The 116107-nt window shown below is 43.8% G+C and overlaps 6 protein-coding genes across 11 annotated transcripts in view; 2 read left to right on the top strand and 4 right to left on the bottom strand.

Moving 5' to 3' along the window:
- pkn1b (protein kinase N1b) overlaps positions 1-13128 on the bottom strand; it is a 29516-nt gene extending 16388 nt beyond the window's left edge. The window contains exons 1-2 of one of the 3 annotated variants that reach the window (XM_048245940.1): positions 12317-13128; positions 322-622 (exon numbers count right to left, since the gene is read on the bottom strand). In XM_048245940.1, coding sequence (XP_048101897.1) covers positions 322-622; positions 12317-12340 — 325 coding nt within the window. In that variant the 5' untranslated portion in view covers positions 12341-13128. Of the gene's footprint in view, positions 1-321; positions 623-2894; positions 3216-4184; positions 4271-12316 lie in introns of those variants that run through there. The other 2 variants (XM_048245941.1, XM_048245939.1) reach the window with 2 other exon arrangements.
- Positions 13129-18842: 5714 nt separating this feature from the next.
- Positions 18843-40881, bottom strand: wu:fb95e10 (serine/arginine repetitive matrix protein 2). Its single transcript, XM_048245920.1, has 5 exons — positions 40586-40881; positions 29952-30682; positions 29683-29773; positions 23171-23376; positions 18843-23027 (listed from the first exon to the last, which is right to left on the bottom strand). Exons 2-5 carry the CDS (start codon positions 30550-30552, stop codon positions 19996-19998), a joined length of 3930 nt encoding a protein of 1309 aa, XP_048101877.1. The 5' UTR covers positions 30553-30682; positions 40586-40881; the 3' UTR covers positions 18843-19995.
- Positions 40882-46915: 6034 nt separating this feature from the next.
- mcoln1b (mucolipin TRP cation channel 1b) lies at positions 46916-55868 on the bottom strand. Its single transcript, XM_048245959.1, has 13 exons — positions 55668-55868; positions 54278-54528; positions 53827-53994; positions 52979-53135; positions 52442-52523; positions 52028-52124; positions 51643-51742; positions 51298-51404; positions 50224-50373; positions 49895-49996; positions 49316-49438; positions 48143-48349; positions 46916-47443 (listed from the first exon to the last, which is right to left on the bottom strand). Exons 1-13 carry the CDS (start codon positions 55720-55722, stop codon positions 47306-47308), a joined length of 1737 nt encoding a protein of 578 aa, XP_048101916.1. The 5' UTR covers positions 55723-55868; the 3' UTR covers positions 46916-47305.
- Positions 55869-56100: 232 nt separating this feature from the next.
- trappc5 (trafficking protein particle complex subunit 5) lies at positions 56101-58010 on the bottom strand. Of its 3 annotated transcripts, none has more exons than XM_048246007.1 (3): positions 57957-58010; positions 57178-57450; positions 56101-57080 (listed from the first exon to the last, which is right to left on the bottom strand). In XM_048246007.1, the coding sequence occupies exons 2-3, from the start codon at positions 57448-57450 to the stop codon at positions 56784-56786; spliced, it is 570 nt and encodes a 189-aa protein (XP_048101964.1). In that variant the 5' UTR covers positions 57957-58010; the 3' UTR covers positions 56101-56783. The 3 variants fall into 3 exon arrangements, with proteins under 3 accessions (XP_048101964.1, XP_048101962.1, XP_048101963.1); XM_048246005.1 differs by lacking the exon at positions 57957-58010 and adding an exon at positions 57839-57944; XM_048246006.1 differs by lacking the exon at positions 57957-58010 and adding an exon at positions 57820-57942.
- A 960-nt stretch (positions 58011-58970) lies between these two features.
- LOC125296206 (N-acetylmuramoyl-L-alanine amidase-like) lies at positions 58971-63405 on the top strand. 2 transcript variants are annotated; one of them, XM_048245972.1, is made up of 5 exons: positions 58971-59066; positions 60231-61070; positions 61551-61761; positions 61879-62173; positions 62726-63405. In XM_048245972.1, exons 1-5 carry the CDS (start codon positions 59006-59008, stop codon positions 62738-62740), a joined length of 1422 nt encoding a protein of 473 aa, XP_048101929.1. In that variant the 5' UTR covers positions 58971-59005; the 3' UTR covers positions 62741-63405. The 2 variants fall into 2 exon arrangements, with proteins under 2 accessions (XP_048101929.1, XP_048101930.1); XM_048245973.1 differs by having other exon boundaries at positions 58972-59066; positions 60234-61070.
- Positions 63406-65137: 1732 nt separating this feature from the next.
- On the top strand, positions 65138-115697 carry wizb (WIZ zinc finger b). Its single transcript, XM_048245006.1, has 18 exons — positions 65138-65348; positions 65845-66066; positions 66213-66414; positions 68308-68392; positions 69433-69572; positions 69740-71320; positions 71859-72047; positions 72506-72949; positions 73408-73770; positions 75424-75558; positions 76456-77013; positions 77515-77985; positions 78311-78850; positions 79578-80174; positions 80522-80733; positions 81095-81362; positions 81664-81829; positions 115679-115697. The coding sequence occupies exons 2-18, from the start codon at positions 65938-65940 to the stop codon at positions 115695-115697; spliced, it is 6099 nt and encodes a 2032-aa protein (XP_048100963.1). The 5' UTR covers positions 65138-65348; positions 65845-65937.
- Positions 115698-116107: the final 410 nt, after the last annotated feature.

The following is a 116107-nucleotide window of genomic DNA, read 5'->3' as shown; positions in this document are numbered from 1 at the left end:
CTGGGGAGTCCATTTCCTCCCTAACCCCAAAGAAATCTCTTCCACATTTTTGAGTGAACAAAGGAATGAAACCTTGGCTTAACAGCAGCTGCAGTCTCTACATATATTCTTTCACTGCACAGAAAGTCAATTTGGGGAAAAGCGGTTCTTGTTTACTGAGGGTGAAAATGGCTATATTGCGAAAGAATCTGTCAACAGGAGATTGTAAGCTAAACACTTTTTTTTCAATGATAACAAGTCGAATAACTCAAGATTAAACCACCCATTCAACACCGCCAAACTCAAACGCCATACTCTCAGAGTGACCGTAAATCTAAGCACCTTTGCTGTCATCATGGCCCTTCACCACGATGTGCGCGTCCAGCTCCTGCAGCTGATCATGCAGGCTGTCCAGCTTGCGTCCGGACGAGCGCAGCTGGCTATCCACCTGCTGGGCCTGCCGCTTGTCGGTGGCGGCCCGGCGCAGGTTCTCGGCGCCCTCCTTGATCTTGAGCTCGCGGCGGATCTCGCGGCGGATGCGCTCTCGCTGCTCCTCAAGCCGCTGCTGGACATTCGAGTCGGACAGGTCCGAACTCTGGTCCAGGCCCAGCTGCTCAAGCACCGACAGACCATCTGGATCGCTCTGCAGATGGGGAGAATGGAGAGAGAGATAGAGAGAGAGAGAGAGAGAGAGAGAGAGAGGGAGATTTAACATTCCTTCATTATCACACGTTCTCATAGAGCCAAACAAAAATCCTCAGTCACAAGGCTCACATCATTAACTTTATACAGACGCCACAGAGAGAGAGAGAGAGGAGTGGGGGAATGTGGGGGTACTGCACATGCCAAGAGAGACAACAGCCACAGATATCTTAATTGCATTACCAAGCTCACTGGATGGAGCTGAATTGTCATATTGTGTGTTGGGATATTAGCCTAATGGGCGGGTCGACTGAACTGGCGTCCAACACGGCCTCCCTCCTTCTGAGCCTCCCTGCCTGCCTGCCTGTCTGCCTGCCTGCCTGCCTATCTGTCTGCATGGTGCCCAAACTGGAGCCAATGCTACCGGATCACTGGGGATTAGCTGAGCAAGACACTGGCCCCGTATCAAGATCTTTTGAAACAGGCAACACCACAAATATACATGACACAAAACAATGTCAGAGGGTCCCCCACATTCTGCATGAGAGAGCAGTCCCTCTTGAAGGGAGCCCAGCCAGACTACGTGCCAGTTTACACATGTGCACCAACTTAGGACCCAACTTAGGACCCATTATCTCACAAAGGGCCTCACACGGAGCTCGGCCATGGTGTTGTAACACCCATAAAGCCATTCCGCTGAGCCGATCCGCTAAACACTCTTGCAGAGGTAAGAGAGCTGGGCTAGTTTTGGGAGGCAAGCAACACGAGAGCTGGGATCAGCTGTGAGGAAAGAATTTCTTGTGTATAGGGTCAGCTCTGCTCCAGGTTGCTGGGAATAGAAAAACATTGATTGAGCCCGATCTAGAGAGAATTCCCATCTCCCAGCAGTCTATGCTAACATGCTAACTCTACACAGGACCAGCTCTCTTCCAGGCTTGGGGTTAAGAACAGTGGGCTGCTGGGTTGGTGGATTCAGAGTTCCCATCTCCCAGCGGTTCATGCTAACAAGATTAGCACAGATCCCAGCAGCGATAATTGAGATAAAGATCAATCTAATAGCGTTTCTGATCAACACAGCTAACAGAGACAGACACTCTGTCAGCATAGCTATATCTACTCACATTCCCCTTTGCTCTGGGTGTATCAAACTTACAAACCCATTCACCCATACACAATAACACAAAAGCACATATACAAACACAAGCTTCCACAGTAATGCATCAACATGTCAGTCATGATCGCAAACACACACACACACATACACACACACACACACTCACACACATGCACACACACACACACACACAGAGAAAAACACACTGGTGCACAAATATCCCCATTACCCACCCATACATTACACACAAAACCACTAAGAAAGCTCAATTTTATCCTCCAGCCGATTGTTCAGAGCTGTCACTCTCCTAAGAGCTTCAGGCCAGTAGTCCATCACTAAATGTGATTATGACCACTCTGGCTCTCTCTAAGTTGGCAATCTAGAGCTCATTCCACTGCCACTTCAGATATCGCACATCGTATCTTAAGTTGTAAGGTGTTCACACACACAGTAGTGTAGTGCCCACACTTTCTCAGCAGTGGCTGAGAGAGAAGCTGGGAAAGAGGGTCTCTTAACACAAGCGATAAATCTCTGTGCGTGGCAAAGCTTTGTTGCAAAATGGCTGCCATAGGACACCCATCTTCCTCGACAGCAGAGCTGTCAATTCATTTCCTCTCTTATTAACGATAAAGGAGCTTCCTGGAGCACAATTAAATATATTCTGATTAAATCAAGTGTTCTCATTAAAGCAAGCGAAGTGACAATAAGAATGAGAAAGTCTCTGTGTTTGAGGCAAAGAAGTGAGGCAGAAACAGGATCTGCGACACATACTTACACATGTAAACACACATATGCACACAGGTACAAAGATAAGCACGCATCATTCCTAATAACCTAGATAGGTAAAACTACTACAAGTTGACCTGCCCATTAAATCCATGAAATTAAGTCATGGTAAAGCTACTGCTGTATGAAGTTTACAACATGGCAGAAAAACAAAACATCTTAATGAGGAAGCACAATGGCGGCCAAGTTGCATTAGCTTCTGAATCACAGAATTCTGGCCTCAAACTAAAACTTTAACTTGCTTTAGTTTGTATTGTGCTGTGTATTAGCGTGCATCCTAAACATGAATACAATGTATATATACATATCCTTATACATACAGTATACTAAACCAAAAACATACACCCACACACACACACAAGCCACTTCATACCTGAGCATTGTTCCCTACCAGTGGGTCAAGCTCTCCCGAGTCATTGGGACTGTTGCAGGTGTCTTGCTCGGCAGGGCCCTCGCTTATTGCTCCCTCACTGGCCATGGCCCCAAGTGCAGATACTGTCCCTACTGCACCTGCTAGACAGGTTCAAACCTCCGTTTCTGCCCCTGTGCCCCTACCTTCAGGCTTGTTACCCTAAATACACAAATCTGGAGGATTCGGACAGAAAACTTCAGCAAAGTATGACTAACTGAAGAATACCGCAAAAGAAAGAGAGAAATGACTGAAGAGATAGAGACTCAGCCCCACCCGAGCTTCCTGTTCATTTCTACAGACTGAGCAAGCGAATGAGCAAGAGAGAGAGAGAGAGGACTGTCACATACAATGAGACAGCGCGAAGCCACAGAGCTTCCTGCTTTTGCCCATTTCTTCTGCATGGTGAGCACCTAACTACACCATCAGACTCTAATCTGAGCTCGGTTAGATATATATCTGTGAGTCTACTGGAGAAGTCAATCGGAAGTTAACATTTCTCAATAGTTTCATTAAAGCTTTCAAATGTAGGTTGAGGAAACTCATAAGGAAAGCTTATATGATTTAACAAAGATAACATTCAACCAAGTTTGGTACTGTCATCACCATCACACTTCCCGAAATCTGAGTGAGGCAAGGAGCACAGCAGACAGAAATAGATGGAAACATGTGGGGATGAGGGGTTACAGATAGAGAGAGAGAATTAGATAGATAGATAGAGATAAAAAGAGAGAAAGAGAGAGCGAGAGAGGGAGAGATGAAGCGGGAGAGGGAGATGTAGAACTACTATCTAGAAGTACGAGAGCGTACCTCATGGACAACTAAAGCTGACATTTTCACAGTCCCACTTCTCTAGCCGACCCCCTTTCTCCTTCCAATCATCAGCTTGCATCAGTGATTCAGGCGTCACGTGCCAGACAGGCAAGCTTCGCCGCAGGGAGGCCAGAGAGGGTCTGGAGCTCAGGCTCCACCTCGGCCTCAGCCACTCAGGAGGAAGTGAAACCTCCCCAGGCTCACAGCACAACTACTTCCTGAGTGCACACCATTCACATACATATGTACAAACGCACACATACATACACACTTGTCATATGTATCATAAACTAATACACAGACACACACACACACATACAGTAAACGTATGACACAGCAGTGTGCTATCAGATCAGACAGTGGAGAGGTGGTAAAAGACAGCTGGCCAGACTCACTGCTCACCAACAATAAGCATCCTGTGCCAGAGGAAGGAGTACCTACATGCACAAAGATCCCCATCCATTCCAGCAGAGATGAGCTCCGGCGCCTCCTGTGTGTATGCGCGTGTGTCACGGAACATCGCTGACCAGGAGGAGTGTGCATCAGCACAGTTCTTCACCGTCCTTGTTTTTATCTGACACTGAGATCGAGACAGAGTGGTTCTCTCTATATTCAACCAACTGTTTTTTTCTCTCTCTCACTCTCCTTGACGCAAAACACAGCAGCCCGCAATAAGAGGAACTCCTCAAACTAAACTTCCCTGAGAAGTACAGGAAATTATGTTGGCTACCTGTGCTTAATTGTGTGTGACATGAAAGACAAAGAAGCATCCCTTTACCACAAAATGTGCCCATGAGCAGTATATTTGTGTGTGTGTGAGTGAGAGAGAGAGAGAGAGACAGAATATGTTTGAGTGTGTATGTGTGTGAAACTGCTGGCCACAGCTCAGCTACAAGAGCAGAACAATCACAGAGCAGAGCTAGATTTGCAGCCGTCACAGCAGCAGCGGCGTCCTGGGCTGAGGGCTGTGTAGTGGTGTGCGACGGGCGAGACACACACACACACTCTCAGTCTGTGAGCCATGCGAGGACCCAGAGCCGTCCCTCCAATGAAGTTTTAATGGTCCGCCGGCACGAGCACTGCTATATATAGACAAGAAAGCCTCTCGTCCTCATCCACGGCCCTGCTCGCTGCCTCTTCCACACACAGTTCACTCTCCACTCTTCTGGGATGACTTATTGAAAGTGTATGTGTGTGGGTGTGTTTGTGTGTGTATGTGTGTGTGTGTGTGTGTGTGTGTGTGTGTGTGTGTGGGGGGGTATATGTTTGTGCAGGAATGCATGTATTTGTCTGGATAAGTGCATGTCACTGTGTGACAGTGATCATATATGTTTTCATGTGTGGGTGTATATTTTAGGCTTCTTCCTGCCACACACATACCAGCACAGCTCCTCTTAAAGGGACACCAGGCAACGTTTTCGTGTTAATTAATCATCTTCGTAAGTCAGTATATGGTTAAATGACTCATTACGGGGCGAATGAAGGCTCTCTCGCCCGCCCCTACTGCCTGTAGGAAGAATATCCCACATGCAAGTTCGGTGTATCCTACCCGTCGACCGAAGCAGGATCAGTTTACAGCACAGAGGCAGGCTAACGAAACGCTAGCGTTTGTTGCAAACGTGTGTATAATGGCAGAGCCGGCGAAGAAGCAGCGAAAACCCTTGACAGAAGACGCAAAGAAAAGGAAAAGAGCTTCAGACCGAGCGAGGGGGAGTTTCGTAGAGAAAAAGCATCAGGCTTGCCTGGTGTCCCTTTAAGTCACGTTGAACTTTAACTGTCTGCTGGCTTGATGCTGTTTTACTCAATTAATGCGCTGAGTCGTGATTATGCAAGCACAGGCATTTAATAATATTAGCACTTTAACCACATTATCTGGTAAATCGGCAATTCTGAGAAATGACAGGGGGAAAACGATGAGGGGTGGAAGGGAGCATTAAAACCATGATTCATTAAGCCAACACTCCTTCAGACAAGGTTATTTAGTGTAGGGCAGTGTAACCTGCTCCTGTTTATGACTACCGTGTTTGAAGTCAACATAAAAATAATAACATGGTGTATGACATACTACAAAAATGTACATTTTAAAATCACTTTTTTTTTAGACAATCAGTCTTGACATGATGATCTACATGATGTCAGTATTATGACATCATGTCGGTTAAACACATACACACATGTACAGTACACATTCACACACGTGGACACACAAACACACATATACCTACATACACACACAATGAAAATAGTTCCATAGGTAAATAAACAGGGTAGAGTTTTTTTTGTCTCATCTGAATTCACCTCACACACCCGTCTCTACACAACCCAATTCAGCGTCAGCCTCTGGATTTGGGTTACGAGAGGCTGGGGGGCTTACAGCGAATTCCAGTTACTTAACCCACCACTCAAACACACACACACACACACAAATACACAAAGGCTACCTCACAAACCCAGTGCCTGTGCTTAAGCACCGCTCAGGAGAGGCTAACAAATCAGAGACACACAGCAGGAAATACACTGAGCACACGTCAGGCGGCAGCCATGAATAAAACAGCAGTCAGTGATGCTCCAGTCACAAGTACAGTGACTTCCAGGGCAGCAGCACACTTCCTGCTCAATCTCTGCAGAGGCAAGGTGGGTAGATGCTCGGGGGAGGAGTAGGACTCACCCAGACACCAGAGGTGATGTCTTACAATGTTTCTGAAACATTGAACGGTGCCATTTCTTGCCACCACTGTCCTGACACCACTAGGCACAGATATCCTGTGTTGAAACAGATGGCCCAGTGATCCTTAAAAGCCCTCTGTGTGAGGGGGGAATAACCCGCAAGTCAGTTTCAGTTATGTCTGGGCACTCTTAGTTTCTTTTTCCAAGGGTGCCTTGCAAAGGCTTTTACGGGGGTGTGTGGAAACTGAGACACACAGCTGCTGTATCTGAGGACACCAGCGTTTGTGTATGTCTGTGCGCAACCACGAGGGTGTATGCATATTTCTGTGGCCCGCTGTATGAAATGTTTGTGTATGTGTGTGTGTGTGTATGTGTGTGCGTAAACGTCAGCTGCATAAAAGGGCCTGCACAGCTGGTGCAGCCAGATCACCATGAATGGTGTCATTGTGAGGCAGTTCATCCTCTTAAGAGACTGTTTGTGTGAATGCACTGCCAAGCGCTGGGGGCAGCCTGACAAAAAACGAGGTCAGAAATGTGAGCAAGCTCATCCGAGGAGAGGGAGACCTGCGATGGTGAAGACCAGGGCAACAAATGAAGAAGGACAGGCCTGTGTTCAAATTCAGCTGGGCCTGAAATTTGTCAGTACTGTTCTCAAAGCAAAATGTCAACATGATCCCTCTGAACTGATGGTCATTGTGGTGCATGGTCTTTGTAAAAACTCTTTGCGGTGCTCATGCCATGTCTAAAGACATGTTGCGTTCCTGACAGCGTCCTCTGGAGTGGTTAGACTATGGAAAAGTGTCCCCATGTAACCCTGCAGACTGGGTTGGAAGCTGTGCTTACACAGAGGTCATGTTCCCTTCAAGGGAAGTCAGCTGGAACTCCCCACTGTGGCCTACAAGTTCTATCTTCCCCCTGCTCCGTGTTTCAACCACCAGTTGTGTTCGCGAAAGATATTCCTCTCCCTGATGTGCTCCATTGCAAGTAATTGTTTTATGAGATGGTGACTATCTGAATACCCTACTGTGATCTGCATTGAGGTAAGTGATTCACCTATGATGTGTGAGGAAGTAGTTAGGCTGTGAAAAAGTTCCATCTCCATCAACCCATTTATATTACATGATGAGCCCTATGTAGTATTTTATAGTAGTGTGCATAGTGTTTTCTTTTTATCGCTCAGAGATATACTGTCTTGCAATCAGCAGTAAATTCAGGTTAGTGGGGGTGAACTTGCTCTAGTGAAGTTCAATAAATTGCCCCCAAACAACGTACCTCAGCCAAATAGGCTGGAGGTTGCAGGGCTGTCTGGTCGTCTTACTTCCGAGGGTGTTGGCCTGAGAGTCTGCCCTCCACCCTGCAGCACGGAGCATAGAGAGCGTGATATGATGTGATGCTTTCCCAGCAGACCTATTCAAAACTGTGGCAGGCCACTGATGAGTAATGCTAACACCACCCTGGGCAGGGACGACTGGCAGCGCAGTGGAACGTGGCCACAGTACAAACACACATCGACAAGTGCAGGGCTGGGCGAGCATTAGGGGTTTACACTGAGAGTTCATAGCAACGTCTGCTGCTCTGCTCCGCTCCAGGCCCTGGGAGACCACATCATCAACATCCCTTTTGCCTGCACATTCCAGGTTGGGTAAAAAGTGCGGTGTGCCTCAAGGCTCAAGTGATATACGGCAGGAGTGACCTCACTGAGATGAACCCAGTTCTCTTCTTGGGGCGCAGAAATTGTCCCAAAACAGCATATAATAATATGTGTGTGCAGCGTTCCCCATCATTTATATTGCCTGTGAGGGAGTGAACACACTTGCGTCTTTTTATATTTTTGCACACTTGAACATTTTCAACCAGTCTTGGACAAAAGCCACTGCATATGCATAATGAACCATCACCATAGCATTTTTCCCTCTCTCTGTCTTTCTCTCTTACCCTCATTCCACTTTTGTACTCAAGCAAAGTATGAAACTCAGACACACATCTGGGACACCTGAATGCCACAAAGGCCTTCCACAACACCTGAAACGTTCGATGACCCAGGCACTTTCTTCCGGAACACGATGTGAAGGGCGCTATGAAAAATAAATAAATGGCAAACCTGATTTCTAATGGCAATTGGACTGGGAGGTGTAGGGGGGCCAGTGGGGGTGGAAAGCAGATTAAAAATGATTATGGCCGTCGGGTTAAGAGCCTCTCTGATAAAGCAGATGATAATCCCTGTCTTTACTTCTACTGATGATTTAACAGCCATCAATGAGCAGGGCTTGGCAAGGAGAGAGAGAGAGAAAAAAAGCCAGAACATGTCACAAACAAAGTGTCATTGTGCATACATGTATGCATGTGGCGGATTGCATAACGGACCAAAATACACAACTCGTGGCGCTGTGTTCCCCACGCTGCTGCAGTCTGGAGACTGGAATGAGGTTCTTAGACACAAAGAGGATTCGATTGCCACTGGGGGTATAACGGGGAGGGGATAGAGAGGCCTTTTTAAGCGGGAGCTGGGAAAAAACGGAGGCGAGATTTGGATCAAAGGTGCCGCGAGCTGGCGGGGCCAATGTCAGCAGCATGTTGGGGAGGGCAGCACCACCACAGCATCCCAAAGATAAAGAGGCCATAAAACCACGGCGGTCTCATCTAAAATAGATGACAGGAGTCATCATAGGTCTTTGCTTTTAAAAGACCATCATTTATACCAAAGGAAGAGGAAGAACCAGCAAACCATCCAGTTTCGTTGGATATTTTTCTTTCCAAGATGCAAATAATGGTGATAATGATCAAACGACACAGGGCATGGAAACAAAAGCTCAGGCTCACCTTATCACTTTACATCACTTGTTTTTGTAACTATTTATAAACATCATGTTATAACCAAGTTGGTAAAGCAATCAACGTCATCCTCTGATAAGTCATCCACAGGGAGAAACCTTTCATAACTGCTTCCCAAAACATTTCAATCAAATCACTCAAATTAGTCTTTCCATGTATTTTTTCGTCGCTTTATGAAAACAAACCAAATATGAACACTATCAAAGGCTCACCCAAGACAGTCAACAGCGGACTACATATCCTTATCTCCCTAGGTAACCAATAGCTGTTCTATAACCTTCTCTCTTCTCTCTTACACTGCTTGTATTAAAAGTCAATTCCAGAATCATGCTCTGTGCCCCTATACATATATGAGTCCAAATTAAGCTCTCAAAACTGTCACCACGACTTCCACACACAATAACAAAAATTGTAAATAGGCAGGGCCATAACAATGTCTTGAGTGAACGAGAGATGTGTGTTTACTGTGGTCTCTTTCTTGGATGTCTGTATTTAAACCGGACAATTACTGTTGCATAAGTATTCCATCAGGTAAAAATGAAATAAAATAAATTACGGATAAAGACTCAAGAATTTGTATAAATGGGCGTGGCGGGGTAAATTAAGTCAAAAATCTGTAAAAGCGGGTTCACAGGTATATTGAGTTGCCATTTAGGAAAGTCACATTTGCCAAAAGCCATACATGTATTTTGAAAATCATTATATATATATACAGTATATGTGTGTGTGTGACTAAATAACTCCGGCAACATGCTACATGTGTGGGGCGGGGCCATTGGCTCTCGTGCCCCTGTCCCTCAGCAGCTGGACAGGCGGTGGGTCTGAGAGGCTGGGTGGATTGCCTGTCTTAATCCCCCAGCCAACATGGGAGGTGCCAGGGGGGCTGAAGCAGGGGGCTGTAAGAGTCACTGTCATGGTGGCCGTCGAGACTGACTGACTGACTGCAGCATTTTGGGGCCCCTCTAATCCTATTATACCCCTCCACGATGGGCTAAGACAGCTGGGACCCACAAAATGTTGTTGTGAATGAGGTGGCACAAGCCATCCGGCGGTGCCGCATGCAGACACATGTGCCTGCATCAGGTGTCTGGAACCCCTCACGACTCTCCGTGTGTTTGTTCGCCGAGGTTTTTTTTTCCAGGGGCCATTACCCTGAGCGATTGACCAAACAAACGTCTCGGGTCTCCAACACACAATCAATAAAAAGTAATTTGGCAAAAAGCAGAGAGACAGACAGACAGGACTGAGAGGGAGGGGTATTATTGTGCATAATGACCGACCTCAGCCTTAACAGACAGGCCACTGGGCTTTGAAGAAAATTAATCACATTTTTTTTAATCAAAAATTAATACCAGAAGTGACAGTGTATATATTTCTATGATATGCACTCACAGAGCTGTGGAACCAGCAAAGCTCTCAACCCTGACTGATTGAAAGGGTGTCTAGTAGAGAGATATAAAATACAAACATGACACAAAGATCGGCGCAAAAGAAGCAAGAAGACCGGGAGATACAAAAGTGCTGATAAAGTGTGTCCTTTAATGGAACTGAAACTGGCACAGAGGACTTACGATAATGGAGAGCAGAACGGATGGCAGAGAGGGACAAAGAGAACAGTAACAGAAGGGGGAGAAAAAGAGAAAGATGGAGGAGAGAGAGAGTTGCAAAGAGAGAGTGAGTGACAGAGAGAGAGGGAGAGAGATGGGCTATGGGGTGCATGAGGTCAACTGGTAAAAAATCTGACAATCATTTCAGACCCACTCCCTTGCTTGAATTTACTGTCTCATCCGCCACAAAAGCGAGCAGCTCATGTGGACCGTACCCTGAGGGTGAGTGAAAATGGAGCAATCATGCCCAATCACAGCCCCGTCTGAGACTGTGAGCAGCCGTGGGGTCAGCTCATCAGCATCCACTCCAGAGCCCTGCTCAGTTCAACTCAATCAAACGGACAGACGGGGAAATAAAGGGCGGGCCGCAGCACAGTGGTCAATCCAATCCCACCCAACACACATCCCATGAGATCCCCCAGTGCATCTGCATAAATCGTTCCATTTAAAAGACTCTCTCTGGTTGTGGGCAACCGGAAGTCTTTTTTTGTAGCAATGCAAGAGCTATGCGGTAGTTCCTCTGGCTTTAAGGAACAGTTTGATTCCTGCAAAGAAAGAAAGGGACCACAACAAAGAAAGAAGAACTTGTGGAGAAGTACAAAACATCATACACTATGCAACAAATTTGAATTTGAAAAAAGGAGAAGTTAACCTTAGCCTTTTGCGCTACGAACATAAAGAACTCCACTCAGGTTTTAACTATCTCTGTGAATACAAGCTGAGAGAGAGATAGATCCCTTTGGGCTAACTTACCTGAGCCGCTCTCATGTTCCTGTCACATGACACCAGCACAGACTATCCTGAGCACAGGTGTATCATCGCATACCTATATTCACTAGCCTTGGCCACATACCATCTTGCTATATGACTGAAGCAACAGCATGGAACTGGTCACTAATAGCAATGACCCCTAAAACCATGCTTGAATACGATATGTCTGACCCATTCGGGAGTGAGGTGTTAGGTTCTGGCATTGGTTTAAGAGAGGTGCTGTTCAATTTTTCAACACTTCTCACAAGAGTGACCTGACGATCCACTTTTTCTGAGCTGGAGTTGCCATCTGCACGGTTGTGTAGTAACTCAATCCCGCTCTCATTATATGCCTGCCTGGGACACAGGGCTCATAACTTTAAACCACTAGCCTACAGAGTACACCACACTAATGCTTTCCTAAAAACATCTATGTGTAGTTCATATGGAGTACTAAATATACTTTGTCACTTTGTACAAAACTAATTTCTATTTAGGTAATATGATTCAATATTTATTTTCAGAATTCTAAAGGCCTCTTTAGTAGACTGTTACACTTATATAACCCATGTAGTTACATTTCTGGGGAAAATAATACTACCCACATGGCATCAGACATAGGCTGATCAGATGTAAAGACATGTTAAATATTAAATATTAACAATATTCACAAATGTGAAGTGAGGATGACCCATACATTTCGACCAGGACACTTACCTGTATTGAGTCATTGTTGGCCATGTTTTATTGTGCGTAATAGGCAACCGCCTAAACGATTTAAAAATACCACTTATTTCGGTCAAATGGCCGGTGCTTGTGATGGGAAGTTTAGAGTCTCTGTCCAAGATCGTCAGTTCATAGCAGCAATTATTGGTAGAAGAAACAACATATCAAATGCGATTTCCAATACGTGCGAATATCCTCCGGGGGGGACATCAGGTAGGCAAAATTTCTTTACCTCACAGCAGACCACAATGCGGGGCCAGACGATACGCCTGAGGAACACTGTCGATCCTCCACATCCCTGACAGGCAAAACCTTATTGCGGGCAACATAGTCTGGCACCGACAGTTTCAAGCACAAATTTGTACAAAGAAAAAGTTGGAGACACAAAGCATAGATGATAAGACAGATGCCAACGTAGAGCCAAACGCCGGTTGCTCTCGCTAAATGACTAGCCTAGGCTACCACAATTTCCCATTCGGATCAAAATGATTGAAATCACGCCAGAACACCATTTCGTCCATTCTGCTGTAGAATACACATTGGAATAGTCTTCGACATTCGACGTTGACAGTGTCGCCACCTTATACGCGTTGTTTTTATTCCGGTAGGTCCAATTTTAGCTTGCCAAAGTCCTCATTGAATTCAAACAGTAGACATTTTTCAGGACCGGCGATATCTCACGGTTGAGACCTGGGTTTGCTTTTGTCAGTGCGGAGACAATTGACATGACTAGCCGGGCCCCCTCTAATAAAAGTCCTGCTGATGCTCGCGCATTCGGATGAGTGGCGGGAGCGAAAGGAAGAGCGAGGGGTCCGCATCGGTCATGTGACGTGTTTGTTACCAACCATAGCGCTTTTTCAATCTTGGGAATCGGCTAAGACCAACTGTTGATATAGATTTACATAGTTAAACGATTTTCATGTTAATAATAAGAATGATGATCATATTATTATTATTATTATTATTATTATTAGTAGTAGTAGTAGTAGTAGTAGTATTACAATAGTTGCCAAGTAGTAGGCTAGTATGCCTTATAATAGGCCAATAACCATAATAGGCCTACTCTTATCAGTAGCCTATGCCAAGTTGGCAAGTGGTGGTTGTCCAACTGGCCCTAACCCATATAGCCTACAAGAAAAGGCAGGTGTGGCTACTTTCGAATGATTTTCACTATGGACATGTGTCTATGATAATGTCAGAAAAAGAAGTGGGGTGAGGAGGCATAGCACTAGACCTATAAAAACATTTCTTCAGCCCTTAGTAAGCGTTCTCTACCCATAATTAAAACTGTTTAGACTGGTATGTGTAGCCGTTTTGTCAGGTTATTGTCAATTGTTAATTGCCGGACTCGTTTGCTCGTTTGCATTGTGTTAACCATTACCTTGAGTGAGTCTTGCCTATTTAACGAGTCTGTCGCGCACCCTAGTGGTCATCTAAGTTCAATGCGTCACAGAATAAAAACACCGACAAGTTAAAGGCCTATTGACACTGCAGTCGATAATTGTCTCCAGATACATATCATGATAATTAATTAAACAAGAGGATCTGTCAGCTTCTGTTTGAGCAACCCTTTATTTTCAGATGAGCAACATAATTTCCACAATTACATTGCAAAATACTCCCTAGCAGCATATTTTCAGGACAGCCTACATCAAAGAAAGGACATAACCTACTTAGGCTACAAATATCAGATATCTAACAGTATAAAACTATCACGACTGTCTCAAAAACACAAATTCAAAAAATAATAATATTCAACGTTAAGGTAATTTTATTCAAACACGTAACATAGCCTACTAGGCCTACCTTCAAACATTCTGCATTTTGTCTAGAATGATTAGTTGTCATTGTTCTTTGTCAGACTGTATCAAAACTGCATGAATATAAATACCAATATTCTGGAACAATAAAGTTGGCTAATCTAAATAATGGAAACTATTCTTTCGATTTGGTGTTTTATCTACATGTGTATAGGCTGCCTATTGCACATAAGGTAATCATGCACAGACAGATTGCTTATGATAAAAGCATATTGCATACAACTCCCTTTTACTTTATAATGTTTACTTATACTTGAAATTTAATATAAAAGAAAGTGAGAGTGCATAGGAAAACATGCACTATGTTAGAGTAATCATGAGTTATATTAAGACTCAAAAGAGCTATTAATGTTTCTGATGACAAGTACTGTCTTCAAACTTTAAAAAGTCATCATTTACAGTAGGCTACAGTAGGTCCGGCATAGGTGGCACTTCACATAAATATTCTGCTACCTCACAGCTAAATAATAAGTAATTTATGAATTGCAATATATTATTTATAAGAAACTACCAATATACGAGGATTGAATTATTCACTAGACACAATAGGATAGTTTATACATTTGAATGATGTATGCATAAATAAGCATTTAATTTAGTATAGTAATTATACTCTATATAAGACAAATTAACTATATATCTCCTGAGTAAAAACATTGACAGAACAGTTAGGCCTACTATATGCAGAAGAAAAAATGACTACGGACAGTAGGTGGCACCATAATGCGGTCTATAAAAAGCAACATTACTCACAATGAATCTGAGCACATGTACATACAAGGAAGGGAAATTAATGGGAAACTTATATTGCTTATACGCGTAAGTAAGAGTTCAAATGCTCATGAAAAACAATTTCAACAGAAATGCAGTAGTCCTACTCAGTAATTCTTGTAGCTTTTTCATGTTGAAAAGGTTTTTTATGTGCAATACAATTCTGTTATTGTGTTTATAGCATTACCACTGCTACACCAGATGCCTTCATGATGGTTTTCCTGATTTGTTCCGCACAGTTTTGTTGCTACTCACTGCTTTCATACATCTCCCTTTCTCTGCCGTCATGACATCATCCGTCGCCTCGGTAACCCATTGAAACAGACGGACCCAGGAAATGAGGTAATGGCAGTGGAATGCAGAGAGACACCCCTCACCCCCTGCTACTCCCCTTAGACAGAACCCCCCTTCACCCTGACTGGCTGTTACAAAAAAGAGGAAAGGAAGGAAACAAGGTCTTTTTTATCCCCATTTTGCCCAGTTTAACTCACTAGTCAGTGTATCCTCGAATAAATGTTCATATATCCTGGGCAGTGCATTGAACATTTACACAGGATGTGATGCTTGACTCCTGTGCCTGTTTTGCATTCTGGTTTGCCAAACATTTGTTAGTCTTTACAGGAAGTCCTTTTGTATACATAAATAAAGGAGTCTTTGACCTTTTGGATACAGAGAGAAGGATCAGTAGAACCACCCTGAAATTACAAGGACTTACAATAAACTTACCTGATTCCAAAAGTCATTTAAAACTTAACTAAAAATTACATTTTATATTGATATCTCAGTGGTTTCATTTTAGTTCCTGTTTCTGAAAAAAAATACTACTTCCTGCTGGCTGTAGTGGACACACACATCTTGGAAGGACTTGGCAAGGTAAACATGGCAGGTAGGTAAACATGGCAGGGTGCACAAAGAATAATGATCAACATCTCAGGCCGGGCTACTCATTATTAGCTTTTGCAGGAGGTTATTAGTTTTTGGTGCAATGGGGGCTTAGTTGATAAAATATTTCTATTGATGTGTGGTCTCAGAAAGTGCTTATAGTGGGGATGTACGTGTCGTGTATCGATAGAGACTGGGAATATGGGTCTAGTGATGAAATATGGGAAGTCTCTCCTTTGCCTTGATCCCTGGCATGCAATTATGGATCATGACAATCATTGATTTTTCACAAACAGAGGTTTACAAAGGGATGCACACCACACAAATAACAGTGAGTGACCGATTGATGCGTCTCTAGTGGTGGGTCTCTACTTCCACCACAGTCCAGTCACCTTGCGGGGAGCTGCCTTGGCTATCTGGGGAATAGCTGCTGACAGAGGTGATCATGGCTGAGGGGGAGCTGAGAGGGGGTACCAGGTTAGGCCACAGGCTACTCTCCAAGGGGCTTAAGGTGCCGCCACCCTGCCCTGGGAGGAGTAGTATGGGGGGGTAACTCTCCCCAGACAGCAGCAGGGTCTGATTGATGAGCTTCTGGACCATGTCAACCTTCCGGTTCCAATCCAGGTCTTGCGGAGGGTGACGCAGATTCCCATTGGCCACACGCAGTGGGAGATCCGTCGGGATGGCGCGCATCTTTGGAGAGGCGGATTCTGGATTTCCGCTTTCGGCATCGAAGCTCCCCTCCTCCTCCTCATCCTCCTCCTCGCTGGTCTCCATGGCCTCGTAGATGGTGCACAGCCCGGACGAGGGCGACAGCAGCACCGCCGACTGCGCCTTATGCACCTGCTGCTGCTGCTGCTGTTTCTGCCTCTGCTGCTGCTGGAACTGATGGTGCTGCTGGAGCTCCAGCTGTAGCTGCCACTGGAGCATCTGCCGGCGCTGCCGGTGCTCCTGCTGCTGCTGCTGGAGCTGGAGCTGCAGGAGCTCTCGGCGCTGCCTCTCCAGCTGCCGCTGCTGCTCCTCACGCTGGCGCTCCTCCTCCTCCAGGCGCTGGCGCCGCTGGCGCTCCTGCTCTTGCGCCTGGCGCTGCTGGAGCTGACGCAAGTGCTGCTGGTGCTGCTCGAGCCGCCACAACTGCTGTGGCGGAGGGTCAGCGACGGCGGTGAGGAAGATGCCCCTGGCCGACGGGGCGTTGGAGGGGAGAGAGTGCAGCTCAGGTGTGTGAGTGGTGCTGGGAGGCTGCTGCTGCTGCTGTATCTGCTGCTGCCACTGGTTGTTGTGCAGTGGAGCCAGGTAGTTATTGTGATTGATCTCCTCCTGGTCCATGGGCCCACCTGCTTGTCTTGTGCCATCGGGCTCCCCTGTGAGACATTCAAGATAGCTTGGGATGCGTGTTATTTGAAAGGACATACTGAACAAAGAGGGGGATCAGCAAGACTGAGGGAATCGAGGCTTCATTCCACAGGGATTGAAAAGAAAAGGTAAAACTCATCATGAGAGCAGAAGAGGGAGGTGGAGACAAAGCAATAGATGATTATGAAGTACAAATGAATTAGCTTAGAAATAAACCAGTGATGAAAATTTCCTTTAGTTCAGCTGGTAGAGCTAGCTGCTGGTAAACTGAGGAACGTCTGTGTAGTTTCCACCAAGCATGTGGGTGAATTGTCCAGTTTCACTTTGGATAATAGTATCATACATAACTAGATGGAACGACGTAATCTATGTACAGCTACTTTAGTTATTTAGGGCTTGTTTTTTTGCATTCACATGGTGACTCATCATTGAAGACAATGATGTAGTCATGGTAGCTTTGGGAATACAATCTCAGTATTATGATGAACACTTCTGTACAGTGCTAGACTCGATAATCTGCTTCGGTCTTTGTTAAATCCTCAATGTTTGTGGAACTCAAACCTCATTTGAGGCCATTAAAGGCAAAGCTCATCATGATTACTTGGTTGAAATGGAATAAAAAATTGTTCCAGTGCTTTAAGTACACGTTTAATGTCCTTAACATATATTGGACATATTGAAACAAAATGTACTATTTTGAAAAGGGTTTTCTTTCTTTGTTCCCTCTTCCAGAAATGTGTCTCGAGTCAATAGTGCAGTCAATTCTAGGCATTTCTATAGCAGGCATACAGACCAATGCCTTTGTTGATCAAGATTTATAGTATATAATATATTCCTGAATCAATTTTAAACAGTATCTCTTAATATTTCCAACCCAAAACTCACTGTTCAGTCCGTATTAAATTAAATCTTGGGGTAACCTTCTCTTAATTACCCTGCATTCCTATTCATTGTCATTGAAAGGCACCTCTGAAATGACCACATACAGACATCTAGGGCAGAGCAGGAGACAACCTTGAGCTGTATGACAAATCATAAGAAAGCAGGATGAGCTTTTGCATGTCTGGATTTGTATACATAGGAGCAAACAGGGTACAGTGGTGGTGACAAAGGGCAAAATGGTTGAGGAGTAAAAATCCTTCCTTCTGAAGTCTGTCTCCAGGGGCATGAAGAGGACACATTCCGGGTGAAGTGCAGGAATGCATCTGCTCGTGTGTGGTTTGTAAGGCATACACAACACAGAAAGATCGCACTGGAGGCTATGACACATGAGACATTCCACCAATAAAATGCAGGCAGGTTGTGAAGGTGGGAGTTTTTTTATTCCCTGTCATGCCCAAAGATGCTGGGCTTTGGATAGAGGATGCATCCGTAACAGATCTGGGAATCAGGGGTGAGGCTTCCAGGGAGAGACTGACGTGCACGGTCTGCTATGCCAGCGGATGGTGTTGGGTCGCTGCACAGGCCGGTTAGTCAGGGACACACTAATGCATGCTGCTAAAATAACAAGGATGGAACACCAGGACACTACTGCATCACACTTTCATTATGATCCAACACCATTCCCCTTGACATCTTTTCAATCACAAACTTGCTACTGGTGGCAAGGGAAATTGTCCTTGCATCACTTCACACAAACACTTCACTTCAAGCATGCAGGGAAACAAAAGGAAAAACGAAACAGGAACATATAGCCTTGCAATGATGTTTAATGAAATTTTGAAAACCCTTCTGTTAGTGTGAACCATTCATTTAATGAACATCCCCTAGATGAACGCATTTGGTCTGAACCAAAGAATTACAATTGTTTTTCGTTAGTTGTACATGCAAATTACTCCTTCAAAAATCTTACACCACTGAACATCTCTGAGCTTGGAGTACTATTTAATCTTTAAATATATAAATGAAGTGGGGAGACATTTTCACAAATCCAAATCAGGTGTTCTTTTTTTTTTGTTTGTTCGTTTTTGTTATTTTTTTCTTTTTTTTAACTTAGGTACAAAGAGAAGCCACTCTGAACCAAATACCTTAAAACAGATGCGATATGAAACATTACCTGTAATCGTAAACTATCCTTCACAAAGCAGTACTCCTGTATAATGGCCAAGATAAGAAAAAAAAATGTTTCTCCTAACAATCCACAAGACCTCCCTCTATAATTATCATAAAAATAAAAATAAAAACCGTCAAGGATAGAAGCTGAGTGTTAAATATCTAATTGTAAAATCACTGCTAGAAGAGTTAGAGCTTGTAAAAGGAGCTAACTTAACAGGGAAGGTAAGGCTAAATTCTATAGTGCAAGAGATGTGGCGTGTGCACAGAGGGAAGGTAAGACAGGAGTTTTGCAACAACAAAAATAGAAACAAACAGGTACAAAAAAAAACAAAAAAAACATTTGTTCGGTAAAAACAGTAGGATAAATACAAAGGTTGGTTGGTAGAGTCCATCCCATTTGTAGATTTTTTTGTTCCTCTTTGTCTTTAAAAGAGTGTCAACACAATCAATCAGTCAATCAATGCAAATTCAGGGTGGTATGCAGTGTTACTTTAAAAAGTACATTCTAATAGAAAATGATAGGAGCTATAGTACATACAGACATGTAAGCCATACACGCATAACCATGACCACAATAGTAGTGTGAAAGGAGGAGGCAGCTCTGAGTTATCTACAGTTTTTTTCCACCCCATCCTTCTTTCTCTTTCTCCTTTTTTCCTCCTATCATTTGCCCTCCGTTTTTTTTTTTTCCCTCTTTTCCTCTAAGAGATCTACCCCAACATGAGAAAGCACAAACACGGGGGAGGGAAGTGGGGGTGGGAAGAAGGTGCATTCCAGGTGAGGAGGGGCTTATACATTACCTGCCAGAAAGTTATCAGTCTTATCGCAAATGGTGGAATAATAGGGCGGCTGGCCGTCGGAGCCGTCCCCTGGGAGCGGCGAGGACGAGTGGCGCGCGTCGGCCTCCAAGGGGTCGGCCTCCGGGTGGAGATCGGCGCCCGTCTTGCCGCAGAGCATGTACTGATGCTCGTTCAGGTCGACGTGCGACTCTCCGGGCTGGCCCAGGGGAAGCAGGTCCACGGGTCCACCCAGTAGGTCCTCTGCCTGGGCGGCTGCTGACGAGGGTAGGGTCAGCTCCTTGATGAGCGAGGGGTCCTTGGCTTCCTCTGTCATCTGGTCCTCGTTCTCCAGGGAGAAGATGCCAGGGCTCTTGCCGCAGCTTTCGGCTGTGGAGTGGGCGTTGGAGTTGGAGGTGCAGTCGAAGCCGTAGGACGCCACCGAGTTGGCGGACTGAGGTGTGCCTCCATCTTCCTCGGCGCCGTCTCCTATCTGGGCCTCTGTGGCCTCTTCGTCCTCAGCCAGCATGGGGAGGTTGCGGGTCGGTGGTGGGCTGTCGAAGGCTACCATGTGGTCATCTTCGGCCGGCGCGTCGGGGTCGTTGATTTGCATTTCACCCTCCGTGTCGCTGGCCTCGTCGCCAGAGGTGGATGCCGAAGAGGGAGCTGACGCCGGCGCAGTGGGCGGGCCTCCGAGGACCTCGTCGGCTGGGAGGGTCTCGGCCTCCTCCTCCTCCCCATCGCCTCGCTCCAGGTGGATGCCAAGATCCTGCTCCAGGTCGGGCTGGACCATGGGCACGGGGGTCTGCTGCTTGTCTGAGCGCGACTCCACGCCAGAGCTGCTGTCGTAATCGCGGAGCTCCTCGGGCGTGCTGGTCTCGCTGCTGCTGTGAGCGGCCAGTGCTGTGCCGCTCAGTGTGCTGGACTGAGACATGCCCACAGCCGGGGCGGCTGGAGGGGCCAAGTCCTCGGGCATGGAGCCTTCCATCTCCTCCAGAGCTGGGGCAGACGGCTCTTCGGGCATCCGCAGCATGGGCTCATCGCTGTGGGGAGCCTGAGCGGGACTGCTAAACTCCAGCCACGCCTGGGCAGGGGACTTGGTGGGGGTCTCGGGTTGAGCCGCTACAGGGTCAGGAGAGGTGCTGGACGTGAAGAGGCTGGAGGGTGGCTGAGCCCAGGGGTCTCCGAATGGATTGGTCTGACCCCACGCGGTCGATGGAGGGATGGGGGGCTGCGGGGCTGTGCAGTTCAGGTTTTCCCCGCGGACATCCTCTGTGAAATCATCTGCTTCAACGTTTCCACAGCTCTCCAATCCGCTCTCCGTCATGCCCTCGCTGACCATTTCTACATCTTCGTCATCTTCCTCCTCCTCCTCCTCCTCCTCTTCTCCTCCAACCTTGTGCTGTTTCTCAGCATGTTCTGAACCAACATCCATGTCTACAATCTTCTCCTCTTCATCAGCATAAAACGTTTTGACGCTTGGAGAGGTCATGAATGGTTCCTCTTTCTTCTCCACTTTCAAGCCAAATTCATCCATATCACTGGTGGACATCTGGTTGTCTTCTAACAGGTTGGTCATTCCTTCAATCATAGCGCTTGCCTGTTGGCTGCTCATATCTCCAAAGCCATGTCCTTGCCAATCAGAGCTGCCAAAATCTGCAGCTCCAGACAGGAGCTCGTCCATGTGTGGAGCAGCACTTGTCACTGCCATGGTCTCTGGCAACTTGATGAATTCCTTTGTTTCTTGGTCCTCATTCTCTTCCTCATAATCATCCACATCCTCATTGATTTCCTCATCTGCCTTCTCCACCGCTTCCTCTCGCTCCTGGAAAGGTGAGCTAGGGAAAGCTCCGGAGAGGTGATCTGCTGGGAAAGCTCCGGAGAGGTGATCTGCTGGGAAAGCTCCGGAGAGGTGATCTGCTGGGAAAGCTCCGGAGAGGTGATCTACCGGGGAAGCTCCGGAGAGGTGATCTGCTGGGAAAGCTCCGGAGAGGTGATCTGCTGGGAAAGCTCCGGAGAGGTGATCTGCCGTGAAAGCTCCGGAGAGGTGATCTGCCGGGGAAGTGCTGGAGAGGTGATCTGCCGGGAAAGCTCCGGAGAGGTGATCTGCCGGGGAAGTGCTGGAGAGGTGATCTGCCGGGGAAGCTCCGGAGAAGTGATCTGGAGCGAACAGATCAGGTTTAGCTTCCAGGGTGAGTGTCGTTTCTGTCTTAGCCTCAGGCATGGAAACGTGAAAATCATCCTGAACTTTCACCTCCTCTTCAACAAAATCCTCTGGCATGGCATCATAGGAGGCTGGCATGGCCTGATTGTGAGCCCAGGGCTCGTCCTGATCATGCATGTCCAGCATGGGAGCAGCAGAGCCCTGGCACTCCATGGGCATGGTTGGGGGACCCACAGGTGAAGTAGGTGGGGACATCACTGTGGTGCCCAGGGGAGATGGGGAGGTCACGGTATCCTCCAGGTGAACCAGGTCTAACTGGGCCGCCAACTGGGGCACTTCAGGTTCAGGTGATTTAGCCACAGGCTCTTCCACGGGTGCGGGTACGAGTGCAGGTACGGGTGCCGGTACGGGCTCCACAGCAACTTCAGGCTCTGAAACAGTGACGCTGGCCAGAGCTGCCGCAGCACCAGCAGCGGCGACAGCAGCAACAGCAGCCACTGCAGGAGTGGCATCCTGCTTCTCCTCCTCCTTGGGTTCTGGCTGGGCAGCCACCGTTGGCTTTGGGCCACGCTTCACTGGCGTTGGCGTATTGCTGCCCACTGCCTTTTTGGGACTGGCCGACTTGGCCGTACCGGGCCTAGCGCCAGGCGTTTTAGAGGTGGTAGTAGCTTCTTTTGATGGTGTTGATTTGGCCTCCTTGGGCTTGCTGGGCGTCTTGGCATCTGCTGTTCTACTGCTGGCAGCAGGCTTCTTGGTAGAGTCTGGCTTTGCTGCGGGGGTTGACTTGGGGGTGTCTGGCTTGGTGGTCTTGGCTGGGGAAGGCCGAGTGAGAGGGGAGGCTGCCGGTTTCTTGGCTGCTGGAGTACTTGGCTTGCTGACATCTAAAAGAAAACCATAGCAAATTATTTAGAATGCTTTCAGGCCAGACACTCCAGAAGAACAGAACTTACAAGGACACGACATTCAACATAATCCATAAACTGAACAAGTTAAAGAAAAATCAACATTGCAAACGTTTTCATACCTTTCTTTACAGGAGTTGTGGTCTTTGAGGCTGGCGTTGGAGTGCGTCCAGCAGAGGGCGTTGTGGAGCCTGTTTTAGGTGTGGCCGGTTTGCTAGCTGTTGTGCCTGTCCTCGGTGTGGCTGGCTTGGTTGGCGTTGTCGTCTTGGATGTGGCTGTCTTGGGTGCCGCAGAAGAGGGCCTAGAGCTTGGAGGACCACTGACAGGCCTTCAGAAAGACAACAGAGTAAAAGGCATTTACAGTGTGTTCTAAATGCAGATGTACTAGACTTATGCTATGGTCATCCCGAACCAACCTAGGGCTAAGACTTGACACAAGCATTTGAATACTAGCATCTGTAGGTGAGCGTGAGGTCTCTCCTCTGCTCGACATTCCATGCGTTACTCAAGCGCCAGGCTAAAGACGAGAGGTTTTGACAGGGACTGAGGGGCCCTGTCAACAGCCGGCACTCGTCAAGTTGTGCATTGATTAGTCATTTGTACACAGAAAGCCTCGGGGCCTGTCTGGGTTGGCTTAAAGAACTGGAAATAGAAAGGAGAAGAAAACATGGAGGGGAAAAATTGGATACAACTGGGTTAAAAGGTGACTTGTGAGTGTGTGTATATTCATATTGCACAGGGGAAGAGAAGAGAGACAAAGAGAAAAAGCAGAAAAAGGAGGGTAGTATTTGAGAAACCGTTTTCTCCCCTTCATCCTCTGTAAGGAGCCTGAAGCGGAGCTGACAAGGCACAAAAACACTCCGCTGCTCTACATTTCATCCCTGCTCCGCATCGTTTCTCTCCCCGGAGGTTCTGAGACCGCATCACGCATGGAACACACGTGCAGCCCTGAAGCAATCCCCCCCACCCCTCCAACATCACCTCCATGCCCCCTTCTGTTCTTATTCTTATTCTTCAGTCACCTCCACTACTACCCAGCATCCCCTGCCCAACTGACCCACTGTGAATGTCAGTGCTTAGACACATCTGCCTGCCAGCGTGTTCAACCATGCCCGGCCCCAGCGACCTGGTCTGCCTCCCGAGTCAGTCTGCAGCAAACTAACCTACATCCAGTGGCCCTGGCAGGGGCCTGTGATCTCCTTAGCTTCCGCTTCGCTGCTCGGTTCTTCGTGCTCTAAATAAAGAACATGCCGAGCGACAGGCGAGGAAAAGACGACGAGAGCTACGTTAATCTTTAATTCTGAGAGAGGCACAAAAATAACTGCTTCAATCCCCCGACGGAGCTATGGAGAGTTAAGAGCGCATATTTTGCTCAGTCGTGGCCCACCTCCCCCTTTTTAAGATACATTTGTAGTGGCAGAATGGTAACATTGGCACTTAGTTTCTTTCTGCACCAGAAGGAGGACAAGCGCTACAGAAAAGGGGGTTATGTTCTATATTGAGGACAATGTGTGCTAGTGTGTTACAGTTCTGGGACCACGTCCTTGAAGGACATTAAATGAATTCTGTCTGACAAAGTTAGCAAGAAGTAGTCTTGGCAACATCCTATGGCTTATCCTTATGGCAGCCATGGATAATCACTGATATGTTCATTACGAAGTGAAGGTGGTATAAATCTTTCACTTCATTTATTTTCAAGGACAGACTTTAAACAATGGAAGTTTGAACTTCAAACTCCAAACCACTCAGCAGAGTAGGCAACAATAGATACCTTCAAAAACTGTAGGCCCTGAGGTGAAGGTCATCATCAATCATGATAAAACCAGAGCGGAATGAAGCAATATAGCAAGAGCAATGGTATGAAAAGAATGCTAGAGATAGGGAACAGTGTTGAGAAGTAGACACAGGGAATGGTTACTGATTTGGGAGGATGAGGGAGGTCCAAAGTTAGGAATACAAGGGTTTCTGACAATAGCTGAATTTGTGCATGAATAGGAAGTAATATGTGCACTGGAGAACACCAGGGAGATCCTGCAGAAGTGTTCATCTTAATCTCCAGAACAGAACGAATATGGATAAGCCAAAATGACAGGATGACTCAATTTAGGTATGGAAGCGAGGCAGATTAGTGAGACTGTCATTCTGATGGGACCAGGAGAAACGGATAGAAAAAAAAAAACTAGCTGTGTGATTAAGAGCCATTAGCTTCATATCAGTGCCATTTTATGACCTCCAAAAGAGCTATATAAATAGCTGTACAGCTATTGGGCTAAACTAGTGTTAACATTTCAGTGTCAGAAGGGGTTTTTAAAGGGTGATATATCTGTAAATTATTTAAGAGTATTTACTCTCAGATCAATTACAATTATCAATCTATAATCTGGCCCTGTCTGGCTCTTCTTTCTATTCTTGTATCCAAGTGAAAACATCCCTTGTCTTGACAGAAGACAATCAGAGATGTCACGGAATGATAGACACATTTAAAACTGGACTGTTATATTAGGTCCTTGTGTTGATTATTTTACAGAATGAATGCATTTGCCTAGCACTCTAAAGCCCACATCACAATCAGGGTTAAAGTGAATGTGCAGCAAAGCCTGAAAATGCACTGAAGCTTAAGCGTTTGTGGTTCTATCGGTCACGGGAGATGCAATCGAGTGCAAAACACAAGTGTGTAAAGTTCACAGAAGTCGCCTAGAGCTTTTTCTATTTTATTAATTATTTTCTCTTTTGTAAATATCAGCTCTCATCATTACGCATTCATGAGGCATCCAGAGGAGCTATAATGCTAATGAAAATGGTGAGCTTTATCATGGCATATCAAAGTGGCCCAATCGGAGACAACGATATGCAGGATGTTTCACCCCCTGCAGCCAAACCAGGCAGTGGGGTGCGGGGTGTTGGGAAGGACTTACTCAGTCGAAGACAACAGTAAAATTAGGACTGATTAAGTTTTAATAGCGTGGAAGAACCAGGAGGGAGTCTTTATCCCAGTTAAAAGACGATTCCTCCACAGAGCACACACAAATACCAGCAGGATCACTGCTGGAATCCAGCCTTTTTTCCACCAAATTTAGTCAGGCTCCTCTGTGGGTTTGTTAATGAAAGTCACCGGGCTCAGTGGTACAAGAATCTCCAGCCTGGAGTAACAAAGACACAACTCTGCTGGATAAAATATTTTCAAACTGACTGGCAACTTTCACCTCTCTCTGAGAAAAAAGGCCACTACACGGGGTGTCTCCAGGACAGAACAAAGAGAGTGTATCTTCTCAGATGAACAATACGTGCCGCTCTGAAGCAAAGAGCGGTTCAGATCAGCCTCTGCTGTCTCCCACTGGAATGTGCCTCCGCATGTAGGCACCAAGAATGTGCATGACAACATTTCAGATAGGATAAGTGTTGAAATTCGGGATCAAGCGAGAGTTGAGATTTTCTGGCGTGATTGGAAGTGATATGAAAGGCAAATATGAGGGAAATGCAGGGCTGAGGAGCCTTGTTGGAGCCCAAAGGAGCTGATAAAGTGTGCAAAAATAGAATTGTTGCCTTGGGCATTTGGGTTTTGGACATTGTTTTGCATTTCCTCGGGTATGAAATGACTGTCTCCACACAAGAGCCAGAATGATCATCCAAATTGCCATAGTTATTACAATGATTAATAGCCAGAACATGTCTAAACCAGAACAGGCAATGTCCAAACGTTTGTAGAGGAAATCTGCCAACTGCACTCAGGATGTTACAAACATCTCAAATGTCTTGCGCTTTTTTGGTTGAAAAATGTTCCAGTTACACACTGGCTATAGCTGTGTAATGTGACAAGTTTCTTTCATTAAAGTCCATTAATCCAGGTCAGAAGAAACATGCATGGATGCATGCAGTATAGTGAAATAAAGTATAGTGAAAAGAGTGTATCTAAAAATATAATCAGGTTTAAGCCCAAGTCTAGTTCTCATTTGCAAGGCAAATGCAAGAATAGAAAGGTCAGGCAAATGTGGCACTTCTTCTGACATCGATGGCCAGTTCGAAAAGGCCATTTTAAAACGTAGCTTTCCATTTGACAGAACAGGGTCGCGTGGTGTTTGGTGCAGGGAACCATAAACCACAAGAGCTTTTTAAGACATCCATCAAATGCTGCTCTTACGCATGTGTGGGCACACACACATGCACACTCACCCTGTTGTTCATGAGAGGCATATGCACACTCACTCACTTTGGCTGCATCACACACACACACACACACACACACACTCCCCCATTCCTTCAATACACTCCCCCTCCCCCTTCCAACTTAAATGCACAGAAATTCCCGCTATATCCATTTAGTGATTAAATTCAGTGCTGCACTGACGATGCAAGATGTCGATGGCCCAACTGCATCAGAGTGGGCAGGCTGTGCCACGCCCAAACCCTCAGAATGATTTACGGCCTGCAGCAGAACACTGCAGAATGCCACACCATGACTCAAGATCATAGCTGATGATGCAGCGAGCCTGTCTGCGAGCCTGATCTCACTTAGACTTCCTTTTCCATTATCTCAACTACATCTGGGCCAATCAGGAAGGTTCTCTGCCTCCCTCCCTGACCAGCTAATGATCACCGCTGTGACACAGGAAGAGCCCGCCCAATTTGCTAATGATTACCTCACCTCTTGAGAGAAAAGTAAAAAAGGGCGAGCCACATGACAGGCCACATGCAACAGCACCAGGAACAAAATATCCCACACAATTCAGTTTGGAGTGATGAAGTGTGGCTTCAGTATATGTTACTGTAGAGCAAATGCTTACATCAAAGATCCTTTATTACTAGCTTCGCTTTAACCCTCTCTGCTTACATTGTTTCAGCAAGCAGCTGAGCTCCTCTCAGGAGAAATGTAACCTCTGACCTTGGCAAAGCTAGCACTAGACTGAAGATTGAATCTCATACACGGCCCACCATACGCCAAGTACTAAGCCACACCTCTATCTTAATGCAGCAGTAAGGCTTGAAAACTTGAAATGGTGTCGTCATCAGTTGAAATATCTCCATCTTTTGTTGCTCTAGATTACACTGTTCTGAGGGGCAGAATCAGGTTGCATTAGACATGCTCCACAGCGTGGCACAGCATCACAAACTAATGTGTGATCTTCATCTCAGCAGCCAGATGAGGCCATGCTGAGGAATATTTGGAATTTTTATACACACCCACACCCACACACAAACACACACCCACACACCTTTGAGGGACTAATAGAACAATCCTACCTCCACTACACAGTGAAAATGGAAGGTAAGGGGATTTGTGGGAATAGAGATCTGACGTACTTATGTATCTAAATCCCATCTAGCTGTGCTATCTAGTGCAGAAAAACCCATCTGTCCTGCTGCAGCTGGTTGACTGAAGCTCTATTCATAGAGACAAAACTAAATTCACTGAAGTCTGAACAAATTAACAGCTGTGAAAGACATGTGTACACATAGGGAAACGTATACCTTTCTAATTAGCACAACTGACCCGAGAGAAATTAGCGCATAAAGGAAGCCACACGCCTACCTCTCGAGAGGCTAATGTTCGGATGATGCGGGAAAAGTAACTTTGTAAGAATGACAGATTGATGGACGAGATTCCTGCTGACCTGGTCATCTCAACTTATGCTGAGCTCATCTAATATAGACTCCCATTAAGGAGGAAGAAGGAAGATGAACAAAGCGTTGAATTGAATTAACAGTGATTTATGGATCCGTCGGGCTCAGGGCCTTAGCGTTCTCCTCTAAGCAAGGTAGACAGACAAAACACAAGGGTGACTGCCTTCTCCTTGCAGTTGAACCCTTGCAATCTTGTAAGCACACTCCCTCTCTGCACGATCAACACAGACTTGTTCGAAGATAAACACGAGCTTACAAACACACACACACACAAACACAAAGAGGTCATTAGAGGCACGGTGTTGCTCAACACCTCAGGACATGTTTGGTCGGCACCAGAACCCCTCCCCCTCCTCCCTGCCCCTTTCCCGGGTAACAAAGAGGCCCTTCAGTCCTCAGCAGCCACAGTCCTCTGTGCTTTCATCTGCCTGAAGGCTGGCTACAGCGTGATTCAGGTGCTGGGCCTAATCTTGCTCTGATTGGCTCCAGCCATCTGAAAACACACAAAAAGGCAACTGAAAGCATCACTTCTGTGTCTGCAGTGTTTGTTGTTTGCCTGGAACAGTCTGGCATCTCTGGATCTCTGGAGAGAATCCACCTAGAGGCCTGGCAAGACTGACGGCTTGTTAAAATATGTATGTGTGTGTGTGTGTGTGTGTGTGTGTGTGTGTGTCTGTCTGTCTGTCTGTGTGTGTCTGTGTGTGGAGGGGAGACAGCTCCAACAGCGGTCTCCCACACTTTCCCTATTCAAGAGCATTTTCATAATTTTAACACAAGGTCAAATCACCCCCTGCAACAAAATTGATGTTGAAGTAGCACCATTACATACAAAGGATTTCCTGTATTTGTTGCATCATGTGATTTTCATATCCTTTAGGAGAAAAAGGGCTGATGGAACTCAGGGATAACTAGAGGGGAGGGGTGATCTAGAGATGATCATCTGCATATCTTAACAGCCCTCAATATCATCTTCATCTTCTCTGGGGGTGACGTTCTGCACCAATGGCTGACCTACCTTGTTGTCTTGGAAACTGGCGGCCTATCAGATTTGGTGGAGGCAGCTGTACTAGGCTTGGGAGCTGCAGAGGTGGGTCTGGAGGCTGGGGCTGAAGGAGAAAAGGGAAACAGTCAATGAGCTATAGTAAGCTTAAGTGAATGAGCCTTGTGACATGCCTGAAATGTCAATAAATGTCAATAAAACATAAAAGCATACCATATTTTACTGTAATTCTACATCTGGATTCTCATTCTTTTGCTTGTTCTACCTCAGCTGGATTGTCATACCTGTGGTTTTTGGTTTGGTTTTCGCTTCACTGCTCGTTGCAGATGGGGTCTTTCTAAGCGGCTGAGCTGTCCCTGTCTTTGCTCCATTGACGGCATTAGGAGCAGAGGTGGGACGGGTGGCTCCGGTGGATTTCCGCTCAGCCGGCTTAGTGGGTGACCGTGAGGCCAGTGCCCCCGTAGTGCCAGCGGGCTTTTTGGCCGGGCCAGTGGTAGACGTGGTCTTCTTGTCTGCGGTGCCCATGGTGGGTTTCTTGGTCACTCCGTTGGTCTGAGGTTTCTGTGTGCCATTCTGCAGGCGACTCTGGGCAGTGCCAGGCCTAGAGGCAGGCTTTGTCCCTGCAGTTCCTGTTGTCTTCGGCTTGGCCGGGCCCTTCGTCTTGGCTTTGGGATCCGCCGGTTTGTCGATCTTGTCTGTCTTGGCGGCGGGGGCCGGCGTCTCGGCAGGCTGTGGCTCACCCTGTCCCGTCTCCTGTGACTCCATCGAAGGAGGGGACACCTGGTCTGCCCCTTCACCCACTGGCGGCACCGTCTCTATCACAGGGTCAGCGTCCAGCAACTCCATCGGCTCCATTGTTGCTGTGACAACCCCATCAGGTTTCATGACGTCTCAGTCCTGGCGGCCCGTCTCGGGATGTTGGTGTTGGGATGCGGAAGGAGGGCACTCGCAACACCGTCAGGAGGAGCGCAGAGAAAAGAGCAGAGCTTGGGCAGCTTCCTACAGTCTGGCTGACCTGCAGAAAGACGAAACAAGACCGAGCATTTCGAGTGAGACAATAAGGTAGACAGGACAGAACAAGTGAAAGCCTGTGCACGCCGTCTCGTAAGCAGATAAACCCTCTAGAGAGGAATCAGATAAAGGATTACGTAGAACACACACGGACGCCGGGGAAACCGCTTGGAGCGGCAAACAAAAGGAAGAGTAAACCAGGCCAAGAATCTAAGCAAAGTGACTAGAGAAGGAAGGAACAGAGTGTGCCACTTTCTGGAGAAACTAAAAAGAAAAAATAATATTAATGATTCACGAGCCTACCTTGCACACAACCACAAGAAAAAACGGAATAAAACAAGAACACGCACACTTTGTAGTACTGCAACATGTTGAACACATTCAGTGATGGCAATCAAAAAGAGTCTCATTTCAGAACCGTTGCCGTACAATAATGTAGATTAAAGCAGCACTAAAGAAGATTTGCTCTCAGGTTCCCTCTACAGTTGAGAAGCGCAATAACAAACAAAGTAAATATGCGTCTTTTGCTACAAAGTATGAACATAACTCTGCTATAATATAGAGGGAATGCACTGACAGCAGTCTGTGGAAAGAGATCTCCAAATTCCTGTAGCATGGCATGGCAGCTTTTCCATTTTGATTTGTGTTCCTAACTGAACACAAAGTTGCTAGGTCAGTAATCGCCTATTAGAGGGCTGCTCAGACAATGGCAGAAGTGCCGTTGTGCCATCAGAATGATTTTGGAAACGTTATGTTAAAGTAAAAAAACTCTTCAGGGTTCCTTTAAGTGGCCCACTCTACTGAATAATTCTGCCTGCCTGGTAGGATGCATATTTTCTACTCCCAAAATAATTGTCGCTTTGGATGCAATAATTGTCGCTTTGCATTTGAGTGCAAAACCAGGAAAAGTCCCCACCACCTAATCTCTACCATATACAATATGGCCTCGTGCCTCTGTAGGGATTTGCTTTATTGCTCATAAAGAGACACTGTCTAATCAGACAAGAAATCAAGAGGATATACAGAGGATGTTATCAAGCAACTAATTCAGAATCGTCTGGATCACTGGAGTGAGCAACAAAAGGAAGTGGTCTGGCCCAGAGGGAGTGTGGGAGCAAAGAGTGACAACGACGGCAATGATCTCATCTGGCTAACAGCGCATCACTTTCACTCCTGAACTGAACTGACTTACATACAGCTATCCCCCTGACATGAACATACAGAGAGAGAGTGTGCACAGAGAGAGAGAGAGAGGGGGAGAGAGACTGCCGCACCCTCAATGACTGAGCAGTCAGCCGGCCTGAGCCCCTTGGTCCATCACTGCCTCGTCCTTGACAGAATGAGCTACTGTTCCCCTCGTTCTTCAAATATCCTTTTTCATTACCATCCACTCATTACTGACTCCTGTCCACCACCATCACTAACGACCCCCTGCCCCCGGTCCCTCTTTCTCTGCTCATGATGAGATCTGTTCTCTGTTAGCGTTCGCACAGATGGCCAGAGCAGCTGAGCCAGCCCTGGGAGAGCAGAGCCAGAGTGAGGGAGAGTGGGGGAGAGATGGGATAGAGGAAGAGAGGGAGTAAAGAGACAGAGAGCAAGGAGGACAAGAGAGAGAAAGGGACAGAGGAAGAAGGGAAAAAAAGAGTGAAAGATGGAAGGAGACGGAAAAGGGATGGAAGGAAGGATATTGAGGGAAAGCTGGGGGTTGAGACAGAGTGGAGGCAATGGAAAGAGTCTCAAGCCGTAGTAATGAAATCTACAACGTAGACTGGAATGAAAGAAAGACAGGCTAAAGGAAAAAGTTGAAAAGAGAGACAAAAAAGTGGGAGAAAGAGGGGTGCCTTGCTTTCCTAAACCAGCTGAGTTTCTTAAGCAGTTGAGATTCCTACAGTAAGCTGAGCAGAGAGCTCACCCACCAGTTACTGAGAGGTGGGAGCAAAAAAAACAAAACAAGGAAAAAAAAACTTAGTGTAAACATACGCCAACTGCAGCCATTTTCTCTCTTTCACACATCCTCCTCATTTTCTTCATCTCTCTTCTCTTTTCTTTAACACACACACACACACACACACACACACACACACACTCACTCCCTCCCTCTCTCTTGCTGAATAATTCTCTCACACTCCGACTTGTTCACAAGCCTTCTCTTTTTTTCTCAGCATACTTACACTGAGACATTCTGTCCAAGTGCAAGACGTGGCTGCACAGACAAGCAAAAGCAATCCTCTTTTTCTAGACAGCACTAGTTGCTCAGCCCCCTTCCCCCTGATTCCCCTCCCTCTCTTCCATGTCTTGATCCTCTGCGCCTGCCACAGCCTGACTGCTGCCTCGACTGCTTCTCCGAATCCCAAAAAACCCAGACTTGAGTTCCCCTTGAGTACTGCTCAAGCCCCGGTCTCTGTCTCCTACCAAAAGAGTAAACAAGTTCAAATCCCATTGGTGTCTCTATCCACCCCCCCCCCCCAACTCTGCCCTCATCCCCATCCCCATCATCTTTGCTGTTGCCTGGCCTGTGTGAGCAGCTGAACAGCCTGTTCTTTCCTCAGTGGTGATAAATCTCCAGTGTTCAGACACACCGGCCAGGCCAGAGGAGCCGCAGAAGAGCGCCGTGTCATTTCCACCGGCGAGTGAACGAGTTGGAGCGTTGCCCTGGCTGCTCGACCAATCAAGTTTTTAAAAAGCCCCCCTGCTCTTTCTCTAGAACAGGACAAGAAATAAGAGTTCAATTATGGCTCTCACTATGGGGCCTCTGGCTCTGTTTCACGTGAAAGTGACTTGAACCAATGGATGCATTCAAACTGTTTTGGACCGTGGAAAAGGGTGATGCAAAGATCTATGAGAAACATTTGTACTCGGTGGCTCGCCATCCTGGAAAATGTGCAGCTGGGATTTGGAAATCCATGGCGGGGGATCCCTGCTGACCAGCAGCATCTGTGTGAGTGAGCCGCTCCAGTGAGATGTTGACGTTCAGCTGCTCTGTGGGGTGAACTAGGGGACACAATTGAAAGGATTTGAGCTCTGAGGGTCAGCGGTTTTGTCAGGGGCGAAGTATGAGCGTCATAAGCTGACCCTTCTGTTTGGCTACCACATCCTCTAATATGTCCCAGTGCAAGACCCCTCACACCCCACACGGCACTACCACACACTTTCACCAAAACACATTGAATGTGATATCATGATCTTCAAAAGGCACTTCTATTCCATTTGACTGCTCAAGCTTCAAAGGGGAATACAGCAAAATGGTCAGTTAAATTAAATTCAAGGTGTGATCCTAAGTATTCTTGGTTGCAGCGAGAGGGAAGGTAAACAAACATGAGCTAAGATCTAGACTAAGAAGCCCAGTGACAACGGGGTCACGCAGCAGACAGTGCAAACAAGCTCTCTTCCTGTTCCCGAGGAACACACACGCAGAAACACTCACCCTGGCTAAGCTACGGCCTCATCTCATTATAGTAAACCAATCTCTGAACAGATGCTTAAGGTCCCCTGCAGGATGAAGGGTGGCTAACACCAGCTGGGCAAGGTGCGCTCATCTTGCAAAGACCCACTTACCATGTAAACAAAACCACCAACCGGGTTTTACAGTCACTGGATACACCACACACACCACTAGACAAGTATGCCACCCATCAACACACAGACCTCCCTCAAACTATTTGATGGCACACCAACATGCCTGGAGATCCATTCCACTTTAATTTGTTTCTCTGAGCAGCCGATTCCATCTCCACTCCTAATCAGGTCATCAGCATATTTTAATAGTAATCAGCATTTTGACCTCCTTTCTGTATCTAATTGTTTGGGCTATCTGAAACAGACTCTTGATCAGAAGGGCAGACGCACTGACGCATAAATAAGTCCATGTGAAGATTATTGTGCTGCAGAAAAATAAAAAGCCACAGGAGCTCTTGAGGAATATTTAGCCAACAATTAATACCCAGCAGGAGTTACCAGAGAGGCTAATGCTATTCTTGCATAAACCAAGTTGGTGGTAATTGCTTCATGTCTAAAAATCACCCCTGGATATCAAACTTACCCAGAACAAAAAAACATACAAGACCGTGCTAATGGACGAAACAGGCAGAACACGCAAGTAGTGGAATTTGTTTTCGGTGCATCCACGTGAGTGCGCACTCCTCGCCTGCATGTCCCTGGGGCTTGCTTTAAATAGTGGACCATGGAGGAAGTGAAGGGGAAAGGGTGTGTGGGTGGGGGGCAGGAAACTCAGCTTGCATTCTGCAGCAGAAACACTAGCAAAGAGTCTCTCACCCCATCAGTGACTCCTGGAGTGGAAGGGTTTGGACTTCATTAGGACTCCTAGACATCCTTATGAAGAGGTATGTGGCTAAAGGCTATCATCTGCTAATTTACAGTCATTTATCACTGGGGCTGGATCAAGAGGTCAGGCTCTACATGTTTACGCCCTGTAGCACCTCAGCTGAAAACTTGACCAATGGACCATGACAAAGCAGACTCTCACTCTCATCTCTAGCCCCACAGCCTGGGTCTCTGTCAACCCCTAGTTTTCTCAGATCCTCTTCCTGGAGGAAAACAGACCCCCATTGATGGAAAGAGTGTATGGGGGGTGTTGCTTGGGATGTGGAGCTGCCAGAGGATTGCTTCTTTGTGGGCTGGGGCGGGAATGTCTGCTATGTGTTGGCTGTCTACAATGCTACACTCCATAGGACCATGGCCTGAAAAGGCAGCTGGCAAGACACTGGCAGAGAGAGTCGTAAACAAACACAACAGGCACCATCTTAGGTCAACCCATGAAAACCTACATGATAATCCAGCTCCTTGAAGGAGGTAGTGAGGCAGGGAATACATCTCAATGCTATACGGTTCAAAAGCTAGCTCCACAGACTCCAGCAAAACCTGCCAGATTTCAGTGTATTAGACAAAATGATTAGCCTTGAAGTTTTGTTTGTTTGAAACACCATTTAGTCAATACCAGATTAAACCCTCAAAGGGAGGAATGTCCAATTTCATTTACACTATCCACAGGGCTCCTGCCTCTGCTGAGAATCATTCTCACAGAAAGCAGAGCACAGGAGTAGTTGTGATTTAAAGTGGCTTAGATTATGAAAGGGTTATGTAACACCACTGAAATGAAAGCATGTGTTTGCAGGAGAAGCTGTTGCCTCGTAGCAATTCACGTATCAGCAGGTCTGGCTCTCCATGTGGCACAAGGCCTCTGATGACTCCAGGAGCCCTCCAGCACTTGAACAGCAGGGTGAATAATGGCAGGATGTATGGGGGAAAACAGTTGCCATGTTGGGGAGAGGTGTAATGGGTGGGATGAGTATTGGGGGGTTGGTATACAGAGACAGATAATGTGCTCAGTACCCCCCCTCTCACTCTCAATAGAGAAAGTCTGGCTAAACCACCCCCCGCATCCACAGCAGATTCCCCTCCACCCCCCATCCCACCCCAGTCAGGGGGTCAAGCCACCGCCCGATTCCTGCACAAAAACAAACCACTGTGAACAAAGGCCCTGCTCCACTCAACTGAATTCCTCTCTGGTCACAAAGAGGGAGGGTGTGCAGGAGTGAGAGAGGCAGGGAGGAGGAGGAGAGACGGTGCCTTCCCGGACGATGACGACAGAAGCCTTCTAGAGTGGGCGATTCGAAGGCCAGAGCCCAAGTCCGACTTAAGAAATGAAAAAAGAAAGCACACTCACACAGTTTCAAAATAGGCTGACGGCTTTCTATTAGGGGACATCAGGATAGCTCAGCTCTCCTTTCTTCCCCTCAGCTGACAGACCCAGCAGCTTGTGTGACAGACCTGGATGTCGCCCATGTGACAGGGTGGTAATCCCTTTCGTTGCAGGCAGATTTAAGCAGGGGGTTTTAGATGCACACCCTCCTGGCACAGTAGCTCACTGACTTGCAGAAAATTAGGCAAACTCGCTACTCTGTAAAAAGAGAACTGTATTTTGGCAATGCGAGGCTGGCACTGCCCAATCAGTCATATGCCCAAGCCATGGTGTGCCACCCCGGGAATCCAGCAATGCTGGTCCTAACCCACCCCCGACCCACTTCATTGCTGTATGTTGGCCCCCTGGGGAGAGGAAGATTAACACATGACAGAGTTCGTTAACCCTGGACAAAGAATGATGCTAATCCTGTGCCCTACTGTCCTCATGCCCAGTCCAGAGCAGAGAGAGAGAGAGAGAGAGAGAGAGAGAGAGAGAGAGAGAGAGAGAGAGACAGAGAGAGAGAGAGAGAGAGAGAGAGAGAGAGAGAGAGAGAGAGAGAGAGAGAGAGAGAGAGAGAGAGAGGGAGGAAAAGAGAGAACGAGAGGGGAACGGGAGATTCAGAATGGATGAGGGATATGAAATGATAGATGAGGGAAAGACAGAGGAAGAGAGGGTAAACAGAGCAGGGAATGGATTAGAGATGTGGAATGATAGATGAGAGAAAGAAAGAGAGAGAGAGAGAGAGAGAGAGAGAGAGAGAGAGAGAGAGAGAGAGAGAGAGAGAGAGAGCAGGGACAGAGATGCAGTGTTCCATTCAATAAAAAAGCGTCCATCATCATTATGAAGACACAATCCCACAACAAACTCTCCTGCTGGGGCTGGCCTGTGGGTAAGCTGGCAGAGCCAGAGTGATCTTGACCGGATAAATATTGATTCCAGAAAAAGTGCTTGAGTGACTCCCCATATGGTGTCATGTCACAGTACTGGACCAAAGCAAGGGGAGCACTCCACTTGAATCAACCCTCCCAAGAGGCTTCCTGCAGGGATCCAGAAGAGCAACAAGATGGGTGATAATGGCGACTGAAGCCCTAATTTGAAACCTGAAAAAAGAAAGTCCAGTGCCGGTGCCCAGTTGATGTCTGTGGTAGGTCCCTGCTGGTTGAGGGATCAATTAATCAATTAGCCAGCGCCTGATCAGAGGCAGCTGGTGGGGGTTTGATTACGGCCATCAGGTCCAGTTCTGGGGAACAAAGGGTGACATCTGGACTGAGTGGTGAAACCAATCTCCAAGCATAAAGGTTTAGAAGTAAATATACAAACACAGACGAGTACAACCTCACATCCTGCAGTGGCTGCCCAGCGATAATCAGATTAGGTTCTTCTGATAACATGAGAGCAGACACATTCAGAAGGACTCAGATCCCCTGCATGTCTTATAGCCTTGGCCAGAATGTTCTGGAAGAGTCTATAACCCAACATAAGGCAGCAAAGGACACACAGTTCAAACTGTTAACATGGTCCAGGCTTTGCATTTAAACTGAAAGTAGATGCAGTATGCATTAGAACTACAATAAATCCCTAATGGTTAATGTTGTTAAGGACTAAGCCACTCATATGCAATACTAATAACTATAATACCCACATAGAAGACAGCAACATTTTAACCAGTAGTTACGCAGTACAAAAGAGATGCCAAATATGATTGTAGTCAACTGGTTGTTTACTGTGCACAAACTAGAGTTACTCTGTGCCCCATCTCACATACAACATGCATATCAATGACTGGCAGCAGCAGCATGATGCCCATCACAAACTGGAACAAAGACATACGAGATGTTTTTCTTATCTTTTAAAAACACATGACAATGGAAACCACAGACATGTCAGTTCTACGTACACAGAGAGGGGGGCATATGGCGGCAACCACAAGGGTATCGGGGATCGCTGTGGTCAACATAATCTCCCTGTGCACACCCTGGTGCCAGTTCAGTTGATCCTTCAGGGCCAGACTGGCCATGACAACTGTGCTTGGCCTAGCTTAGTGTGTGCTGCTGACCGCACGTGGCAAAAGCAACAGAAAGAAGGTCGCTCTAATCCCAGAATGCCTTGGGAAGCCTGAGTCATGCCCATGCACCGCAGGCGTAGGCCGTCTTCATCGTCATACAGTGACACACACAAAAACTCATATTAACAATCTCTCTTTTGACCCTCTGAAGCCTGCAGGGCCTGTGATGTGTTGCAGAAAAGAATAATGGGCCTTAAATTGAACTAGACATCATCATGAGGTTCCATATTTTGGAACCACAACAAGGAATGTTTTTTTTATCATGGTGTCTGGGGCTCTTAACAAGACCATGGAAATAAAGATAGACCTAGTTCTCAACGTCACTAACATCACTTTCAAGGGTTATGGGTCTAGTAAAAGCACATAAGCAACATATTTAACTGAAGATAATATATTGCAAGTCAAAATAATGTCAAATAAAATGAATACTGATAGTTCCTTCTAATTCATGGTTAAGAAAATATTGAGCCTACTGAACTTGAGAGTTGGTTCAAAATGACTGAATTTAAGTTGTGTGGCCAACATGCATTATAGATCAATTACCATCTGACAACCACACAAACTTAATAGCATAACCAGTGACATTGAATGACATGCTGCATAGCCAAGCTCAACAGAAACAACTGATCCTCTGTTGTGTGAATTATGACAGTGGACCTATGTGGGTAAGACAAAGTAAGGGCAGAACTTTGTAGGCCTAAGCTAAATAAATATGCAGAGCTATACACTTAAGTATCTGATGCATAGGCTATCCCACCTCTAGTAGCTGAACTTACCGAACAGGGCTTACCAAATCACTCTGACTGGTGCCCACATAGGCCTAGGCTAATGTTACCCTCATTAATCGCCCGAGGATGCTATTAATTTTGGAAAGCATCCGCGCCGCCCTGCATTTCTGAATATCGACCAGCCCTTGTCGGTAATGCGTAGGCTATCCTTTGAACCGTTTTATCCGACTGACGAAACCAGCATATCAATGCAGAGATGGGCTTGGGGGCAGTTCAAAATATCATTATTTCGTGTTAATGGCAGGACTGCTGTACAGACTTTTCATCACTGAAATGCTGATGGGTGTTGCAAAAGCCGAAATAATTTCTGCAACTCCCATCTGATCCACTGAGTGTTACAGAACGCAATAGCTCAGGCTATTATTTCCGATGTGCACTTATCAACATTTACATCTTCAACAAGAGTAACCTAAACATGACCTAGTATAAACTAAGAAAAAAAACAGCGAGCGAGAGCAGCCTAATACTAACCGAGTGGACAACTAAATTATTAGCGCTAAATTACCCATCCCTTCGCCTAAGGCGGGTCAATGGACCCGCTCACAGCAAGCTAGGCACCACACTAAAGAACAAAAGACCTCGGCAACATGGAACAGAGATGGAGAGAAAAGTTTAGCCTAGGCTATGTGAGGAGCGGGTGGGCGACTACTTCGAAAATCTTTTTTGCCAACCTGTAAATTACAAATTGATTGTCTCCACGACACACATCAGCGCGTTCCAGTCCATTCGACAGTCATAGCAGCTCTAGAGTCAGGATAGTACAATACAGCCACACCGTCCATACAGTCTACTAGCCTACCACCGCCCTGTCTGCCCCCCCCTCCCTCCATTTCCATCGAAGCTAGAACGTGATGGGTTCTTTTTCAGCGAAAAGACTGAGCTGCGTTTTGATTGTTGAGGGAGAATAGGCTACTTCTTAAGAGATTTGTAACACATGTAGCCTAATAAAATAGAATGTCACAAAATGAAACAAATTCGCTGGAAACATTTTGCAGCTTTGAATTCAGCTTTGTGGGCTACTGAGATGTGAGATGAGAAGTCCTTTTGAATGAACTATTAACCAATTTAACCCGTGTGTTTAATTTTGAAACGTGTAATTATGCAGCAATTCGTGTAAGCTAACGTTAGGCTACCATAGGTTAGGGCAATGGACTTTTAGTCCACGTCGTTGCAGCTGAACACAATACAACATTTTGACATGAACAATTTTATCGCGTTGCACTAAAACATGTTTCGGCGTGCCATAGTTTCATGTCATCTTGTGTCACTATGAATGTCAGATAAAATAATAGGCTACGACACATCAGTTAAGCAGTTCACTATACAGTTTCTCTGCAAATCACCTATCCTTACCTCGTAGAACAGTTCTTCCTTTCAGAAAGCTACGCCCAAATGTTGTCTGTGTCCTTGGCTGTCTAGATGGAATCCACAGATAAAACGAGCTCGATAAATAAACAACCCTGTCGAGCACAGCAATCTATGAACTAAACGGTGAATCTGAACCGCCAAGAGACCCTTTCTGTAGACTGCCGTTTTCAGGAGTGATGTGCACGTCGCAACCAAAGAATGGGACAACGCTTTAGCAGTCCACGCACACTCCCTGGGTCGAACGGATGGACGGGCGGTACAGAGGGTTTTACCAAGGCGAAGCGCGGGGGTGAAATTGAAAGGGATGAATAGCCAAGGAGCTTCGGTTTCTCTCCCGTGCGCCCAATCAGAGCAGCTACTCTGATTTATGCAAATGAAGGATGATGTCATGTTTCGGACCACCCAACGGTCGTTCAATCCTTTTCTTCCAAACCCTATCCCCCTTCTCTTTTCCCGTACCCCTGTTCCTCCTCCTCTCTGCCCCCTTCCTTCACTCACGTTTTCACCCATCACTCCTTTCTTGACCTTATATCTTTCTCACGATTGCAACAGTGGGCCAAATCAAAGAGAAACACACCCTTGCCAATTTAATGTTTGGCCCAGCTGTTACAATTGGAGTTAAATATAACTTTTATGTTACACATATATTGTATGGTATTATAAGCCATCCATACACCTGTAAAAAGAAAACATTTGCTATATTAAGGACTGACTGTAGGCCACTTTCAGTATGAGCCCCAAATCCTCCTCAGCAAGTGATGTCCAACAACTTTAATAAGCAGCCTATTCACTGAATATAATTCCTAATTCCCCTATGTTCACTCAGACCCCACCCCCACCCAGTCTTTCCAAACAAAGACTACCATTAATATATGCGAGTAGGCTGTTAAAACATGAGAATGTTTTCTTCTATGTCCTCAGTAGAGGATCAGTCAAGCAGCACCATGCATGCGCAACAATAATAGGCTACTCCCTTGCAACTAGTTGTGGCGGTTATGCGAGATAGCTCATTGAAACTTGATTGTTTACAATGCAGGCTGAAAATAATTATGGCTTGATCAGAAATAGACAAATAAACGAGACCCAAATACAGACGCACATACTCATATACACCACAGTCTGCCCAGCTTCTCCACTATACCAGTCTTTGTTTCCCTGTTCCTCCACTCCCTCAGCAGGGTGGGCTCTGGCTGTCTGTGTGTCTGTCTGTGTGTTCCAAGAGCCCTGTCTCAGTGTCTGTCTCCCTGTCTGGTCCAGCAGGGACTTTATGTCAGCTCCGCATTCAGCTAATGGGCAATTTGCCTTGTTCTCTTCATCCATCTCTAATGTGTGTGTACTTGTTTTGCCAAAAATAAAGAACCCCCCTCCTCCTTCCTCCATGTCTTTTTTGGGAAAGGTCTGGTTGAAAGTATCCTGTCATTGGCTCAGGCTTTGGTGTTAATTCAGTGTCCATTTGTTGTTTTGTTGCCGTTGTTACTACCTCTTGCTTTGATGTGTCTGGTCTGGATATGAGTCATGATTTTAAAATGACCTCATACTCCCTCCCTTTTTAAATGTGGTGCTTAGATCACAGAATTGACCGCTTTATCCTCAGCTGTCTCTGCTCTCACCAGCTAGCAGGAGGCTATATCTGCGAGAGGTGATGGGATACAGTGTGCGGACAGAGCACAGACTACATGTGCACTTGCCAGAGATGGGTGGGCTGGCATGGGATGCGTGAGGAAGAAAACAAAGGGAGGAAATTTTTCCCCCCTGCAGCAGGAGAACGTTGGCTCGAGGGCTCTCAGGGAGGCAGGAAGGAGCAGGGAAGAGAGAGGAAGAGGCCGGGCAGCGCAACCGCCATTCAGTTCCCCTGTTATTTATCGCATTGTTTTTCCCCCCTCTTTCTCCCTCTCTCTGTCCCTGCCTGCCTGCCACACAGCTGGGCCAACACTGCATCACAAAGAAGCATTCTGGCAGACTGACAAGCATACACCGGCAGCCGGCAGGGCTGTGGCAGCAACACAGTGTACTGGGAACAGCCAAGACACATACACTCGGGTTATTATGAGTATGAACACACCCTGGCTTAACACACACATACACACACACACACACACACACACACACACACACACACACACACACACACACACACAAAAAGGACGGATGTGCTGGACATTTTTCAAACACAGGCAGCAGAGATGTGGAGGCACACTTATAGTTTCACCCCTACCGTGCCCAGCCGGTTAGTGCATGTGACACCATGGTGGCAGCCGGAGGAACAGTGTGAAATGAGTCTGTGATCACACAGGTTAGCACATGCCGATACTGCTGTTGATTAACACCAGTCCCCACGGGAGGATGGAACATGCCGCATTAATTTACCATACAAAATACTGCAGTGGAGCGGGCATAGGCACATCCTTTTCAATACAGATGATGGCTGTTGTACCTACCATGTAATATAGTATGTAATATTATTAGAGCCTACAATATGATATTTAATATGACATCATGATATGTTATATGACTTATGATATTGTATTAAGATATCAAATGTAGTACACAACCTGAGTCATGTTATATTAATGCTACGTAGGAATGTTAAATGCATGGTTGGGAAACCATTGTGGTAAATCTCAAGAGAGTTGCTTTGTGCCTCGTTTGCTTAGTCATTGGAGTTCTTGGCAAATAGGCATTGCCTTGAAGCCAGATGATGGTCTGGGCTCTCACTGATGGGTTCTCAGAAATGGCCTGTCCAGACCACATCCTGGATAAATAATGCATGATTCTGCTAAAGGGCGATGGACGGCCGAGCACTCTCCCTGCGCTGACACAGGGATCCGCATTAGCAGCCCAGAGTGGACGTATCAGCTGGAATGATCTCTGCATCTGCCTCTTCTTCCTGATCCATTTGCGTGAGGATCCATTTGTTCAGGGCTCAGATTAGCTAGCATGGGTGTGTGTGTTTCTTATCTAGACCTTGTATTAACAAGCCATAGTCTCTCTCTCTGGGTTTTACAAAAAATGTCTGAGCAAAAAAAGTCCCACCTCTTTTCTCAGCTGCCTGAGACAGTTTCCACAGCTGCTGGAGAGTGTCAGACTTGGTCCACTACGCCGAGACCAGACATCTGTTTTACCAGATAGTGTCTCTTAGCCTTGTCTTTCTCTTTTCGACGCCTCCTCCCTCTCTGCCTTGACCAGAGGGTATTGATTGAGCTGGGCTGAAAGGGCTACAGTACTCGTAGCCTTGGCTCCAAGCTCTCTCTGGTGGATTCACAGAGCAATTACACATGATGTGCTGACAGCCTACAGAGGCAAAAGACAGACAGTCCACTCAGCTAAGTAAGCATCTCAAGAATCGAAGTTAAGGACAATGCACTATCATCACACATTTTAAAGTGACACAATGTAGAATTTCCCTCTTTGTCAATTTTCAATGTAGCCTACTGGGTACCCATTTAGCTCTAAGGGGGTACTTTTTGACTCTGAGGAAGACACAGTGCGTCAAAACGTCAGTCGTTTGTGCACCTTAATAAAAAAAAGTTTAAAAGTTCTCTGAGTGCTCCGGTCATCCCTGGGTGTAGTCTCTCGGAAGTGGCCCAGCCAGTCTTTCTAAATTATTTTAAGGTTAAAGAACTACACTGTATTGCTTTAACAGTGTACGATCTAACATACATGTGGTTTTGGTTAGCATTTCAGACCACATGTGATAGTCACTCACACAACCGCAAAAAAGGGAATTGACTGAATTAGGTTTATCATCATGAATTAGACCAGATCATACCAAATCCATCCAGACACCTGATGTAAGAATGGCTCTTATCTGTAACCCAGCTCTTATCTATAACCCACAAGATAAAAGGCAGACACACAGTAACTGGTTTAACATTTTTACTGAGTTAAAATTATGCCCATGTACTGTACACAAACTGTCTAATCATGCTAAATGTGAACAGTCTCACAGTGTGGAAAAAACAGACCTACAAAAAGCAACGTGTTAACCAAGCCTATACAAAGCAGTGATGTGAAAAGACATCTTCAGTCCTGTTTGCCCAATCCTGCTACAGCATTTGTTCGTGTAAAAGATGCCGAAGGCCTAATTCCTGACAGGGAGCTTCATTAATGTTCAGACTAGTTGCAAGACTAACGCTCACAGACAAACTTCACAATCTGTTATACTGAATACAGAATTTATTTTATGTAATAAAATAAAATAAAATTAGGTATGCTGATAGAGAAACATTTTAAACTAACATGTACATTTTGTGTCCTTCATTGTGCTACAGAATATTTATGATATACATACTGTACATAAATGAACATTGATGAACGGCATTAAGGAAAATGGCACTGCAGGCCACAATAAATGGTCATTAGTGCAAATTAAATTTAAAGTATAAGTTTAGTACTATAGTATAAGTACTAAAAGTTTAGTTTAGTATAAGTACTATGTTCAATTTATAGACGTGTATACATGGTTTTCATGTAAGAAAAATGCAAGTGAACATTCCCTATATAGTTGCAGACTGTGGCATACCCTTGCTACTTTATGCTCCGTTCAACATGTGCCTCTGTAAAAACCTGTAAACTACAAACACATTGCAAATATTTTTCATTTTCCAGAGTGCCCTTTGATTCTGATTTTGCAAGAGCTTAGGCACAAATTGTACAAACTAATCGTATATAAATAAAACAATAATACATATACAATTACCATTCTTAGCAATGTTGTGTTCCACAAAAAAGCCAGATAGACAGGCACACACACAAATCATATTTCAATCTTTCATATAAATTTCCCTGGAGTCAACAGAAAAAAAATCTTCCCTCTTGTCAAAACACATCAAAACCCTTACCGTTTTAAAATAAATTAATTCATACTTCATACACACTCATTCATTATTCCCTTTTTCTGTCTTCTTTCTTTCCCGTCTGACAAAGATAGATGTGTGTGTGTGTGTGTGTGTGTGTGTGTGTGTGTTTTTTCCCATTGTTCAGACTGTGCAGTCATGCCTCCACTATAAACACAAAACCACTGGCCAGTCTTGTGTAGTGCAAAGTGTCAGGGAAAAAGTCAACAAAGAAACAGACAAAAGAGACAGCAAGATGTGAAAAAAAAAGAGGCCAGGACCAAGAGATGGGTGAGGAGCCTGTGCGCTTCCAGGTCACCCCGCAGCTCTCCCCCTAGACCTGTCCATGGGGAAGTCTCTACTGGCCGAGATGGACAGAACACCAAGAGAGAAAGAGAAAAGAGAGAGGAAAAGAGAAAAAAAGAGAGAGAGAGTGCTGGTGCGAGGTCACCTCGCTCAAAGGCCCATACATATTGATGAGCATGAGTGGCTCCAGGGCCCGTCCACCTCCTCTCCGCCCTCATCTCATCAAGAGGAGGGCAAGATAAAAGACAAGACAGCAGAGCAGTGGAGGGAAAAGCCCTCTCTCTCTCTCTCTCTCTCTCCCCGGGGAAAAAAGGAGAGCACTGCAGAATTTTAAAGAGCGGTCGACAGGCGGCACCTTTCTTTTTTCTTGACACGGCCAGTGAGCGTGTGTGTGTGTGTGTGTGTGTGTGTGTGTCTGTGTGTCTCTGTGTCTGTGTGTGCACTTGTGAAATGCCAAAGTCACGGTCTGCTGCCAACCAAGACTCCAAAATGGCATTCATCATCTGCTGTTGATGCAAATTGATCAGGGGTTCAGGTTAGGCATACAAAGCTGTTCGCAACTGGCTCAGAGAATGCAGATGAGACATATATAGAGGTCAGCAAGAATAGCCAAATAGGGCTATTCATCTGTTACCCTTTTACTAATTCACCTTAAAATATCCATTCCCAAAGTCCAAAAATAAATTCAAGTAAAATAATACAATAAATAGTAAATTCACATCAGCTTTCATTGGTGCTGTTCCACTGAGCACACTGTTGAGCTCACATCTGAGAAAATGCTACTGCGTCTTTAAGTAAGCTAACAGTTAACTCACCAAGGTCCATTATGGCACGACAGGATGAACTGTGCTACTACACTGGTGTTAACCGCCGTGAATTGAGTGCAAAGCCAAACCGAAGCCTTCACAGCAGACTGTTAGATAAATAGTCAGTACCTGTCATTCGTGGAGGGGAGCCACACTTTTCCATTAGGGGGCAGTGTGCCTTCATGTCTATAGTGTATGAAGAGTTTGGTTCCAAATCGCTACATCCTCCTTTTAATGAATTTTCATAAATCAGTTTTTTACAATTTGTTTTCCAAGTCATTTCAGTAGAACTGTAATTGGGTATAGTTGTTTGATTTATCTTTTCTCAATCAAAACAACACAATTGCAATTTTATTGATAATACCTGAAATACACAATTAGTTGACATGACTTTTTAATGTTTTTAAAAATGGAGATATAGCGTTTTGGAACCAAACTCTTCATAGGCACATCACGCATCAGTGGTGCTTATTAAGTGGTAAGAAAAAACTCATAACAGTATATCACAGAAATATTACATTGTATATACACATGTTAGCTGTATGTGTGCTCAGGGTGAGTGAACACCCCATGATGTGAGTTCCTCACGAGGAAGGTCATGCAGAAACGGCTGTTGTCTAATGACAAACATGATCCTTTCCTTCCCTTTGTGTTACCATACCAATTACAGGCTACACATAAATACTACTAACAAACAAAGGCATACACTAAGACCTACAGATAGACAGACAGATCTCCACACACACAGTGGTCCCTCACTAGTCAAAGCAGCAGAAAAGAGAGCAGGATTTGGGCTCCGATCCACGGAAATTCCCAGAGCAGGGTGTGTCAGTGCACTGTGCTATGAAGGCATGCAGTTCTGTGACGTGTGATGGATCCTGGGTTTGGGTTTGTTGCTGCAGAGAGAGAGAGAGAGAAACTTTGAAAGCCATTGTACACCAAGTCTGTTTTCGTGCCAAATTGTCAGACGATTAAAAAAAAAAAAAAAAAAGTTACGTTATGTCATGTTATGACAAACACTGGAACACTTCCGCACATCAAATAATGTATTGAGATACTGTATTTCTGATCCATTGTAGTGTTGGCTTTTTTTTTTTTTTTCTGCCACTCAAGGCATTAAGATCTATGTTTGATGAATTTTAGTGTGTATTTAAGTGAATATACATTTTCCATGAAAACAGCCCCCAAATCACTTTAACTAAAACAGTGCTACACACTGCTTTTTTCTTAGCTCCATTTGAACCTTTCACTGGTTTCCTCTAACTCTAAACCAGACGGCTAACCACTGTGCCTTTTATCATCGTGCAGGCCACAACCCAAAACAGCCCCCATTGAGGTTAGCCAGGTGTCATCTGGCAATGGCAAGAAAATACTAAATGTAGAAAAACATGCTGGATGATGTTCTGTATATATTTCTCTGGCTGTCACTGCACCTCTTGCCAAAAACTAAATAGATGACGTATGGGAGCATCAATCCCATGTGAAATGTGTTGTCATGCCCCTAGGGATCAATAAAGTATCTATCTATCTATCTATCTATCTATCTATCTATGTCTGTGAGTGTGCCATACTGTCTCTCTCGTTTGCTCGCTCACCATGATGCTGTCGTAGGCTCCGGTGATGAGGGCGATGAACAGCGACAGCACCATGTAGATGAAGAGTGAGATGAAGGTGTACAGGTAGACCTGGCTGAAGACCCACACCAGGGTGCTGCTGTGCTCCAGCTCCGAGAATGTGGCGAACATGTCATCCCCGTTGATCAGGGAGAACAGGCATTCCGACACCATGGACAGTGACCGAAACTACATGGGCAGAGATGAGCTTGAGAGTGAAACCAGTTTCATGTCCTCAAAATCGCACAAGTAGTGTCATTTCTGCTTGGTGAAGCCACATGGACAAATTCATTTCCCCTTGTGGCTCTGTGATTAATATTTATCATACCAATTCCATATCAGCAATTTTTATCCAAAGACCTTAATTTGTGTATTTGGTTCCTCAAAAACAGAAGGTGTGATTAGCAATATCAGAAATGAATGCCTATTAATGGTTGAATAGAAGTCAACTGTTTCTCTGTTTTGTATTCTTCCACATATGACTTGACTGTGTTCCTGTGTGTGATTCTGTTTCTGTAGTATTCCTGAGTATACAGTTGTGTGACAGGAACAGGAGATGGGTGTGGTTGTGTGTGTTTTTAGAGATAAAGCAGAATATCCCCTGCATAGTTATCTGTGTAGTTATCTGTTCTGAATTGCCAGGTAAGCACTAATTACCCTCAACTCCCGGAGTGAGGGAGGGTACTGTAACTGGGTCCATCCGTCTGTGTGTATGTGTCTGCTTGCATAACTAAGTTCTGATCCAATGCACTGTACTTCTATTTTTAGACAAGGCAGAGGATCTCTATATCTCAGTTCTCCAACATGATCATCTGACTCACAGTGCAAATGCTGGAATTTGGTTTTACTTTGGTCAATACTGTGTAATGAGGCAACAGTCTGCAGTTGCCTGACTGCTCTTGTTAGTGTCTGATTCAGTGGGGTCTACATAAATTGGACCCAGTGGCTAACACTGTCTCCCATCATATTAGAAGATCCGTATTCCTACTGGTGAATATACAGTCATGCTCTCTCTCCCTTGGTGTTTACCATTGAAAACCTTTTTTTCCTGATTTTTCTACTGTCCAGTGACACATAAAAATCTAACAATCCTCTATGCTTGTACGAAAAAGGCAAAATAACCTAACAAACAAGTGTGTGAGCCAGTTAATGTACCTTGGCATGGTATGGTCCGAGCACTATCCAGCCACAGAAGCAGTAGCCCATGTAGATGGCCGCAGCACAGCAACAGAAGCGAATCACATTGGGGAACGCAGCCCGCAGCGTCACAATGAGAATCTGAGGAGTAGAGGTGACATTGCCCATCAGGACACAGACAGACTGAGCTACTGGCAAATAACAGACTATATGACATGTGACATGTGGCTATGATGTCATTCATTAGCATGCATTTAATGGAGTTTTGGTCCTTCATTCATCCAAGTTTCATCCGATGGTAGTGCTGTCTGTTGTATATTTTCCTTCTGTTCACTATTTCTCTCTTTCACAAAGTCACTTTTCTTGCTAACACAAGTCTATTACATCCAACTGTATTTGTGATTAACCATGATGACTGCTGTAAGCTTTCTTTCCATTAACTCATAACCACAAGACAACACTTAAGTGGAAAACTCTAAGGGGGTAATTTAGCTACTGTACTGGAAGGGTCTGATCTGAAGAGTCAACAAATGCTAACATAAAATTAAACTAGAGATCTGAGAGTGCTTACAACATAAAGCAATCCATAATACTTACGTTGTATTTCTGGAAGAAGCTGAGGTATCGAATGACACCGACCCACACCAGCAGAGTTGATGTGCCAAGTAAAATTCCACACAGGTCGTAGAATGAATTGCCCTGTCATTAGCACAATTGAAAAAAATAAGCTATTACACATTACTAGTTCACACAGTCAATAATGCCCAAACACATAGATCAAAAACTAAGATTAACTATCATAAATAAACATAATAATTTGAGCTAAGCGTCATATCATATGCAATAAGCTACCAAAGCGTTATCTTGTAAACTGTATTGCAATCCTCGTGCATATTTTGCATGATTGTATGAATGAGTTGACAAACCTTGGACTCAATACCAATCTTGATGAAGCTCCCAATAATGGTAAACACATCACTGACGATGAGTAGGATGTACCATCCATTAATGAACTCCATCCTGTCCCCCCAGCACACCTTACGCCTTAACCTGTGTTTGAAGAACTGCACAAACTCCTGTAGAATATATGGGGAGCGGGTTCAGGTAAACGGTCAAGCAGCCAAATGTCACATTACAATTAATGTATGATCGATGCACAGTGACAGAGCACCATTTTACATACATTAAGGATTAAATTAGGACATTGGTTAGGACAATGATTCAATTAGGACATTCAATTAGGACATTGGCTCAGACAGTGGTAGTCCAGGTAAAAATTTTAAAGAGGTGCATCTGTGCATTTGCAACTGCATTATTATCACCCATTGGAAAGCAACATTTGACATGAGGCAAGAGGAGGGCTATTTCGCAGCTGAGAAATAGTCCTCTTTTTGTCTTAGCCCAAGTCCAATCAATTCAAGCCTTATCTCGACTTATTTCTCCTAAGTGGCCTTCAGGAGAAACAGGTAAGATCTCAACACGATTTTATTTCTTGTGAAAAAATTATTTTTCGAGACAAGAAATTTCCTCTGGGCACATAACCAAAACTGCACTGTAGATCTGTGACCAGTGACAAGTTTATGAGGTGACGTAAGCCGGGTTTCCATTCAGCTCTCTTGCATATTTGTGAGCTTTCATGAAAATTTGGCTAAAGAAATGCTGTGTGTGTTTCCATCCACTGTGCAATGCCAATTAAAAATGGACATTCTTCTAATTGAGGAAAGACGTCTGAACAGTCATTGGGATCAAAACATAAGGTTTGGTCAAGGCAATGTTTACGTAGGTAGAAATGCAAAAAATGTGAATTAACTATTTCTATGAACTTTATACCTATGCGAATCATGGGTTTATCCATCCCTCTGCACATTAGGATTGTATGTGTTTTTTAAGTGTTTCCAGTAAGGATTTCTAATTTAAATGGTCAAACTGTTCTTTAAAAAGTTGAGTGGAACTTTTGACATTGGTGTACACCTCCCACCCTCTGTGCCCATCAGTCTCACATTTTGCAGAAGCACGCCTCTGAGAATGGACCGGCCACAGAGCACCAGGGAGAGCAAACACACGACCGCAACAGTCACATCAAACACCACGCGCGCGTTGCTATCCGCTGTGTGGAAAACAGAGAGAAACAGAGGAAGAGAAAATAAGACACTATGGAATAAGAGGGTTAAAGACATAACTTGAGGAGAAAAATTTAAGCAGGAAGGCAATATTTTTAATGATGGGAAACCATGAAAAGAGGTTGGATCACATGGATCATGTTGCCAGGGAGATGGCATTGAGATCTTGTTCTTGCCAGTAATTACTGCTGACAAAACAAACATATTGCACAGAAAAGGCTTCACCCTGTCCAGAGACATTTGGATCCCGACATTCCTGGATGGAGGCCTGGTTCTCGAGGCTAATCTTGACCCTCCCACTATGAGCATGGTTGTCCAGCAGGATCTGTCAGGAGTGACACACCATGTATAAAAAATATAAGCAATCCAAAACTGTATTCTTTTTACATGGCATGATAGTTTTGGCAATATTTACAGAATGGAACGTTACTCTAAAACCAACAAATGAAATTTGGTCTAATAATATCAAGAAACAACAGAAAGTGGCTTTTGCACTTTTTCAACTTTTCCCACTGATCCTAGCCTTGCCCATGCCCACCTACAATCTCCTTTCAGTGAGATACTAGTCTGGCAAATGACAATTTGAGAGCAGACTACACAGAGACTTTACCATGATGCGGAAGGTGTAGCAGTCTGGGATCTCGTTGTTTATTATAGTTTGCAGGTTGATGGCCTTTAGCTGGAAGTTCATGGTTACATTAATCAGCCTGTAGAAAGGAGAGGGTAAAAGTAGGTTCCACATTTGAGAAGACAGTTTGTTTGGAAATATTTCATCACACAGAGAGAAGCACAACTCAAGAAGTCTTAAGTAATAGAAAGAAGAACATGACAAATCTCCATGTGCTCACAAGACTCTATTCTATGACTCAATACATTCACCAGTCTCATCTTTAAATACTTGATGTGGTTCTAGAAATGCTATATATAGATGATTGTCATTTGATTTAAGAATGTCATTGTAAGGAAGAGAGAATGGAAATTGTACAAATGGGTGAATTTGTGTACAGGAGGAAGAGAGATTTACTTGTGAAATTGAAGGGTGAAGTTTTTATAGTCATCAGTAAGTGGAGCAGTGGGCTCTGGAGGGGGGTCCACTCCTATGCAGTCTGGGTTAAAAAAAATAAAAAAAACACAGATCCATACTCACAACCTCAAACCAACACCATTCAACAATGGACAGACAACAGACAACATAATCCAACAATCAAATTCAGCTTTCTAAAGCTTAACTGTTCAATTCATCAAAAATTTACAATTACACCATAATAACAATTCCAGAGATTCTAGATTCTATTTGTGCTATTTTATCTCAGGTGCTACAGCCAGCAGGTGTATAAAACATTGCATTTTCCCAAATAATCGTTACTTTTTCCACAGAAATAACCTTGAAATAGTAGCAGCACCATTCTGACAGATAAAGGCAAAACATGATCATGTATTAACTTGATGACTAGAGTAATTTCTCCCAAGAATAAGTTAAAATATTATTAGCCTTTATAGCTTTTAACATGTATTGTAAAACTATTGACAACATTAAACTTCCAGAATAAATCAGTTTTACCAGTCACAATTCGTGGATCAATATCAAATGTGTCATTGACAGGATTGATGTGTCCCTTCTTGTAGTAGTGCTGACAAAGGGTTAGGGCACTGCCATTCACACCCACACCTGGCACATACGCATAGCAGCCAATGGAGGTGTCTGCCAAAGCCAGGTACTGGAAGGTCAGAGAAGAGCAAGAATTGACTCAGTATTGGGTGGATCATACAGTAGCCATCATTGTTAGTACACTAGGATACCTGGATAAAGCAGGCCCTTTCTAAATGCCGAGAATGTATCAGACTCTTTAGGCTGACTTCACGAACCACATCACCTCTCAATCATTCCACTTGAACACTATTTTATCACTCCAAAGAACATATTAGCTGTTCCCCTTTTTCATGTTCTTCTCAGCCGCCAAAAAGCCTTCCTCTTGTCTCAGCCCAAGTCCAATTTAAGTTCAACTTAACATCTCAAAATAATTTGTTTTTCTATATAATCTATCCATGTATCTCACCTTATTTCTCTTAAGTGTCCCTTAAAAGAGGCAAGTGAGATCTCATTTCAAAAGTTTGATGTATATCTGAAGTATTTCCTAAATAAATTCAACCAGTTCAGCTATAGTATGATTAATTATGATAATTCTGCTTTTTCAACATCTCAATTGTAACAAATTATGTTATGTTTGAGTGTGGTCCAGTTTTTTGCCTGCAGTTTTGTTACTGTGTTGTTTGTTATTTTGTTGTTTATTTGTGTTTAAGTACAGTGGCGCAGCTAGGTCTTGTCATTAATAATAATACAACTATCCAACATAATCACATAATTGATTGTGAAACTACCCATTTATCACGCTAGGTGCAGCAGCCTACCTGGTCTATGGCATAATGGATGTGGCTGTAGACATCACTCTGGGTGTACACTGCCAGAGTGGAGTCAGGGTCATCCTGGTAGTCTTTCAGGAAGAGGTACCTGAAAGCTTCTGTGTTCTCATCCTTAAAGTTCACCACCATCTGATTACTCAGACCAAACATCACCAGCTTTATCAGGTCGGGTGAGGGGGAGGTGGGGGAGAAAACAGTAATGGAATCATCAGTGAATGCTTTTACCCCATATTTGCCAGGTTCATATCATGTCACTTCTTTATAGAGATTGAGAATGTGTCATCATGCCATTTTCCCATTGGTGAACGCAAAGCATTTTGGGGATCTGCGGCAATCCATGCCCATGTAAACCAATGTAAACGGCCAAACGTACCCATAATCTTGGTCACGTGTTTTAGCAATCTCTATTTGGAGTAATGAAGAGCAATAGATGGTGTACCTGCACAGTGACAATGACGATCTTGAGGATCTGCAGGAGCAGCTTGTATGGTTTACGGCCCTTGGCATGGTATTTGTCACACGGACTCATGAAGAAGTACTTCATCTTTCTTCGAAGCTCTTCTTCCTCATGTTCAAGCTGTTGCTGCAGCAGCGACCCCTCGAGGTCAGCTGGTCTACGGTCAGTCTGAGCACATCCCTTGCACTCACTTGAGCCATAGCTCACTACGGGGCTTAGCAGTTTATCTTTCTCTGATAACAAAATTAATACAAAAAAGAGTGAGACTTTTGCTGTAAGAAACTTCACAACATAGTCTACAACTATGTTGCTATGCCAACTTTGGCTTGTTAATACATTTGTATGAAACGGTAACAGCCTGTAAGATTATTATTTGAGTTTGAGACATTAAAACCTGTGGTCTGCTGGAACCATGTTGCACCCTACTAGAAAAATACAATACTAGAACAGCAAAAATATTGAATATATTTATATTTAATATATTTAATATCCTTAATCGGCTGGAATTTGTACAAAGGCAAGATAGTTGTAATGCAGAATGCACTCTGAAAATGATTACATTTTCACCCAGACTTTTAATCACTGGTCAGAGATCTAATTGGTTTATCAAACTTCCACGGTTTATATTCACAGCAGCCCCTTGTATTGAATGCTATCAAACACAGCATAGTAACTAATCTAATGAATTCCCTCTGATGCTGATGGCTGCAACCTGTCCCCATTGCCATTGAGAGAGTAGTTCAGGACTGTGATATGCAAGTTATGTGCAAATGTAGGCCTATATTCATATGTAATACCCATGTATAGTCTTGAATTGATTATTACTGTGGCCTATGGGCAGTAGTCTTATCATGATGTCATTAAAATCTGAAGTATTTATGTGTATATTGACTAAGAATCTCGCCTAGTCTGTCTGAATTCTAAGATAATCTGCCTGATACCACCTCAGGCTGAGTGTCAGGGCAAGGCAGAAAGGAATGGTTACTGGTAAAACTGGAAAAAATATTTGTTTCAGTTAAGACTCTTGCTCTTCTCTTTGGCTCTCTCTCACTCTTCGTCTACAAAGTTATTTTTGATTTACAGTTTATGCATTCATGGTTTATCAGGTCAAATAACAAAATATATGTTGAAACCAACTGTTCTGCAGCCTACTGCAATGGGATATTTCTATGGGAGTCAAATAAATTATATTTTGCCGCGATATTTAATGTAGGCTACCACTAATGCATTCTTTTGTAGCCTACCTCAGTTGTGCCTAGGGAATCCACAACAAATTAATAAACAAGTAAGACAAATCGTATTTTGCGATGTGTGGCAAGCGAATTTTAGGCTAAGGTTAGGTTAGGCTACATGATGTTTTCATTTCACCAACCTGTAACGTTACCGTCGGGGGTGCTACGACTGTAGTCCGAAGATGCCATGGCCATCTTGTAGAAAGCACGAACCACTGAGACGGCAACATTTAATTTACATGAACTATGTTATAACAGCATATGCTTCGCATTTTCATTCACATTTATTAGTAGGCGTATAAAGATCAACAACGACATTCTTCGACTTCCTCCTACGTAAACAGTGCTCTATTTCCGTGTTGGTCACGTGACATACCATATGATCAGTCTAGGCCCTGGCGATCGTAGATTGTCATTTATAATTAGAACGTGGGGAGATTCGTTACTTTTGCTCAAAATAAAATTCGAACATTTAGTAGTCATTGATAGATTCTTAAATGCAACTCTGTATCACGTTTCAGGGGTCTATGTCTTTTCCAAAGCAGAGCAATGCAATGACCAGTAAACAGAAAATGAACAAAGAAGGAAACAACCTTTTTTATTATTATGTATTATTAGAAACAACCAAGAAAACTGTTTATAGTTTCCTGCATTAGCCTACTTCTCACAAATACTTAGACAGTAATGGGGGAGTTAGACTTTTTGACCCCCTGGGTCAAATACATTAAACATAATGATGTCATATTGATGGAATACGAAAAAACAAGCAGCTGTGCAACTGATACATAACATCACAACATTTACCTTACTGTAATGCTCATATCATGAAACAAAAACATATCTACAAAATTGTAAGCCACCATTTTTATATTCTGAACTAGTATAATTTCAGATGCACTCCCAGACCCCCCACCCCTCGTCCAACATCAACAGATAAAAACTCCAAAAACATATGGATTTAAGTTCCATCTTTGTTAACAGCGTTCATCGATCCACACAACATCTGACCAAAAGAAGTCATGCGTATGTATTGGAAGGAATGAATGATTTTTGACAAACAGAAACAGAAAAGACCATCAATTCGAAAATATACTAAGACCTCCTACACAGTCATACATTACTCATCTTTCAGTCACACAAACAGTCAGTCATGGAGTGTTGCATAACAACACATTCCGTCTCTCAGGTATTTATTCTATTCTCTACATCTGAGAATATACAAATGAGCTAATCAGGTGATTCCAGCACCACATGCTCTATCTGCTATCCAGAGCTTTGTCACGGGCAATGACTGATTCGTCAAACTTGATCATCAGCGTGGTCCCCTTGTGCCAGTGTGCAGTGACCTTAGCAGGAAAGCCACTGTGGGTCAAGATGGCCTCCACAATGCCCGCTGTGAAGGCGGCACAGTTCAGTGTGCTGTTCTCTTTAGGAACAGAAATGTAGGCGTTGATTAGTGGCTCCTTCTCAATTATATAGTAGGTCTTGTCATCATCATTGGCCTGCTCCAGCTTGTCAGCCTCCTTTCCAAATAAAGCTTTCCACACAGATACCTGTAGAGTGATATCAAGACAGGATTGGTTTAGCTGGGGTACATTTGAAGGCATGTATTATAAAAAAATACAGATGGTGTTAATGGAATATATTTACCTTGATAAAGAGCAGGATGTTAAGTACTTTAGTCTCTCTCTTGCCGTTTTTCTCGCGTAGCACCAAGACATCAAGCATGCTGGCGCCCACACTCTGACCCATGTCCGCCAGACGCGCCTGCAGTTCGGACACTGAATAGACGCGGCTCTGACAGTACTGCACCATCTCAGAGAACAGCAAGGCGAAAGCGCTCAAACTGACCTCGGTTTTCGGCCGGGTCAGCGAGCGCTCAAGAATGGCAGATTTCCCCTTGGTGAATCGGGTATCCATCATCTTAAACAAACAAAAACAACATTAGGCCTACCTCATAGCTTATCATAATCAGCTGACACACTTCACTTCACCTGACCTGGCTGACAAGTTAGCATTCACTTAGCATTTAGACAAGTGCCTCAGAAAATCACATTGAGTAGAATATGGTAACTTTATACTACTGGAAATATGTATTTGTATGACTGTCAGATAGCATGCCAGAAATATGAAGCTTGAATGCATTGCTAACAAAACAAAATACAATATTTTGTACAATAAAAAATACTAACGATATTAACGAAAGGCTACATTAGCTAGCTTTATCTGGACTAATTGAGCTAGCTAACACACTGGATAAATTGAGGACATAATGAGTTAGCCCATCTTCACCGGGAATTCAAAACCATACTTTCTTCAATGAACTCTTTAACAGCCAGTGAATACTAAAGTCAAGGTCACAGTATCTTCAAGGATTTAGGAAAGTTTGTTTACTACTAAAGGTAGCTACATTGACAGTTCGCACGTACCTAGTTTCCTGGTCCCGTCTATCACTTCCCTTTCTGCTTTCCGTCAGAATAAAAGTCACAACACGCGATAAAATAAAAGTCCGTAGCACCATTGTTATTTCAATATAACGTGTATTTTCTATGCCCAAGTCAGCAATGCAGCAACACTGAATTATGTCACTTCTGCTTTTGCTCCATGTTGTGTTCCAAAGTCGAGTAGGAATTGAGACATGTGCCAAATAATTAGCCTCCAATTATTAATTAAATCAGGCTAGGCCTACATGTTTTTAAGATTATGTGTTCAGAATCACATGATTCTTTCCGTGCCCATGGGTATTGCAAATAGAATAATCAATTTTGTGTAGTCTTCAATTGATTAAAAACCTCAGGGTGTAAGCGTCCCTAAGATAAATTAAATAGGCCTTCTCCTTTATGTGGATTTTGTCTATATAAACAACAAATGCATGATTTTAGCAGTCATATGCAAACCTCTACTACAGCTTTCACATTTCCACTTATGGAAACTTCTTGTTATGTGATAGCATTTCCACAACTTCAATAGAGAACAGGACAGGTGTACCATTTATCCCTTCTAAACACAAACAACCCTGTCAATGATTAATCTGCATGTGGAACTAGGATGCATTTCACAGTGGGTTAATCCCAGAATTCAGTGTCATGAATGTGGGTGAATGGACAGGGTTACAGAGCGTGGGAATTCATGCAGCTGCAACCACCCGGGCCAGACAATGGCATAAACTAATAGGGAACTTATATGTGTGTGTGATGAAAACATACTAGATCACAGAAATATATATATATAAATACATATATTGTCTCATGAGGGCAACAGGAATGCAGGTGTAGGCATATGCATGTCATGACTAGAAGTTTGGAGCTCTCACATGGCACCTGTTGACTCCCACAACCAGCATCAGATTACTCTGATACCACTTCAGCAAACCTCTTGCATAACACACCTACGTATATAAATGCTGGCCGTAGAGGGGAGAAGAGTTGTTGTGCGACAGCAGAGCGAACAACACAGAGAAGAGAGCTTCACTCCACTCATGGATTTTCCCTGGAAATGGGTCCTCACTATTTCTCTGGTGGCCATCTGTCATGCAGCTGGTGAGCAGTTCAAATATATTGGTATTTTTTACAGCGAGAAAAAACTGGTATGTCTTTGCATGCACAATGCAATACTAGCTATTATTATTAATTAGGTCAGAGAATAGTAGGCTACACTAAGATGGCTTATGTTATAATAATTTTGACAGATATTGTCAGTACCCACTTTCTGTAAACCCGACTGTCTGAACTATGTCATTCACTATGTGGTACAATTTTTTCAGAGTTTTTCCCTGAAGCAAGCCGTACCATAGAAAATATTACACAGTTTAGACAGTCAGGTTAGGAAGTGGGTAGCCTACTGGCAATATCTGTCTTTGTAATGTGAGGGAACATGAGGGTCATTCAGGGATATAGTGAGTGAGGAAATATGAGTTATGTTATGCTTCTTCTCTCATTAATTGCACAAAGTGTTGATGATACACCAACAGTAGATTAATTAATCATCAAGTCTTTTATTGTAATTTTTAAGGTGAATCTCTTGCGAGTTTGAGGTTAGCATGTGGAGTTAAGCCACAAAGTGATGGAAAATGACAACTCAAGTAGGATTAGAGGATTTACAAGAGTAGCCTTTACTGACCAAACACAACACACAAGACCAGACATGTACACTGGGGGGTTTATTTCTCTCCACATTGTGAAATATACTCAATACATTCTCTGCATTTTGCACTGGGAATCAGAGCAGAACATAAATTCTAAATAAAATATATAGTGAAAGTGAAAGTGAAAACAGTTGTGGAGACAAAAAAGGTAAAACAAAAAAGAAAATATGATACATAAATGTGGTCCTTGTCTTTGTTCACATGCTCCTCCAGGTATCCTCTATATCCTATATCCTCTATATCTTCCTCTCCCTTCCCCTACAGGCTTGCTTTTTACAGTGCTTAGGACTGATTGTTAAGTTTACAGTTACTAAGTGTCTTTACACCCGATAGGTGTGTTTGATCAATTGTTTCATGGGTGTGGTATTTTGGAAGGCATGGGTGTGGTATTTTGGAAAGTATTGTGTAGTGTTTTGGAAAAAGTGTGAGGCTGACATTTGGCTTTTATGCTAGTTGTTTAATTCTGTGCTGATATTTTGCTCCTTAAGTGTCAGGTTTTGCTAACTGTGGAATACTTTTGATTTTAGTGTTTCTAAGTGACTAAGCCATTTGTGTTCAGCAGACCCACCGAGTCATATGAATCACTTCATCCAAGTTGTGAAGTGGATCGAAACTGAGATTCCTGGACTACCGCCTATTGGCTTGGTGAAGGAACTGCGTAAATCAGCACAGTTGGACAGTCCCTTCATTAAACGCTATTTGGGGGCTTTGGATGACCGTAAGGCTGTTTTGAACTCCACTGTCTCTGAGTATCTGTCAACAGCAATACATCACAAGGTGACAGAGTCAGGTGTGGAGAAGGGTGTTGTCCTCACCAGTGATGGCACAACTGTTGCTTTGGCTCCTCTCCTACTGGGCATTGAAGCTGGCCTGCAGTCAGTCTCCAAAGGCCGTGTCCGTGGACTCTACCCACTTGCGCTGTCCAAAACCTTGGCTGTTTCTTTTCTCCATCACTCGAGAAGCTCTTCGACCACTCACCGCTTGGGCCCAGATGGATGCTGGGATAGTGTGACCTCCCCTAAGATGTTCACCCTCTCAGGAGTTCCCTCTCTGGCCACTGACGCTCAGGTGAACGGGGGCATGGATGGAGTGATTCTGGGAATGGAAGTATCTAACCCTTCCCGTCGTGCCATCAAGCTGAGCACCTTACTCAACCAATACTACAACTACCGTCTTAGGGCCAAGGGGCTGGACAGTGCTCCCAGGCTCATTAGCGCCCGACGCAGGCAGAACTTTGTACGCTTCTCAAGACCTGGTTACCTGAAGAGGCAGGTGAAAGGCACCTTGGCTGTGTACGAGAAGTTAAATAGAGACAAAGGGAAACAGAAGAAGACAAGTGAAGCAACGCTTGAAAGGATTATAGAGGGAGGAATCAAAGCCTTTGACCACAGATACACCGGTAAGTCAAAGTATCAGTCAATATGGTAAATTGCTATCAAACAGAACAAAACCTTAGTTGTTTTTTATTCCAGTATATTTTGTCACATAAATGCAGACTATATTAGTTCTCATTTTTGGGGGAAACATTTAAACAGCTGTTTCAGTTTTAATGTAACTTGTTCATATGTAAACTGCTCAAAAAATTAAGGGAACACTTCCATCATACACTGGATCTGTACTCTGACACTGTTTGGTTCTGAGCACAAGTAAAACTTTTGAGGTGAGTGTTTTATTTTGCAAGAACTGTCAGACATTCTGTGAATGTAGTTTGAGAATGGAGAAAAGGGTGGAAGGTTTCACAAAATGTGTTTTAACAATTGTGGAAAACTGTAAGTGTTCCCTTAATTTTTTTTGAGCAGTCTTACCTATATTAATGAGGTAAATCTCAACTCAACCTATCAACTCTTCCATGTCTCCCAATTTTTGCTGGCACTGGCAGAATGTCCAGCCATCATTCCACGCTGCCAATGGGGAGCAGAACCATATCGCGGCACCCCAACACTTCTCTCTCTGCCTCTGTCGTTCCTGTACATTCACCACACATCCACACCTGGCCAGCCTTGCCTGACTTTTGAAGAGTGTTCCAGAGACATGAGATCTATGCAGCGTTTCCATCAGGAAGACCGCGGTTGGGATGATATTGGATACAGGTATAATTTACTTGCCTTTGAAAGACAAAATAACTATGCTTAACTATGCTGTAAGTCCACCTCCGACAACTGGTCAGGTGTAAACAGTCCTTTGTGTTATTTGGATTTGTCTTTCAGCTTCGTGGCGGGCTCTGATGGCTACATTTACGAAGGTCGTGGTTGGCACTGGCGAGGGGCTCACACCAAGGGCCACAACTCCAAGGGCTATGGGGTCTCATTCATCGGGGACTACATGGAGACTCTGCCATCTGAAAATACTATGAACCTCGTAAGGCACAAACTGGCAATGTGTGCCGTAAGTGGCGGACGCCTGGTGTCAGATTATATCGTGCATGGACACAGACAAGTGGTGGCCACCTCCTGCCCTGGCGATGCCTTCTATAAAAATGTGCAAACCTGGGAGCACTACAGGGTAAGAAAAAATATCCGTGGTCAAAGAGGTTGTATGTAGAACCTTGGTGTACTTTTTATATATCCAAAGAGTATAGAAGTACTTCTGTAGTCTTTGTGGTAACCTCACGAGAGTTCCTTGACCTCACAACTCTCTCCTCCATTCAGATGAAGAATTAATGATTGTATTCAGGGCTTTAAAAAAAAACAAAAACTACTCACACCTCAAACCATAGAAGGGTTTCAAAAAAAATGTACAAATAAAACTAAAAATGACAATCAGAGATAACTTTCATTATAAGGATAAAATACAAGCTCACTCATTTTAGTTTAAGACTAAGCCATGGCTGAAGGTTGTACAGTGTGTGCCCATCTCCACTCCCTGGGAACCAGATATCATTAAGTTGCAGTTTCACTATGAGTTGGCTGTGTGTGCTGAATGCATAAATGTTTATACAGTACAAGTATGACAAATCAAAATATTATTTAATCTAAGAACAAGTTCCATATCTGATGGGACTGTGCTCTTGCTCATGCTCTCATTTAACTTGTACATGTGTTGGATTTTCCACAGGAAGTCCAGAGCTGAAGATTGCAGGGCAGAGGGAACTTATCTTGAAGCAAGTTGCCTACTTCAGATGATTAAATTACTAATAACTTCATAATACGATTGCTTCTTTATTTGTACTTTAACCTTGTGTGGACAGAGGGCTGGACAAAAATGTAATTGCACTCCTCCCTGTCATTATATCATGACAAATATGTCAGGTATCAGAAAAATAATACACAATAATGCACATTACCACCTCCAAAATGTATTATTTTTCTTGATAACAAACACTGTGTTGTCCATTATTCCTTACTGAACATACAAGTAAGAATTGAACTGTTGAACAATATCCAGTAATTAAAATTGAATTGTTGAATCAGGAATTTCAAATCTACACAGGAGAGATGTTAAACTCCTTTTTGCTTTTTACCATCAGAATCAAATCACTACATTAATATTGTGACTAAGAAATAAATTGCAGATATATATCTTCAATTACTTCATACTTATGAAAACGAGTTTTGGATATATTGAATTGTAACTGGTCAAAAAGCAATTGTTGATCGGCTATCTAGGCTACAATTGTGATCACTGCTAACTATGTTCAAACCATAGACTGTATAAAGAATGCTCAAACTGCTTGCCAAGGGGCAGTGGTGTCTATGATTGACACTTCTGCCCTCCTCAGGTAAAAAAGGGAATAACATGGAGATTATTCAAATCACTGCAATTTACTCAAAAGACATACATGCCAGTTGACCCAAACAGACATGGTCAATGCACAGGCTACAGGTCTTAATTTATTAAATGTTTTCTTTGAACGCCTTTTTTTTTTACTTCTTTTCCGCCAGTTCACCTGTGTTCCTTGATCACATTTCATATTAGCTCATTGTCAGTTCACCTGCATAGGCTTGAGGTATTGTATCTGTAAACAACATAACAGCTATGACCACTTCATGGCAAAGTGATATTGTACATAACAAATTGAGAGGATTATTTCCTCCCCAAGTATTTGTCAAGGTCTGGTGAACTGGCCTAGATGATTATAGTACTATTTGTGTTAGTCCAATATATTGTTTTAGTTAAAAAAAAAATCTAAACATATAATTCTAAAGGAATGCTAATAATGACATTACACTTGTCTCAGACACTCAATATTTATTCACTGTTTTTACTGTGTTTCAAATGTTTCCTGTAGCCTACAATACTTACTTACAAAACATACATTTATAGCTGCAGAAAATGTGAACCTAAGGAAATGTGAGGAGCAGGAGTGTAGTGGTAAAATAAGAGGTGGGTAAACTAAGTATGTGATCAGAGTAAGGTGGGCTGCGCCATCCGATGTCAGATTTTAAAAAAAAGGCATTCAGAACATGTTTGATGATGATGGGGGTTATCCAATGTTTATAACAACACCAGTGGTATTAAATGGTTCTAGAGTGTTGATGAGTGCACATATTGTGAATGTGGATAATACAGTGTGTTTTTGAATGTTAAAAGTTGCAATTGGTGAATACTCTTTTAAGAGGTGGATAAACTCTATTTCTGACATTTCAGAGGTGGATAATCTGTGTTTACTTGCGTTTAGCCTCCACTACAGTCCTGGTGAGGAGTCCTGAGACAGATGAATATGGAAGATGCACAGAATGCAGGAGTACTGTTAGCCTGTTGCTTTGTAGTATTTTTCTCAAGCAGGCATAAGTGAATAGGTTTCACCTTGCACACCTGTCCTCCCCCTATGCTATAGGCTTTCTCAGGTCAGGGAAAACAAAGGGCATCCTGACTTTTGTCAATAGTTTTCTTTAAAAGGTAGAGATTTAGTTAGCAGCACAGCACTGGAGCCTGGACTAATTGCCATATGCCTGTATAACACAATGTATTAAGTTACATAAATAGCATACTGTAGCTTAACAATAAATAACACTATGCCTACTTTCTAATGTAGACAAATTTAAGGATTTATTTTTAATACACGAAGTATTATTCTTCTTCTTATTATTATTATTATTAATAATAATAACAATAATAATAATACATGTTATTTGTTACATACACCTTTCAAAGCACCCAATGTCGCTTTATTATTATTATGTATTATATTATTGCATTGCATTGCATCGTAGGTTAAACAGGCAGTAAAATCCCACCTCCACCTCTTCCAGGAGCTATACTCATAAAGTTATGTTCTTTCAAGGGGCAATTCTTCTGGTGTCCAGTCGTGGCTCATTACTGACATGTTGGCAGTAGATTCTGTAAAACTAGGAGATTATTTTAAAAAGACTAGGATAGTTAAGGAATGGGATGGTGGGTCCATACTTATAGACCTACACCGAAGAGACTTTCAAGTTTCGTCCCCATTCTGCTGAAACAACTCGTCCTTCTGCTAAACTCTCTACCCCTCCTCACCTACGTCACTTGCGCAGCCGTGGCGTCCCTACCAGGCAAACAACATGGAGTCCTGAATTTGGCCACTACGAAAGATTTACAGTCAAAACTGCATTCCAATGTGATCTCCGACGTGATCAGGATTATACGGCGACACACCGAGACACATGTGCCAGCCGTAAGAGTACACTGCTTCGACAGAAATAAAGCATGAAGACCGCTGGTTAAGGTTACACCAATCCTGCCAACCAGGCCGAATACCGTGAGTAACGTTATTTGCAAAATACTGTCTCCAGGGAAATTAAGTCTGGAGTGCCTACGGCTTAGCTTAGACATAAAAACCGGTTACGACCGCATCGTTTGAAATCAATCATTTTTGCTAAGGTTGTCAAAATCTTAAAAAGATCCATCTCCACAGCAATGGAACATGCATGTGTTAACAATGTCATATGTTTAAATATGGAATTATCTTTCGGGTTACATCTTTGTCATTTAAGACAGAAGAGCCTGCTTTTTCATCTGCAGACAGCTCAAATTGGGTCAGACCGTCCCAAATTGCAACCCGCAGATGCAGTGAGACACGCGTGATGCAGATGAATTTACGCACACTGCAAACGCTGTTTTTAAAAATAAGTTTTTGAACTCTTGTCTCGTCAGGTGGAATATAATCTAGAGACATAGAATGGTGTTTACGTGTTGGACCATTTGAGCCCCACCTCTGTTGTATCCAAGCTTTAAAATTTGTATTTAATTGGCAGGGAAGTTGAGGTTCTGTGTATTTCTTGCGGCAGTGGATACACTCTGCACAATGTAATAGAGGACGCTCCGGCAACGCTGTGCACAAGGCAACCATGGAATCTGGAGGGGGTACACACCCCTCTGGTGATCATCCGCGCACCTTAGGGACCAATCAGGGGTCTCTGCCTACGGTCAGTGCACAGGACTCGACATCGCTCACACCCCTAAACCGCACCTTACAGGTAAACATACGTGCACAAGCTTAATTAATATCGACAAATAGCTTACAGTTATGAGCCTATTGTTTGTATTAACACTATCTAAACACGTATACAATAACCTAGCTTGTTATTAGACCTTTATGTTTTATTTGCATGGTGCAACCTAGGATCCCTGTTCCTCAGATGAGAAGGAAGAGTTCTCATGTGGTGTGCACCTGCTGAACAAGAATGGAGACAGAGACTCAGAGGGCACACAGGGCCTGCTTGCCAAGGCCGGGTCCGGGAGGAGTGCACAGAGGAGGTCCAAGTCCTCAGCCTTTCCCTCCTCCTTGACCTGGGACTCAGACTCGGAGAAAGAGACACAAGACGGTAAGCTGCTGAATACAGTAGTAAACAGTATCTGCCCCCCTCTACACATAAGCTCATTCATAAAGTACTGATGGTAATTTTGATACCATAGATTTAATAGAGACCCAGTCAGACCAATAGTATGAAAAATCAGGAACAGAGTTTTATTTACAATGATGCGCATCAAGGGAGAGACAGCATGACTTCACCTAAAGATCCATCAGCTGCTCTAACTAGACAAGGAAATAGTTAGGGTTTAAGTATCCTTCCAGGCTGACGGGAGATGGCGTTGGTCATCCCATCTCACGTGGACTACACTGAATCAGACCCTGATTAGTGGCAGCCTGGCAATCCGGAGCAGATAGCTACTGACACAGCCATTCAAAACAGTGAAACACTGCAAAGTCATAATATTCCTGCTTATCTTTAAATACAGTCACACACAGATATACACAGGGACAGTACAGATATCATACAGTCATTACATAGAATCATACTTTTAGTATCAAAGTGACCTACTAATGAGAAATGCAGAACATTAAACCACATATTGAAATATTGGACATAATGCAGAACATTAAACCATATATTGAAATATTGGACATAATGTTCTATTCCACTTTCTCTCAGTACATACAAATTGAGAAGTTAACAGTAGGTTTGTAGCATACCATGGAGATTTTACATGGCGAGTCATTTGAACCGAATTTGAACTGTGTCAATCATATCCAATACCATAGTCCATACATACATATCTAGGTGAAATGGGTATTAAATACATTTGAACAGTGACAGTATAAAGAACATGTTCAATGCTGGCAATGGGCGGCTTCTCTGGTGTATCACCAGAAGGAAATAAATTCATCATGTTTTATACACAGAGTTTAAAAATGCATTTTCTGCTAAATAAAATCCTCCTTATCAGCACCCAAAACAGAATGGCTTGGTTTGGCTGACTTAACATAAATCTAAGCAGCAGAGTCAGTGGTCACATAATACACAGATTAACTTTCATTGCTTTCTCTGCACACAAATATGGTAAAAGAGTTTTGGAAACATAAGACACTCCAAATGGATATTCTTAACCTGACCATCATCTGCCCTCCTGAGACTAATGCAGAAGAGTGGGTAAATACAGTATTCCGTGCAGAATGGTGTTAATGGACTATGCTACATTGTTTTCAGTAAGTGTCTAACCAGATTTACATCAGAAATGATAGTGTCATCAGTATAGGCCATAAATATCATTAATACGTCCAGAATGTACAGTGTGTTTTGAGGCTGAGGCTGTGAAAAGTGATGAGAAATAAATAACAAATAAGAAATTATATGACTTTCCCTGCTGGCAAGGGTGGGATGGCATTAGGCATGGCGCAGCCTAGCTCAGGATAGATTGTTATGAAGACACTGTATTGCACAACCATAAGTCATTTGGAATTTCTGTAATAAAGTTTTATGACAACATACCAGACCTCTCACTGAACTGAATTTGCTTTTTTCCCCATAATTTGGTCAATCCTGATGTTCAAGAGCAAACAGAGGCAAAAAGATGAAATGCGCTGCTGAAGTCAGACTAGAATTGTTTATTGGTGTATTGAAAAGGGAATGGGAAAGGAATTTTGTGACTAGACAGAAAGAAAACTGTCTACTCATCTCTTTAACACAGTCTTAGTTACACATATGCCTTTTGTTACTATGTTATTACAAAAGAGTCCATTTTCCCATGTTGGCCATGGTATACCTAAATACATAACACTTTAGCAGTTTACATCTCTTTAACTCTGTCTCTGTGTCCGTTGAGGGTGTTTCTCCAGTGAGTGTGCCTCAGAGCTGTTGATGCTTCCTGTATGAAGTGACATTCGTGCTCTCTGTCCTGTCTCTTGTTTTCTGTGCTGCGCTGGGGGGGTGTTCCAGAGGAGGAGCTACAGCACTTTTGTAACCCTCATGGTCTCGCCGCCCACAGCCCTGGATCACCCACCTCGGGATGTGAGCCAGACAGGTGAGAAGTCAGGCAGGGTCATAGAAGGTCACAGGGTGAAAAGGGCAGCAGACAGGCTAACAGAGGGACTGGTTAGACCTGGAAGTGGCGTAGGCAAAGATTTGGAATGGTGGTTTGTTAAGACTGAACCTTAAAGGTGCATTCAGTGATTGCGCAGGAAGTCCTGTTTGTTTGTGATTATATTTATATTTAAATTTATTAGCAGACACTTTTGTCCAAAACAACGTATATTGTATTTTAACTAAGGACCAAACTAAACATGCCCGAGAGGTAGCTCACCCCTACCTTCAATTTTCCCAGAGAAATTCCACGGAAGGTGTCGTTTTTTGTTTGGGGGATAGGCTGCACCCAGTCTGTTTCCAGTTTTTGGAGTCTGGGCTGCCTACAGGAGACCTGTTTTTTTTTTTTTACAGTGCACTCAGAATAGGCAGTTAACGGTCATGAGGAGATGATTGCTGAATATGACTTGAAATCGCATACCATCACTGACTACACCTTTAAGATATGTGAGGTGATGCAGTATGTCATATGTGATAAACTGGGTATCAGTATAAGTATAAGTATATATAAGTATATATACTCTGTTGATCCCGTGAGGGAAATTTGGTCTCTGCATTTATCCCAATCCGTGAATTAGTGAAACACACACAGCACACAGTGTACACACAGTGAGGTGAAGCACACACTAATCCCGGCGCAGTGAGCTGCCTGCATCAACAGCGGCGCTCGGGGAGCAGTGAGGGGTTAGGTGCCTTGCTCAAGGGCACTTCAGCCCTGGCCTACTGGTCGGGGTTCGAGCCGGCAACCCGGACTTCGGACCAGTAGGCCATGGCTGCCCCTATAAACTATATCAGAGTATAGTTTAAACACACATACAGGGATTAGTGACATGATTAGAGCATGACGTGATAAATAGCACATGCAGGTCAGGAGGGTAAATGAATGACTGTCTTTGTTCAGTTATAGCGTATGTTGATATATTTAATTTCACACTCTGAGCTCACAGTGTTGAACATATGCTATTGCATTTATATCTACAGAATAGTCCAAGAGAGTTGCCAAACACCAGAGAACCCTAAGCTTGCACTCCCTGAGAAAGACTTACTCATGCCTATCCAGGACCAAGTGGTCAACACACAGAAGGAGGGGTCAAAGAGAATGCTCTCCACAGAACCAAAATGTAAGATATTTTTTCTAATGTAACTCATAATTTGGAGAGATAGTTAACTACATGCCATCTTAAAATCCGTGCTGCTATAGACAACTAATTTTCGCAGAACCATTTTGAAAATGAATTAGAATTCAAATGACAACATTACAAATAGCCCTCTATTCTTTGATCTACAGTGTCAGATGCTGAAGCTGAGAATGTATCAAGAGAAAAAGAGACATTTTTGCCCAAATCAAAAGTAAAGCCAAAGGGGGGCTGCTCCAAGGAGGAGACTAAGGATGATCAGCAAAAAGCTAAAGATATGGGTCAAGAAAAGGATGTATACACCTTCCCTGGGGACTCGGACCCTGAGAGCCCTCCACCGGGCCCCTGGGCGCACTGCACCTTTGTGGAGCGGCGGAGGAGGAAACGGGCCCTGCTGAGGCCTTTCTCTGGTCTGGGCAGCTGGCAGCGTTCAGTGCCAGGTTCTGGCCGGAAATCAAGGGCCGCCGTCCTCAGACCGAAGGAGTGCGGGACTGTAGTTCCTAACAGTGGAGTCTTTGATTTTAAGGAGGAGGAAGAGGCAGATGAAGAAGAGGATGAAGACAACAAAGAGGGGGATGAGGAAAAGGAGGAGGAGGCAGAGAGGAAAGAGCCAATGCTGAAAAGTGAGACGCCACAGGAGCCAAACCAAGATATTTGCCCAGAGATTTTCACCTGCGTGGAATGTAGCATTTACTTCAAGAAGAAGTGCCACCTCCAGGACCACATGGGAGAGCACAACCAGAGGGAAGGACGAGGGGGCAAGGCTACCGGTAGCTGGCGAGGCAAGGCCACTCGCTTTGAGTGCAAGGAGTGTGGGCAGCTGCTGGAAGACAGGTTAGCGCTAACGAACCACCAGAGGCGGCACAGAGAGTCTCGCTGTAAGATCCTGGAGGAGATCAGCAAGCTAAATGAGAGCGGGAAAAAGGTAGGGGAACGGAGCGGGGGACGTGTCAGGGTGACAGAGCCCAGAGGCAAAAAGCCCACTCCCGTCTGCCATCAGTTTGTTTGCCTGAAGTGCAACTTCAGCACGGACATTCCCCAGGAGCTCGCCGACCATGCCAAAGCACATGCTCCTCGAAAGAGAGCTGGCATGCTGCGCTGTTCCCCGCGCCTCCAGCCAAAACTTTCCTCAGCAGAGAAAATCCAGCCCCCTGGTGCCCGGCCCACAGGCCTGGCCACTGCACTGTCCTGTGATCAGCACTCCGTGCAGGAATCTAGCGGCCCTGGGCTTTGCGAGCACCTTTGTCCAGCTCACTCCTCACAGACCAGCACCGCAGAGATGGAGGGACAAAAGGAGCCAGGCCCACATGCAGAGCCTGCCCTTGATCTTGCAGTCACTCCTCAAGTTCTTTCCGACCCTCTGGAGAAGCACATTGTGCCCAGGCAGACTCCTCCGCAAGCGGGGCCGAGCCAAGAAGTGGTTGATGCCCTCGTTGCAAACGATGCAGCGATGGAAGATCGCTCCCACCAGGCGACGCCGGCCGAGACGGGGCCAGAAAATCCAGAGCCTGCGCCGCCAAAAAGGGAGGTGGCATTCAAGAGCATTGGGATTCGGAGGTCTTCTCGGGGGAGGAAGGGAAGCAGCAGACCAGGGCAGTCCTTGGCCAGAGAGGACAACGCTTCTGATATGGCAGATCAGGAACAGAGCCAGGTGGACATAAAAGACCAACCCTTGAAGAAGACTCAAAGTATTCCAGAGGCATCAGCTGGACCCAGTGTGGACAACAGCAAAGGTAAGGCTGATTATTTCATACAGCAGATCCCCTCTGGCCACACGTGGTCCCTCAGCAGATGTGGCATGACTGCAATAGTGCACTGCTCTGTTGCTGGTATCGTTGCTTTGGTTTGATAACAGTGGAAGCCACCCCATTTGTCCGAGGTCATTGTCACATTTCAAGACATTGTCATACGCAATAATATTACAGGATATTATTGACCACCATAAATTTCAGCACATGTGCTCATGGGAAACGTGTCCTGAAATTTGTCACAAGTGTTTGTCAGACATTTGCAAAAACTAAGCAATTTAAGGCATGGCTTTTGAAACCCCCTGCTGTGGCTTAAAGGTAGATGGATGCCTTTTTTCATCATATCTATCTTGTTGTAGGTGGTCAGTAATAAGCGCGGGCTTATTGAGCTGCATTGGCCTCTTTTCCAGCATTCACAGTCTACCCACATGGCTTAGTCTTTGTCGACGAGGTTGTAGATAAGGAGCATTCCCACGTCTCTCCGTTGTAACTGAACCCAGTCGCCCCCCCCCTTCCCCTGCAGACCCTGTGGAGGTGCGCGCTGCGGCCAAGCAGCTGAGATGCAGTTTCTCAGCCAGCCTGCAGGGGGCGACAGAAGGGCAGCAGGTTCAGCTCAAACACATGGTGCCCCTGGTCCTCATTGAGTCCCTCTTCCTTGACTCTCAAACTCCCCTCTCGTACCCCGGTTTTGGGGAGCGAAGCAAAACACTGGGTGAGTGAGCCAAAGGTAGAGCTGTTGAGGTCATAGAGTAGTTGAAATGACTTATCTCCCCATGTGTGAGGTACTGCATGTCTACCATTTGGGATTGTAATAGTCTATTAACTAGTCTGTCTGATGGTGCTAGAGGGCTCTATGATTCTGTGTGACTCATCCACATTGCCTCATGCCACTGTATGTCGTGTACATATAATGTTTCTAAAGTAGTAAAGACCCTGAATTACTGGGGTCTTCAAGCCCAGTGTCTGCTGTGATTTTGCAAGGCTATTAGCCTACTATTATTATACAACTCAACTTAAGAATTCCTGATAAGTCCTTCTGAAATTATTGGCTCGGCGAACATAGCACGTTGACCTGGCGCTGCTCAGACCCAAGTTGAGCTGCTGTGTCTTGAGACCCCACAAGGCTTGAGGCTGCCAACTTATATATCGCCTCCTATTCTTACCTGACAGATGGCCCATCAACACAGCAGCCCCCCATTGATCTCTCATCCCCCAAACAGAGAAAATTGAAGCAGGAACCAGATAACTGGGAAGCTACTGAGAGCGTGGAGAAGATCTCTGCCATTAAACTAGAGAGTGAAAAGGAGGAGGATGAGTATGGTAGTGAAGCTGAAGGCGATGTTACGAGGTTCCTGAATGAGCCCTTGTCTGATGACGATGATGATGATGATGATGATGATAATGATGATGATGATGATGGTGGGCCAATGAAGAACATGGAGAGGAAGTGCCCTTATTGCCCAGAACGATTCTACAATGGCATTGGATTGGCCAATCATGTTAGAGGACACCTCAACCGAGTGGGCGTCAGCTACAATGTGCGTCATTTCATTTCCCCTGAGGAAGTCAATGCCATTGAGAAAAAATGTTCCTACCAGAAAAAGAAGAAGAAAGGTGAAGAATCTTTGCTGAAGGAAAATCTATTTCTGGCTAGCAGAAATAGCACTCATAAATATTGTATTAATGCAAGTTGTAGAGTATGTAGGGGTGTGAAAAGTTGTGACTGTTGAAAGAGTGAATTTAAAATGTATGCAAGCTGTAGATTTAGTATGCCTTATTAAAGTGTGGGATTATATGTTGTGCAGGAGGTGCAAGTTTGGAAATAACAAAATAAAATAGAACAAAATAGAATTAGGAATACGAGTGTTATTCAGCTGGCCAGTTTGTTGAGGTGCTGCAACCAGTCTATCCTCCTGGATTTATCAGATAACATATATTGAGTTTACACATTCCTTCCACTTTCACTTCTTAGAACTTTACAAAGAGGACTTCTGTTCTGTTAGCTGACAAAATCTCAACTCTAATGACCTTGAAGCCTCTCTGTCTTTTCTTCACTGCTACTCAATGACTAGTTGCCAACTTCGACCCAGATACCTTCAGCGTGATGCGATGTGAGTTCTGCAGTGCCGGCTTCGACACCAGAGCTGGACTGTCCAGCCATGCGCGTGCCCACCTGCGTGACTTTGGCATCACCAACTGGGAGGTGACCGTCTCCCCCATCCACATCCTCCGTGAGCTTTTCTCCAGCAGGCCAGACCTTGTCTTACCTACAGCCCCACCACGCTCCCCAACTTCAGGGGAGGAGATGGATCCAGATCTCGACTCTGAGACAGACAAACCAGGCTCAGCTGGACATAAGAGGGAAGAGGATAATGATGTCCCAAAACAATCATCACCTCTACCTCGGAAGAAACATAGTGTCTGCGACCGAGAGGGTGAGTGCACCAGGCATTTTGTTAGAGCTGGTCAGTTTAAGACCTGAAGAGTCCTGTAACTTAACTACCCATGACAAGCTGGTTGACTTGAAAATACTATCCAAAACTTTATTTGGTAAATTGGAAAACTCCTTTGCTACTTTGCTGGATAACTTTATTCTCTGTCAGGTTATCTAAATGGCACCATTCATCAGATGTAGGAATAAAGAAAACTAGGCTTTGTGGCTTTTTTTGATTTTTTATCTATAGCTGACTTTTCTGTGTTTGATGCATATGTGGATATCTGTGAGATGCCCCAATGACCTTAATGTAATGAAGTGTTTTTTGACTGGGTCTCCGCCTTTGCTCGATTGGTCACGCCTTAGTTCGGCGGTGCATTTGTACGGGGCAAAATGGCTGCTTCCACCTCTCCGCATATACAAACAATAGTGGAAAAATTGTCGGATTCGTGCAGGCGGGAGTCCGATGCTCTGCATCTGCGGAGTGGTGAGTGCCGCGCAATGTATTTGCTGTGCGTTCGTGCACGGGAAATGTTCTTTTTGTTCATCACAGCATTCCCATAAGATTGCATGTCCCGTTATGAGAGCGCAGAGAACCAGACACAACAGTCATCAAAAATCAAGCCATATGAGACCATTTGAATTACTGTCTGTCTGGCTTGCATCATTGACATGACTGCTGAACTCAATGCGACGGAGCCAGTTTCATGCGTGAGTGGAGTGAACGCACCCTGTTTTCTAAATAGTTGTAGAAATTGTAACTATTGTTGGAAACATTTTATGTCATCAAAGATATTTTCTTGTTTCATGTAAAAACGTCGATTTGAGCGTTTTCTGTTGGCTATGGTGTGATTTCCATGTTACCTGTAGTAACGCCATTTTACCTCAGGGTCTTGAAATAGCGCTTTGAGCATCATTTTACATAGTTGGGAAAATGGAGCACTCAGGCTGTAGTCTGCCTGAATAAAGTTTTGAAGGATCCCCCCCCCCCTCCCTCCCCATTTTCATTAATTTTCCATAAATGTTAATATATCTGTGGTTATTTTACATTTCAAAGACAGACGTTAGTTCGCCTTCTTTCTGCCGAAGTAATATGTAGGTATTTTAATACAATTGTTTTAGGTATTTAGATTGCAAAAGGATACTTTGTTATCTTTAGACTACTGACACCAGAAACAGCAGACGTGGGTGAGCGCAATGCGATCTAATGACCGCAACACGAACGCCCACTCGCTCGCACATTTTGTTCATCCTTGACAATGCGCCAACTTAACAACATGTTGTTATTAACATGTTATGATGGTAAGCCTATTGCATTGAATTCAGGCAAAAGTAAAGTTGAGGTGATTTTTGCATTTTTTGTTAAAAAGTTCATAAATCATAAATGTTTTTGCATACAAGTGTGTTGTTTCTGCTCAACTCCCACATAGAATTCCCACATACAAAAAACTGAAAGTCCCTTTCTTCAGTTTCAGTTATTACATCTCAATTATCTGTTAATTAGGCCTACTTGGTAATTATTCAGTGAGCATAATTGGATTCCTGTCTTAATCTTTGATGATATGATTTATTAGTCCTGACCTCTTCTTCAAAGATTAACATTAATATTGTTTTAAATCCTCTCTCTCTCTCTCTCTCTCTCTCTCTATGCCAGGGGAGGAACAGCAGCAGAATGAGGATGAGGAAGATGAGATGCCTGTGCTAGATGGCATGGCTCCCAGTCCTGCTGAGATTCTCTCACCCCTGGAGTCAGAGAACCACTCCTCGAGAGAAGGTGCCGACAGCAAGGGTGAGGAGCAGTGCAGGTTTCCTTTCCTCAAGAGAAAAGCATGGGAGGATGGAGAATGTGTTCTCCTTCAGAGAACTGTGGTTATGTTCATAACCTTTACGTTTTCATGAGCTGGCTCTGACCCATGATAATATGAAGATGGAACAAGTGCTGTCTTGTCCCATTATCAGGCTAATGGTATTGGTGTTGTGAACAATTCCCAAACAGACTTCTGTCTGCACTTGGTGTTACAGTTGAGCTCTCTATATTGAAATTAACCCTAGCCAAGTTTTCAGTTTAGTCTGTCACAGATTCCTGTCTGCAGACAGTAATAGCTCTCTCTAGTGGCCATTTTTTTTCAGTGTAAAAAGATACCATCCCTCCATTGCCAATAATCATGTATGCTGTTACTATTTACCCATGTAAACCAAAAGATTTATTGTTGAATTTATTTAATTGTCAGTGCATGACATGTTTATTGTGTGTTGTCTCTCTTTATTTGGGCATGCATTATTTCCAAGTGTGACTTGGATTGTATTTTGGATTGCTTTTAGCTTTAGCATGGGGAGTATCCATGGGCAGCCGTGGCCTACTGGTTAGCGCTTCGGACTTAACCGGAGGGTTGCCGGTTCGAACCCCGACCAGTAGGCACGGCTGAAGTGCCCTTGAGCAAGGCACCTAATCCCTCACTGCTCCCCGAGCGCCGCTGTTGTTGCAGGCAGCTCACTGCGCCGGGATTAGTGTGTGCTTCACCTCACTGTGTGTTTACTGTGTGCTGAGTGTGTTTTACTAATTCACGGATTGGGATAAATGCAGAGACCAAATTTCCCTCACGGAAATCAAAAGAGTATATATACTTATACTTAAACTTATCCATCTTTCCTGTATTTCACACACTTCTCCTCCCTCCACACACAGGGGTGCTGAAGTGCAAGGTTTGCGGAGCCCTGTTCGAGACGAGACGGGGCCTGTCGAGCCATGCCCGCTCTCACCTGCGGCAGCTCGGCGTGGGTGTGTCGGAGAGCAGCGGCGCTCCCATCGACCTCCTCTACCAGATCGCCAAGGAGCGTTCGCTGCCCCACTCCCCCAAGTCACCCCCTCAGTCCAAGAGGTCCCCACGAGACATGTCCACCCCCAGCCCCCCTCGCCAGGAGAAGCAGGAGAGGCGTGTGGAGGAGGAAGAAGAAGAGGAGGAGGATGTCAAACCCCCTCCTATTCTGACGTCCGCAGTTCAACTGCCCCCTTCACCCTCCATCCCATCTCCGGCCGGCTCCATGCCCCCTTCGCCGTTCGTCAGGTCCCGCTCCCCCTCGCCGGTGCTGAGGAAGGCTCCCATCTCCTCGCTGCTCCCGGTGTCATCTCCGCTGCGCTCCCTGGATGGCAGGGGTGGAATGGGCAAGACCATCCTCGCTCCTCCCCTTCCTCCCTCTAAGCCCTACTGGGCTCCACAGGAAACGGATGCCCCCCTCAACCTCAGTAAGAAAAAGACTATAGACCATAAAAAGACCATACTATTGGGCTTACACATTAAGGCCTTTTTCCCTTTCTGCCCTTGTTAGTCATGTAGCGAAAGTAACACAATGAAGGAATTCGCCCTTTTTCGTCAATTGTCAACATACAGGGTACCCATTTTAGCACTAAGGGGGCACCCAATCATCTAAACCCAATCCCTAAAATTGTGTTGCCACTTACATTTCAGTACATTTATTCATTTAGCTTTTATCCAATGCTACTTACACATGTCAATTATATTACAGGGCCTTTGTCCCAAGGGCAACTAGAGGTTAAGTGCCCTGAACCCACAGCTTTCAGGCTACTGCATGCTAGTCCAGCTCCTTAGCAACTATGCTACCACCGCCCCTATCACCCAGTACTCAGCAGATTATTGTGTTTAGAGATAGATAGATATGCCTATCAGTTCTTCACCATCAGTCCTGATTTTACTCTCTTCTCTCTTTCCTCTCTTTCCCTGTCTAGCGATGGAACCCGACCCCAACAAGGACATTGTGTGTCAGTTATGTGGCGCGTGGTTTGAGACTCGCAAGGGCCTGTCGAGTCACGCGCGCGCCCACCTGCGCCACTTTGGCGTGGAGTACTCTGAGTCCAAGGGCTCGCCCATCGACCTGCTCAACCGCCTTATCCTCACCGACGACTTCAAGCGCCGGGTGGCCAGCCTCTCCCCCTCGGCCGGCATCGAGGACCTCCGCAGCCTGGTCTCCTTTTCCACCTCCACCTCCTCTTCCCCCTCCTCGTCATCGGCCTCCTCCAAGCGGCCACTGCTGGCCTCGTCCCATGCCTCCCCGCTCCTGTTCAAAGCCAGCGCAGGGAGCGGCAGGGCAGGCCCCAAAACTACCTCCTCCCTGTTTGGGCCGCCCAGCAAAAAACCCCGAGCTTCCCCACAGCAAGTCTTCCGCCTGAGTGGTGGGGAGCTGACGCCCTACTCCCAAGGTAGACTGGCCTCCTTTATCCTAGTCCTTTATAGTCCTTTATAAGTCCTTTATAATGCCACTGTATAGTGTAGGTGACCATAAAAATCAATTATTAAGTAAGAGATGAGGTGAGGTATAGAGGTTGAGATGAGGCATAGTGGTGAGGTATAATGATTTGTAGTGGTATACCTTCCGAAGACGATACCCTATTACAGTTACTTAATTAAGTGAATGGTCTTGATACGAGCACATTATATACTAAATACCTATATTACCAAGTGTGTTATGTGGTTTAGTTAGCATCAATTTGTGTACATTTCCGATTTGTGTCTTCCTCTTTCCAGCTGAACCACTGAAAGATGTGGGTTGTGAGTTCTGCGGCGAGTACTTTGAGAACCGCAAGGGCCTCTCGAGCCACGCTCGCTCCCACCTGCGGCAGATGGGCATCACCGAGTGGTCAGTCAACGGCTCCCCCATCGACACACTCCGCGAGATCATCACGCGGCGCGGCCTGCCCTGCGCTCTGCCCCTCAAGTCCCCTCGCTCCTCGCCCGGCCCGGGGCCCCCGCGGCTCTCCCTCCCCTCTCCCCCGGCTGGACTCCTCAGGCGCCTCCCGTTCCCCTTCACCCACCCGCCAGGACACCACCAGCCCACCGCCCGCAGGATGGAGCCCTCCGCCTCGGCCTCCAGGGCCTCGGCCAGCCCCTCCACCACCCCCAGCTCGGCCTTCCCGCTCAAGCCCAAGCCGGAGCCCGTCCAGATGGAGGTCACCGCGCCGAGTGGCACGTTGGACAGTGGGGAGGGCGGAGGGGTGGGAGGCTTCACCATGGAGCGTCTGGGCCCCAGCTGGGTCAGCTCAGACAGCCTGCACCCCATCAGCATGAGTGAGTCTGCACGCCTGGCCAGGAGCCTGCTCACTCTCTGGGCTACATTCAGAGATCTGGCTGCCATAGGTTTTAAATCACATGTGGAACCGTTTATTTGGAGTTATCAAAGTGGAACATAACGTTTTGAATCATCTGAGTGATGTAGAAACTGTAGGGATGATGAATCAGTCATGCCATGCGTAACATCGGCTGTTAGGGCTGTAAAGATACACATACACGTAGGTACAGCACGTTAGGTTCAATACAGATTTGTAATGAATGTACCAAATGCACTCTTAAACAGTAATCAACAGTAGGCTTTTTGCATGTGGACCATGTTTCAAATTTTAGTTATTCCACAAACATGTTAATTGGTGGACCATATATCAGTTTAGTTAATTAATGGCAAAAAACTTTTGACACTTTTTCAAAATACTATTGTTGCTTATATGTGTTTAGCATCAGCAATATTGTCAGTGATTGTTTGGCTAGCAGTACTTCAAGGCTTACTGTACTGAACCATGACTTTAACACCATGGTATGTTACGAATTGTGATTTTTGAGCACTGTTACAGCCCTTTCGGCTGTTAATCCATTCCCCCACATGTCCATCCATCTAACATCTGTTTTGTCCTTCTGCCTCCCTCCATCCTGACTGTCCCCTTGTATTCTCTTCTCTTTTCTTCTTTTCTCTTCCTCTCCCTCTCCCTCTCTTCTTTCCTTTCATCTGTATTTCTCTCCTCAGGCATGGCTCATGACTTGGAGCCCACGCGGGACATCCGCTGCGAGTTCTGCGGCGAGTACTTCGAGAACCGCAAGGGCCTCTCGAGCCACGCCCGCTCCCACCTGCGGCAGATGGGCATCACCGAGTGGTCAGTCAACGGCTCCCCGATCGACACGCTCCGCGAGATCATGCGCAAGCAGCAGCAGCAGGGGGGCTCTTCCTCCTCCTCCTCCTCCCCCGCCCGACACCCACCCAACTCCCCCTCCAGCACCGGGGTGAAGAAAGAGCCCCGACCCGGCAGCAGCCCCACCTGGGAGGGCCTCCAGCCCCAGCAGCCGCACAGGTTCTCCCGGAAGCCCCCCCTCAACCTGCTGCACCCGGGGCAGCCCAGGCTGCACAAGCACGCCGTGGGGCTGGCCGGTGTCTCCAGGCCCCTGCAGGCGGGGAGGTTTTTCGCGGCCGTGGCCCAGCAGGGCAAAACAAGGGAGGAAGGCCAGCGACCGGCCCAGGAGAGGGGGAGCAACCAGCGGCCCCAACCGAAGGCCTTCTCGCCACCTCCACAGGACTTCTCCTTCAAGGGAAAGACATCGCCAGACAAGCATGGGGTAGGCCACTTGGGTAAGGCATGGATTTTATTATTATGCTCATCTTCTCACTCTCTGTCCTCCTCCTTCTTTCTAGCCTTCCCCAGGTTGCAGACAGTAAAGGTCACTCCGTGTGTGTGTTTTAACCAGCTACAGATGAAAATTAGCCTCTGTGCAATAATTTGGCTGAGTTATTCACTGTGCATTGCCCCTGTTAAATAAATGTATAAATAAATTCTAAATAAATAAATTCCAGATTTTAACCTCAGACTTCTGAAAATTCAGGTGGTTGACCCAAACACCGAGGAGATCTGGTAGCCTACTCTCCAACCATGTCAGAGAATAGATGGTAACAAAGCCTCAACTTGTTTATCTCTGCAGATGCCAGCTGCGAGCTGTGTGGCTTTTACTTTGAGAACCGCAAGGCCCTGGCCAGTCACGCGCGAGCGCACCTGCGGCAGTTCGGCGTGACCGAGTGGTCTGTGAACGGCTCTCCCATCGAGACGCTGAGCGCCTGGATGCGCAGTCGGCCGCACAAGGTGGCAGAGATGCATCGTGGGTACATGCAAGGTGGACGCTCTGGTTCAAAGAAGGTGAGAGGCCCAGAAGATAAACCCAGTTGCTATCAGTGTATAGTTATAGATGTACTCATCCTTACCCACCTGCCTTAAAGCTTACTTAACCCACAAACCCACAAACATTGTGTCAAACCATTACTGGATATCTGTGATGGTGCCTGCCTGTCATAAGTTATTGTATTTTATGCATGGTGAAGAGTGATTGCAGTGGATCTTTTTGAACTTTTTGTGTGAACTCTTAAAGTATTTCAGGCAGTAGAATTCTGTTCATTTGGCCCATTGTGTTTTAGTGATGATGAAATACTGTGCTATCTGTTAGGCACAATGTTTTTGTCATTCTGGCATGTACAAGTGTGTGTTATCTGTGCGTTCACAGAGGGGTAGTTCCTCTCTCTCACCCTCGTCTGATTCCGGCCACACCTCTCCGGTAGCCCAGAAGCCTTCCTCAGCACTGTGGTCATCTCTGTCACAGAGTCGGAACAGGGCCAGCGAGGTTGCTGGAGGTCAGTGGGGTTCATCGAGGTCAATGGAGGTCAGAGCAGGAAACCGAACCTCTCAGCATGGCCACACTCCTCAGGTCTCCAGTCCTGCCTTGCCACACGCGCAGGTCGCCCGAAGTGAGCTTAATGTTCGCTTACCACGAGGTACGCATACACACACACACACACACACACACACACACACACACACACACACACACACACACACACACACACACTCCCACACACACACTCACACTCACACACACAAACACACACTCACGCACACACTTACACACGTAAGCTTGGGTACAAGAACAGCAGTGTAGCAGTGAGGATGTATTGCACTTCTACAATTAGAGCCGGTATACATGCATTGATACCAACTGAAAAACTGCTGCAATTATCTGTCTTTGGTTCTGTTCACATCCATAAATGTCTATATTGTGTGTGTGTGTGTGTGTAGGCTTTGAGCGGCGGCCTCTAAAGCACCCGTCCCACCCAGACGCAGGAGAGAGAGAGACTGGCCCCCCCAAACCCCCCCGCACCAGCACTGTCCCTGCGCTGGTGCCCAAGCCCCCCTCAACCCCGCTGGTCAAAGTGGTGGGCAAAATCTACTCCCTCAAGTGCCGGTCAGTACCATTTTATCCGACTTCATGTACCTGGAACTTTAATGTATGTGGATTTTAGTGTTGATTAGCTCCTGTTAATAAATATTTGCTATAAGAACACACCGACTTTTTGGGACTTAAAGCTTGTTCACAGTATTCCCCAGAGTTAGCTAAGTCGATACATACCCTTCTCGGGCGGACTGATTTGCAGGCAGCACCTGAAAAGCTCCGGTGTAACTTCTTCAAACCCCAAAGAGAAGTGCTTTGCAAATCACTCTGCCTAAGTAGCAGTCCTTTGCCTGAATGTGAATATAGTACCAAGTGTATATGCTTACAAAATGTCTGTGTCTCATTTCACACTGTTATTTGTACACGTTGTAACTACAGTATACAAATCACAGCATGTAAATAGGAAAATATTGGAGTTCTTTTGTCACTACCCCCACCCCCACCCCCACCCCCACCCCCACCCCCACCCCCACCCCCACCCCCCCCCCCACCCCCACCCCCACCCCCACCCCCACCCCCACCCCCACCCCCACCCCCACCCCCACCCCCACCCCCACCCCCACCCCCACCCCCACCACCACCCCCACCCCCACCCCCACCCCCACCCCCACCACCACCCCCACCCACCCCCACCCCCACCCCCCCCCCCCCCCCCCCCCCCCCACCCCCACCCCCACCCCCACCCCCACCCCCCCACCCACCCCCCCCCCCACACCCCCCCCCACACCCACACCCCCACCCCCACCCCCACCCCCACCCCCACCCCCACCCCCACCCCCACCCCCACCCCCACCCCCACCCCCACCCCCACCCCCACCCCCACCCCCACCCCCACCCCCACCCCCACCCCCACCCCCACCCCCACCCCCACCCCCACCCCCCCCCCCCCCCCCCCCCCCCCCCCACCCCCACCACCACCACCACCACCACCCCCACCCCCACCCCCACCCCCACCCCCACCCCCACCCCCACCCCCACCCCCACCCCCACCCCCACCCCCACCACCACCCCCACCCCCACCCCCACCCCCACCCCCACCCCCACCCCCACCCCCACCCCCACCCCCACCACCCCCCCCACCCCCCCCCCCACCCCCACCCCCACCCCCACCCCCACCCACACCACCCCCCCCACCCCCACCCCCACCCCCACCCCCACCCCCACCACCACCCCCACCCCCACCCCCACCCCCACCCCCACCCCCACCCCCACCACCACCCCCACCACCACCACCACCACCACCCCCACCCCCCCCCCCACCCCCACCACCACCCCCACCCCCACCCCCACCCCCACCCCCACCCCCACCCCCACCCCCACCCCCACCCCCACCCCCACCCCCACCCCCACCCCCACCCCCACCCCCACCCCCACCCCCACCCCCACCCCCACCCCCACCCCCACCCCCACCCCCACCCCCACCCCCACCCCCCCACCCCCACCCCCACCCCCCACCCCACCCCGTCGTCTCCGTCTCCACCCACGCCCACCCCACACTGACCCCATGCACAGTGGCCAGGCCTCTTCCCAGTCCTGCCACATAATGCACCTGCCATAAACATTTCCATTTGCCTCCATCTTGCCTTCATCATTGTATTAATGCCATCTGTCTCCTTACTGTTACCAACTAATCATTCTGTCGGAGGAGGAGAGAAAGGACATGACACGACCCCATGTGAATGGGACTTTGTGCTGCTTCTACCAGTGGGCCATCACTGACCGCGAAGCGGGTGACCTAAGCAGACCCGGAGGTGTCTTGAGTTGTCCACGAGCTGCTGGGGGTTCATGCTACCTCGGCTCTTCAGCAGAGAGGCCTTCCTACTTTTTGTATGTGTAGTCATGATGCGTGTACGAGTGCATCCGGATGGACGTGCTCACATAAGCTCTCCAAGTGAAGATGTCCTCTCTTCCTGTTGCCATGCCTCTCTGGTGCTATAACTGGCTGTCAGCAGCCACAAGTGTAGCGCCGCCTACTGGTAGCTGGTATAAGATTCAGAAGAGTACATGAGTTGCTCTCTATTCAAGACAATGGTAAAACACTTGTCATTGTGCAGTTCCATTTTCCATTATTTATTTTGGCCAGTGTCTTTTTTATTAGCACTTTGTTGACCTTATCATTGCATAGCATTTGCTTCAGGCCAAAGCCTAAATGTCCACTCCAAGTGGCAGGGATATAAATCCCGCTCAATTGAATGTGTCTTATTTTTACGTGCAAACATGAAGCCACAAAGCCCCGCCCCTTAAAATGGTGCCACAATGAACTGACTTTGGCACACTGCCACCAAAAGTGTCCACATGCACCTTCTTAATTAATATGGCACACAAAAAACGTTGTCACTTTTTAAAAAAGCAAGAATTGTACACTAAATCAAGGCAGGCCCAGTCCCATTTAATATTGCATTTTCATGGTAAGTTAGTATGTCAGAGTAACTAAAAGTTTTTGTGTCGTTTTGAACTCTACTGATGTAAGAGGAATGTCATTGTTTTAGGTAGTCATAAGTGAAGGATCCCTTTGCATTTCAGTGTTCTACCACATTTTTTTTGTGGTAGCTATTTGTGTTCCACCTTCTTTTTTCTGTGTCTACGTTCTCAAAGAATACTGGTAGGCACCGTTGGTACTGGGTCTACATTGTGGTAGTCAGGCCCTGAAGGGCTTGTCCCTTCCTCCAGTTCCCCCACCCCAAGCCTTTTAAAGGGCCATTCACACAAGGATAACTATAACTTTAGCAATGAAGTGTCCACACTGACCAACGATAAAGAAAGTCTCTCCTCGTGTTGATGAATGTGATGTTTAAAATGTTGATGGATTCTGATTGGCTGTCAGATTTTTATCATTTGCAAAATCACTCTGAAAGTGATTCCCAACTATGTTGTTCTTCACGCCATTATATAGTTTAGTTATAGTTTATGTGTGGACGTCGTCATTCATATTAGCGTGAACAATACTTTTTTTGCTGTTATCGTTCTAGTTATCGCTCTTGATTTGAACTGCCCTTAAGACAGAGCCCCAAACTCCTCAAGCTTACTTGCTGCATGTGTGAATGCAATGGACTTCCTTGGCCAAAATGGTCGTAGATGTACGAATGGAGGAATGCAATTGATTCACATATGTTACTTTGAAGTTTTTCATGTATGTTAATTTGCTGTTGTGTGTGTGTGTGTGTGTGTGTGTGTGTGTATGTGTTCATGTTTGTTGGTATATATGTGTGTGTGTGTGTGTGTGTGTGTGTCTGTGTGTGTGTGTGTGTGTGTGTGTGTGTGTGTGTGTGTGTGTAAGAGAATGTGTGCATGTGTAGTTACTAATAAAGTAATGTACCGTAAACGGAAGCTATTTGAAAGTGACTCAGACCACCTGTTGCCAGTTCTCACACAACCATGCCAAGAGCAACACCATACTACATACACCAGTCCCTGCGGGTGTGCCAAAGACGCTGTCCTCTCTCCTCTCTTTGTGCACCCCACCCCTGCGAGCTGTTTACACCAGACTCTACCTGTCTAATGGAGCTAATGCCACTTTACCAGACTGAACGAGGGGCATGGCCTTTTAAGCAAAAGGGAACTTTTTTTTTTCTCTCCGACCGCTGGCACATGGTGGGAGATGCACAAAACTGCCCCAGACCTCACTTGAACTCTTGACCCCACACACCACAACTGTTACAGAGACTTTAAAACAACAGTATTTCCTTTTGCTTTTGTTTAAAAAAGAAACAGGCACGTTAGCCAAGCACTACTACAGTGGATGACAGAATGAACTCCCATGTGCATCTTTTTCATTGCTTCAGATAATGTTTGTAAGTTGAAGCAATAAGCAAAGGGTCCACATCATATGTACTATTATTGACTGTATGTTTCTGACATTTACAAAGTTACTCTGACTGTTAAGACTCCCGTAGGGAGTAAAAATAGATACAGTATACAGTTAAGTGTAAACTAAATGTATGACATGGTTAAGAGTATTACTAGACATTAGCAGTTCCGTAAACAGCTAGTCATGACAATGTGATTTTGATTTTCATTTATTGTGAGTTTACTTTTGACTTTTCAGCTGTCTGTTTATTTTCAGTTGTCACACGTGTTTCTGTATTTGAAGTCATAGACAGTGAAATAGATTAGTGCTCTTTTTTAATCAATTATTATTTCGAAGCTGAAAACTATGACTAGTTGGTGCTCGTGAGAATACGATGAAGAGAATAATGTGTTAGATAGGGTGAACCTTTGACTGTCGTATTCTACTGCAGAAGGGACTCTTAACACTGGGCCTCATGCAGCAACAATCTCTTAAATTTGTGTTCTATTTTCTTTTCTTTATCTTCTATTGTGAAAAAACTCCAGATGCTCAAAACATCGATCCAAAATCTGCTCTTATCTTGGTGCTCTCAACGTTAGATCCCTTTTGATCATTCATTGGAGGTGCATTGCCGAACACTAAACTCTATATAAGGGCAGGTATTGTGCTGTGTGGAAAGCATCTAGCACCTGCGTAAGGCCTTGATGGCCAAAGCATTTAGGAGCCATAGCCTTTGTAAGCCATTCAGAAGTTAATGCACACAATCTTTTAGTCTTAACTGGTATAAGTGGACCAGTAGTATTGGTAGCCCACAGATGTGATATTCCATGTATTTTAATTACCCTAGAACACATAACAATCTGAATTGGAGTATGACATTCAAGCATTTGTCTACTGTCAGAATTGGTTGTTATTTTATCTTGGTTAGTGCTCTCGGACACTTATAAAAAAATCTCTCTCCTAAGAGAAGGACAACATAAAGAAAACATGGTAGAATCCCAGAAATCAATGTGTACAGATTTGTTAATGTTGTACTACCTGCATGAGGCCCATTGTGTCTTAAAGGGGAGGTTCTGCACAGAGCCAGCCTTTGCGCTGGGTTAGTGGTGTGCCAGTTAATAACTGGATGCTGTGGAGGATAGAGGAGTTATTGAACTACCCTTTAAGATACCCTACTCCCCATTAGCTAGTGTGACTGGCTACAGGGGTTAGTCATTGTGTGCATGTCAGTTATATGATCACCGTGTGTGTGCGTGTGTGTGTGTGTGTGTGAGATAGTGTGTTGGTGAAAGAACCAAGCAGTGATGGAAATACTGTATTGTTGGTGAACAGCAGGGAGGTCTACCAGAATCAGCTCCTGAACAAACATTAAATGTCAGATGAAACTCAACTTTATTTGTTCTTTATCTATCTTTCTTTATGCACTATGATAGCATGAAGTTAAATGTATGTGATAATCAACACACTGTGAGCTATATGGCAATCATTCACCAGAATAATTCACACCTTTGTCATCTAAACCAAATGCTGAGATACCTGTCAGTTAACTGTCATCTAACCGTACTCATAACCTAAGCTTAATTTAAATAATTGTACCTAGAGTCAACAGGTGTGATGTTTCATTCACATGGTGATATAGGCCTACACATAATAGTAACAACTAACCCAACCAACTATTGAAGTGACATTTTAGATTATGATTTGGAGTTGAGAGTAGGCCTACAGGAATCCAATCCTTGCTTTCATTTCCTGTTTCCTGTTACCTTTTGGAGAAATTCCATTTTTGTTCAACAAATCAGAAAATGAATGTTGCTTTGAACGTCATTCATTGTGCGTCACTAGACCACACTTGTCGTGAGCAGCTGCACGGTATAATGGTGAGGTGATTGATATGAAAGATTTTAATCGGTTTGACTAACTTTGAATGATATGCTGTAGATATACTGCCCTTTTAAGGTAGGTCCTTTCTACTGCAGATATACTGCCCTTCATTTTCCTTTCAAGAGCTTTGGCTTAATTCTCTGGCATATTGTGCACGGTTCTGCACATTATTCTGGCGTGCAGCACTTTACCAAGGTATAATAGCTTGAATCAGAAATTCAATGGCTTCCTCATCAATTCACTGATTGTTGGCCTCATGATTGATCACCCTAGACTGATTAAGGAATGGTGCTGCAAAGCAACTAACCCCACAAGGAGTGAAAGGACTCTTTAAGGATGAAGAATGACAGCTCTATACTCTGCACCTGGGACTGGGCTGATGATGGCTGATTAGGTATTTGAAATTAAACGGTTCAGGAGAAAGCGGACTTTATTTCTACTCCCATGTCTCCTTGTTACTTTCCTTACATCTCTCCAGAAACTGAAAGTGCCCAGAGCGTTATTCATATTTTCACTAATTACAAAGTCTACATTGACCTGACACAGAAACATCCAAGTAATGCTGGTGATTCCAGTCCTTACTACTGAATTGACTAAATAAGTGGAAGCTGTACCACTTCATAACCCTTTTCAGTGCAGCTAATGTGTCAACTAGCAACATTATTAAGAACTGTGCCATTTATATTAACCACATGATTTACAACCACAAGGTGGCGCTGCAATAGTGTTTCCACAAAATTAAGATGGTTGGTTGGAAGCAATTCTTCTGGTTGTGAAGTCATTTGAATATTTAGCATTATGAAATGCCTTTGTTACAAAAACAGTTTATGGTTTATATCTGGGCAAGTAATTTAGTTTATACATAACATTGAGACTAAAACATATATGCCTACACATTTTATGAATAATATTGTTTTAAAAAAAAATCCTCAGCAATTCTCTGGACTCGGCTCTGATACCTTCAGTGCCATCAATGCTCTTGAACAGAGGCTTGAATCCACATAATGAAACCATTAGGGATTAGGGTACTGCTTAGGGATTAGGGTGTGCTGCTTTAAAAGGAAGTCCGTGCATGCAATCTGAGTGTGGCATGTGCTTCATGTTTCTTAAGAACAAGCAGCATTATGCTATTTTAGGATCAGGTGCATCAACATGTCTCCATTAGCATTAATGGGTTCTTTGGAAACATTACAACCAAACAACTTTGGCTGCAATGTTAAGCTTCCTTAGAATTGTTTAGCTCTATTTAAAACTAAAGTCATGGTGCCTCTGATTTGTTGATGGTATCAGCACATTTACTCTTATTTGGGTATTAATTAAAGTGCATGAAAATTCACTGTCTGTTATCCGAAGTCTTCTTATTATTGCAGTGCATGAAAATGCACTGTAATAATAATAATTCATGAAAATGCACTGTTCTGTTATCCAAAGTCTTCTTCTTCTTCTTCTTCTTCTTCTTCTACTTCTTGTAACCAAAATGTCTCTGTGTAATTCAGCTTCAATCGTTTAATGTAAAAACTTTTGTAACATCTTGAAAAGGTATGGAAGCCCGTTTGCGCCACATAAAAAAAAATTCTGATCTATTATATCTCATTATTGTGAGATACTATGTCATTATTCTGACATAGTATCTCATTATTGTGAGATATATCTCATTATTGTGAGATAGTATCTCGTTATTGTGACATAGTATCTCGTTATTGTGAGATAGTATCTCATTATTGTGTGTACTGATGTTGCTGAAGTTGCAGAGTTCATCCATCAGCAACTCCAGACTTCGGAGTTGCCACACATAATTTGGCCCACGACTGACATACACACAGCGTCTCAAGCGGTGTCTTGCTCGCAAATCTACGCCACCACCATCCATTAGTTTTAACAACAGACGGACAGTTTCTCGGTCCGTAATTATGCCAGCCATCCAGCACTTCTGGTGCATCCATCTATAGCCATGCAATTGACCCGAAGTTTGGAGTTGCTGATGGATGAACTCTGCAACTTCAGCAACATCAGTTTTATTGCGCCGACGCCAGAGGTGCTTTCTTTGCAAGGTTCTCTGTAAAGTGCGGAGGCTTATTTCAATATTATGCTCTTCATGTAAAAGCGTTTGTATCTCAGTGTTTGTAAAACCACGTCGAAAATAGTTTTCAATGATCGAATCCATCTTGAATGACCACGGAAATATAAGGGGCAAAGCATTTCCTATTTAGTCATAGCGAAATATGTCAGAATAACGAGATAGTTATCTCAGAATAACGAGATACTATCTCACAATAATGAGATACTATCTCAGAATAATGAGATACTATCTCACAATAACGAGATACTATGTCACAATAACGAGATACTATCTCACAATAATGAGATACTATGTCAGAATAATGACATAGTCTCTCACAATAATGAGATATAATAGATCAGAATTTTTTTTTATGTGGCACAAACGGGTTTCCATAAAAAGGACACTTGAGCAATGTATTTTTCATTTTTCTAAACTTCACACTTTTTGAGATATTATCAAAAATCAAGCTTATTTTTTCACCATAGACTTTGCATTTGCATTATGACATCATAAAGGGCCAATTAAACTGATTTATCAAGGGGTGCATTTGTAAATTCAATCTGACACTCTGAAAATAGAATAACACTCAGAAGTTTGAAAAAGACGAGTTCAAACTCCCCGTGAATTTACAAACGGTTATTTGGGGTTACAGACAGTACGGTTTACAATATGGATGCCACTACAGCGCTTGTGAAACAGGGTTTGTGTATCATTCAGAACTCATTTCCACTAATGCAAGAGCTTGGGCAGCCGTGGCCCACTGGTTAGCACTCTGGACTTGTAACCGGAGGGTTGCCGGTTTGAGCCCTGACCAGTGGGCCGCGGCTGAAGTGCCCTTGAGCAAGGCACCTAACCCCTCACTGCTCCCCGAGCGCCGCCGTTGAAGCAGGCAGCTCACTGCGCTGGGATTAGTGTGTGCTTCACCTCACTGTGTGCTGTTTGTGTTTCACTAATTCACCGATTGGGTTAAAAGCAGAGACCAAATTTCCCTCACGGGATCAAAAAAGTATATATACTTATACTTCTTGACAGTGATGATCAGGAAAAACTATGTGAGCAATTATTTTAACCTACTAAATAACCTTTTTAAGCAACAGCTTGTAATGTCAACTCGAAAACGTTCTACCACTAGCCAGCTACAATGTTACAATCTATTCATTCATACATACAACACACTGCTTGCTACAGTAAGCCTCCTCTACATACTTGCTGCACACTGCCCCCCCTACATACACAGCACATTGTCTACAGGATCTTCTCCAACACACATCCTCTACATACTTACAGCACACTGCCCCCACCTACACACTACACACACACACACACAGTCACTGCTCCACTCCCCTCCCGCCCACACACACATCTTCACTGTCATCACTCACATACATCATACATACAGTACTCTGCTTGCAATAGTAAGTCCCTGCCCCCTACATACACAGCACATTGTTTCATCAGGGAAGCTTCTCCAACACACATCCCCAACATACTTACAGCACACTGCCCCAATACACAGCACATTGTCTCATGAGGAAGCTTCCCCAACACACATATTGCACACTGCCCTCTCCCCACATACACAGCACACTATCCCATCTCCCCTGTCATCACCCCAACACACACACCAAGACCCCTGGCAGTTGGGTTAGCCCCTTGAGCCGTGGATCTGCCCCAAGGTTTCTTCCTTGGTAAGGGAGTTTTTCCTTGCCCCTTTGCTCTTGGGTGCTCCTTGTTGGTGCCCCCAATCCCAATCCTCCCCACCTTTTTTTATGCAGCCCTTGCCACTTAATCTACTAAACCCCTCTTCTACTGCACTCTTTACCCCCATTAATGCACAAATAGGCTGACACCAGACATAATTTCACTGCATTTCTTACTTCCAGTAACTATATGCATGTGACAATAAACTTCCTTGTATCCTTGTATCCTTGTATTCTTGTTAGTAGAACACTCTCTCAACCTACTGTGTGACGTCACAGAGTACGCTCTGGACACTCGAGAGTGTGACGCTCTGAATAAACGAACGATAATTCCATCCACGCTCCAAAATTACGAATGGTTAAAAAGTTTCAGAGTGTGCTCCGAGCGCTTAGACTGGAAATTTACACATGCACCCAAGGATATAAGGCACCTTCCATCCAACATTCTCTCTTCCATCTTCTTCAAACCCTTCACCCATCCGTCCATTAAACTATCTATCAATGTCCATTAAACATTCTGTCCATCAACATCCATTATATCTGCCTATTAACATCCATTAAACTATTAACTATCAACAACTTTTAAACTATCTACATTCATCTTTTAGATCTACTTTTAAACTATCAACATTCATTAAAGTATGTCTATCATCATTCATTAAACTATATGTCTATAATATTCATTAAATTATCTGTTTATCAACATTCATTAAATAATCTGTCTATCAACAATTATTAAATTATCTAGGGCCTACATTCAACTTTTAAACTGCCTACTTAATTACACTATCACTCATTATGCAACCATAATGTCTATCATAGCAACACCATAGTAGCCATCTCTGCATTATCTGTTTAATACATGATATTTTGATACAACCACTTCTATGTTTGTATTAAGTCATGATCTTGAAAACTTAACTTCTTCTCAGGTTTTCTTTTCCACAAGGTCTAGCACTGAAGCAAATCACATTAAAAACATAATCAGAAAAAAATGATTAGCGAGCGATTAGAGAGCTACTGGATTTTCAAATTAAAAGCTACTTTATATCCAGGTTTAAATGATGAGTTGGAATATTGCCATTTCCTGTAAACACAAATGCTCTATTGTTGTATAATGTGTATTGCATGCATGTTTTTTGTTCTCTAAAAACTCTTTTATGTCTGTAGAGACTGTGGAATGACGCCCACTGCTGACCACCATCAATACCTGTTTGTTTTTCTGTTTTTCTGTGGGTTTACCTTTGTAAATGAGGGGTATGCCATTAGCTAATTGGCCCCACCCACACACCTGAGAACACTCATGGAATTGATGTCTTTTATTTCAGTGTGTGAAAGTGTTGTGAATCAGCCTCATTTCTGTAAATGTACATACTGCGTACTTCTTATGGTCATCTGTGATTTTTGTACCCATGTGTACCCTGTGTGTGTCTTTGGTCTGTATGCAAGCATCCTTTGTTTATCCTTGAATTCAATGAAAGCCTGTCTTTTGCCTGTCTATGGCCTTTTGCCTATCACCAGGTGTGAAATGTTAATGTTTGTAGAACAGCATGTGTCCAAGCCTCTGAAGTTCTTCCCAGGAAAGGGGGTAGTTTTAATTAAAAGACAATAGAAGCTGACCAGACCTGATGAAGGCCTAATCCTCATCCTCCCTTTCTATTGCATATTCAAACTGGGTTGGACCTAGAGGTCACTCCTTCTCTATGTGTGTAACTTTAAATATGGTAGACTGTTTCTGTATAGTCAGAGAAGTCAGAGAATACTGAGAATCTGGTGTAATCCATGATGGGGTGAAACAAACATGTACTTCTCTCCCTTGAGGGCCACTGGCCCCTCATTGAAAAGAATAAAGCCTGGATCCTGATCTTGCATCGTCCTGATTGAGTCTTAAGAGAAATATGGTAGTAAAATGTAACAGCATAATGTAAACTTCCACAGCTACGCAGATGATACCCAATTTTATATTTCTGTGGAGCCAACTAACCCAGATGGCCTTTACTCCCCCACTACATGCCTAACCTCAATTAATCAGTGGATGAGCAACTTTTTTTGAAACTAAATGATGACAAAACAGAGGTACTTTTGGTTGGACCAAAACCAAAGCGAGACATTGTTCTTAGTAATCTGAACTGGGCGCACCAGGTCAAACCAAAAGTAACAAGCCTCGGTGTCATCTTAGATGCAGAGTTATGTTTTAAGCCCCATATCAGAAAAGTTACTCAGACAGCCTATTTCCACCTGAGAAACATTGCCAAAGTGAGGCCCTTTTTAACTCAACAAGATGCAGAAAAACTAATGCATGCCTTTATCACTAACAGGTTAGACTACTGCAATGCACTTTTCACTGGTCTTCCCAAAAAACATCTAAAGAAATTGGCACTCATACAGAACTCTGCAGCTAGACGTTTAACTAAGACCAAAAAGATAGAACACATCACCCCTGTGTTGGCTGAACTGACTGGCTCCCTGTTTCCTATAGAATTGATTTTAAGGTTATGTTAATTACTTACAAAGCTCTGAATGGCATAGCACCTTCATATATCTCTGAGCTTTTAATATCTTATCAACCACAAAGGAAACTTAGATCATCCAATCCTAATCTTTTAATAGTAAAACCCCAAAACAGAAAAAGTCGGGACATTGTGTAAAATGCAAATAAAAACAGAATGTCATAATATACAAGTCTCGTAAACCTATATTTAGCACAAAAAGGACATAGACAACATATCAAATGTTGAAAATGAAAATTTCATGGAAAGTATATGTTAATTTTGTATTTGATGCCAGCAACATGTTTCAAAAAAAAAGTTGGGACGGGAGCATGTTTACCACTGTGCTGCTTCACCTCTTCATTTAACACAATCTGTAAATGTTTAGGAACTGAGGAAACCATTTGCTATAGTTTTGATAATGAAATGTTGTCCCATTACTCCCCGATATAGGATTTCAGTTGCTCAACAGTATGGGGTTTTCTTAGTCATGCTTTTCATTCCATTACGCACCTAATTTGACAAATCTGGACTGCAGACAGGCCATATTAGCACCTGGACTCTTCCTCATATGGAGAAATACTATTTAAATATGTGCAGAATTCATTTTGGCATTGTTTTCCTGAAATATTCAAGGTCGTCCCTGAAAAAGACATTGCCTGGATGGCAGTATATGTTGCTCAAAACCTGTATACATCATTCAGAATTGATTGTGCTTTGCCAAATGTGCAAGATGCCCATGCTGTAGGCATTAATGCTCCTCCACACCGTCATAGATGTTGGGTTTTGAACTGAGCACTAAAACAAGTTGGATAGGTTGGATACTTGGATAGGCCCTCTCCTCTTTAGCCCAGATGAGTCCATGATTTCCAATAAGAATGGCAAACTTTGATTGGACTAACCACAGGATCTTTTTCCATGTTACCTCAGTCCATTTTAAACAAGCTCAGGCCCAGATAAGAGGGTGGTATTTTCTGTATCATGTCTCAATACAATTTTAGCTGTTACATTTTGGCTGCAGTTTTTGAATTGAGTATCAAACTGGGCACAGACAATGGTTATCAGAGGTTTTCCTGAGCCCATACAATGACAGGTCTGGAGACAGGTCTGGTGCAATGCCATCTGAGGTCCAAAAGACCTCGGCCATCCAATTTGTTTTGCAGCTATTTCCCCTGTTTGCAAAGATTTCTCTGGATTCTCTGAATGTTTTCATAATATTATGATGAACTTCCTAAATACGTCACAATTTCATGTTAAGAAGCATTAAAATGACATTGTTTCATCATTTGTGCACACAGGTTTACACAGAGTGATGAATACCCCTACATCTTTACTTCTAGGAGACCCTGCCTCTCTGGGATGCTCTTTTTCATACCCAATCGTGTTGCCAGTTCCCTAATTAGTTTTGAAACATTCTTCCTTTTGTTTTCTTTATCATTACACAACTTTTCCAGCATTTTGTTACCCCCGTCCCAACTTATTTTGAAACATGTTGCTGGTATCAAATTCAAAATTAACATAATATTTTCCATGAAATAGTCAAATTTGTCATTTTCAACATTTGATATGCTGTTTGTCTCCTTATTGCAACTAAATATGAGTTTAAGAGATTTGCAGATTATTACATTCTGTTTTTATTCACATTTTACACATTGGGGTTGTACCCAAAGTGCTCCACAAGCAAAGTGGAGAAGCTGCTTTTATCCATTATGCCCCAAAACGGAACACCCTGCCTCTGTACATCAAGCAGGCGAGTTCAGTAAATATTTTTTAAAAAGATCTGAAAACATACCTGTATAAGAAAGCCTTTAGTTAACTCATCTTATCCTGTAGACTACTTTTTCAGATTATTCTACATCTGCTGCCATTGGAGGGCGCAGCCAGCCAGAAGCAGATGGGCTCACCCTATTAAGTCAGGTTCTGCTCAAGGTTTCTATGTTCTATGAGTATGGGAGTTTTTCCTTGCCACAGTTGCCATATGGCGTGCTTGTGGGGGGTAAAGGGTTAAGGCTGCCAGTCTTGAATGTCTGTGTACAAAGTAAAATAATTGCGACATATGCTAAGAACAAGCTAAGGCTGACTGCTTGGAGTCCGCATCAACGGGGCCTAAGTATTTGTTAGCCTAGGCATTTGTCAGCAAAGGCTTTACATATCCATAGTAGTATAATAGTATTTCTAATATGTTGCTGATTGGATCATAAACGGCCACAGCAACAAAGGGGAATGACTGACTCTTCTCTAATAACTGTGTTACATGTTATTTTCTATATTTCTGATATGTTGCTGATTGGATCATAAACGGCCACAGCAATGAAGAAAAGTGAAAGTGATTGATAATGACTGATTGACTATTATTGTATTACATGCTCCAAATGTAAAGCACTTTGAGCTGCATTCTGTGTATGAAAGGTGCTATACAAATAAAGCTTATTATTATTATTATTATTACTTAGACATTTCCATTCCACTCCATAGACAGAATACCAGCTGAGATGTGTTGCATTTTTTTTTTTAATCAGGGCAGCAGTTTTCAGATTACATTATGTGCTTACATAATTGCAAAAGGGTTCACCAATGTTTTCTCAAATAATAGCCTTTTAAAATGATATTCGATTAGTAAACAGAATGTGCCTTTGGAACATTGGATGAATGGTTGCTGATAATGGGTAATATAAGTATTACATTAAAGATCAGCCATTTCTTTCTACAACAGTCGAGAACCCTTTTGCGAGAACTCCCCATAGGAAGTGACTTATTGATTCCCGAGAGTCCAAGCATGGTGTATGACATGACTATGCCACACAACCTTATGATACCGAAAATTGATCTACTGTAGCATGTTTAGGGGGAGGGGGACGGGATTCATAAGTACTATCCATAGAACAAATATTTTAATTTGATTTATTTTCACTTTCAATTTGTGAAACATGATGGAAGAACCCTTAATTTCCCAGAATGCTTTGCTTTAATCAAAAGTCTTCAAAATTGTTGCCATTGAGGTGAACAGTCACAATAATGAATTCTTGGAGGATCTTTGATAATTTGATGTAACAATGTTGCCAAATGATATATGCATTTACAATTAGGCTACTTTTTGCCATTTGATTAAGTGCTGAGGTTGAAATGAAACCAAAACTACTCATTATTCAACATGTAGGGGATAAATATTTTTCAGATTTGAATTGTATGATTATGTATGTCTTAAAGCAAACTATGTTAAATATAGAGTTTATAAAATTAGAAAGATTTGTATATATATATATATATATATATATATATATATATATATATATATATGTTACCATGAGTTATATATATATATGTTACCATGAGTGAGGTGCATTTAAAGCAACACCAAAGAGTTTTTCGTAGGCTACCTTAAGATAATGTTTCCAAAATCGTTGCAGTGGTTCATCAACTTGTAACAGGGTGAACGGCACTTCTGCATTCGCTTTGCGGCCCTCTGTCGGCTATAACCACACTATGTAAGTTTGCCAGATTGGGTAGCGGGTGTAGTTCGATGGAATGAGACGTAATAAACTACAAATTTGACTTGCATCTGATGTCGGAATACATCGTACTTTCATAAATCGTGCAACATATTCTACCTTGTCTGTGCACATCGTTATTTGCAAAGCCGGTGCTGGATTTAACAAATAGTGTGCGTGCGACAGAGTGAAACTTCTTTGGTGTTGCTTTAACACATTGGTTCAATCTTTAGGAAGTAGTTCAACATTTTGAACTAATCAGATAGGCCTAGGCTATTATTATGACCGCCGCGCAGCGAAGCGGCGGTCATATAGGTTTAGTCAGATTTTTTTTTTCTTTTTTTTTTTTTTTTTTTTTTTTTTTTTCGATGCCCAAATTTCCGTCAATGATTCCCCGGACACTGAAAGACCGGGTACACGAAACTTGGTGGACATGTAACCCCACATGGATAGCATGGAACCATCGTTTTTCGTGGGTAGGGCAGACACAGTTTTCTGTGAATATCTCGAAAACCGTAGGGTTTAGGAGGACCATTTTTTTTTGTATGTTGATTTCAAGGGGCCATGTCAACCCATTCCATAACCACTCATTTCATGTATAGCGCCACCTAGTTAAACACAAAAAAGTAAAAATGAGGTGGTGTAATTGAAGGTATCTGTGACCTAACATAGTCAAACCTGCACGAAATTGGAAGTGTAGGATCATTATGACACCCTCTGTATGCACGCCAAGTTTTGTGGAATTCCGTTCATGGGGGGCCACACAATAAATTAATTTATGTTACTATACATCAACTGGCCTGTAGGTGGCCGGAGACAGTTTTCTGTGAATATCTCGAGAACCGTAGGGCCTAGGAGGTCCACCTTTTTTTTGTATGTTGGTCTTAAGGGGGCATGTCAACCCATCCCATTACCACTTATTTCATGTATAGCGCCACCTAGTTAAAAATTAAAAGCAAAAATTAGGTGTTTTCATCTCAATATCTCTGGCTGACAAGGTCAAAACTGCACGAAATTAAAAGTGTAGGATCATTATGACACCCTCTGAATGCATGCCAAGTTTTGTGTACTTTCGTTCATGGGGGCCTTACAATAAAATAATTTATGTGTACATTTAGTGGCGTACACCAACAAGGATTCCTGGGACACTGAAAGACCGGGGTACACAAAACTTGGTGGACATGTAACCCCACATGGATAGCATGGAACCGTCATTTTTCGTTTTGATCTGCAGCCCCCGCTGGACTGGACCCCGAAAGGAGGGTAGGGCAGACACAGTTCTCTGTGAATATCTCGAAAACCGTAGGGTTTAGAGGACCATTTTTTGTATGTTGATTTCAAGGGGCCATGTCAACCCATTCCATAACCACTCATTTCATGTATAGCGCCACCTAGTTAAACACAAAAAGTAAAAATGAGGTGGTGTAATTGAAGGTATCTGTGACCTAACATAGTCAAACCTGCAATGAAATTGGAAGTGTAGGATCATTATGACACCCTCTGTATGCACGCCAAGTTTTGTGGAATTCCGTTCATGGGGGCCACACAATAAATTAATTTATGTTACTATACATCAACTGGCCTGTAGGTGGCCGGAGACAGTTTTCTGTGAATATCTCGAGAACCAGGGCCTAGGAGGTCCACCTTTTTTTGTATGTTGGTCTTAAGGGGCATGTCAACCCATCCCATTACCACTTATTTCATGTATAGCGCCACCTAGTTAAAAATTAAAAAAGCAAAAAATTAGGTGTTTTCATCTCAATATCTCTGGCTGACAAGGTCAAAACTGCACGAAATTAAAAGTGTAGGATCATTATGACACCCTCTGAATGCATGCCAAGTTTTGTGTACTTTCGTTCATGGGGGCCTTACAATAAAATAATTTATGTGTACATTTAGTGACGATACACCAACAAGGATTCCTGGGACACTGAAAGACCGGGTACACAAAACTTGGTGAGCATGTACCCCACATGGATAGCATGGAACCGTCATTTTTCGTTTTCATCTGCAGCCCCCGCTGGACTGGACCCCGAAAGGAGGGTAGGGCAGACACAGTTCTCTGTGAATCTTTTATGGTATGTTGGTCTCAAGGGCCCACATCAACCTGGCTCATAATCCCTCATTTGTGATTTGCCCCGGTAAAAATGAAAATCAGTAGGATTAAAAGAAAGCCAAAATAAATATTCATCATCATCATCATGGCTGCATTTTCAGTATTGAAGTAGTCGTTTGTCCACTAGATGCATGATCGTTGCAGTGAGGCGTAATTTTGTTGGAAGTTAAAAGTGGGTTGGAAAAAACAATGGACGCTTGTTACAAGGACTGTAATTTACCGCAGCGAACATCTAATAAGGATAGGGCGATGTTCACATGAAGTGTAATTCCCATTTCTTCTTGAAGCGAAATAAATCTGAGGATGTTTATCGGACATGCTTGGTTTTACTGCAGGCACGTTAATCTTGTAATATCAATAAGGACCTAGGTAATGTTACCATTAAGCGTTGGTTGAGTGATGGAGGCATTTGATTTATTGCATTTGTAGAAAACTATAAATGCGGTTATACCAAGCAAATGTATAGCAGCACTGTTTGTATCTTCGACTGTCATTTATTGCACGTGCTACAAAATCATTCTGTGCAATGGAAGATTTACCAACGTTACACCGGGTCTGATACAGTTTTGCCTATACATGCGAGACTGAGGCGCCTGTTTATTTTGTTTTAAGTCGTGCAGGGGTGTGAGAGGGGAATCGATGTGCTTTGATTACAGCTTGGTAGTTGTAGTCTGTGAAATTAAAAAGCATGTGTGTGTGAAGTATCCAAACAATGACACCTTCATTTCATTATGGCTGCTTTAGCAAAACACCTTAAGCTACTGTGTAGTGGGTCCCATTTAGAAGTGGCTACTTCATTGGCTTTCCTTGACTCATGGAGCTGCGTGAATGTTATTACAACTTTTCGCCCACGATATGACAGTTTAAGTCCAGCTTGATACTGTAAGGCGTAAGCCATTGGTTTCAAAGGAGATTTTATTTGTGTCGTTAGCATAGCCTATTGACAATTTATGTTGTCAATAGGCCTACCTTTATAATCCTACCTGTAGCTTAGGGAAGCTAACAACTTTCTATTAGGATCTAGTTTGTTAGTTACCGCTTTGTCATAACTCCTGATGCATTTTTGCATTTAGAATAGCCAGAGCGTGTATATCTCAATCGGAAAATCAAACAATATCGGGTGCCTATGGACTAGGCTGGGTGAACCAGCCTGATCTGCCCGCTATTTATTTTTGATTTCTTAAAAGATTGAGCTTGGTCTGATGAAAGCCAGACTAGCCATGGACCTCAGTTAAACAATGCAAGGGAACATGAATCAGCCTATATTTGCACTAACAATAACGGACAAAAGCTCTTCAACTTTGGCCCGTTAAAATGTGTATGAACAGTCTAGCGACGCATTTCATCAAGGCCCATTTGGACATGTCAGTTATTTGCACCACTGGTTAGATGTAAAACAGCATTTACGTTTCAGACTAGGCTACTGTTACTTAATTTGTGCATTAACAATAACGTTTCAGACTACTGTTACTTAATTTGTGCATTGACAATAAAGTATTACATGAACTAAAGATGACTAAAATCTTATGTAGAAGAAGAAACATTCACAAAAAATCCATCCATCCAAAAATGACCTTTGTTTTTGATAGCTGTTTAAAAACGGCATGGAACTGACAGAGATGTTTTTGTTTATAAATACATAAAAATAAATAAATAAATAACATTATGCTGATACCTTTTGCTTTTCCCAAATACAATGTAGCCTACAGGTGTAAGTGACCTTTCATCAATCCAGTTGCAATGGATGAACTGTGATGAACTGCCCTACTTGTGATTGTTTAGAGATTTTAAAGGTTTTATAACAATTCTACATCTTCTTTGGCTATTCTACAAATCTATTCACCTTTTCAGCACCAGTAGGGTACTTTCTGTGCAGCCGCTTAACACACACTCAGGCATGCCAAACAAGCATACACAAAAGTTTCAAGAGTGGGGGATGGAGTAAAATATGGAGACAAATTGAAGTGTGATTTATTTTCGCGGAACGGATGTACAGGACTGAGCGGCGGTCATATTTTGTACCGCTATGCGGTACATCTAGTTAGGCCTCAGACGGTCTGCATGCAGAGGTTGACGGGTGAACTGAGTAAAGAGCACATCTGACCTGGTGGATATCAATGCACTCCGAGATGTCAGTGTTACTCACCGTCTAGACTTTAAATAAACCTTCACTGTAAAAAGTTTAACGTAAAATTTACAGCAACTTGCTGGCAGCAAATAACCAGCAAGTTGCTGTATTTCACTCTACAGTACACCTACTGTATATGAAATCACAGTACCTATGCCTGATACTGTAAATGCAAACTACAGTAGTACTACCAGTGCTGTAATGTATACAGTATTGAATTGTCTACCGTATTTTTAATCACAGTACTTATGGATCATACTGTAACTTAGTACAGTAGTAATACCAGTGCTGTAATATTATATACAGTAATTTTGGGAAATTCATATCCTGCTTTATCTACAGCCAGGATAAATTTCACTAGGCCTAGGTATGGTTTAGGCTACACAAACTTGCATAAATAACCATTGACAACTTGTTATCAGTTTAAAAAGCAAGTACATTTATTCACTTTTTTCCGTTTAGAAATTCTCGTGTGCTGCATCCTAACGTTAGACCAACGGTTGCAGTCAGCCTGATCCACCACCAGTAGCAGAGTGAAGCAGCACCTAGCAGACATAGAAGAAAAAAAGATAAACAGTGTTAGATAACAATTTTCAACTGAAACTGAAGGCTACTTACAAGTGAAACTTTAGAATAATCATTTATATATATACTGTATGTTTTTTGAGTTTACTGTCAAAATGCCAGGCTGAAGATGGTGTTAGCATAACTCAGTTTCGCAAGGTATATTTAGCTGCTAACGTTAGCCAGCTGGGTGAGCTCATTGATGATGTTTGCTTGCAGCAACACATAGATATATGTACTGATTACGATGAGTTAACGTTACATAAGTTAGCTGGTAGCAGCTAAACCTCCACGTTAACGTTAACCAGCAGCACATCATCTTCAGCCTAACATTGTGACAGTAACATACTAGGCCTAGCACTACTAGCGAATGTTTTATATAAATTATATGAATATAATAAACTGTAACTTACTGAGAACTAAGGTAGGCCTAATATAAACGAGACTGCCAAAACGTTAACGTAAACATAAAACTTAATGCCACCTTCACAGCAACAGCAACTATGATAGCTAGCCTAACGTTACTTACTTAGTTGATCCAACAAGCATGGATGAGTTTGTAAGTTAGACAGTACAACGTACATAGACTGTACACATGCCCGAATTTAATGTAGTACAATTTCACAATGAATCATTAACGTTACATAAATAAATGCTTGCTTACCATTAAGGTGGAGCTGCGAACTTGACAGAGTGCTGAACACCGTTGGTCTGACTGACTGAACTGTAGCTCAAAAATGATCTCCCCCCGGACAGTTCAAACGTCGTCGCGCGGTGCACGTTTCAATCACCACGTCAACATTTCCCAGTAAACCATAAATCCATGACTTTTCAATATCTTTTCAAAATGATGATTTTGATGGAAAATCAACATAATATCAATGTCACCTTGCTATCTGGGAGCTTAACTTTGTATTTATGTGCAAAAAGAAAACAGAAAACCCCAACTGATTTTCCGCCATGTTTTTTCAAAATTTTCAAAAAGCTGACAAGTGAGGGAGGAGTCAGATTTATTACTGTGTTATGATTCGCAGCAAATTTTTATTACTGTAGTTTGACCATTTTTGACCATAATTCATAGCGAAACTACAGCAACATACTGTATTCACAAATACAGTACACATTTTTCTCAAAAACAGCAGTGATGCTGTGAAAATCACAGAATCTTGTTATAGTTGCTTTTGATTGGCTTAACTATAACCAGCTGTAATCGTGTTTACTGGTAATGATGACAATCTGTATGTTTACCAGGCTCTTAATTAACATAGAAGGCGATGATTGATTAATCAAATTAAAATCTTATTTGTTTAAATTTTAGGTTATATTACATTATAACACTGTTGCAATTACATTGTTGAAATGTGAGATAATTACAGGTGAGGTTAATGCAAACTGAGTGGACGGCAAGGACACTCACAATGACCTTTGAAACAAACAATGTGCACCGTGGAGGAGATGACCTCAATCGGCCTCCGACAGCAGGCTACAGGGGAAGGTATTGTGGCCGATGGCTCTCCGACTTCCCCACTGGCCCTGACAGAGGCTGTGGCTGATGACTGCGCCGCATCCACGTGTTTGTTTTGTCCAGCACTTACCCTCCATCTCAACCCCTCCGCCCCAGTGTCCTCTTCTGGCTCAACAGCTTCCTCTCTGATGTTTACATAGACACTTGTATACTCAGAAGGAAAAAAATGGATCATTCCTTCTGCAGAATACTGTGAGTCTCTTGGAGAACATTGAGTTTTTTTTTTTTTTTTAAACAATCAAAAACAGATGTACAAGGCAGCTGTTCAAGACAGCATTTGACCGTAGTATATATTACAAAACACTGAATTTAGCCAGACAGTGAAAAACAAATGTTTCATGTCTAATGATGCCCTTTGGCTTGCTTGTATATAGGCAATGAGTTTCATATTGTGTTCTTTGCATGGCCATGAATTCAATTAGAACCACATTTCTAACATTTTATTCAAATAGTTCTTTAAAATATATATTCAATGTCATTTGGTTCCACACAGTAACTAGTTTTTTTTCTGGTCTTCCTGTTGCTTATCTGATTCAATGGTGCACTCTATTCATTTCCACACACCAGGTCATGCCTTCACCTGCCACACGCACGCACGCACGCACATATGCACGTATATCGCTCACTCTGAAATGTTCTTCCTGGCAACAGGAGAAATAATGTTTCTGTTGATCAACAGTTTCTTCCACCCAATTCTGAAGAGACATTTTGTGATTATTCGGGCATGTTTCCTTATACAAGTGACCTGTGTTTACTGTGGCCAGACAAAGGTGACTCACACTGCCCTCATAGTTATAGTGGACAAAGTGGGGAACACTGTCGTGCAATAATCACTGTCCACACCTTTCACTGTTCATTGTGAAGTAGTCCTGTCTGGTCTGTGTGTCATAGTACAACCTAGATGCTGGTATATGAAACCTCTGTTTTGATCTCTGTCTATGCCATCATTGCCCTGGAGAACCATTTATTGATTTAGATCGCTTTGACAAATGAGAGTCTTTTCTCATATTGATCATCCTGTTCTTGAAATGGAGTCATTCTTAAATGTGAGGCACAATTGATGCCAGCTCGGTCTGGTCACAAACAAGTCATTTATATTAGTGTCCCTTTATTTCTTTTATTGTAAAAGTAAAATAAAATGTGCTCTGATGATGATATTGTGTGTCACACAGACCCAGGCCTATCTCATTTAAGTTTTTAGAAAAGGTCTGTTGCTGATCAAAACCACAGACCTGTTAATCCTGCCATTCGCACGCAACATTTCACCAAAGTCTCTATATACAGTATGAGCATCTAATCGTTGTCCAAATTTTGAAATGTGATAATTATTAGCAGAACGGGCAGTGGTCAGACTCTCCATTACCTTTCGACCTGTTTCACTGCATAGACATGTGTTTTTTATCTACAGAAGATTTTCCATAGCCATTAGCACTCCACAGAGGAGGAAGAGAAGTGAAGAGGTTTATACACGCTGCTGGGGCTGGGACACACCCCAGGGTGACATTCACTCTCTCTGTTTAATGTGCACTCTCCCTCTCTCTCTGAGTCCTCCAGACCAGAAGCATCTGCACTGATATATTGGCTTCATGGACAGGCAGTATTTTCTCCAGAAGGATGGCTAATCAACCACAGATCTATTGTCTGAGGGTTAGCACCTGTTAGTTAAAATACAATAGTGGCTCAAATTAAAATAATGCATGAGTATTGATTGGCTTCAATTGATTATGTCTAATTCATGCATGTTACAAAATAGTTTAACTGTTGAATTGATCAACAATGTTGTAAAAAAAATGCAGCTGATGAATACCTCTTCTTCCATAGATAACTGAAAACCATCCAACCATACAATTCATAGTATCTCTTTTGGTATCTCAGATGTGGTCAAAAAGTTGCTAAACTGTCACACTGGCACTATAGGTATATTACAACTAAACCATTTGACATTCTAAATAATCAGATTTTATAATGTAGTTTAAAAAAAAAGAAAAAAAAAGTCTAATCAAGTTGCAGAATTCCTTACCAAGGATTAAATGAAACCAAAGTGCCCAAAGTTGACTGACTGAAGCATACCTTACATGGCAGGTGAAAATAGGCAAATTCCCCAGATTCCTAAGACTCAACATGAGCCTATGCTCACCCATGTAGAAGTCTCTGGCCAGTCATATTTTATTCTGCAGGATACTCCCAAAAGGTTGTTGGAGGCTGTTTTGGAGAGAGCATTCACACGGTTTTCACACAGCAAGCCTTATTCTTGGTATGAGGCAAGAAGACTTTGATCTTTTTCTCTTCCTTGCTCGTGCCTGGAGTCTAAGGAGCAAACAATAGATATCTCCTCACCCCATGCTGAATAAACAGCAGACTAGCACCAGCTGATGTATGGAGGGAAATGCTTGTTAGACTTGTTAGACTTGTTAGTCTGTTACGGATATCTCCTCACCCCATGCTGAATAAACAGCAGGGTAGCACCAGCTCATGTATGGGGGGAAATGCTTGTTTATTCCCTTATGAAGACGTTATAAATAATATATAGGTCAAGGTTGGGAGACTAGTAAAGACAAGTAAAGATCTGCAGGTATTTGTGTACTGCAAGACTTTGCATACTTTTAAAGATAGGTTGCTGAGGATATATTTTTTTGTACACTGCAAAAGGCCATAAATATGTTATTGAACTGTGTGTAATAAAGTGTAAATATACTTACTGTTTGTGTGGCTATGCTGTATGCCCACAACATTTTTACCACATAAGAAGTTCCAATTCTCTCCAAGTAAAATCTGCTAATGACATGAAAAGAGAAAAAATGTGCTGTCTTGGAGAGAACAGATCTCACCTTTCTGCTGCTTTCTCACATTTCTTGGACATTGCAAAATCTCTAAATCCTGGAAGGACTCCAGATAAAACAGTTGACGGGAACACAAACCCCAAGTTGTCTCTGTTACTCTTTACGTCACTTTCTGTTTCCTGTTTACTCCTTCTTCAGCTGACATGCTTCAGTGTAAATATTCATGATGACCACATACAGTATTTACTTTTAATCCATTTCTCTTGGAACTCCAAAGATTACTATTATTAGCTATTACTTACGGTGGCCTTTGCAATGTAAACAAATGGTGTTCATTTCACATGATCATTTCTATGTTGAGAGCATTAGAATGCAGGCTGAACGAAATCTATCTGGCGAGAGTCAGGTTATTAGAATGCAGGGTATACTTTACAGTAAAAGTACATGGATTTTTATTAATTCATGCATGAAGAAATTCACTATTTATGCATTACTTCATTCCTTAATATCTCAAGAATCATCAGGAATTAACATGAGATATAGTCTCTACTTTGTGACCTCATGCATCAACAACACATTAACTTACACATTAGGTACGGTTGGTACACCTTTATGAATTATGATTTATTAAGCATGATAATGATAATTTCTCTTCTGCCAAAAATGTAGAACCCACTTTTCATGGAATTCAATTCAGGGTTATTGTACATGAATTATCATGAATTCATCCATGTAAGACTTCTCGGGCCTTATCTTGGCGATCTAAAACACATGGTCACTGACGAATAGCTTAAATACATTTAGGGCCCTATTTTGACCCAGCACAAAGCATATTCTCATCATGACACAAAGCGTATTCTTGTCTTACACTCTAATTTTTTGCCATTCATCTCTTTTGATTGAACAATGCTCTCAGGGGTGTGGCAATTAACAACCTAAGGTGTGGTCTGGCGCGTTATCTAAAAATCGCTATTTTACACCATCTAAAATGCATTATACCATTGATCAAGAAAAACCTGGTCTATAGCCAAAGGTGCATATGAAGCACAGCTAAAGACATATTGTCAAGAGATGTAAGCAGCAACTCCTGCAGGATAAATGTTGTTAGGTTTTTTATTCAATCATTGTTGAATAAATTATTGGGGTAACTGTTGCTGTTTTCGATGGTAACCCATAGTCAGCCAATTAACTGTGTATAACTTTTTTGTCGTTGACTATGACACCACGGTGAAGTTAGTTTCACTTTGCCTATGAGTTCAAATAATAGACGAGTGCAGATGTGTGTAGGCTATACTCTGCTAGGTTTTAGTAAAGCATGGTTTAGTGGAATACCTGTTCCCTACAGTCTCGCATGCAAGCAGATTCCTTCAAATGCGCCGCTGACTATCAAAATACTGATGCACTGTTTGAAGTTGCGCTGCTTACTGTTAAAGGGAATGACAGATGTCATTTTCATTGGTTTAAAGGATGTTAAGCCCAAAACACACCCATGACTGATTAAGAAACATAAGAACCGCCTTTTTGCACCAGGCGTCCGACGTTTGATAACGTTTGATAACAAAACCACCCCCATTGTGAACTGGACAAACCCCTAAGCTCTTTGCCAGTGACCATGCATTTTAGATCGCCAAGATATAACCCTAAGGGGTTTATCCAGTCCACATTTGGGGTAGTTTTGGCGCTTGGTGCAAATAGGTGGTTCTTATGTTTCTTAATTAGTGCCTGTATGTGTGCGTGTGTGTCTGTGTGTGCATGCGTGTGTGCATGCGTGTGTGTCTGCGCGTGTGGGTGTGTGTGCATGCATGTATGTGTATGCCTGCATGTGTGTGTGTGTGAGAGTGTGTGTGAGACAGTCCTGCCTTGTAGCTCCTCTCCTCATTATCCTCTACCAGCAACCCTTCGCTCAACACCACCATCTACAGGCCGATGGGTGTACAGTCACTAAATGTACACACAAATTAATTTATTGTATGCCTACAATGGATGAAATTCCACGAAACTTGGCATATCCCCAGAGGATGTCAGGTTAATCATGAAATTTGGTGAATTTCAGAACATCTGAACAGAAGATAGGGGTGATTAAAGCAGTATAATATTGCATTTTTATGGGCTAGGTTGATGTGGGCCCTTGAGACCAAAATACCATAACATTTTTGTCATCCTCGGTGCCACGGTCAGGTAATTATTCTGGAAAAACTGCATTTTTTGGATTTCGGGGGGCCCAGCGCAGAAAATAGTCGCAGGGAATAGAAGGTATTTTAAACCTTTTTCTTGCAGAACACCAGATGTCTTCCCATTGTTCCCAAGAACTGAACTTTGCTACACCAACAATGCTTCTGTTACAATGCTTCTGTTCTGTTAATCACTATAATTGTCTTTAAATTAATGATGTTCACAGTCAGTGGAGTAGTTGACCTTAGTCTTCTCTGAAGACTGGTATGTTTTCCAGATGTGGACGGTGTGGACAGGCATGTTTAACTGCTTGAAAAGGTTGGAATCATTCATTTCCACAATCCTGTTTGTAGTGGAGCACCATTAAGATGGGCCCCCTTTTCCACTCATAACTTTAGGAATGTATAAATGAGATGCCTTTCACTCTTTCACAACCACCAATACTCTTTCACATGTGAAATCTCTAATGGGTTACATTTGAGGCTTACAGGATATCCATGACTCCCAATCAATGTCCTCCAGTGGCACAGGACCCACAACCCAGCACACGAAAGTCTTATCCATGTTCATTTCATTCCACGTCCATTTCTGTGTCTTGAATGCAAGCAACATAATATTCCTCTGATCACATGGTGTTGATGGTAACTTGATCAATCTTGAATCCAGAGGAGCACAGCGCAGAACCGACATCAAAGATGATGTGTATCTTTTCATACACATTTCTCATATGAAGGATTCCCATTAACCTCTTTTTTATTCACTTCTTCTGGTCTTTACCTAAATGTTTTATCTTAAAAATCTTAAATCCATATACTGGCCTCCTCTCAGAATCTGTGTCCCCCATTTTCGTCTATTATGTCTGCAAGAAACAAGCCATGAAAATATATAATTCAACTGAGCAATGAAAAGCCAGGTCCAATTGTAGGGATGGCCTGCAGACAGCACCTCCATAGCAGTCAACTCCAAATAACACCTGGCCCTGCTACGAAATAACTGGGCCAGAGCCGAACTTAGTGTGGGGCTGGGTCATGACAGGACCACTCCAGCGTCTGCAGATCAACTTTCACCCCCCAAAAGAGCACTCAGATGAGATGAAACAGATTCAATTAGTCTGTCTAAACCTCCAGTCACCCCCTCTCTCGTTTTGTCTCAAAAACTCTCTGCGGTTCTCACTCTCTCCCTCTCTCTCGCTCTCTCTCTCCCTCTGCCTCTCTCTGTCCCTCTCTCTCTCTCTCTCTGTCTCTCTCTGTCCCTCCCTCCCTCTCTGTCTGGCACAAGGAGCTGTGTTTATGTTGGCCACATGCTGAGGCTGGGACTTGCGTCGAAAACACCACAATTTGTTTACACAAAAATACTGCAGGGAAAACAGTGTATTTTTTCCTTTCACAAAGAAATCGTCTGTTTAGACAAGAGATGCCAACATCCAAATAAATCCGACCTTGCAAGAGCATCTCTCTCTCTCTCTCTCTCTCTCTCTCTTCTCTTAGCTTAACATCATAATGGCGAAACTAAACAACAATAAAGAGATATGTGTGCTCAATTTCATTTGTTTACTTGATAAAAATTTTATTTTTAGGGTGAAAAGCTATCTGATGATTACATGTATTTATTTTCACACTTTCACTGATAAATTGTCCCCACCTGGTGCTGGTGTGCAACATTCACTTTGAAAAAAAATAGGAGTGTGCAGCCGCATCAGATTTAGTGGAACATTAGCAGGGTGCATTAGTGTCTAAGACAAGTCTTTATGGGACTGTAATTGTCACTTGTTCCAAAAGGTTCGGCAGATGGAGTTCAGATGGCTTTTTCTCGTAAACGTGATTCATAGTTTGGCTTCTTGGTGGGCAAATAAAGGGCTCCCTCTCTTTTTCTCCCTCTCTCTTCCTCTGATAATGGTTTTCTGCAGATGGGGCCACGCTGCTCTGGAAAAGTGAAACAAGGGCTCAATCATGTCCTGTAGCGGTTGTTCTGTGCCAAGGCAGTGTGGACATAGCCCATGTCATGTTGGAACCACAAAGGGAATGTTTTATGTTGCATATTTCACTTAGTATGTGTGTTTTAGCCCATTCATCCAGTACAGGACACAGATAAGAGAGATATTGTCAGTGATTGTTGTATGCCTTTTCCACTTATCTCTGAGAGAAAACAACGAAAGGAAAGATCTTTTATGGTCCAAGTGATGTCATGATACAACAACACAAATTATCACAGTGCAGTTGTTCTGCTTGAATGCAGCTGACACACTGAACTATATTCCACAGTACACAACCTCTAAACATGTGGAAGGAATGTCAGCTTTCGTATTGAATAAATATCTCCTATCTCCACAGACATTTTCTGTAATTCTTCACTCACCAGATTTTATTTAAATCCCAGAGAATTCTTTTCAGATTTTCTCTGAATCAGTATAGAATTTAAACCACACAAAAAAAAAAAAAAAATTTCCAATTCTTTAAAGAAGCATGGAACCTGATACCAGTGAATGAGAGTGAGAGGAAGTGTGAGCCGCAGGACACTGAGTCTCTCCTTTGATTGATTAGTCAGGACTGATTCCTCTTCTGACCTTCAGCGGCTCATCATGGGCTTTTCAGCATCCTGACAGAGTGAGGCGCACCACTGATTTGTTGATGGGCTGTTTTTATTGCCGCAGTTGAATTAATTTCATATGAGAGAGGCGGCTGACAAGGTGTAGGTTTATATTGGCCGTAAACACTGTAATGCTACATCAGTACCCTGTGGTGCCCTCAGCACGTGGAGCGTGTCCAAAGAATCACCTCTCCCGGGATAATGTCCAGATGGAACTGATTTGACTGTAGCATGGAATGAATTCAGGCTGAAACATCTAATGACGGCGCTTAGTTGAATCAACATGAAATAGTCTGAGTGGAGAATCCGCTGCTGAATGTGAGCAGTGGTTGCGTAGCTGCATAGCTCCAGGGCTCCTGTATCCCGCAGGACTCCCACCGCAGGACAGGCCAGAGCCTGCAGCTGTCTGACACGCTAGACCCTGACCGTCATGCCCAGATGTTCCCAGAGCTGTGGTCCTGGCGGAGCTGTCCCCTCCTCCACTGGCTGTTCCGGGAAACCCCTGGCCCACTAGTCCCCCTCCATGTTCTTCTCCTCCTCCCGATCATGTAGTGTTCCACTAAGTCCGGATCTCGCCTCTTAATTGCTGTCTGGGACAGACATAGACACACACACACACACACACACACCATCTTTTATTTATAGGCTGGCTTTCTTCCTGGTCATGACAGGGAGTCAATATGCAGGAGCACCAACCCTCACTCTTTCATGTAATCCCATTAGACTTCAGTAATATTGTATCAATAATGCTCCCAGCTGACTACAGCGCTCATCACCACTGTCATCAGCCCCGACGTACATTATTGATGAAGCACAGGATATTAGTATTCCCTCGTCAAACACAACGAAAGACGCTCACCTGCTATCTTTCCTCTCTATGCTTGCTTTTTGCCATGAAGCCCTTTGTGGAAAATGGCTTATTTTCTCATTTACTGTGTGCTTGAAAACCCAGTGACAAATTTGTGTTACCTAATCGTGACCATTTTCATAGTACTGGTCATTATTGCATTCAGTATTGACCACCAGGGTATGTAGTGGACTATTTCTTGATAATAAAAGCACTTAATCCTCTTTCTCCTCTAACTTTAGGTACAGACAGAGCCAGTTGCCTGAGACATTGTGCCAAACATGTGTTTCAACACCACAGTTCTCCATGTTTAACAATGCCAGCAGAGAAACTACTTCCATCAGACGTCAGCCTTGAAGGAATTCTCAACACAGGGAGTCTCCTCTATTATCGAGTATTTGTCCATTCCAGTTAATGTTATTTGTCTTACTTCACTCTTATATTGAATGAATAGACGATGAATGTAATTTCTCTGAAAACACGTAACATACTCCAGCATCTTGTCAGCAGTCAATTCAGAACTTTAACTGAATTTGCTTAGCAACACTCATTGTTTACACCCCACGTCGCTCTGGCTTACAAGAGTTTCTAGGGGTTTCGATTCAAAATATCTGCAGGGAAAATACTATAATATAGAGTGGAAGCTTTGAGTGTGAGATGAGTAATTCAAATGACATACATACAACACACCATAAATTAGTTGCTCCGTCTACATGACCCTATGGGTATGTTCATAGAGGCCTGTGCTGTAAAGAGTGTGGACATATTTTTTGAAAGTCCATGTTCATAGAGCACCATGTCTGCAGTTCTCCCTACTTCTATGTTTATTCATTCACGGCAGCATTCATCTTATTTATTGTTCTTCATCTGTGGGTAAACATATGACATACACCCAACACACACACACACCCATACACACACATTTGATTTCTTTATTTGAATCCGCCAATCAAATTTCTTCCAGAAAGGATTCAAATATTCTCAGAGATGACACAGCTTTGACATTCAAGGGTACATAAATTATCGCCTTACACCACACAGCAAGGCTACCTATCACAGCTAATATGGAGCAGAATTTTGCCAGCTGTTTAGACTTTCCTTTTGGTAGCCCTGTCAGTCTTAGTCCACTAATAGTCAGTTTGTGAACATGTCCCAGGCTGCCAAATATCAATGCCACAAATTTACATGCACAGCCTAGGTCACTGATCTTTGCAAGGAGGGGTTGGTATTTAGGCATTTTTTAAAAAAAAGTCTATGTCCATATACAGATCATAAACACAACCGATTTCAAGGACTAGCACATCCTTTCTATCTGTACCCACAAGCACAACATCAGGGGTGTTAGGGATGTTACAAAACACATCATCAGAGCTGTTGAAACAGTCTGATATTACGCGGAAATATGTCTTGAACAGAACTGGCACACAAACACACATACACACACACGGACAGACAGACAGACAGACACACACAAACAAACACACACACACACAAACACACACACAGGCAAACACACACACACAAGCAGCTTTTCAAAATGTAGGAAAGTTTCAGACTGTATACATACTTGCTGAGGTTACGTAAAATGTCAAAATGTCCAGAGAAGAGCTGATGTTTCAGACACTTATTCCCAAACAACACTTTTGAAGAGATATAGCAAACACTTTCTCAAATGGTGCAAGTTTCAACAATCATCAGCCATTTATAATCATTTGAGAGGATGACTTATTGTATCATTGTGCAGATGTCATCCTTTGGTGCTCGGGGTGGGTGTCAGAGTTGAGGGTTGAGCTGTGTGGGCTGAAAATAACACCAGAGAGGGGGGATATGAAGATCTGGCCGTCTGTAACACCCTCTTCGGCCCCTGTACTTTTTAGCTGTTTATAGAATCCTGGATCCCAGTGTGCTTTCTCTCTGATGCAGCCAACTGTCTGGTCAGCTAAATCAACACACTCTAGCTCAAACTGTTTGCACTGATGGCACATGCTGTCAAAGTATTTGTGCTTTTTTTTTTTTGATTGGGTACTGAGTACTAGAAGCATGAAAAAGACGATATTCCGTACCACATTCACTGCCAGTCACCTGAATGTCCAACTAAAGAACCAAAGAACAAACCAGATACCGAGACGTGAGGAGTCTGGCTTCTTTCCAGATGTTTCAAACGAGGAAGGTGAGTGCAGGTTCCCAAAGCTGGCTCAGGACATGGAAGACACTGTTCTATCTTGCCCTGTGCCATGCCTGAGGTCCCCGGTGTTCTTTGGACATACTGTCAATGGAAGAGAGTCTTAATTTAACTTTCTCAACGCCAATGGCTTAGAGAGGAAGGGGGTGGGGAGGGCATCGATTGTACTGTGTGGTGACCATAGAAACGAAACCATGGGACTCTGGGCCTTACCACTCTGAATTTATCCTCACTGGAAATATTGGATTCTTATGTTAAGCTTTGAGGCCTGGTGGCTATCAACTAAATGAATGGATAGGCTCCATGAATGGAATTATTTTTCATCTCCCTTTCCATTAGGCTCAGGTTTATTTGACATATTCAGACACAGGACTACAGTACACATGCTGTGACAAAAGGCATGTTAGGGGGATTGTGCTTTTAGATTTGGTCTAGTGTACATTGTTTTTTACATGACCTGTGTCCGTTCTGTGTTGTCTGGGGATGCATATCTTGACAAGGACAGAGATCATTAGTTCAGTGGGGCCGTGAGGATCCTTTTGCCCAGAAAAGGACAAGATCTGATGAAAGAGTACGATTAGTATCTAGCGCAAACCCCGCTTTGCTTTCCCCTGAAACCAATGGACGTTCTGCAGATCCCCAATGCCCCTTTACGGGCCTCTGTTCAATGCGTTCCACAGCAGTGATGTGCTTAAAGAGCTGGAACGCACAGCATTTTATCCACACACTTGATTTGCCTTGCCGTTTTCCTTTGCTGTTTTCATGTAATTTATGAATGCGGTAACAAGGATATCTGGACAGCAAAAATGTTTGCATTCCATGCAGACTCATAAATAGTCACTACTGACAGATATCTGTCTGAATATTCCTACGTTTCTGTTCTGCCCGGTTAGACCTCTTTGCATCACAATTTAGATGTTTGATTTCTGCATCTTTCCTCTATCCTCATCATCTCCCATATTTCTAACTTGGAAGCATTTCACCTTGGGGAAAAAATGAAATGCTTCAGAGCTAAGCAGTCTAAGAGTTTTATCCAGATCCAAAAATGACCTCCACTTACAGACACACACAATGGCAGATAAAGTGAGGGGTTGTCCAAGGTCTTTTCTCACAGCTGTGAGTCTTTCTATATCTGTTTGCGCAGGGACAAAATGTTAGATTATTGGCATCATAAAAAAGTATATGTCTCTATGCAACACAAAATCAAAAAGACATGACGTCAGTCTCAGGCATCCTGAATAAAAACTATTGAACTTTATTGATTCTTCAAGGCTTATTAAAAAGTGTAAGTGGAAAAAAGTCATAAAAAAGACTTCAAGATTTCAACAACAAAATTTTTTTTAGATCTTATATTGAATTGGGAAACAAGACAAATCCCTTAAATGCCCTCCGGATTTTTGAGCACAAAGTTGTAAATGTCAGAGATATTTTGAGTTTTGAAATTGAGACCAGGCATGATTACTTTAGCGCACATTGGCAAAAGAGGTTACTCTTTGAACTTCCCACTCATATTCTCTACAAAACTCTGTTACACGTGTGACTCCTTGCACACAGGTGCACGTTCATGAGGTGAGCACCGCTTTATTAGTCAAATTTCAACAGGGAAAATAACTCCCTCATAACATTCTTAGAACATTGTATGACACACCAAAATGATCAACTTTTCAAAATTTGTAGGGGATTTTTTTAATAGTCATATGAAGAATGCTGTACAGTTGGCTGAGGAAAGATGGCAGGAACAACCTCTTGGATGGAACAAAATCAATGGGAGTATTAAGACATAATGAAGCAATGAAGGGCCCCCTTATTAAATGCAGTCTAAAAGAACAGTCCCCCAAGGAACAGTCAAGGGATTTTTTTTTCTGAGCTGGAACCTCGGGCGTATATTTGGGGCCTGCACTGACCGTGCTGAGTGAAATGTGGGTGTTCCCACCATGGCCAGTTTATCAGTGGCGCTAATCTGGAAGCCAGGCACCCAGTACT

The sequence above is a fragment of the Alosa alosa genome, chromosome 6 (assembly GCF_017589495.1).
Source record: "Alosa alosa isolate M-15738 ecotype Scorff River chromosome 6, AALO_Geno_1.1, whole genome shotgun sequence".
In the NCBI taxonomy this organism is placed as follows: domain Eukaryota; kingdom Metazoa; phylum Chordata; class Actinopteri; order Clupeiformes; family Clupeidae; genus Alosa; species Alosa alosa.
Note: the sequence above shows the minus strand (reverse complement) of the source record. Positions and strands in the feature narration are given on the sequence as shown.

Excerpts from the sequence above, each read along its gene's own strand:
- wu:fb95e10 (XM_048245920.1), bottom strand. The coding sequence starts at position 30,552 with ATGAAACCTGATGGGGTTGTCACAGCAACAATGGAGCCGATGGAGTTG. Across the intron at positions 29,774-29,951 it reads AACCAAACCAAAAACCACAG|CCCCAGCCTCCAGACCCACC; the intron begins GTATGACAATCC and ends TTTCTCCTTCAG. Across the intron at positions 23,028-23,170 it reads CACAACTCCTGTAAAGAAAG|ATGTCAGCAAGCCAAGTACT; the intron begins GTATGAAAACGT and ends GTTTTCTTTTAG.
- mcoln1b (XM_048245959.1), bottom strand. The coding sequence starts at position 55,722 with ATGGCCATGGCATCTTCGGACTACAGTCGTAGCACCCCCGACGGTAAC. Across the intron at positions 51,743-52,027 it reads GCTACACCTTCCGCATCATG|ATCCTGCTGGACAACCATGC; the intron begins GTAAAGTCTCTG and ends CACTCCTGACAG. Across the intron at positions 48,350-49,315 it reads TCGGACCATACCATGCCAAG|TTTCGGTCACTGTCCATGGT; the intron begins GTACATTAACTG and ends CTGCCCATGTAG.
- trappc5 (XM_048246007.1), bottom strand. The coding sequence starts at position 57,450 with ATGATGGATACCCGATTCACCAAGGGGAAATCTGCCATTCTTGAGCGC. Across the intron at positions 57,081-57,177 it reads ACATCCTGCTCTTTATCAAG|GTATCTGTGTGGAAAGCTTT; the intron begins GTAAATATATTC and ends ATCACTCTACAG.
- LOC125296206 (XM_048245972.1), top strand. The coding sequence starts at position 59,006 with ATGGATTTTCCCTGGAAATGGGTCCTCACTATTTCTCTGGTGGCCATC. Across the intron at positions 59,067-60,230 it reads GGCCATCTGTCATGCAGCTG|CAGACCCACCGAGTCATATG; the intron begins GTGAGCAGTTCA and ends ATTTGTGTTCAG. Across the intron at positions 61,071-61,550 it reads CTTTGACCACAGATACACCG|AATGTCCAGCCATCATTCCA; the intron begins GTAAGTCAAAGT and ends TGGCACTGGCAG.
- wizb (XM_048245006.1), top strand. The coding sequence starts at position 65,938 with ATGGAATCTGGAGGGGGTACACACCCCTCTGGTGATCATCCGCGCACC. Across the intron at positions 69,573-69,739 it reads GCTCTCCACAGAACCAAAAT|TGTCAGATGCTGAAGCTGAG; the intron begins GTAAGATATTTT and ends TTTGATCTACAG. Across the intron at positions 72,048-72,505 it reads GGAGCGAAGCAAAACACTGG|ATGGCCCATCAACACAGCAG; the intron begins GTGAGTGAGCCA and ends CTTACCTGACAG.